Source organism: Sardina pilchardus, chromosome 9, assembly GCF_963854185.1.
Source record: "Sardina pilchardus chromosome 9, fSarPil1.1, whole genome shotgun sequence".
Taxonomy (NCBI): domain Eukaryota; kingdom Metazoa; phylum Chordata; class Actinopteri; order Clupeiformes; family Clupeidae; genus Sardina; species Sardina pilchardus.
The window spans coordinates 11,522,385-11,640,361 of NC_085002.1; the positions used below are offsets into that span (position 1 = coordinate 11,522,385).

The window sequence follows — 117,977 nt, forward strand, 5'->3', positions numbered from 1 at the left end:
AAGCTGGGAAGCACACGAAGCGGGAGCGAAGTATATGAGTGCACACACACACACGCACATCCAGACGAGAAGTGCATGTCTGATGGCATCGCCATTGCTATTCAAGCCTCATCGTCGGCTGTGGGATGAGGATGACAAGTTTAACACACCCGCTGGTGGCTGTGGTGTGTGTATAAATGTGTGTGTGTGTGTGTGTGTGTGTGTGTGTGTGTGTGTGTGTGTGTGTGTGTGTATGGGAGAATAAGAGAGTAACACAGCACTAGAAGCCCTCTACAAGTGGACCCTTCTGATAATTGGCTCTAGTTGTACAATCACCTTGCACCTGGTCCCCATTACCAAAGAACACTGGCAGCTTCTATGGTGCTTCTCTGTTCTAAAGGGAGCTTTAAATAGAGTCACGCCGCTCCCACAGGAGCAGTCAGACACTTTGTGCACGCTCACAATTTTACAATATGGTAAGGGCAAACCACCAGGCAAATATATCTCACGGAAAATAATGACCACTTACGCAAGGTTCTTACGTCCCTTTTCCAAGCACTATCTGTTAAACCTGAAGCCAACACGTCCGGTGCACAAGTTCTCTCCAGGGAACCTTGTTGGCTGTGTGTGTCTGTGTGTGTGTCTGCATGTGTGTGTGTGTGTGTGTCTGTGTGTCGCTGTGTGTGTGTCACTGTGGTCTTTCAGTGGGCGCTTTGTATTCTGAGCAGGTCATCGTGACCCAGTTCCCTCAAGTTAATTGTGAAGCCACCAATAAAAGATTGGAGGGAAGAGAGAGAGAGAGAGAGAGAGAGAGAGAGAGAGAGAGAGAGAGAGAGAGAGAGGGGGAGAGAGAGAGAGAGAAGGGGGGAGTGTGAGAGAGGGAGGGATAGAAAATGGAGTAAAAAAAGAGAACAGCCCTCTCACTTTTCCCATCTGCTCCACAGGCTCCAGCCCCGGCTCCCTCGCCTGTCCTCCTGTGTGTGCTAAAGTGTTATTGTTCTGACAATTTGCTCTTTGATTACCTGGGCTGGGGGACGGCGGTGGCAGCGGCCCGCTCGTGCCGGGGGTGTCGGGGTGGCGTTGGCGGGGTGGCGTTGGCGCGGTGGCGCGTTGGCGCAGGGGCCTGACAGAGCCCCGCTGTGGGCATCTGCTCCACGCCTCAGCCGTCTGAAGTGCCGGGGAGGGGCAGCGCGCATCTGCTCTCCTGTCGCCGATACTCTGTTTGTGCTGTTGTCGTCTCCCTCCCTCTTTCTCTCCCTCCCTCCTTCTTTCTCCTCCCTCCCTCCTTCTCTCTCTCTCTCTCTCTCTCTCTCTCTCTATCTCTCTCTCTCTACTTTCTTGTAAAGCAATGACAGTAAAGTTCTATTCTGTTGTCTTCCCCCTCCTTCTCTCTTTCTCTTCCTCCCTTTCTCTTTCTCTCTCCATCCTGCTCTTGTCTCACTCTCTTCCTTTGTCTCCACGTCTGTCTGTGGCATTCTATTCCCTTCCTCTTTTGTCCTCTATGCTTTCGCCTCTATTCCCCTTCAGTGCAGTGTTCCTTGTTTACCGTTCTTGACATACAGTATATACCATAGACTGTATATGTTCTTTAAATACAGTCTATGGTATAAACAGCTCTGGAGACAATGAAGAGACCACTACATATTTTGTTCTGATGCCATGCTGTTGATGTGTGATATTCGAATGAGTTGACAGTCATTATTCAAATTTGCAGTGGTCTCTTAATTTTGAAAATGACCGTCAACTCATTCGAATGCCACTCAGCAACTGTAGGATGACATCATAAAAATGTGCAGCGGTCTCCTCATTTTTTCCAGAGCAGTTTTCTTTCCCTTTCTCATTCTCTCTCTCTCTCTGTCTCTCTCTCTCTCTCTCTCTCTCTCTCTCTCTCTCTCTCTCTCTTTTCTCTTTTTTTCCTTCTGTCTCTATTCTGGTGGTCTTAACTTGTTTTTTTTATATATATACGACTTGTTGTCTCTGCAAGATACTTTTCATTAAAGTGTCAACACCTAAAGCCGCCTTCACATTGGCACTCCGTAATTCGCAGTGCTCCCCCGTCGGACGTCGGACTTGACCGTTGGAAGTGTCGGAGGCTTTTCGAGTTTGGGAGTAAAATGTACAATAGTGCTATTTTATTTCTAAATTAATTGTCTAACTGCCCTAATAGTGTTAAGAGACCATGTAAGACAGTGACATGACAAAAAACTTCGTTTGGAAATAATTATTTATTTTACATCAACCGTTCATTTTATTTTTCACAAGATGGGCTTGTGCACCACTATGGATCATACACGTTCCTTTTCGATGACTTTTGTTTTAAACTTTATCGTTTAAAAGCATGTAATATGACATTATAAAAGATAGCTATTCAATTTGTTTATCAGTACCATAGCAACGCTAACTTCCTTCGGATAGGAACCGTCCGTTGCTGTCGTACGAGTTCAATTTTTTTAACGCATGCGGATGACCAACGGACCCGATTTTTTTCGCACCGCACTGTTCGGACCCATTCGCATACGGTCTGCGAATCTCCATAGGAAATGAATGACTTCCGGCCGTTTCGCCGCCGTATCTACTGTGCCAATGTGAAGGCGGCTTAACTGCTGCCAAATTACTGCTGTTTAATGAGACACACCACGCCTGATGAAGACATTGCAGACAACAGCTGGGGGCCCGGGACACGCAGTCATCGCATGGCTTGTCACAAGGAAGAAACAACAAATGTTTTTTTTTTTCAGACAATACATCAAATCAAATGTGTATGGCTGTGACAAAAAGTAAAAAAGAAAAAAAGAAAACAGAGCAGCAACTATGAAAGGGAGAGACAGCAAGGAAGAGAGAGAGAGAGAGACAGAGAGAGAGAGAGAAAGAGGCAAAAGTTACTCTTTCAGTTTTGTGCGCCGGGCTCTGCCACTGGAAAGATAATTAGCGTCAGAGCGGAGTGGCGGCTAGGCTGTGCCAGAGCTGTGGCGGCTCCAGGCTCCAGGCTCCTCGCTGCACTGCGCTCCTATCCGCTCCTCTCTTCTCTGCCTGACACGGTCACAGCGCACCAGCAGGCTTCACAGGCCCTCCTCCTCCCCCTCATCCCACACCCCCCTCGCCTCCCGCAAGCCTCTACGCCTCGTGCACACACACACACACACACACACACACACACACAAACGCAAACACGCACACACACACGCGCACAGACACATTCCAGCAGAATGCACCGCCTCGCCTCGTCTCGCCTCTGACTGCCCCTCTAATGAGGTGGGGGACAGTCAGCAGCCATCCCCACCCCAGCATAAAGCCCCAGCCCTGCCCAGCGCCTCCCCATCCCCTCCCCTCCCCTCCCCTCCGCACCCGCTCCCAGGGAGGGGTAAGGGGAGGACAGGGGAGAGGAGGAAGAGGGGCGCTGCCTTCCCCAACGAGGACTGAAGCCGATTAATCACTGGCCCTTTCGTCATTTTCGCTGCGCAGCTCCCTCTTTGTAGAGGCCAGGCTTCTGTGGTCGCCGTCCGAGGAGGGTGGCGTAATTGGGGGCCCTGCTGGCCTTGTTAGGAGTGCTAAAGTGGGACACGGCTCGGTCTCAGATGTTTCGTTACGGCGGTGTCGGGCTGCCGCGCCTTGCGCAAGCCGCTGATTTGAGACTCTGTTGTGTTTTGTTAACGCCTCGCATTCTCACCCGGCAACCCCCCCGAGAGAGCCCGGCTAACTGCGCTGCGCCGCGCCGGGCTGTGTGTGAATAATATAAATGTCAAGCCAACATATAAGCCTGCCTGTCACTGTAGGGCGACAGATATTGCCCCTGCGTTTGAGATGGCTGAAAAGGTATCATATCCCCATTGCACTTGAGGGGTTGCTTGCTAAGTATCAGAGCAATGCTGACATTCCCTATCTGAGGAACATGGGATTTAATTAAGTAGCGCTGTCCAGTGCTGATAACTCTGCCAACTGTTATGAGTGTGTGAGGGAAGCATTCTGTGTGCTTGTGCATAATGACAACACTGGCAGCTGGTGGAAACTTTCGAACTGTCCAACTGTGCATACAAATCTGGGACAATTTAGGTCACCACTGACACTGATGTTAGGTTAAGAACTAACGATGCAGTTTTCTCTATGCACACTTAGCCATAATCAAAAGAGATGCCCAAACGCTGCCCTTTTGCACATGCATGTTAAGTGGGCATAAACCGTGCGCGCGTGTTGGTGCTCGTGTTTGGTCTGCGCAGGGCGCCCGATGATTAAAGAGAAAAATAGCAGCTGAGTTGCAGGTCTCTCCATCCCCTTTCGCACGCCTCACTGGTTCTGCTAACGCTGCTCGATCGAGGCTGCGGAGAGAGAGAGAGCGAGGCATGCTGGGAAAACTCTGCCCGCCAGAGTGATGGCTGCCAAATTAGTGGGCTGTTAGCAGATGGCGCAGGGTGCGGGATTACGCTGGCACCGACGCGGGGAATCAGAGTGCACCGGTCTGAGTCACGGCGGGCAGGCGCGGGCAGGCGCGGGACGGGCACGAGGCGCTCGCCAACGATTGGTTCGCTCGGACTGGAGAGCGCGCGAGCCGAGGAGGGCGGTGGAAGGGAGCAGCACCGGGCGGCGGGTCTGCTCGGACCGCTTATTTGCAGCGCTAGCGGGTATATTTGCTCAGACACGGTTGGTTAAAGAGTTCCTCTGCCTCTCAGCGAGAAATGCCAAATGAGGCATATGCCCTTTGGAGGGAAAAAAAAGGGAATCAAAATGGTCACTGAACAGGATGGTCAGCGTGGCCTGGTTCTCCCACTCTCTCTCTCTCTCTCTCTCTTTCTCTCCCCCCAACTCACCCCTTTCCTTTCTGGGTGTCTCTAGGTCATGTTTAATGCATGACTTGTTTAATGCTCACTTTCGATTCCATGTCCAGTTCTACATCACAAGGGCACTCTGCATGCCTGCTAGCCATAATGGGCTAAGGGAGTCGAATTTAGGGAACACTTTCAGGGCAGGCTTCCCAGACAGGGATTAAATCTAGTCCTCGAATAAATTTGGCTTTTAATGCAAGGGGGTCACCACCACTCTGAATTCCATTTAGTCAAGAACTAACCGTAATCCCCGTTTGGGAAAGAGGTCCATGAATGAACACTAGATAAGAGGACTCTTAATGCATTTTGTGAAAACAGGTGTCATAATTAGTTTATGTCACACACTCTCACAGCTAGTTAACCCAGACCTCTGCTCAGTCATTTCCCCAATTGCTATTTTGTTTTCATCACCCCCTGGTTTGAATTCACGTATGCCATGGAGTTACTGAATGAAGCACTGCGCGAAAATATTTTAATAAGCCACAAGAAAATGAGAAAACTGAGAAATGTAGACGGCTGGTAATGAGCAGATATAATGAGACAGGTAATAGCACACAAAGCTTTTAGACACGGAAAAATGCAGTGTTAATGAGTCCAGCATTACAAAAGAAAACGGCATTGAATAGGCTACATATAAAAGCATCTTTCTGCTGAGGTAGTTTGAATACATGTGGTTAAATGGGGGCTTTGCAAGTAAACAAATATAATCTCTGCTGTGTATTAGGCCTGCACACACCCCATGCTGATAGTCATTTGTAAAACAAGAATAATGCAGGAACAATTAAGGACAAAAAGCCCTGTTCAAGGGCAACGCGATATGCCCCTTTCGGGACTTAGACCCGTCGCCATTAAATCGCCAGGCCATTGCTTTTGAAATACTGTACCACATGCTGACACAGTCAGAAAATCGCCTTAATTATGAGTCGCAGGAATTGCTGGGGCCCATAATGCTACGATTCCCAAAGGCAAGGTGACCTCAAAGTCAAGGGGCGCTCCTGCTGTGCTGCGGTCTCACAACATTACAATGTAAAACACGACCGCGTAAGCTATGCGTGTGAAGCGGTGCAGGGTAGACAGAGAGAGTGGAGATGATACGCCCTGCGCAGCGAACTTCGCATGAGGGAGATTCGGCTTCACTGACTGCACTGCTGCCGATTCTGGGTCGCACTCAGCTGTTGGCTTTGCTCTTTAGAGGAGTGCGTGAGCTTTGATATTTCATGTAAAATGGTCACCCTCGCCCTCTGAGTCAACGATGACAGCCAGCCTGTCTGTGTCAGACCTCTTGGGAGCTTACAAGAATAAGACAGGCTTTGTTATTCTGTGTCTATCTCAGCTGTAGGCTATGTCTGTTTGACCTGCATCGACTGAAAACTATTATTAGACTATTATTAGATGCGAGGGTATACGCAAGCGGGTAGATTATATAAAGGCTGACTTAGTTAAAACAGTTATCCATCAGATATAGTTAAGTATTATGGATATCAAAGGTAATGGAGTAGCCAAGGCCTATACATAATTTCCCGCCATTTCACCAGAGGGGGGCGACACAGACAAACATCAAAATCCAAGAGAAAAACCAAGTAGCCTACAGACCAAGCTAATGAGACACGTGGTATTGGTTGGTATGAAAATGGTTTTGATGGTGCAGAGCTGGATGTCAATGTATTTGTGATCACCTTTGGCCACATAAGTCACATTAAATCACTATGACTGAAAAAGTCTAGGCTAAGGAAAGAGAGAATACATTTGCATCACCAATATATTTTTTAGATTATATACTCTGAAAAATGCTAGCATTAACTGTTTTCAGCAGCAGCAGTTATTTTCTAGTATTGCCATAAGTCTTTTTTGTTGCTGTTCTGTAATTTCCATCTACTGTAATGGCTTGTTGTGCTGTCTGAGCCAGTAGAGGGCAGCACAAGTTTACTTGAAGAATCTCCAGGCACATGTTTGGCAGGTCTGTGCATTTGGCTTTAACAATCTCAGTCTTTTGTTTCTATTCCCTTCCTCTGTGGCATGAAGAGCCTGTATTGTTTCCCAGTCTGTAACATAACCCTCTCCGAATCATTTTAAATGCAGCTGCATTGGGCCGCACAGAGAAATCGAGTCGTGTTGCACAGCAAACAGATCTTTCCGGAGAAACAGTGGGACCATGCAAACCCCGTCTCAAGGGTGTTTCCCTTGAGGTCTGGGGCCACTTTGCTGAGAGACGCATGGGGGGGGGGCTTGTAAAGTCTGGTCAGCTGACACCTGGAGACACACTGTCGCCCGTCACGTATGTTCCCAAAGAGCGGCAGGACAGGGATGAGTGACCCACTTTAAAAGCCCTTCTGAATGAGAGCGAGTGTGTGTGTGTTCAGAGGATGTTCAACCGGTGCTCACAGCCAAGAGAGTTAACAACAGGAGGCCGGTATAGTCCCAGGCAGTGGGAGGAGAGCGCCGTTCAAAAGAACCTCACAGCACACTGGAGCATTAAGACGTAATACCTTTCAAATGGCCATTTAGCGCTGTGACGTGTCCTCAGGCGTGTGGTGAACAAACCAGCGAAACACTCAGTGTGGTGTCTGTTTTGGGTTTTGTCTAAGGCTCTGGATGCCACACACATGTCTGTCTAGGATGCATCTCATCTCATTTCGAAGTCAAATATCCAGGAATACAGTTTCCAACGGGTGAGGAGGCTGTTGTTGAAAATAAAACATTTATTATGCACTTCCTCACCCACACCAACCTACCCCCATCCCCATAAACTCTTTCAGACACACTTGCACGCACACACACACACACACACAGACACACACACACACACACACACACACACACACACACACACACACACACACACACACACAGACACCCACCAGCCCCCACAAACAGCCCACCCGCCCGCCCACACACAAACACATGCATACCAGTTCACAGCCACATGCAAGCACACAAAACACAACCCCCACCACACACAAATAAACACACACATACAGAGAAACACATACAAGTGATCACAAACCAATGCACAACCTCCCTCCCAATCGGACCCCCTCACACACACACACACACACACACACACCCCTCACACACACAGACTCACTCAAACACATACTCATGTACAGATTCACAGATACACACAATCACACACACACACACACACACACACACACACACACACACACACACACACACACACACACACACGCCACACACACACACACACACACACATTCACATACAGAGAGAGAAAGAGAGAGAGAGAGGTGCACATAGACACACACACACACACACACACAGAAAGAGAGACAGAGAGAAAAAAGAGAACCTCCCACCAACACACCCAGCATCCAAGCACAAAGAAGCCAGACAGGCTCTCAATTTGTGGGAAATGTGACTGTACCGGCGGAGCGACAGAGAGCGTGCAGGGGGGCCGTGACTCCCAGATGATATCATCAAAGTGGGGCTTTATTTGTCTTGATGAGAAGGAAATGCCACATCTCCCGATGCCCCCCGGGGACCCTCCCCCATGTCATCCTGATGTCACCCCCACATGACTGGAAAACCCACCCAGCCGCACCACACAGCACACACTATTAATGAGGAACTGGAAGTCATCACTTCTGAAGCACACCCCTGATCCTCTTCAGGGAGGTAAAAAAAAAAAAAAAGAAAAAAGAATCTTTCATACAAAAAAACCCCAAAACAAACCTGTTTGAGAAGGAGACCCTTCAACGATAGGTTAAATTCTCATTTCTTGTGAGTTTCAAAGCAGAGGGAGCCCGCCGCTTAAACAAGAGATATTGTGAAAAGGATTGGCTGTTTTCCCGCTCTTTGTCGGAGTTATATTGGGGGGCACATGCAAATTACACGCAACACTGCAACCCTTTGTGTGGGTGTGCATGTGTAAGAGTGAGGGGGGGAAAAAGGGAGAGATTCTTTGGACAGAGGGAGAGAGAGAGGGAGTGAGAGGGGAAAAGAGAAAAGAACAAGACCAGACGCCTTTTGAGTGCGGGAGGCAGGCACTCTGTCGAGCAGACAGATTTATCAGTCAGCCTTTTGTGGCTGTTTCATAGCCCCCTATTGGTTTCCAAAGGCAAGGCTGGAAATAAACACATGTGGTCTATCAAGATTAAAACTCACTGGAGATATATAATGGCCATGTTTAATGTGGTCAAAAGACCCTTTTAGTTGGGGCCCAGGCTCACACTTGTGGTAGGCAGCAGTTGCATTGAGTGTACTGTCCAGTGCACCCTATATACCACACAACAGTGTGACCATATTCAGTCATGTTTAGTATGGCTGAAGCTTCAGTGGAAGTCCACTGAATAATGAAACATAGCTTCAGCTTCTTCAGCCCCAGATGTTCCGAGCAGTGGCATCGCTAATGATATGCAACTGGCCAGTTCATTAAAACTTCTTGCATTCCTTCTTGCTATTGCTATGGAAACTGCTCCATTGTCACAGCAGCAGTACTCGTTTAAAGAGTAAAATCTTTTGAATGTCACACGATGACTTGTGTGGGATCTCCAAAATACAGCTATGAATATGTTTTAAACAGAAGTCCTCAATCCTACAATCTTCCCAGTACTTTACACATTTCAGCATGGTAATATATTGCTGTTAGTAGAGGGTGGAATAAATGAAGGCTTGTGGCAAAGCTATAATCTTTATCTCACACTCAAATAAATATGCTCAAGTCGTCTTGTTGATTTGATTTGACTTAAGTTATGCCAGTGTGTACAGTAGAACAAATGTGCACGACTATAGCACATCATCTTGAAACCACATATTGGCATAATTTGAACAGAGCAACAAAATGACTTGACTGGATTGAGTCAAAGGGCAGCAAGAGGTAGCTTCAATACTTCCCTATGGCCTTACATTCAGGAGTTAACATGAAAATAAACAACAAACATCAGAGCCCTGATAAGTTAACATTATAGAGATAGATAGATAGATAGATAGATAGATAGATAGATAGATTTATTATAGATTAGGGAAAGTGTACTAATAAATGGGATGTGATCTAGGAAAGCCCTTCACATGGTGCACTCAAATATGCTTGATTTCAGTTTCAGCCCTCTCTAGTGAAATTTAACCTCTGGACACTGTTCCCTAGCAAAGTCCTGGGCACCATCCTCCCAAAATCTTGATGTTGGATGTTGCTTGGATGGTATCAGAATCCGAAGTTGGGAAGATTGCACCGTGTGAAGGATTTTCCCAGATCGCATGACAAATGTGTTTTAACTTAAGCAAATGTGATTTTAGCATAGTGGCTCACTGAACACACCCCTTTGACCTCTATTCACACTGGCCATTTAAATGCAAAAGCCTGCCCCTGTTGTATGTTGAGTATTGACACAGTCTACCAACCTGATTTTTTCCAGACAAATTGTATTTGTATCCCTTGTGCACAACTAAATATAACTTTATCATTATTGTTATTCAAGGTTTACACTCAGTCTCTTGAGATAAAGGTTGTGTTTTGTACATCCATTTGAATGTTTGATCTTTGAAATAACAATCAGATTGTTTTCCTGCAGGAGACTCAAGATGCAAAATAAAAAACCTGAGACAAAAACAGAGAGCTGAGAATATCAACTCAACTAGAAAAAGAGAATAAAACAAAGAACATGCACAGAGGGGAGAAAACAAGTCCTTCGTGATGAATGGGAGTTTGTGTTGAATTGAGAGTCTGGTAACATTTTACTTGAAGGTATCTACACATGGCGGGGATCACATTTGCCAGCGGCAAGCAGCAGGTTTCCTATTGTTCTCTTTGGTTCGGCAGCGGACCAGTACAACGCTGGCGTAACAAACTGGGCATTGGACTGGGTTCAACTTTCAAACGCAATGCTCGGCTCATCAATGTCAGTTGTAGAATGTTCAGGTATTTTGACCAATCAGATTTGTCTAAGAACGTAACAACAAAGATTGTCTAGTTACTAACCATCTCTAGTATTATTGTGAATGAATAATGTGTCATAAATAAATAAATGTTGTCCTTCCAGTTATTTCATGGATCAGGATACTCTGCATCCTAATGAAGTTCCCTTGGCCTTTGGAATTAAAATAACCCCACATTGTCACATACCCTTCACCATCCCTTTGAGATTGGCATGGCGTTTTTTTTGTTGTTGTTGTTTTTTCAGTTAGCCTTTTAGCTGGTTTCATGTTCATTGAGCTCAATGCTAATCAAACCAGCTAATAGGCTAACTGAGAAAAAAAAAAACACCAAACCATTTTTTAGGTGAAGTGAAGTGTATGTGACAATGTGGGGCTACATTTTAATTCCAAAGACCAAGGTAACTTTATCAGGATGCATAGTTGTTAGTGAGGATGCATAGCTGTTTAGTGGGACCCAACTCTGACATTGCATTGCTGTTGGTGCGTTGACCCACACAAGTGGCCCACCCAGACACAGGTGTTACGTGTGGTGTTATGTGGGAGTTCAGGTCCAAATGTCAAATGACTTCTACAGATGTTTCCTGTGTCAGGTATGCAAACACCTTTTTGCAGACAATGGACACATCTGTAGCATAGTCATTACAGTATACCCACAAGGGAAAAATTATGAATAATGTTTACAGTGGCTTTGATGCACAGTGCTGATACAGCTACACACAGAAAGGGTGGACCTGCAATCCCTAGGTAGGTATGAAGAGGATCAAAAGAGATGCACCTCTTTTATTGTGAAATGTCAGATATCTATCTCCTATTGTTATAAAGCACAGGTGATAAGAGGATGGCGTAGGGTTTCTGGTTTACCATCACCAAGGTTTTCCACACAGTGTTTAGTACAAAAGAATATTTAATGTAGCAATTACAACACACCAGTCTACAAGCTAAGGTCTTTCATGTTGTAATGACCTTGGTAAGGATGAGCTTCAAGGTGAGGTTTGCTACATGAGAATCCTGGAGATCTGAAGAAGCAGACTCTGAAATCACAATAGACAAAGAATATCACTGAATGAATACTAATGTGCATGCATTCAGCAACACTGGATATGCTATATGTGTAACCAATAGTAGATTCTGTCTGAAATGGTTATCTATTGTTATTTCTTTGTATGGTAATGAGGAGATGTGCAATACTGTACCTGGTTTTTGTCCTAGGTTTGATCAAGGGTACCCTGAATACTTTGTTTTCGTAGCAGTTTCTAGACCCAGAAAAAAATGACTATTAAGTGTTTCGGGTTCCCATTACAGAAAACACAGACAATATTACAAAAACAAATGTGAAATTTGAAAATGTCCCACCTTCTTGGGCATGTCTGATATTTTAGAGATCTCTTCAGACAGCAAGATAAATTGTCTCTGGAAATATAATATAGGTTAATCAGTATTACAATTTATAAGACATTTCTCTAAAGGAAAGGTTGAACTTGATGTGTCAAACTGTTGGTCAACCTGAATGGCATGCACTGTGATTTCAATACGCCTTTTGGTATTTTCCAGGTCCTTCATTTGATCTCGTAGTCCACTAATCTACAAGATAAAACAAATGGTTTAAGACTCATAAATAAATATATCGTTGAAAAATCTACCTTATCAAACTAACTTTTTCTTGTTTCCCAGCAACATCCAGGGTAAGCTCTTTTCTTTTCTCTCTCTGTCATAGAAATTAAGAGAGAATGAAAGAAAATCAATATTACATTAGATAGGCCTATATAATATTAATACAGCATATGTCAAATTAGTACCAAAAGACAAGACTATCAATATACTGTAGTACTGCATAACTACAGTAATTTCCCGCATATATGCCGCATTGTGTATAAGCCGCAGGACAGTGTTTTATGCAAGTTAAAAGAAAGAAAACCATATTCACGGCATATTAACTGCCCCCCTGTATTAACCTCATAGCTGAGGAAATTTTTGCAAAATCAATGTATACGCCGCGGCTAATAGTCGGGAAATTACGGGTATGTCCATGTCAACAAAATCCTTTTGGTGCTCTTCTACAAAGCCATAATTGAAAGCATCATCTCATCTTCAATCACTGTCTGGTATGGAAGCCCTGCAGTTGCACCAAGAGGAAATTAGAGAGAGTTGTCTCCAAAGCCTCCAACATCACTGGTTGTGACCTTCCATCAATCCACTCTCTGTATGCTGAACACAGCTTGAACTGAGCGACCAAGATCGCCAGGGACGCCTCACATCCAAGCCATAATCTATTCCAACTTCTGCCCTCTGAAAGATGCTATAGATCTCTTAAGACTGGAACAACGCGCTGGAACAACACACTTCAACAACAGCATACCCTTCTGCAATCAGATTCCTGAACTCCTGAAGATCTTGAATTCATTGTTTTATTTTATTTCATCCCCTCCTGTTACTTGGAACCAAAATCCTATACGATTCCATTAGCAACAATCATATAGGATTTTGGAGGGGAAAAATCGATCCTGTAGGCTCCCAATCGTATAGGATCCAATTAATTCCAAAATCTGGATCCTGATTGGAATCCTATAGGACTTTTTGATAAGGGAAGGAAGAACCTGAACATAGTGGTATCTGTTTGGTACAGTGCCTACTCACCAGCTTTGTGATGTATCCTTGCATAATGCTATAGGTGTCCTCCCAGCTTCTGCCAGAGTTTAGCACCGAGTGGTAGAACTCTTCTGCAGACTGGGGCAGTAATGCCGGGCTACAGAACATAAAATTGACACAAATTGAAAGCTCATTAGACAGACAGGCCATAGGCCTCACATAAACGTGTGGCATTAAGTTCCATCTCTTATAGTTTGATGCTCCTGTAATGTATATGTCGGAAGTAGTTGATGACAACAATGACAGTAACCGTGATAAAATTGGCTGAGAAATATGGCAGATATGAGAGTGGCATTGGCAGCAGATATCGCCATTGGCTATGATTCTGAAATAAATAGTTTCACTGGATCTAAATGTTGTATAATTGCATGTACTGTAGCTTTCTGTGTTGATCAATCACCTGCAGATATCGTCACTGTCACTTTCATCCCTGCTGCCAATGCTGAAAACCACTAAGAAAGAGAGCAGTGACAGGTAGGCTATGCAGTAAGCTATTGGCTACATGACAAATGTGTATCAATGTTTGATAGGTTAATTGATAAATAAAATTTTAGATATAAAATAAAAGTCAGAGTCTATTGTTCCATTATGGAATTGCAGGCAATAGGAAATGCAGATATGTCTTGAAACAAATAAACAACAACAAATTGACCTACCAGGCTCAAATGTTCCACAAGTCTTTATGGTAACCATAGTAAACCAACAAACTAGGCTACAGGATGACTACCTGGGCTCAGGAAGACATAAAGGAAGACATATAGTCAGGCTATTCTCTTAAAAAGCTTTAGGAAGCTGTATGGCAGACGTTGTTTAAAAGGGGATTCTAGTATTCTAATGTTTGCCTTTTTGTTTTGGCATAAAAATGATTGCTATGGCAGCTGTAGAATCTTTGGTGTGGCCTATTCTGTAGTTTATGTAAGGGATAATGGACGACACGCCGTGCGATTAGGGGAGGTCAATTGATACACTTTTCAATTAAACAATGTTTTCAAAGATTACGTTATGTACACAAACATTTTCATCACGTGATCAACAACTCACATGTGTTGTATCTTAGTTGTATCTTAGTTACAAGTGCAATTTATCACATATGTTGGATGATCGGGCTGTTTTCAAATGCCCCACGTGTCGTTTGAGACACATACTGTAGGAGGGGCAGTTAATACAGCATGTTTTAAACAGAAACTACTGACCTTACTCTCGTTTTTATGAAGCATACTGTATCGGACAACATACTAGTATATTCGTGATTCCGAAAATGTCACAACATTTCTCACAATATAAATAGGTCAAACTAATATTTTTGTCCCGTGTGTAACTTTGATAAAAAAAAAACTACCGTAATATTTCCCCCCCTCATTTCGCTGAATATCTGTGGATTCATGCCATAAACATGTTTTGTTCATTCAAAATATATGTTCAGTTGTTGTTCATTGCAAAACAGTTATTAATTTGATGATTTGTACAGATATAGGGCACACACCTTGCATTCTAGGAATATAGCCGCCATGTTGGTAGCGCACCGAACGTAATATCCATTCATTCAGATGCAGAAGACAAGAAGCAGAAATATAGTATTAGCGATTCTTTTCCTCTTGCGATCATGGGTTGCGATGTTAAACCCCATTACACAGCAACATACAACCAAGAAGGCAACAGGAACACACTAACAGGTGGGAGTAAATCCACAGTAATCCATAGTAAACTAAGGAGTGAGGCTGCCAATATGGCTGTGCCCGCAAAGTTTTCACGTCATGATCCCAAGCCCTATTGATCGTGTGATGTGACCACTTCTGCGTTGGCATGAGGGACATTCAAACAGCTGTAGCCTATCAATCGAACCTCCAGCGACTACTGACACTTAAACCTATTTTGCCTCTAAGCTTCAAAACTATGACATTGCCTACTTTAGGGCCTGTTTAAGTACGAATTCATCTGTTGTTTGATCATATTATCATATTGCATGACACACAAAATACAACTTTTGAGATTTAAGATTTAAGATTTTACTTAGGCTACCGTAGACGAAAACCGGTTCCCCGGGCCGCTAATAACTTTTGAATGGCGTGACGTAATTTCACGAGCTTTCCCAGGATTGGTAGGTGTTAGTAGCTGAACGTCATGACAAAATCTGAAGGCTCAAGCTGGCATGGTTTTCGAGATAATCGCTGTGTATCAATTGCCCCGTGTGTCAATTGACCTCGCGCTCCCTATTCAAATTTAATGCACGTTCTAGACGGTGATACGGCCCGACGCGAAGCGGAGGGACGTTCCGTCTAGAAAAGCGCATTAACTTTGAAAAACCACACGGCGTGAAGTCCATTATTCCGTCACAGCTATAGTTCCACTCCAGGTCGTCACGTGACTAAATTCAAGATGGCGGCAAACGGTAAACTTTCGGAAGTGACTGCCTAATTAAACTGTCATGTAAGTAAACCACCAGTGCTTTTTCGAAGTTCTCGATGTCTCATTTTAAATGTCACCCTCAGAAGTCTACCAATAAAGTGTGGAGCTACTTTGAGCCTCATAAATGGTGTAAAACAGTGATTTATTTGCATGGCTAAGCCGATGCCCGAGGCACCCCCATTGAAAACCTGTTGGTAGCATCGGCTAACTAGCAGCAGATTTCTGAGTGCAGGGGGCAGGTCGAGATCAGCTCTGAGACAAACGCTCACACTCGGTATCATGTTTCAACACACTTTAAGTCAATATCACACCGGAATTCTCCTTTAACTTTGAAAGATTGCTATTTTTCCTAGCCTACTGCCACCCAAACTAGCTGAAAGCCGCCTCCGTCATATGCTAAATGTCACTATGATCTGGCTGAACGTCTGTATTTTACAGCTTGTATGTAACGTGACAGTGCATTTAAACTTCACAACGAGTACGGCCAACAAATTGGAACTACTTCATAGCCGTGCGTATATCGAAAGTTAATGCACACCTTATAGAACGCAGGACAATGGGGAATTTAACCGAGCAGTGTAATAATTCTTCTAAATCGCCTGGCTGTTTCTAAGTTCAAGATTTTCATATGAAGGATGATACAATCATGTCTCATGTTCATGATAACTCTTTGGCTATGCACAACTTCTCCTAATTCATCAAAACCAAGACGAAAAATATTTCCATTCTATGTCACCTTTAACTTCACAGTGGTAGCCAATTAGCAGACACTGTTATACAGCTACACCTCGAAAGAGATACTGCTAGGTTATATTCAAACACAGTCTTTATTTTCTCTCCCTGTCCCTGTAATATAAGAGTGACTTTATAGGAGGCAATACAATTGGGCACAATAGTTAGCAAAACATGGAAACAGGGCAGGATAAGCAAATGACTCTTTGGAGTTAGTCAGGTGTCTGTGTTTTTGAACTGTAGTTTCATAGGCCTACATTGTGCTGTGTGCACGAGTTTCAAATTGAGTTAAGCGGTCCAACCCAGGTGACTCCAAGAGGATCTCCCTGTGGGAAACCAAAGCTCAGCATATTCAGAAGGGCAAGGCAATTAAGGCAAGGCAGATAATGGAGTCCCCCTACAGTTGACCCATCCACAACTGGAGAAATCTCAAAATGTCAGTCCCAGGTGGTGTTTACCTGTGCATCACTTCAACATCTAACGCCCCCTACAGTGAACACAGCAGCAGCATGCAAAACATCTCACATGGAGCCCAGTTACTTATTAATTTGTTTCTTTTGGAACAATCCTTCAAGCAGCTTTGTCTCATCATTCTCCTTCAATGGAAGTGCACCTACTGACCGCATGGATGAAGGCAGATCTCAATCCAGGCACCAGGAGTCTGTCTTGTTTCTACTGACATCAAAGATATATAATTGATAACCCACAGAGAGGCTGTGTCTTTGTTGTTATTCTGATGAAAACTAGACTGGAGTTGTCAAAGTGAAAGTGAATGTCAAAATGAACACTATTTCTGCTTTGTGTGTTGAGAAGACTGTTGTTGGCTATGCGCAGTCAAATGATGTTTTTGCCATGTTTGTTTGCAGTGTTTCAATGAGGCTTTAACAATAGTTTAATTCATCATGTGTCAGCAAAGTGGGGTTGAAGTAACAATGTTGCACATGAGAGATGGCATATTGATGTGTGTGTGTGTGTGTGTGTGTGTGTGTGTGTGTGTGTGTGTGTGTGTGTGTGTGTGTGTGTGTGTGTGGCAATGCAAAGAACAGAGAACAGAAAATGTGGTGCTGTTGGCTTGTCATCTGTATTCTATACAGTGCTTGGATAACATCCAGTGCATTACTGTAAGTTAAGATGAATTGGAAACAGAATGTGTGGAGACACACACACACACACACACACACACACACACACACACACACACACACACACACACACACACAAAACACACACACACACACACACACACACACACACACACACACACACACACACACACACACACACACACACACACACACACACACACACACACACACACATACACACACACACACACACACACACACACACACACAAATAATACAAAAAAGTATTATCATATCGTACAAGAATGCAACCTGAAACCAGTTATATCACCCTGCTGATAACAAGGACAACTTTATTTGTTAAATACTTTTGTCTGACGTTCTTACTTTACTATCACTATATGTTTTGCTTTGGCAATATTGTTCACTCTGAATAGCCATGGCAATAAAGCATCTTGAACTGACCTGAGACCAGTACAGAACAGAACAGTATGTCAGTGTTGGAGTGCTGCAGCAGTGATCCTAGCAGATGCAGGTCTGTTACTGCACTGCTGTGTTGTGTTCTGTGGAGTGTCTGGGCACTGAGATCATTCTGTTCTGACTGAGATCTCTCGTCATGGAGACCCACCCTGACTTGCCAGCTCACAGCGATCTGTCACATCATGTGCATCATGGGAAACCACACCATCCCTGTCACCACATTCAGACACAGACACAAAAACACAGTCTATGTGAAGAACAACAACAACAAAAAAAAGATTTGCCAATGCTGGTCTCAATTCAAACTCCATTATCAAATGTATGAAACAGGGTTTTGATTTCTTGTCTGTTTAGTTATCCTTAATGGCTAATAGGGGGCAGCCATCTCCACCTCAATGTCAATGTCTATTGCCTACATCATGTAATTTTATTTTATTTGCGACCAAGCCATGGTCATTCCCGAAATTAGCTTCACAAACCTATGACCTTGCCCCCGGGTCAGTTTTTTCATTGTGACACCTGGGTACCGCGTAGCGTGCCGCCGCTTTAAAATTATACAAGGAGATACTGCTGCCAAGGGTCACAGTGTAGTCTGTCAGTCACTTCCAGTAAATGACTGCCTGAGACAGGTCTGGGGGGAACCTGCCATACCAAGAGACATGGTGTCACATGTGCTGCTGTCACTTCAGGTTTTAAAAATAGATATTCTGAATCCATTCTCTCTCTCTCTCCCTCTCTCTCTCTGTCTGCCTCTTGTGTTTATCTTTTGCTACCTTTCCTCTATTTCTCTTCAACCTTCTCTGTTCCTGAATCTTTTCTGTAGGTCTGAATTTCTTCTCATTCTTGACCAGACTCTCTGTTTCTCCTTCCTATTACCTCTCTGGTCTCTCTTCCTGATTCTCGGGTCTGTTCTCCCCTCCCCCCTCTCTCTCTCTTTCCTCCTCTTCACCTTTCTCTCCATACACCCAATTATATTTCTTTTTCTTGGATCACAATGGGGGGAAGCATTCAGACAAAGATCGTTGCAGATCGATCGGCATCTTTTATTTTTTGATAAGCAGGTTGATTTCATTCCTGATTAAATGGGGTCTCTTAGCCTAATTGTATTGATTTTTCTTCTCCCCTGCTCTTTCCGGAAAATCCACCCCACTCCACACTCATGTTTTTGCCGTCCCCTGTGAGCACTGTTTGTCTTGTTACTAAACATGTTGCTCGTTTCTGACGGGTCAAGCAAGCTTGCAATCCAATGTGGCAATGCTCCACACCCCCATGGACCCATGGGAGAACTTTCATTACCCAATTCTGAGACAGGCCCTTTGCAGTGTTGGAACCGGAGTAGCTGTGCTGTGCTGTGCTATGCTCCAATCTTTAAATTTCATCAGGGGAATTGTGTTAGGGTTCTACATGATGCCTTCAGGGGTTGTTGAGGGTGGGTGGAGCTGTTGATTAAAAATACCCATGCAACGAAGGCATGGGGGGAGGGGGAATTTATGCACTTGTAGATGGAGCCTTTCATATTAGAATGTTTATTGGGCTTGCAGAGCACTGGCACAATAATAAGCTTCGGTGTGCGACATCAGTCAAGATGAGAGGTGATGTGAAATGTGAAGATCTCGGTGCAATTCACTGATGTCTGTTCCCTCCCTAAATGCAATCTGACCAGTATATCTACGCATGAAGAGAGCAGTGATTATTTGCCTGATCACACAGTCATTGTGTGGCAATCATCCATTGAGGAATTTAATTATATCATTATCATTTTCTCCACTGGATCGGAGTAGAAAGTACATTGCTCACGGGTGTGCAGAATCGCAGAATCTACATTGTGTACCTTTCACTATAGAGCACACAACACTGTCAAATGTACACTGGCAAACTGTGACACGTTCTTTTAGAGCCAAACACAAATATTATCCATAATTTAAATCAAAGGCTTTTTTGTGCTAATTTTGTGCTGCTGTTGCTCCAGTGAAAATCATCCACTGATACCTAATTGATGGCTTTTAATTTGACATGTCATTTTGGTGACATTCCATCGCTATGGTAACAGTGGCACATTAGCCGTTTCCCCAATCAAACCCCTGTTCAGAGAAGATGCTCTTTTCTCCCTCATTAGGAGTAAATGATTTCACGAATGTGCACACAATGAAGCTCCTTGCCCCCACAAAGTAATTTCTCTGGGGACAGCATCTACCTAATGCAATGTGCCTGGAGAGAGCATTTTCTCCGTCCGCTGCAAATCTTAATTACGGACTGAAGCTCCGATGTAATGGCTTTAGCCTCCCTTGTTAAGGCCCTGGGCCATTCAATTCTTCGACATTCGGCATTTTGGCGTCTGTTTGGTTTGTGGGTGACATTTGCTGTGGACTCGGGATAAAATGTTATCTCCACAAGCAGCAGATTAAGTGAGAATGGTGGGAAAAACCCATAATTCAGCTCAGTGTGAGATGTTGTGCTTGTTACGCATGTAGCCCCAGGCAGCATCATATCTCAATGCAATCCAGACCTGTATGTGTAATATATATATCTTACATAGCAGGGGCAGGCAGATTAACCAGTTCTCTGTGATAAAGAGATTTAGCAGAAAAGGAAATGTAGTAAGCCCACTTCACCATGCAAGGGCTGAGCTTGTTCATTTGTCTAAGGTCTTTTTATCTTTCAAATGAGTTGGAAGGCAAATTTGCAGTGCCTAATTTGTTGAACGGAGCAGTTCAATTGTAGAGAAAAGCTAGGCGTTCATGCCTTTTTTTGTGATTCCCCCTCTCTGTCCTAATTTGTTAAAAACAGTCAGCGGGTTCATCTTCCCTCCCAGGATATTGTAGTAGTACATCATTCCCCAGAGTCCAAATGTAATATGCCCAGGCAATGTTGCACATAGAGAAATAACAGAGACAAACAACAGCTAAAAGAAGACCCGTGAGCAACCTATATGTGAATGAAGTGCAATTATGGTATTTGCTTATGTGTGTGTGTGTGTGTGTGTGTGTGTGTGTGTGTGCCTGTGTGTATACTGTATGTGTGTGCACGTGTGCGTTCGTGTGTGTACCTCTGTATGTGTGCCTATCTCTCAGACCCCAGGCCATAAAGGTTATGACATGTCCTCTCAGAGGGGAACTGTGCTTTTAGCCTGATGAATCAGACGCTGGCTGTGTTTTGTCGCTGCTGGTGAGGAGGACATAAATAGAAGTAAAGTGAGAGATTAGCGTGTGGTGTTGAGGAGGGTCACTGAACCAGACCACTGCTGTTCCGCGACACTGCTTAAAGCCCCCACTTCAAAAGCACCTCATTAAAAAGGCCAGACAACATGTGTAATCTCCATTTTATAGAAAGCACGAACCAGTGGCGAAAGAAAATGTCCCTAAAATTGAAATCATTGATGATCTCTGCTTTTTTCCCCTCTATATTTTATAAACAAACCATTCAAACACAGACTTGACACAGCTTTGATGATGCTAGTAATGCTTAATAACAAAAACATGACATAATAGTTAAACTAATATAGGCCTAGATCAAGTAGAGTAGCAATCGTGTTTTTGTATGACAGCATAGCATGACAGCATTTCTTAGATAACCAATAATTATGCATGCATAAAATTGCCACCAAATTGTTCTGATCAGAAGGTGAACTGGCCCCTTCAGTAACAAACACAATTAACCTCACAAAAAGGGGCCTTTGGATAGCTCCTCCTTGCAAAATCATCTATCTCTATTGGTGATGAAAGTGCACTGGGCACATGGTAAGGAGCACTGGGCAGAAACCAGGCTGCATATTTACTTCCACATCATTTATTCTCATTATACAGCCCTCGGGACATCAATGGAGGGCTTTTCCCGCTGAGAGAGGGAGGGGGAAGATGGGGAGAGTATGGTGTAAAAACAGGCAGGCAGGGAGTGTGTGGGAGACTGAGAGAGGAGGAGAGAGAGAGAAAGAGAGAAAAGATAGAGAGGTGGAGAAAGAGAGAGAGAGGAAAGAGGGACAGAAGAGGGGATGAAAGAGGAGGAGAGGATAGTGTAAAGAGACAAGTGAGGCAAAGAGGAGGGTGTGGGCAAGAGAGAGAGAGATAGAGAGAGAGGGGAGGAAGAGAGGAAATGGGGAAATGGAGAAGGGGAGGGGGCTGGTTCCATTCAGGCTTGGACTGTGAACTCTGACACCGCCAACAGTGGTACCTACTGTCTATTGGGTAAATGCGGACAGCAGTTGGACACTCTCTGTCCGCCTGTCTGCCTCCATAGGAAGTTATGCCCCCTCATCTTCATACTGAGGCAAAGCAGTGTTTGGGTCTGTCTCCTCACAGTAGAAAAAAGAAAATCATCATTAGAGTGGGCCCAGTGAATGATAAACAGCAAACGCATGACAAATTTGAATTTCATTTTTTTTCAGCGTCAGAAAATAGTCCAGGAAATATTCAACAGTTAAATCCAGGAAGGAGGCAAAAGCATGATTTCATGCAAGTCAATTTAGATTTAAATTTTACTGTGCTTGCTTGGTCCCTGTTTTTTTTTTTTTTTAAATATATAATCGTGTTATAACATATCTCTTCCTAGCCAATGCATTTCACGTGGGCTGGCTGGTGGACTTAGTGTCTTCTTTCTGTCTCTGCCCCATTGCGTCTGGCACCATCAGCTGTATATACAGTGCCTATAGAAAGTCATCATACCCTTTTGAAATAGTTACTTTTTTTTGTCTTACAGCCTGAAATCAAAACCTATTTTAAAAACAATCTTTTTCAGTTTTATTCACAAATTTAGCTGTACAACATCAAAATAATGAAAAAAAAGTCAACAGTTCTGAAAATTAATAAAAAATTAAAAACTAGAATAACAGGGTTGGAAAAGTCATCATACCCCTGACTTAATACTTTGTAAAGCTTCCTTTTGCTTTCATTACAGCCATCAATCTGTTTGGATATGTCTCTATTATAGCTTTGCACACCTAGATAGGGGAATATTTGCCCAATTTTTTGTGCGGAAATGTTAAAATTTAGTCAAATTCTGTAGGGAATGGCGATGGACTGCTCTCTTCAAGTCAATCCACAGATTTTCTATAGGATTTAAGTCAGGGCTCTGATTTTGCCACTCAAGGATATTCACCATCCTATCCTTAAGCCACTGCTTTGTTCTTTTGGCAGTATGTTTAGGATTATTGTCGTGTTGGAAGGCGAATGACCTCCCCATCCTCAGCTGTCTAGGAGAGGGACGCAGGTTTTCCTCAAGAATGTGGGTGTACTTGGCAGCATCCATTTTCCCTTCTATCCTGACCAATTGCCCAGTCCCCGCTGAAGAGAAACATCCCCAAAACATAATGTTGCCCCCGCCATGCGTCACAGTAGGTATGGTGTGTTTTGGGTGTGTTTGGGTGTGTATACTGTGTTTGGTTAGCGCCTGGAGCTCAGTCCAAAAACTTCAATCTTAGTCTCCAAAAAGTTCGATCTTAGTCTCATCTGACCATAAAAGCTTTTTCCACATGGTAGCAGAATATTCCAGATGTGTTTTTGCACTGAACTCCAAGCGCAATGTTTGGCGAAAACCAACACAGTACACCACCCAAAACACACCATACCTAGTGTGAAGCATGGTGGGGGCAACATTATGTTGTGGGGATGTTTCTCTTCAGCGGGGACTGGGCAATTGGTCAGGATAAAAGGGAAAATGGATGCTGCCAAGTACACCCACATTCTTAAGGAAAACCTGCGTCCCTCTCCTAGACAGCTGAAGATGGGCAGGTCATTCGCCTTCCAACACGACAATGATCCAAAACATACTGCCAAAAGAACAAAGCAGTGGCTTAAGGATAGGATGGTGAATATCCTTGAGTGGCAAAGTCAGAGCCCTGACTTAAATCCTATAGAAAATCTGTGGTTGGCCTTGAAGAGAGCAGTCCATCGCCATTCCCTACAGAATTTGACTACATTTTAGCATTTCTGCACGGAAAATTGGGCAAATATTCCCCTATCTAGGTGTGCAAAGCTATAATAGAGACATTTCCAAACAGATTGATGGCTGTAATGAAAGCAAAAGGAAGCTTTACAAAGTATTAAGTCAGGGGTATGATGACTTTTCCAACCCTGTTATTCTAGTTTTTAATTTTTTATTAATTTTCAGAACTGTTGACTTTTTTTTCATTATTTTGATGTTGTACAGCTAAATTTGTAAATAAAACTGGAAAAGATTTTTTTAAAAATGGGTTTTGATTTCAGGCTGTAAGACAAAAAGAGTAACTATTTCAAAAGGGTATGATGACTTTCTATAGGCACTGTATGTACACATATGAATGGCCACGGGGAGATAAGCATCGTGTAGCCTCAACAGGGAATCTGTGCTTCAAGACGCATCATCGCACTGCATCATTGTCCTTTAGCTGCCGGCTCCACTTGGGGGGTCTCGTGGGAGAGATGGAAGAAATGAATTTGATTAACAAAAAGATTAGGTGATGCAGGCTTAGAATGGCCTCACTCCATAATATGTCAGTGTCATTTCCTATCTTTAAAAAAACATAAATAATAATAACCATAAAGAACCTTTTTTCTTGTGCTGGTTGAGATTTGTTTTACAGCCAATTGTCCACTGTTGCATCCCTTACGGGTTTATACATCATGTCAATGGCATGCAAACTGGCATATGTCAATATGCTCTTGACCTTACTTAAGTTTTTCAATGGAATATGCACTTAAGTGGATGCTGCAATGACATTACCCATCGATGTATGAGAAACAACCAGTCATCTTAACCATTTTCTTAACAATGAAACTTGAGCCAGAGTCAGAGATCTCTATGGCATGGAAGCATCCAGTCTAAAACGGAGACAGGTGTCCCTAGACAGACAATAAATCAATTTGTACCACAGAGTGCTTCATAAAAGGTTCCAATTACATTTGCTGCGATTTGAATGGAATCTTGCAAGCCACTCAATAATGCTGAATTGGTCCGAATTAGATTACTTGATTTAGTTGGTTATTTCCTTCCAAAGTGAGCAGCATGTGCAGTAGAGAGGCTGGGAATCAAAGCAAAATTAAGTCTACTCAGTTCTCACTCAACTCAATGTGGCATTATTCCAGTGTATAGCATATGAGTGTACGATGCATAAGTGGAGAATACAGTATTATATTATATGCCTTGTTTATTCAGAATTCTTATGGGAAGAAAAATAAACTCTATCCTACAGGTTCAACAGTTCTTTCCAAATATGCCCTTTTCCTCTAAAATCTTTGGAGTGTCTGTTTATAGTTCCAGCTCTTCTCCCTTTCAAAGCCTTTCCACACCACAGCTTCTCTCATTTCCATTCTTAACTAATGCTGAGGTGAAAGGTCCAAGTAGATGACGTAAGAGTTCTTTTCAGATGTTGTCTAAGGTGCTGAAAACCCCAGCTTGACAAGAGTAGATGGCCCCTCTGTCTATGTCATCCTAATTTGCAGGGAGGTAAAAAATACGATATTGTCTTTCGATGCCTAGAACAGTCTATAGCCTACTTTGCCATCTTCAAACGCACATTACTCACGCAACTAATCGATATCTGACGTCATTGCATGTAGGCTACTCGCGAACGTGTTGAAACTCCTTTTTTGATAGCCTCCTACGTAGTTGAGCAAACCTCACTGTGTCTGTCAGCGTTATTTTATTTCTTCATTACTTTTTGTAACACGGTACGTTGCCTCTCGTTCGTCTTTCTCATGCGCCCCTTCCCCCAGCTCCATCCCTATTGCTACCTATTCTGCAAGCGGAATAATGTCCCTGTCATTGGGGGTGTTTTAACCCGGTCACTACGTTGCGAAGTTGTGGAGGGTTTTTGCGGTTGCCATGGATTTCTAAAAGCTATTGACCGCGATTGGGTCTCTGTGAGCGTCTTTGTAGGGGAAAAGCTATTATTTTTTTGAAAAGGGAAAGCGATAGCATCTTGGGAGAAACAGTCTCGTGTCATTCCAGTTCCCCTGACCAATTGCTCGCGTGTAGTTCCTCAGTAGTAGAGTTGAGGACCGGCTTCAAACGAAACCTGCCAGAGCAACTGAAGAAACTCTGCGGATAGGTAAGCACATCTGTTCCCGCGTGCAAGTCTTAGTAGCCTACTTCATAAAGTAGCGCAATATATATATTTTATCTGTTTATTTGTCATGTCCTTTGCGGACATATTGCTCCTTCCTTACAAACAGGTAGGGTTATATGTGATTGTCATGTTGTGAATGTTTTTTTTTTTTTTTCAAACCAATATGTTAAACCAATGTCCTCTCTCCCTTTTGTGCACAAATGGTGCAGGACTCTTTCTGAGACTAGGCTATTGAGTATTTTACAATTCATTGGGTAGCCTAAACGATGTTTTAAGAATACTTAATTTACATTCATTGCGTGTAATATTTCAAAAGCTTACTTTGATTCTCGGTTCATCCGCTGGGCTATATAATCAGCTGCAGGTACATGCAATTTGTTGCATGGCAACTCTGTCCTGACCAGTTTGGTTTCACTTTAGGGCAGAAATGTCGAGGGTGCACCGTGCTAGAGCCTACAATTCGGTGTTAGAATTTACGCTGCTGTAATAGGTGGTTATGTAGTATGAAGGCTATGCGTATGATTGCGGAAGAACTCTGTAACGTATAGCCTAAGCTCTTATAAGCTGGTCAGAGTTGTTAATCATGGTCAAATTTAAAGCTATTAGCGCGTATTTATTTTACCTATTATAAGCACCAGGTGGTTAAAATGGTCTGTACGCTGGAGCAAAATTGCCTCATCCTAAAATAGACAGTTTGCAATGAGCTTTTGACCTTCAAGTAGTTCACCTCATTTTTGGCTGAGAGAGAATTCCCCACTCATAAAATTTCCATCTAATTTTCTGAGTGCCAGGGATCACAGGACACGAATAGAAGGTGGTTCGCTTCAGTGATCAATCATAGAACTCTACCGCTGTCAGTTTAATAATTTGAAGAGGCTGGTGCAGCAATATAGCATTTATTTCTTTTTCTAAGTATGGGACATTTTCTTCTGTAGTAGATAAACAATTCACTAATTATCACAAGCTATCTGTGACAAAAAGTATGCATTACTGTTGCTTTATAACTCATGAATCACTCGGCTACATCTATTAGTCACACTGTATATGTGGAGTAGGCTAGGTTATTTTCCTTCTTGTTTGATTCTTGAATATTGCTTGTTGATTGTATTATTTGGAGGTTGGTTTGTAAACCCAAGTTCTCAAACAAGTCGTCTTGAATGTCCAAATAGCTAACAGGTCCAAAAATGAACCGGCACCTGCACCTGTACTGTAGGCTACTGTGTTATACATCACATGGAGCAAAAGACTGTACTAATGGAATATTACATGCATGAAGGAGTTCTATTTCCTAGATTCTGTAGTTGAGCCACAGACCCTACTAAATCATATTTAATCTCAATATAAGTCTAAAGATGAAGTCCCCTGGGTACTTCCTCATGGAATTCATCTATCTGCCAAAGACAGTCTTTCCAGGCCACTAGGGCTCTGTGTTAGAGAAAAAATAGGTCAAAATCTGTCAGCCCAGGACAAAGAGGAATGGAACCCACTAATGAAGCTTGGGTACCAGTCTGCACTGAATAGGCTGACCATGGGCTGCCTCTCTAGGAAGGCTTCTCACTGGAGATTATCGGAAAATTTTAAATCCCAGCGTGCAAAGGGAAGTTTGTGAAATTATATCCTAAAAGTGTTTGTTGTGGTCTGTTACAGCATCCCACACCACACAAAGCTATATTGAACGTCTGGCACAGTTACGTCATGTGGTTTGGTACATGCACTTAGCTGAACCTATCTAGATAGCAGCTCAAGCAGATCATCATATCCACAGAGAAGAGCAGTGCGACAGTGTAACTGTCTGACTCATGCACATAGACACAAACACAGACACACAGACACACAGACACACACACACACACACGCACACACACATGCACGCACGCTTACATATACACAAACAAACAGACAAACACACACACATGCACACACACACACATGCACAAACGTACAAGCACACACATATACTCACAAACATATTCACACACACAGACACACAGACACACAGACACACACACACACACACACACACACACACACACACACACACACACACACACACACACACACACACACACAAGAGAAACACCTCTGAACTCATTCAATCATACAAATCCACTTTAGGGACACCTGCGTCCTTGTCAAAAATATGCTAATTTCCTTTTTCATTTTTGCGCTGTGCAGAGTACAAAAGCGAATCATATCCTCAGAAGCAGATTCAAACTTTTCTAATAATAATAAATTGAAGTTGGGCTTCATTCTCAGATTGCATGAAGCCACTGTGCAGGAAATGGAAAAAATGTAGACATTGCCCACCAGAGGAAGACTGATTACAACCGGGCTATACAGAGCGACAGAAGCCTCAGACAGAAAGAAAACAAACAGACTGAAAATGAATGAAACCCAAAACATATTGAGGGGGTTTACCTGGGAGTTTTTTTTTATATTCCACTGTGATTCATTGATAATCTCTGTAGTGTTTTGGATTGAAATCGGCATTTGTAGTTTTCAGTTAATACCCAAAATATAAAAATCACTGGAGAATAGACTCATCATCAGTTCAGTGAAGCCAGTGACAAAGTATTATGGACGTTTTCTTTGTATTCTGTTATCTCTCTGTCTTGTGTGGATACACACAGCTTAACACTGAGCTTCAGTTAACGGGGGAAGTCTAGACTTTACTGAGAGTGTTTGCTGCATAAAGCCGTCTACTACTGTGTTGTAATTGAGCTTCAAGCCGGGTTCCACTGGTGCAGGCAATTACAGACATGGCTGGTGCTCCTCATGCTGGAGGCAGGAGTTCAAAGAGGCGAGGCTCTACCTGAGACCAAACCCCCTCACACTTACGACTACTGACAGCAACCTTGTGTGTGTTTTCTGGGGGAATATTTGGTCACAAGCGTGAAAATCATGCACACTCACAAGATGCACACACCATTACCTACTTCCATTCTGTACTTTGTGAAGGGAGAGGAAGAAGAAGAAGGAGGAAGAGAGAGAGAGATAGAGAGAGACAGAGAGAGAAAGACAGAGAGAGAGCAAGAGGGAGGATTAGCATTGTCAGCATTGTAAGGGTATGGCAAAATGAAGAAACAGTCACGGTAGCTAAAAATAGAAATTATGATCATAGACTATGATTACCTGTATTTCACCTCTGTGGCTCGCTCACACTAGACATGGTAGGAGCACAGGGGTTAACGTCATCAATTACAGGCTGTGTTGCATGGGCAATTAATCTGCAAAGCAACACTTAAGGACAAACCCCCGAAAGAAAGGTCAATGTTATCACATATGTTCAGAGGTTTCGCTCTCCAGAATGTTCCAGCTGGAAGGAGAACCGACGAAGGTCTGTGCGTTTGGTTGGCTGAGGCCCTCTTTGCACCTGCACTGACTGAGTGGTGTGTGTAGGCAATTTTGTGTTACGTAAGGCAGGTTAGTGCATTTACAGGAAAGAGCATAATTTTCTCTCTCACACACACACAGTGAAGGGGGAAATGGTGGATGATGCTTCTCCTGTTTGCTGCCAGCTATTTTCCCTGTTTTCTAATACACTACTGTGGTAACATCCGGAGAAGAGGTATGGGTAATGTGTGTGTGTGTGTGTGTGTGTGTGTGTGTGTGTGTGTGTGTGTGTATACTCACTGAGGCATGCACAGTTTACCAAATGTGCTTTTCTGTTATTACTGCGGTGTCAGAATAGCCCTCAGCAACGTGATAATCCTGATCCTGTTTCCCAATTGGTGTTGGCTTGTTCAACTTGTCCCAGATTAAATGTAGTGCAGAAATCAAATATATTACAGAGGCGCAGGGCTTACCCACCTTCTAGCAGAGAGAATATTAGGTGCCCTTAACCAATGCTTGTCACTCGCCAAAAAATAGCCTAGTGTTTTTGTTTTCTCTCTATATTACAGTAATAAGTCACAAACCACACAATTGTGGTAGCAACACAGATTTCACATGTACCTGCATTTGCCTGCAGCTGAGCCCAGCATCAAATTGGATACCTGTCTCCTGGGTCCGATGTTTGATTTCACATATTGGACCACTCACTAATCCCTGAGAATCAATGAAATTCAATACAGCTGATGGATGGTTTTGGGAATATTATCTTGTGTTTTCATCAGCGGATAACACTTGCGGTTGGACATATTGAATAACATTACGTCAAATGGAAAGGGGTTTTAAATGGCATTTAAGGTTTTCACGAGTAAAGCATAAGACATAAGCAGAAGAGAAACATGTAAGACTAATGTCAACATCCACAGGCGTGTTCATTGCACAATGATGCTACATATCAAGCTCAGCCCCCAACATTCTAACCCAATATACATCCCCCCCTACATGTCTTAGCCTAGATTTATTATGCAATCTGTTTATGAAAATCTCTTTGGATGAATAATTTAGTTTTAATACGTAATCTATGTAAAGCCGAGCATTGGTCAATAGGGCCAGTGGGAGAACAGCCAGACTGGTAGTAGTGTGGCAGCAGGATGCTTTATTATCTTAAATGCCACGCGGAGGGTCCCCCCAGAAGTCGCACAGTGGGACGCATGCACGTGGCATATAAAGCCGTTCCTCATATGTCAGGAAGCTGGGGAAAAAAAAGACATTCCATGGCTGATATAAGACTCACATATAAGGCTGAGAAACATAAACATGACTAATGGCCAGAGAGGAAGATGCAATAAGTGCATCTTTGTCCCGCTCACTGAGAGCGGCGTATTGTGCCTTATGGGCAAGGTTGCAAGGGACGCCCCGAAGCCTTTGTGCAGGGCCGAGAGAAAGGATGAAGGAGGATAAATGTGACAGCCATGGGGACCTAGAAGTTCATGGCCATGAAAAGGCCCATTGTAGCTAAAGACGTGATATGAAACATGCAATGGGTTCCCTTTCTTCACCGCCTCTGCTGTGTAAACAACTGTGTACCATTCACAAACTTCCGAACGCCATTCATCATAGGCTGTGTCCAAAATAGCATCCTGCTGGGCCCTAAAAGTAGTGTAGGCATATGGATTAGTGATGGTGGAGGTGATGCTGTAGCCTGCTGCTTACTAATCGATGTAATATGTACTATAACTTCCACTTCAAGCTCTCTCGTTGTCGCCGATGGCATGAGATGTTGCAGACTTTGCCCTCACGCGCGTAGAAAGTTATTGCCCTTTAAATTGAAATATGGGGTGTCATCTAACTCCTAAGCAGGCTTGACTGGATGGCCATCAGTGACATTAAACGTCCTCCTGCTGGGCATTAAGTGAGAGGTATGTCTGTAACCAGAGATGGAACGTCAGGTTGGGGCGAAACGGCATTAAAAGTGTGTGGTTGCCTGAGACTCAGCCAGCTGCAGGCCTAGGCAGCCTGGTCCCGTGGGACCTCATTACGCCAGACCCGCTCCCTCCGCCGGGTGCAGTAAACGGGGCAGGTGGAAAACCCAGCTGACGTAGCCTAGCCGCTACAGCCGTAGCGCCCCTCCCGCGCGAGCGCGCGCACGTAGGATAAACTAGCGCGAGGAATTACGACGTGTGCTGCCCTGCTCTGCATAGAAAGAGCCTGTTTAGCGGCCCCATAGCCGCCCACAGGCATCAGCATAGCTATCCCCAAATGGGGGATCATCACGCTGATCAGCTGCAATCAGAGGGGTAGCACAAGGACAGCATGCTAATTGTTTCGCAGCGCAGCAGGCAATCACAAACAACGTGACAATGCAGCGTATAATTTTGAAGAGGCTCTTCCATTTTGTGTTGCGTAACTGTCTATAATCTAGCGTTCCAAGTCAAACACTTGAACTGACCCCTAATGATCCCCATCAAGGGTATTAAAAGTAAATGATGTCAACCAATGAGAGAAATTCTGTGTCAATGTTTTCAGTCTAATAACCTCAAAATGGAGGCCGGTGTTTTGTAATCGTCAATGTCTGGAAAATCCTCAAGGTTATTTAACTGGCTAAAGAGAGGAGGGAGAACCGGGGTCTTTGTGTCTGTCCTTGGCACGATGGAGCTTTGCCAGCGGAAAGTGCCAAAATTCACTGATAGCCCAGTTCTTAATGTTCGCCTCCAGAAATGGCAAATTTGGTGTGAGATGGTTGCCAGATTGTGCAGTCTGTGCGCTAGATTACACCCCACCGCCCCCTTCCTCCCCCGGAACACCTGCAGAGAGACAGCGACCCTTTGACCTCATTATTTTTTCAACTAGTGTGTTTGCTGGTAAATACCCAGAATCCTCACTTAGCCTATTTATTTTTTATGGCCACATGTTTGATTATGGTGTTAGCCACCCGCTAGTTCCTGGGGTTTACAGAACGGAGCTCTGGGACTGTAGAAATTTGGATGACGTGCGATCATTTCTGGCAGGGCTTCTTGTGACTTGTTTTTTCTTCTGTTGTAAATTATTTGGGTGACCTAAAACATTGCCAGCACTGCTATCGACGTGGAACATTTTTTTAGTAAAGTTTATCTGCTGGATTCCACTGGGAGAACTTCATTTCAGTCACTGTCAGATTGATTTAAGCGTTGCACTCACTTGAATATCTTTCCTTCATGCTTGCATCACATTTGGAGGCTTCATTTGGAAACATTTTGTTTTCTAACCTTGGAAGTTAATAGCCCATGAGATACTGTTTGTGTTGTGAAGTACTGTACAAATCCACACCAAAATGGAAGTCATGCTGAAGCCAAGTTTTTCATTATTTATTTTAAACTCAGGAAAAAATCAACCCTTTTAAGCAAATGTGCCTGTTGTGCAGGTGCTTTGTTTTGTGGACCAAATGGACAGATAATGGGACCTAAATTAGGAACTCTCAGTGGTGAATGCTGTTTAATTGCATTACCTAATCAGGGCTGTGCAGGTTGCTGTGAACACTATGCCACACTGACTAAATGTAGGTGATGCAAGTTGGCTAAATCCTTGTTTTAGCATGTGTGTGTATGAAAGAGTAGAGGGGGTTTGGGTGTCCAATAGATATGAGAGGTTGACAGGATTTCTACATCAATAATGAATCCATGATGACATTATGCTAAATTACTGTGTTTACTCTATAATTAATGTTACACAGTGACATGAAAGATTGATTATCAATCATGCTATAGTTGGAGAAAGATGCTTCACTCACACAACTGACCCATTCATATCTAATGAGTAGTTTTCCCATGCTGAATTAGTGTGCACCTAAAATATGTTTTGGAAGATGAGTCCATCTAAGAGGATAAACAAACCTTGTCACAAGCTAAGGCTGCCCCCTTCCTTTTTTAATTGCATGCACCTCTAGGATCTGCTCTCTGAACACTTTTTAATTTAAAACAGCATGCATCATTTCAGTGGGATTGTCTGACCGAATTTAAATCAGTTGTGTTGAGCCCTTGAGAGAGACAGGAAAACTAATCAGTTTCAATAATATATTTGCTGTTTGTTGTGCACTACAGTATGCCGGTCTGAAAAAGTGCATACAAAGACGGCCATAACAATCCCTGAAGTCTGAATCTGAGCAGCAAAATCAGATATACTGTAGCTACTGTATAATATCCAAAATGATTGAAAGACTTGGAAGTGGTCAAATGTTTTGCAGTATTCTGGTATTTGTTACTGGCCCACAACTCAACTCCAATCAGTATTGTCCATTAACGCTGGCAATGTGGAAGGACTGTTGGATTTGGGACAGTGTCCGGGACTGTAACTGTGTTTTTTTCATAGTGATGTTCTCCCTGACAAGTCCCCAAGTCCCAGAAAGGAGATGACTGACAGGCATTGAATACTGGACATATGACTGACTGTTTTGTGGCTGTGTGTGTGTGTGTGTGTGTGTGTGTGTGTGTGTGTGTGTGTGTGTGTGTGTGTGTGTGTGTGTAGTTTCACATTCATCAGCATTTACTCCTCAACTTGTTGGCATATTGCCATGTGTCCTAGTCCATGAGGACATGACATCTGGGAAGAGAGGAGAAGCTCTGTTTTACACAGCACCATCTGAGTCATGATGCCGATAAGGCGTTTAGTCAGTGGCTAGTCTACCAACAGTGGAAACGATCCCTCATAACCCCAGGAAAAATGTTGCAGATACAGTGTTACAGAGCCATATAGATATTATATGGCTCTGCAGTGTTAGTGCTTTAAGATAAATGTAATGTCTGCTCAGGGAAATATCCAGACAGTCAGTTTTAGGACAGTCCTCTTTTAAATGGAATAAGCCTTGATGTGAATCCTATCTCCTATGACACCTTTAGTGTCGAGTTGAGACTCAAAGTGAAGTTGTGTCAGACTCACCAGGGTCCTGCTTTGTGAAGGGATCCAAGGCTGAGCGTGGCAGTTCATCTGCCTCTGATGTGTCCCAGTCATTGTTCTCTGTCTCTCTCCCCCCATCTCTATCTCCATGTGTATAGATCGTAATAAAACTATTTTACAGCCTATTTTGTCACACTCAGCACAATAGGCCGTGGCAGTTGATGGAAGTGGAATCTGCTCTGACTGGCAGGCATTGTGGTCTCATCAAGTCTTCTGAAAAAACATTTTAGCAGTGGCTCATTATGAAGCATTAACAAAATAACTGGTGAAGAAAAAAACAAAACAAAACAAAGCAAAAACAAACAAAGTATGTTCCATGAAAAAGAAAACAAAGGACGCGCAGGCTAGCCTGCAGTGCATTAGGGGGCTGTTCTGTCATGAGTGACACAGGTCTGGCTCTGTCAAGGGTTCACGCACAAATTGGGCAGGGCAGGTGTGGTGTGATTGTTATTGTTCTTTTTTTTTCTTTTTTTTTGTCCGTGCTTGTAGAGCTGCCACCGTGCCCAAGTAATTGGGGCATGGTGTTGTCCGTCAAATGAGAGGAGTCACACAAGGTCCTCCAGCGAACAGTTATGGGCCATCAGGTTTGATGGACAGTTATTACTTCACGGCAGCTCAGTGAACCTTAGGATTTTTTTCCTCCTCTTCGTCGAAAAGGAGCCAATCTGAGAAGGGGGCTTTTTCCTGCTTAAAGTTTCTGGTCCTCTGTAATTCCATCTGTTTAGGCTTTCTTTCCTTCGTTCCCCCCGTTTCAGTTGAGCCGGTTTCCATTGGCAACCAGTGCCACCTGGGACTTGGAGAGGAACTAGCGGAGTGTGAGACGCCTGTGGCATTGGCACACATGCGCGAGTAGTCTCACGGAGACTCTGCCTGTCCTATGTGTGTGTGTAGGTGTGTATCTCTGGGTGCATCACAGTGTATGGTCTGTGTGTGTGTGTGTGTATGCTTGCAAATGTGTTTACTGTTTGCGTGTGTGTGTCTGTGTCTGACGTTGTTCATTCTAGCACTCCACTCCACCCCATCATCAGTTCAGTGAGGTGTGTAGAGTGGATGGAGAGACTCCACCCTTACTCCCCCCCCCCACCCCCTCCACCTCTTCTCGAGTACCTCTCCGCTGCGGGACCCCATGTTGTATGATGACCTCTCTCTGTATCAGTGCCCCACCAGCTAAAGACCCAGAAGAGCTTGGAGGGGGTGCACTGATGTCCCCCCCCCCCTGCCAGTCCGTATCTAATGTCATTACGTCCTCTCTAAGGCACCTCTCAGTACAACCCCCCCCCCCCTCCACCCCTCAAACCTCATCCCTTTTGGCTTGCCTCAGAAGCAGGAATCGGCCCCTGTTCTACCCCCTGCCGGTGCCACCTATGGCGTGAGAGGATCTGGGACTGCGGTGCCGAGTGCCAACGCACCCCTATTAACCCCCCGCATTCCTCCCGTCCCTTTATGCCCGCGTATGAAGGGCACTCGGGCAGCCTCTTCTCCCATTCATCGCCCGCATTCCTCCCACCCCGACATAGACACGGTTTGCTGGCCCCGAAAAAGGCCTTTCATTTGGGCTTGTGCTCTCGAACAGTGGCCACACTGTTCGACCCATATACATAACCTTCATGGCGCTGCCCCCTTTGGAGGAGATATACACTGCCTTGGCACAGGCCTCTCCACCCCCATCATATTCCGAACCGAGACATAAACAAGTGCATGGCCCATCGTAGTGGCCAACGCATGGTTACCTCAATTAGCATTCAAATATTTATTTTTAGGCTTTTAGCTGCTTCCATTCACCTCTGTTGGTTTACACTTGTCAAATCATACCGCCGAATGAATGTGTCTCTTGGGTAAATGTTTACACATCTCTTGGCTGATAGTGTGTCGTCATCACATTTTTTGTCCAGTGCATGTTGTGCATTTTGCAAACAATTTAAAACGCCTTGAAAACAGAGACAACAGATTTTCTTTTTTTCGTGGCGCCTTACTCTCCGGGCTGCTTGGTAAATAATAGATACCGATTTGGCAGATTTTGGGGGGGGATGCCGTCGTTCGCGAGATCCCGCAGAGAGCGTCGGCGAGCGTTGGCAGTGAAGTCACGTCTACCTGTCTCGACTCTCTGATGTGGAGATGATGTGGCACAGCGTGAGGAGGCGTTCGGTAGCCTGGCGCTAGCGCTGCATGCTAAAGGGGTCTTTTTTTTCCATCAGGGAGATCTCCCCAGCCTCTTTCAGCGGCGGTTCTGAATCTGGAGAAGGTTGGGGGGTGGTGGAGGGGGATGGAGGAGGAGGATGGAGGAGGATCTGTTCTCTCTTCAGTGCTGTGCAGGCGTGCAGCAAGCCTATATTTCCCCACTGAGCGCTCCTCAACAGCTTGCGCTCTCGTTCTGCGCCGTGTTGAGTAAGAGGTGGGGGTGGATGGAGAATCAATGACTGATTTATGGAGCCTTGCCTCGCTGTCACTTTCAATGGAGCACAGGCGGAGAGAGGTGGGGGAAGAGGTACAAAGGCGTTCACTGCGCCGTTTGTGTATGTGTGAGCGCGTTTGTGTCTTCGCCTATGTGTGTGTGTGTGTGTGTGTGTGTGTGTGTGTATGGGGTTGGGTGGGTGGATGTGTGTTGTCTCATGGGTTTAAGTATCCGGCACCACCGCTCGCATGCTCACCCAAGTGGAGCTTCCCTTTCCCCAAACACTGTTCGTCTATATTTACCTCAGATGTTTTTGCAGCGTGCAAAACATTCACACCTTTGAAGCAGCACAAATGTGTGCAGCGGTGTGATCCCTTATCTGGCCCTTATCTCTAGCATCACTGCTGAACCCTTCCAGTTTTGTACACACCAAAAAAAAAAAAAAAGATAAATAAATAAAAAGCAGTACACAGCCCATCGGGCAGAAATCGCACTGCCTGGGGGGAGGTGGCTGCATCCCTGGTGAAACTACTCGGTCAGCACCGACTCCTACACAGCAGATGCTCGGTGCACCATGAACCAGGCGTGGTGCCGGCCTGGTGGGTGAGGTGGATGAGGCGGATGTGCCAGTACTAGCAGCCCAGCCTGGGATGAAGGGGGATGGGTTTGGAGTTGGTTGTGTGTGTGTGTGTGTGTGTGCGTGCGTGCACACGCGCATGTGTGTGTGTGTGTGTGTTCGTGTGCGTGTGCGTGTGCGTGTGTGTGTGTGTGTGTGTGTATGTGTGTGAGTGAGTGAGTGAGTGAGTGAGTGAGTGTGTGAGTGTGTGTGTGTGTGTGTGTGGGCTGCTTGAGCACGATCTCCATAGGAGTCATCAGAGTGTGTGCGTCACAGGCGGCTGGGCCGGTAACTGGAATGGTGATGGCATGTTTCTGCCGCCTCGGCAACTTCTCACCAGCCGCATCGGAGAACAGTCCTAGAGGGAAAAAAATAAATAAAGAAATATAATGGCTCACTCCATTAATGGCTATGGGACATCTCTTCTGCACACCCTGCAACCTTCAAGTCTTCCTGTTCCTTGTGTGAGGAACAGCCCCCCTACACCATGCCAAACCACACCAACCCCCTACTGAGCCTGAGCATTGCATCTGAGCCTAGTGTCCTCTCCTCTCCTCCTCTCCTCTCCTCCTCTCTTCTCCTCTCCTCTCCTCTCCTCTCCTCTACCACCTCTTCTTCCCTGCAGGCATCTAATTGGAGCTTTAGTCCTCATTTATCTTCATTTACAGTGCGGAGAAGATGAGGTTGTTTACACTTTTCAATATTACGAATTGAACTGTGGAGGAGGGGCTGGAGGAGGTGGCTGTGGGCTGGAGGCTGCTGCTGCTGCTGCTGCTGCTTCTGCTTCGGTCTGCTTGGGTTTGGTTGGCTTTGTTGCTTTTTTAGTTGGTTTGATTGGGGGATGGGATGTGGAAGAATGCAACGCTCATGAGCTCTCCCCAGACTCCTAATTATTCACAAAGATTTCTTCTCGGATCCATCGTATCGACTCCAGTAAGAAGGCAAAACGTTTTTTTTTCTTCCATTTTTCCCGTTTTTTTTTTTATTCTTTTATTATTTTGTAATGGTTCTGGGCACTGATGTGATGGGCACTAATTTCATTAGAGTAATGAACCATTACCTGCCATTGATCAGAGGTGCATTGGAAAATCCGTTTTTTGAAAATCGATGGCGTTCGGAAAGAAACACGCATTAATCAGCTTCATTGCAGCTGAACGCCTCTTTACGGGTCATCGTAGCATGCTTCAGATGTGCACTGTATACTCTACTGGCATCCATGAGGAGAATATGGATTTTTCTTTGCTCCCGTGAGCCAACCATGGGATTTGGATGGAGAGAGAGAGAGAGAGAGAGAGAGAGAGAGAGAGAGAGAGAGAGAGAGAGAGAGAGAGAGAGAGAGAAAGAGAAAAAGAGAGCCCGCGGTCATTGCACTCTGCCTTTTTTTTTTCACTAGAACGCCAGTCCTGCCTCCAAATGGACGGTCTGCAAATCAATACCCATTCCATTTAACACTTTACTGCTCAGGAAGAAAGGAGGCCATTCCGTTCTCCCACCTCATCACCGAAAGCCTCATCATCAGCCCATTTTATCATTCTCTCGCTGTCTATTTGTTTTGTCTGTAGTCGGGGGCTTGCTCGACAGGGCTCAGTAAGTCTAGTGTTTCAGCGGGAAGAGAGCAGTTGAAATATCGTCAGCTCACAATATCATAGTTGTGTGATAGCAAGTATTCAAGTGTTTTTCATTTAGGAACTACAGCTGTGCCTCGCTTACCATTTGAGCATTCAGCCTTTCTGTCTTTGATGGCAAATTTCTATCTTCAATCAGCCATTTTGCAATATCCGAGCGCCCTGAGAAATATAACTCCTCCGAAGATGAGAGAGAGAGAGATAGTAGATTTATGAAGTTCTTAAGTTCTTTCCCCCTCGGCTCAGTGTAGAGGCGCGAGCGTTGTCACCTAATGTGTGCGGAAGATTAAGACAAACGAGCGTAAGTGATCAAATAAACGGCCGCCATTCCTCTCCATGCGGCTCTGGCGTCCCATGTGACAGCGTGCCAGGGACTCCCCTTTGGCTGAGCATGAATCACCTGTGTGCCTGAGTCCTGTCTCATTATTTTCTGTCGTGTGGGCAGAACATTAATTATGACGGGGCCTCTGGCCTCTGGCTCCGGCCCTACCTGATGCAGATCAATAGGTTTATCTCTGAGGGAGACACAGTGGGCTTTGACCCGTGCACGTCACGGTGGCTCTGCGTGTGTGTGTGTGTGTGTGTGTGTGTGTGTGTGTGTGTTTTCTGTAGGGAGCCGATGCTGTGATCTTAATGGTGTTGCCCTATGGAGTGACAGTGTGTTATCTCATTAAAAAACAAAATTAAAGTGTATTCTGCTGGTTCCGCTCTGTTGAACGCTTTTTGAGTGGGGCGCCTGTCTGTGTGTGTGTGTGTGTGTGTGTGTGTGTGTGTGTGCACGTGTGTGTGTGTGTAAGTGCACGCACCATGCACACGTTGACAGGAGGCAGTGTTCATCTGTCTCCATGCGAGCAGCAAGCTCTGCAGTTTCTCATTACCTCTTATCTGTACCTCCGCAGCAAGCGTTGTGTCCAGCGCAGTCTGTATATCTCTCTCCACGGTAGGGGCCTGCCGTACGGTCTTGCTCTCTCGCTCTCTCTCTCTCTCCAACTCTGCCCGACTATCAATTATTCAAGTGCACACACAACCACCAGAGAGGGCTTTGGGGCCAAAACAGAAATAAGGAAGGGGACAGAGAGAGAGAGAAGTGAGGGAATAAGGGAATAAAGTGGGGTAACATTTCAAATCACACCATCAGTGGTGAGGGCTTATAATGCTGGTGGTGGGGGACATCTGCAGGGTTTAGATGTCTGTTCGGAGGTTTCTCCCCCTGTGTCTGTCCACCAGTTGCCTAGCCTGTCGCTCCGTCAATCTGGGAGCCCTGCTAGATCGCGTTTTAATCTTCTTATGGCGAGGGAGGGGGGGGGGGGGGGTGGCGGGTTGGATCCAGATCTGCACCCCTGCCAACACGACTAAATGGAACGTGTCCAGAGCTAAATGGATCAAGGCTCTTTTACGGCCTCTCAGATGAGAGCGAATCTGGTTCATGTTTGTTTTGATCAGTTCTCCTTTTCATCTTTTCCCTCTCTCTTTCTCTCTCTGAGCCGGAGAGATTCCTTGTGTCTTTCACTCATGAAAGAGAAGCACCCTTTTTTTGTGTGTCATCTGAAGCAAATCAATAATGGTCAAAGCCATTAGCTGTGTCGGGCCATCTACTGTTTTTTCTCTCTCTAGAATCCTAAAGATTATATATGTTTTAGAGAAATCAAAAAAAGGCAAGTGTTAAATGCATGATAATCCAGCTAGGATCAGAGAGAGAGAGAGAGAGAAAGAGAGAGAGAGAGAGAGAGAGAGAGAGAGAGAGAGAGAGAGAGAGAGAGAGAGAGAGAGAGTGAGAGAGAGAGAGAGAGAGAGAGAGAGAGTATTAGAGAGGAGTGGGCTGAGGGCATAGCCCTAACTGCCCAGTGGTCCAACTGCAACCACAGCTTGAGCTCCTCACCTGAGATCATTGGCAGCGGCAGGCGTCACGAGAGCTGCTGACAAGCAGACACAAACCAGCGATGGCAGTCTGCTTATTACAACCTCCACCCCCTCCACTTCAGTGCCCCTTAAAAATGCATTAGCATTAAATCCATTAAGTACATCTGTGTGACACTGCACATTTTTTGGAGCATGGTGTGAAAATGAGAGATAATACGTTTCAGATTGAAGTTCAAACAGATGCAGTGAGAGGGGATTCGTGCTATAAGTCCTCTCTTTGCAGAAAGCCCCGCTTTGGATCGCCTCTCTCTTTCCCCCCATCTGTTAACCTCTGATCCTGAAATGCAGGTTTAACCCCACGTCCTGTATTGTGCGACGGCAGCCATTCCAACAGGATTGTCCATTACTAATTAATCCGCACAGGCAAAGCCAGCTCTGCGGACTGTGATATTCCAGCCATGGTCAGGCATGTGTATTGGCAGGTGACTATGTATGAATACATTTGTTTTGTGTTGCTTTTTTTTAAATACATTGGATTTTCCATTCAATAGGCTGCAAAACAACAAGTCGTTTTTTGTGGGGTTTATTTACAGAGGACAAAAGCTGAAGATTGTTTCCTCCCCTTATCGAATGGTTCCCCCTCCAAGGTGCGCTTTCAGTACAAATCGCCCAATTATTTCCACTTTCGTCCGCCTTTCAGTCAAGAGTTTCTATGGTGTGCAGCGAGAGGCCCACTGGCGTCTGTGCTTCAAAGTCTCACACCGCTTGCATTCTAATCATCTCTAGGTGGAGCATTTGCGAGTTTATTTGTGAGGGGAGAGAGAAAGTGAGAGGGGTTGGGAGAAGGAAGAAAAAAAACAAAAAAGTTATTTTGCCCCCATAACTTTAAGACCCCATTTCCACGGAAACCAGAACGATCTCCTAGGGAACTGCTCTCGCTGATGGAAAAGGGAGGAGCGCATAACTCACTCAATTAGCGACAGGGAGAGAAAGGGAGCGGGATCTCCAAGGAAAACTCACTTTTACTGTCAAACTTTGCCTCCTTTTTCAATCGCAATGTTAATATGACCGAAACCGAGCGATCCCCTTAACCCCCCCCCCCCCACCCGCGTTTAATGGAGTCTTTCAGGGTGGTACAGGAAGAGGAACAAACATGTGCATTCAGCTGCTTCCAAAATGCTAATGCCCCTGGCTCTTAACACTTTTTATTGGAGTTCCCATGTCACGACATTGCACAGAGTGGCCTGATGGCAGCTTCGTGCCTCGCGGAAAACACCAGTGTGGTTTCAGCACGCAAGGGTCCAAAAACAAGACCCCCCTCGCCGACAGGGAAGAGAGGGAGAGAGAGAGACAGAGAGAGAGAAAGAAAGAGAGAGCGAGAGAGCAGTGTGACATGCCCCTCAAAGAGTGGAGAGAGCATTATGTATGCAGGCACAGAGACAGACGGCATACATGCACACTTAGGAACACGCAGACCTCCATGTTCCACAGACACGCTGCACGGCAGGAGAACTCCTAAGCCATTGTTTTATTAGGATATCTCCTCATCTCATTACGACACTTCATTATTTCTAATCCAACAGCCATGAATTATTCAATAACACAGCAAGTATATTGATAATCCCCTTGCTTTTCGTAAATGGGCCTTGAGTGGTATAGAAATGCATGTTTATGTATGCATCTCCTACTTTAAGGTGCTTTAGAGAGAGTAGGTTAGCAGACTGGGATTGCTGCTCATAACATTGACATTTGCGAGATAATGCCTTCTTTTCTTCAGGGACCTGCAAACCCGGTGGTTTATCTGCTTGGCAGTGTAGCAGCGGTGCATCTCTGGTCTCTGTCGCTATAACAACCTTGGCTCCTATCTGCGCTCTGTGGCCATCTGCAAGGCTCGGGGACTGGAGTGGGGGTAAACGAAACAGGTGCTTTTGTTATGACTCCCGGCGAAATGCCGTGGATGGAGCCGGATTCCTGTTTCTCCCCCGTTTTTTCCCCCTTTTGTCTTAGTGTGTCGCTCTCACTGTATCTCTCTCTCTCGCTCTCTCTGTCACACACACACACACACACACACACACACTCACAGTGTGCGAGAAGAGTAATGCCATGCAAGTTAATAAGTGAGCAAGAGGGTCCAGTTGCGACAGGCCAAGTAAAAGTAATTACTTCCTTATCTGAAGAGAGGCCAGGCTGTAACTGCTTTTGGCTTGGGAGAGGGGTGGGGGCGGGCTCGGAATTCAGGATCACAGAAAGAGTGTCCCAAATTCACCGGTACTCAAAGAACTCTCTCCTCCTCCTCCTCCTCCTCCTCTTCTTTCTCTCCATCCTGTTTCCATCTCGTTCTTCTCTGAGCATTTCAGTATTCTTCCCTGTCCATGGGGTTGTGAAGGGGGCTGCTTTGGTGACAGCCTGGAACCTTGATCGATGTGTGTTTGTATGAATGTGCAGGGGATTTATCCTGCTGTTTCAAAACAATAGCACGCACTATTACAGTGCAGCGTAGCTTGTAAGGTTAAGCTCATTATGGCTAGGAGAGAGAGAAAGAGAGAGAGAGAGAGAGAGAGAGAGAGAGAGAGAGAGAGAGAGAGAGAGAGAGAGAGAGAGAGAGAAAACTGCTTGCCATGATTTCTCCTCCAGCCTGGGGAGGCGGAAGCGAAAAGCGCTTAAAGCTTTATCTGCCTTGTGCTTGCTGTGATTTGCCATGTGTGGAATTCCCCACCCCCCCTGGAGTATGTGTGGTGTCTGTCTATATATATGTATCTCAGGTGTGTATGTGAGAGAGAGAGAGTTTGGGTGAGTTTGTGTGTGTGTGTGTGTGTGTGTGTGTGTGTGTGTGTGTGTGTGTGTGTGTGTGTGTGTGTGTGTTTCTATGTGTGCTAGAGAGATTGTGTGTGCATGCATGCCTGTGCGTGTGCGTGTGCGTGTGCGTGTGTGTGTGTGTGTGTGTGTGTGTGTGTGTGTGTGTGTGTGTGTGTGTGTTAGCTTGTTACTCACCGTTGTGGGCAACAAAAGTGGACAGGCCGTGGTTGAGATGGCAATCTCTCGTCTGACAGAAAACACGCTGAATAGACAGTAGACAGGCAGCAAGACTCGACACTACACTACACTACACTACACTAGCTCCAGGGAACAGCAGCAACAGGGTTCGGTCTGCCACCACCGGCTGTGCTGGGGGAGGAGAATTCAATTGTCGTCCCCTGATGCATTCGCCATAGCCAGCCACTCAGCACGATGTCTTCCCTGTGCCTCAGTGACATAAAATACCCGATAAATTGGAGCACATTAAGATGTGAGAGAATCTTCTGTGATATTTTTACAAGGTGTATCCCTTCGAAGGGAATTTCCCCAAAATATTTCTATTTAGATTCAAAGAATCTAAATGTTCAAAGCTCGCCTCATTAGCATAAATGAATTTTTATGAATGCTGTCCAGGGACATAGCCTATTTTCTTTTTTTGAAATGTGATGTTTTATTTTTTTCTCTTGTAAGAGCACTAGAGAATGTGAACAAAACACTGATTCTCGATTAACTGATCTTTACCATGGTATATGTGTGTGTACTGTACGTGTGTGTGTGTGTGTGTGTGTGCCTCTCTGGACCTCTGTGTGTGTGTGTGTGTCGCTGAGGGTGTGTTGCTGAGTGTTAGGATTTATAAACATTCGGTGAAACAGCTGTTCAAAGCTATCCTCCCTGAACACACCCAGGAGCCAGGCCAATATTTGAGGGTCTCTCACCGCGGGCAAACAAACTCTGCATGGCCATTTCTCACAGTTAATATTGTGGCAGACACCACACCACCTGTGTGGCCTCCCGTAGTCCTACTCATTGTCCAACAGTGTTTGCTCTCACTTACAGTTGTTCTGCTCTATTTAAGGATCCTTTTTGGATCCTTTGAACACTTGATGTGAGTGAATGTGCCACAGGCTAGTCAACCAAGCAAGTTTGTGGTGAAGTCAAACGTAGGGTCGTGTACTTTTGTTCTTTGAGATGTTAGGCTGTTTGCCAACCACCGACTTTGAAGTTGAAGTTGAAACATCAAGTTGTAAAGACATTGCAATCACGATGCAGTTGAGTTTTAGATTGGTTGTAATATCTCTCCATTTGTTGCTTTCTCTGATATTGAATTTTTATGAATTAGGACTGTAGTGCAGCTAATGTTTTGCATTCTAATTTACTCTTAGTCAAATGGAGGTTACCAGAACTTGGGGAGAAAATGAGTTGAGTGTGTCCTGCAGATGGCAAGGGAAGGGTTAATGATACACAAACCACACCGATCCATGCTAGCTCCGATTTCAGGATTAAGCTAACGCAGCCCGTGATGAGATTATAGACCACTTAGCTCACATTTCAAATTGGGCCCAACTGCTATCATTGGAGGAGCATAATCAGTTTACTAGCATGTTATGGGGTGTTGTGTGTATGGTGGTCATTCCTCAGGTCTGTCAGCGCAACTCAGGAGGGGTTTTTGGGGTGGCGGGGGGGTTGGTGGGGGGTAAGGGCAAACAGAAGTCTGGTTTGTATTGCGTTGGGGTGGAACTGTCCACTCTCTCACCCTTGCTTATCACTCAGCACCCTCTTAAACCTGTTCACTCACACTCATGCACTACAGACAGGGCCGATAACTAATGTGAGTGCGGCGGGCCTCTTTAACCCGGTGGGAGGGGGGGTGGAGAGAGGCTCCAAGAGCACAGCTCAATGAGAAATTATCTTATTAACATGGCCTGTTCAGAAATCAATATCCTCACATCTGTTGTTCCCGTGGCTGTAAATGAGGAACTGTTTGGTTCCTGGGGGTCCCGTGCTACCCCACACCCTCTACAGTAAATAATGGATGGCGGTCTGCGCTGAAAGAGGAAATGCTCTGGCACCAGCAGGCGTCAACAGTAAGCCCACCGCCTTCTGTGTTGGATCGGAACAGACTGCTAACTAGATGCCAACCTCAGGGCCGTGAAAATGTGGAATTCAGGATTTTTTTTTCGCCTCCCTCCTCCTCCTCCTCCTCCTCTCTCTTTGGGCAACACTGGTGAATAATTTACTGTGACTCCAGCAAAGGCCCCAAAAGCAGGTGCATTTTGTGCACCGCAGGAGAAAGAAGTTTCTCGGGCTGAAGTGAGAAGTGAGATGTGAGCGCGCAGGCTCTCCAGGGCTGAGAGACACGGAGAAGTGTTAAACGCTCCTCCTGTGAGCGGCGCTGCTCAATGAAGCGGGCTTTGCCATGTTGAAACTGCGGTGGAAAAACCCGTCACCGTGTGAAACACAGTAGTACTAGTCTTGTGCTACAGTACAACAAACATCCCGCCGAATGCTGGGAACACAAAGCCGAGCGTTTCACTTTCGACTCGAGGCCTTTTGATGTGGCTCTGACAAAGGGCGTCTCTTCAAAAAGCCCCCCCCCCCCCCTTTTTCACAGAGGCCTTTCAGAGGGCCCTGTCTGTCCTCGCCCTGCTTCTGCAAGCGATAACTTTCCGGGAGTGTGTGCGTGCATGTGTGTGTATGTGTGCGCGCGTCGAGTTTCAGGCTGAATCAGACGCTTGTTTCATCTCGATAAGTATTCTTTCAAGTGGAGCAGACTCTCATGCACAGACACTAGGAAAAGTCCCCCCCCCACCCCCCTTCGCATTGTTCTTGTGAGATCATGCCATACAGCTCGCATGAACCGGAGAGCTGAATCAGAGAGAACAATACCCGACTCCGCGCAGGTAAAAAATCTCTGTGTGAGGACAAAAGACGGCTGGAGCCCAGCCAAGACATATAGCAATCCTGACTAGGTCACCTGTGTCATTCAATAAAACATATTTCATTGAATACTTTTAGGGTGTTGTATTTTATGAGAGGAAATGTCAGATGGGCTGTAAAACAGTGAGAGAGAAAGGGAGAGAAAGAAAGAGTGAGAGAGAGAGAGTGTGTGTGTGTGTGTGTGTGTGTGTCTGTGTAAGGGCATGGGGTGGACACGGTGTGGTTGTATGATCGGGCCCGCTGAGAGCTGGTGAGGAAATTGCCTCCACTTTTGCCCCCCCCCGGGCTTCAAAGACACACCAGATGTGAGCTGCAGGTGTTAGAACACCGCCTGTCAGCTCCTATGGAATATCTCAGTCCGACCGCACGGGTGAGCGAGGCGTAAAAATACATAAACATCCGTGAGAAAGATCTCATTTGATTGCGTCCCGTGCAATTAGACCCCCCGGGCAGTGAGGTGTTTCACCGCGGAGAGGAACTGTAAATTGCGCGCTGTCGCCTCACAGTGTGGCATTTCAAAGGGTATTTTTGGTCATTTTCTCATTTCTTTTTAAAGAAGCACGTGTACCACGTGTACACCTGTACACATGTGTGCAGCTTACAACTGGAGGCAATTGATTTAGTCTGTCAATCAAACGGAGCCAGAGGGCAAAATTGTATAGTGATGCTGTTTGCCACAACCCTTTCTAAAATGTTGCCTATGGGCTTTATCTACCTGATACTGGTTAATTGGCTTAAGAGAATAAAACATGACTGTCTTGTGAGCTATAGCAATTCCTCTTTCCCACCACTACCAAGGGCCCAGGGGTAAGAATAACAACCTGGTGTGATTCCTAACAAAGTACAATCAAAGAATGAATTTATAATACATCTCACAAATTAATTTCCTTTGTTCTTTGCACTAGTTTGTTTGCATTATATTCTCACCCGGTTTCAAAATCCTCTGATTACGATGAGTTGAACGAAACAAGTCGATTCTGGGTTGAAATAATAACAAGAGACAGAAAAATCCTATTTACCTTGCCTGCAATTATTTGATAAGGGAATGTTATATTCTTTGAAGTTCTGGCTTAATGCAATAACGCTCTCATCAGAGAAGGTTTTTTCCCAGTGCCAGCCTTGATGGAGATGTACCTTGGAGTGTTGTGTGAGTCAGGCTGGCTTCCTGTGACCAGCATATCAATGGGCAGCTCCTTCAGTTCCGTGCCTGTAGCCCTGATGGGGGACTTGGGCCTCATCAGGCGCCGGCTACTCATGTGCAACGGCTCCTGATCCATTTTCCAGCGCTGGATTAGGAGAGCATTACAGTGCGTTCCTCCTCTCCTCTCCTCTCCTCTCATCTTCTCTCCTCTCCTCTCCCCTTGACCTTATGTCTCACCACTGGACATGAAGGCCCCCTCACTGAAGTTCTCCTTAAAAGGTATAGCGGACGTTCCCTTTTTCCATTTGGGACTTGGGTCAAAGCAAATTAGGCGCCTCTCTGTTTGTTATGATCATTTATGGAGAGAGAAAGAGAGTGCTGAAATAGAGAATAAGGGAGAGAGGGAGGGAGAGTGAAATAGAGTTTGAGATAGACAGAGAGAGAGAGAGAGAGATAGACAGAGAGAGAGAGAGAGAGAGAGAGAGAGAGAGAGAGAGAGAGAGAGAGAGGATGTCAGCCTCCCAGAAACATTAATCTTTCTTGTAGGAAATCAGATTGAAAGCTCTGATGGAGGCTGTGGGCTGCCCGGGTGAGTGCCTGGAGTGGTTTATGATAGACCTCTTCAGTCTGACAGGTGGGCTTGGAGACTGTGGTGCGACGGCCCAGATGATGATAATAATGAGGACGGTCCACCCCGGCACAGTGCCTGTGGTATCTGCTTATTAAATTCCCATTGAGTGGTCCCGTTTTTTTTCCAAGAAGGCCGGTTTAACACTAAGTGCTTGGGCCTCTGGGGTTCTGTGCGGATTGCGGTGTGTGTGTGTGGAGTATGTTCGCCGGAGATTTGCCGAGGCGCGGTTGCCATGCCAGCGCGTTTGACTGAAGGGCCGGCCCCGGCTCCCTTTTTTAATGAATTTGTCTCGCGAAACCCCTGTTTGTCCAGTGCTCACAATCCACTTGTGTACACACTCAAAATATCTCATGAGGATGGACCCCCCTACTCCATTGTTGATAGCGACCCTGGGGGAAATAGCTTATTGATTCCGAGAGGGTCACACGATTAAAGTGGGCTTCAAGGGGGACCCTTCATCTGAACTCGTCAAGGGGGTTACTCAACCCAGACAAGATGAGACGAGTTGGAAAAAGGCCCATCCGCCGTGGGGGTGATCTCTGTCTGGCCTCGCGGGCATTTTTTTTTTTCTGTCCCTTTTTTTCACGCTTACCCAAATGGGCATCCAAGACAGATTTCGCAGTAGTCTGCTGTTGTCGTCGAGGCTATTTTATTATTTTTTTTTCTCCCAGTCCCCCCCTGCTATCTCTCATCCGCCTAAGCGATAGTATCCAGGCCCGCTGATGTATGTGCAACAGACGTTTGTTTGTGAGAGGCTGGGGGCGGGGGGTGCGCGGGGGTGGCGCTAATCATGAAGACGGATGGCATGATGGCTGCCATGATCACGGAGCGCGCCATCTGTGAGGAGGCACGGCGCGACCGGCGCCTGACGGGGGTGTGCTGGAAGCCCTCAGAGGGCTGTAACCGTAGCCCTCTTTACCTTATGGCCTGGAGAATTAAGGCTTTCACCCAGCTTAGCTTACATACAGGAAGAGCACTATCTCCCTCTCTCTCTGCATTATGGCTTCCTGGTTTAGAGGGAGGGCAAATGTACTAGAAATCATTTTGAAATACTCGAGCTAGTGTGTTATACAGTGTAAGATAGTGCTATGAATCAGATGCAGTTGAGTACTGTATCCTTTGGTTTAATTGGTGATATACGCTTCAAAACCGCGTCGTAAATCGTGTCCCCCTGTTTTGAGTGCACCTTTTAAATGAGGATCTGGAAGCAATTTCAAGGCCATTAACGTGTCAAGGATAATAGAGAAATGCATATAAACACAGGCAATTAGGTGTCCGCTATTTCTCCTCTGGAAACGTGTTCCCAGTTAAGGTTCGCGCACAGGACCCCTCAGATATCCGGGGTCGTTACGAAGTCTCCCCGCGGGTTCAGAAAAGGGGCGAGACGCAGGAAATGCGCCGGCCGTCTGAGCTCTTGACCCACAACCACCTGCGCCATTAGTCATGTAAACAGCACGCTCCAATGAGCGACAGCGCTCGCAGTCGGCACGTACGCGGCGCGCCACGACAGGAGGAGGAGGAGGAGGAGGAGGAAGACGAACACGCACAGCGCAGTGTGACGAGGGTACTCACCTCCGTCACCATGGCAACACACTCCCTCCAGCTGGCTGCTGGCTGAAGACTCGTGCATTCATGAAACACCTATAAATAATGCCCATAAGCTATATGATAATTTTATGCAGGAGTGATAGGTTTCCCCCAAGCACAGCTACGCCGACTGATGCAATTTCAGAAGGTGTTAATAATCGAATATCCCCAACTGCCTATATTTTTCTGCTCATTAGCTGTGTTTTCAAACGTTGAGCCAACGACTTTGACAAGGTGCAAGTTGAAATATGTCATGAATTAAACGTAAAGTAGAAAGCCCTGCTCTGCTTGTAGGTTCTGTTTTTTTTTCCGGTCAACTCCAGAGAATGTCCGAGGCGACCACCTCAGGGAGCGATCACGTTTTCAAGGCATTACCTTTTGCACCTGAGCCGGAGCCGTTTTTTAATTTGACTCCTCAAGCGATATCGCCGGGCCTTGAGGAACCCTTCCCTGCCAGCGCATACATCACCGCTGTCAGGGGAGTGGGGAGTGGGCCGGGCCCATGTGACCTCCTCGCCCAGTGTGTTGTGCTGTTGTTTTGTTTGAAGGTTACGGGAGGGTTATTTCCTCTCCGGGAGCCCACCTGTGCAGCCTTGTTCCCTGCCCCTCACTCCCTGGCATTGAGTGAGTGAGTGAGTGAGGGAGGGTGGAGGGTTGGATGGGGGGGGGGGGGGGTGTAGATGGGGAGTGAGTAGGGTTTTATTTTGTTCTTTTTGCAGGCGGTGCATTTTTCCCTGGTCACTTGTCTGGGGCCCGTGGTGCCTAGAGGGAGTCGGGAGCTCGGCTGCCTCTCTTCAGAGTGTGTTACACTGATGCGTCTAATTTACTGGACCGACTTGGGGCAAATCCACACGGGTCACCTGGTGCATGTCCATCAAGGAATAGACACATCAAATGAAACAGTACAGTGCACAGTACAAACACAAGTATCACAGCACACACACACACAAATATATTTTATATGTTATATTTTATTTTATATATATATTTTTGTTCCCTAGATGTTGAAGCAGTTAAAAGAAATGTGAAGTGCAACATGTTCCTTTGGTCAGGTTGACCGGAATTTGTAACAACAACATCTCAGATGCTGTGCTGTTCTATTTGCGGTGACTGCTCTTGCTCTCGCGCCCTGTAGCCATGCATTTCAACAGCCCACTTGAATTGTGGCTAAATGTTTGTTTTTTTAAACAGAGAAAAAGAAGTGCTCAAGGTTGCGCCCGGCGCTTTGAGTGCGCAAAAGGACGAGGTGTGAATGAGTCAGAGGATTTAGAAAAGTGGGGGCTGTTGTCATCCCCCCCCCACACACACATCCCCCCTCCGCCTGCCTGTGCCCCCCCCCCCCCCCCCCCGTCCCCGTCCCCTCCCGGGCAGCGAGTGGGACAATGCCAGGTTTGTTAGGCCTGAGTGCGTGAACACTAAGCTCTCGGCCGCTGGCACGTTGCCGCGCTACCTTCCCATCACCCCTCGGCCGCCCTGGGCAGCCGGGCCCCTGTGTGCGCCACTAAGCGTTTGTGTAAAGTTCATAAGGCTTCCCTCTGTTTGTCCCGGCCATAATGGCAGGTCCATCCTGCTTCCACTCCAAAGCAACACAGAGAAGGAGAGAGAGAGAGAGCTCCGGGTCTTTGAGAGAAAATGTGTGTGTGTGTGTGTCTCTGTGTGTGTGTGTATATGTGTGTGTGGGTACTAACTACTTGGGCTCTAGCCGTCCCGTCTCTGGCAAGTCTCTCGGATCGTTAAAAGCGTTCCAGGGCTCTCCATACAAAACCGCGGTTTTTATCCCCCTGCACTCATTCGGCTAGCGTAGCGCATTCCGGCTAACCTGTGGGCTCTGTAGTGCTGCATGTAAATGACTGTGACCCAGTTAAAGTGGTCTCTCTCTCTCGCAGCGCAGGGCCCATGCACTTTTAATCGGTTCGGGGTCACAGAGGCTGAAATTAACAACCTTCAAACTGCGCACGAGCATTAATGGATTCGTTTTGATGGAAAGCTAATTACAATGTTTATGACGTGCATAATCTGCTCTGTCCGGCCAAAGCAATAACATTCACTGCAACTAATGGCAATTCTTGCCCCCATTATGTGCAAAGTCCTCGACTTCGCTGATATGAAATCTGCGGTAATGGTTGATCCAAGAGCTCCGCTGTCAGCACAAAGTGGGGTGCATTAACGGTAAAAATCCGCGGCGCTACGCGGACAGCGCTCCGTTATCGGCCCGTGCCTTTTGACGGGGGTCTGGCGCTTTTGTGCGGCGCTGGAGCTCACATCAGCATAATTCAGGCATGGACCTGCTCCCCTCCCCCAGCCTCTCGTTTCCCCCATTCTTCCCAGTTACAGCCCCAGTCTCAGACCCTCGTCCACATCGTACATCATCCCCGCCCGCCCGCCCGCCATCCATCCACAGCCCCCGCCCCCAGAGCCCACAGAGAGGTGCTTGGCTGGGCTTGATGAGCTTTGGGGGGTTGGCGTTTGGTCGTTTTCCTTGGGGTGTGTGTGTGTGTGTGTGCGTGTGCGTGTGCGTGTGCGTGTGCGTGTGTACATGTGTGTGCTGGGTGTGTACCAGTGATGCGCGGGCTGATCCAAATCGAGCGGGCGACCGCGGTCACCCGCGGTCACCCGCGGTTATGGGTCAAGAAAAAATATTTTTAATGATATTCGGGTCATGTTTGGTCGGGTCGGTAAAAAAAATATGCCGTTAATTTTTTGTCATTTATATCGTAGGCTACATAATTGTCTTTAGAAGAGAAATACATCATTTGCAGCATTCCCACTGAAACGCGATTCTATCCTCCACATTTTGTCACGAATGTATGTCATGTAGAAATGCACTTGTTGTTTCTGCGTAGACAGACCCTCGACTACACTTGACATGCAGTTGTGTTCTGTTCTCAGAGCATAGGCCTATTCTTTCTTTGTCTATGATCTGCAACTTTTTTTTCTCTAACTGCTGGCCTCCTAGACAGAAAATTCGGTTGCCGATGCAATGCGTGCTTCTCAAGTCTGATCATTTGCAGCAAGATCGAATGGTATTATGGAAAGAAAAATAAACTAAAAGTTTCCCAAATCAGGAAATACTTCTTAATTTAATGTCATCAAGGCATATAGCCTACAATTGTTATGAGCATGCAATGTGCGTCCTTGCGCAACTTAATGTGGCTTGTTGGAAAGCCCGACGTCTGCTCTTTCGTGCAATAAAGGTTTCATCTCGCTGCAATGACGCACTCAATCGGGCTCTATGGGTTTTGTTTTTTGTTTTGGTCCATTGATGAAGACGTTAATAAAGAGGTTCTTAATAATATTCCACGCATGCATTTCATGCTTGGGAAAGCTTCAAGGCATGTGAGGAACGGCTCAAACAGAATTTGTATAGGAAAATCCTTAGGCTAATTATGTTAAATGTGGAGTCAAATAGCCTAATTTTTGGATGAATGCTAACACGGAACAAAAAAGGTAGACTACATGCATGTTTCCCAAATTCTGAGCAATTATAGGCTATATATAATTAGGCAATATATTATTGTTTTACATGCATATGAGATACCAATTTTGCGTAGCTCAATGACGCTACGACTAAGTTAGACTACTTTTTACAATAAGCGGGTCGGGAAGCGGGTCGGGTCCAGTATTTCAATAATTATTTTTTGCGGTCCGAGTTGCGGTCGGGTTAGTTGTAAACGGCGGGGCGGGTCGGGTCGTTCAGACACGTACCCGCGCATCACTGGTGTGTACATGTGTGTGCTGGAGAATGTGTCCCCTGTTTGTGTATGTGTGCCTGTTTGCATGTGTGTGTGTGTGTGTGTGTGTGGGTGTGGGTGTGGGTGTGGGTGTGGATGTGGGTGGGTGTGTTCATGTGCATGCTTGTGTGTGTCTGCATGATTTGTGTGTGTGTGTGTGTGTGTGTGTGTGTGTGTGTGTGTGTGTAATTCTTACACATTTGAGTGTGTGTGTGTGTGTGAGAGAGAGAGAGAGAGAGAGAGAATATATGTTCCTGTGAGTGTGTGTGTGTGTGTGTGTGTGTGTGTGTGTGTGTGTGTGTGTGTGTGTGTGTGTGTGTGTGCGTGCATCTGTGAGAGAGTATTATGTTCCTCTGTGTGTGTGTGTGTGTGTGTGTGTGTGTGTGTGTGGGGGAGAGAGTATGTTCTTCTCTGTGTGTGTGTGTGTGTGTGTGGAACAGAGAGCATATGAGGTTGTGTCAGGTGCTTGTGGTGGTGACCGGCGGGGTGTTGTGTTGTTGTGTGTGTGTGTGTGTATGTGTGTGTGTGTGTGTGTGTGTGTGTGTGTGTTGTGTGTGTTGTGTGTGTGTGAGAGAGAGAGAGAGAGTATATGTTCTTCTCTTTGAGTGTGTGTGTGTGTGTGTAACAGAGAGCATATGAGGCTGTGTCAGGTGCTCGTGGTGGTGACCGGCGGGGTGTTGTGTTGTTGTGTCTGGCCGTTGGGCTGCTCTGTTGGCCGGTGTAGCCAAGTGTAAGATGGACACCGGTACCCCGGGCCATCTGCCTCCCTTTGGACCGATGTCCTCCCGCACCAACTGGTGTTAATCAGGCACACTTAACCAGTCGGACTGACTGCAGCACCGGTAATTAGACTGTCCCTTTTTATTGAAACAAAAAGCCCCCTGAGCTCACACATTGCAATTCCCAGATAAAAGGATCAGGCCAGCATTTTAAAAAGGGGGATAAGAAGCAGCAGCAGTGGGCTGCCTATTTTTAGCGCCGTTTTACAGGCTATCCGGACTTGAGCTCGAGAAATTAAGCAGATTGTCCCCACCTCACTCAGAGGGGGGATTTCACTGAAACCGGTGGTTCACCACCAAAGACTTTAGCCTCCCCCCACCCCGCCCCCATCCCCCCCATCCTCCGCCCCACATGCCACGGTCACCCTTCTTAAGACTCTCTCAGCGCCTCCATCTGCGCTGTGTAGCTGTACAGTAGCGGCCATATTCAGCGCGCTCTGGCATTTAAAGGCAACAAACAACACACAAAAAGTGCTGTAGCGGTAGCACACACACACACACACACACAGAGAGGATGCTGGTGACAGGGAGGGAGGAGGGAGGGGGTGGTGGTTGGGGAATCTGCCAGTCCAACATTCCCCCACTCTTCCTCTGCCTTTTGTACACTCCCAGTGAATAGCCTTTAGATCTGGCTTTGTCGGAGTGATTGTCAGTGGCTTAATGAGCTTCTCTGCCAAGCGCGTGAGGAGAGCAACAGAGAGATTGAGAGAGAGAGAGAGAGAGAGAGTGGAAGGGAGCGAGAGAGAGAGAGAGCTTTGGCAACATATGTCTGTGCCGTGCCTCCTACTCAGTCCTACGCACATGTGAGAGGACACGCTGTAAGAGAGCCTGCATCTAAGAGCTGTCCCCTGGATTCCCTCAGTTTTCCTCTCTCCCTCTCTCGCTCTCTCTCTCTTTCACCTCCTCCACTCCTTTGGGATTTGGGACACACTCGGGACCAGTTCAGGGAGAATGAGAGCCTGTCCTGTAAGTGCAACTGTGTTTTCTTCTTCTGTCAACTTAACAGCCTGCTGCTTTGCTGTTAGTGGTGTTTGCAACACAGCCGATGTGGTAGGGCTTGAGATTGTTGTTGTGGTGTGTGTGTGTATGTGTGTAAGTGTGTGTGTGTGTGTGTGTCTGTGTCTGTGTGCACGTGCAGGAGGCGTTTCAGGCGAGATTTAGGGGCTGTGTCTCGCAGAAGAGTAGACCAGTTCAAGGAGAGAGAGGGAGCCACTGAATATTCTGAATTGAGTTTAAAATGAAGAATGGGACCTAATTTTCTTTTCCCTCCTTTTCACTAGTCACTTAGCCATTGAAATCGCCCCCTAAAAAGTTTGGAAAGACTTTTCAAATCACGTGATGAATTGTGCAGGAATAAAGCCTGGCATAAGTGGGTTTAAATGTGTTATTTGATTTCCAAAAAGGCTTTTAAATCTAATTTAGGAAGAGCTTTTATGTTCCAACATATACGATGCTTCTCTCTGACAGTTGTTGTCACCACTCTGCGCACATTCCTTGTATGTTGGTCTCTAATCTAGACATAGTTCTTGTCTTGCGCAATCTGTGATTTTGGGTCGTCTGCTGTATGTCTGTCACGCTTCCAGAGGAAGTCCCCTGATGAAAAAGTGGTTTGTTATCAGAGAGGGATGGTGGAAGCACAGAACTGGGGCTTGTTTCCGACACCAGTGTCAAACAGAGCCGAGCCTGTCCAGATGTGCTCTCCAAGAATGCAGGAAGTCCAAAATATATTGCATATTACAGATGACACCCAGCATAAATGGGAATGGGGGGGGGGGTTGCTCAGACAGATTAACGGTGCAAAAGGCCTTCCTGTAGTTAGAGGAAGTTAGAAATCTTCTTTTTTTGTGTGTCGTGGAAGTCTCGGCAAATTTCGTCAACTTGTCTGGCTGCTGCCTGTGGGTATCCGAAGTTAACCCCTCTCACTGCGGTCAAATCAGTGGACGGTTTTGACACGCGACGCGAGGCCTGGGATATGAGTGCCATCCATCACGTTCCAGCCGCGGCGCGGTTTCATCTCGAGACGGTGCCAGCGTCCGTCACGTCGAGTGAGTGGACACGCTGCGATGGCTCACATGAAGGGGGAAAAAAAAACAATAATATCCCTGTCCTCACAGTCCTCCGTGTGATTGCATACTGCTCCTGGCTACTGAGAGAGAGAGAGAGAGAGGGGATCACAGTCTAATATGATTACTGCTCTCCTCCGAGACTCAGGACTTCAAAGAGAAGAGCCAGAGAAGCGTTACTACAAAAAATGGTGGAGAGGAAGAGGTGTGTGTGTGTGTGTGTGTGTGGGGGGGGGGGGTGTCCCACACCTTGCTGACAGAGAAAAATCACATATATTTTCTCTTCTTGTCTGCAGTTTAAATATGACATGTGTAGACATCCTTTCTGTTTCCTCTCCCAGGCTCTGTGCCTCAGTGACTTGGCATGATGTGCGTGTGATTTTTTGGAGTTCCTTGTTCCTTGTTTTGGTTCCCCCTAAGTGCTTCCTGATTGTTGAGGGCTTTTATTCGGGGGGAAAAGGATCCTCCTGCGCCTAATTGAAATGGTCTGCAGATCCTCAGCCCCCGGCAGGGCTAATTAAGAGAAATATCTGAAAAAGTTTCCCATGATTTGAATGCACTGCGCTGGAAGTGAAAGGCTTGCGATCGCCAGCAGTCTTATTTGTTTGTGGCAGTTTATGATCCTGCTGTGCTGTAATACGCGCAGCGGGCTTCCATATTTCAAGAAGATGAACAAAGCCTTCAAAAGTAGAATGGCACAGCGCCGTAGTAGACATCTCATTATAAACAGAAAAAATGAGCCTTCTCCAAGAGCATTTGTCTTGAATCGAGCAGATTGTATGCATAGATTAAGAAAAAGCAGGTGTCTCAAAATGAGCTACTTGACCCTGAGAGAATCTAATTGCATTTATTTAGTTGTGTATTCTTTCGTTAGAATATATTTTGGGGGGGATATTATTTAATCGGTTTAAATGTGAATTAGTCTGGCGTTCATGAAGTGCATAACCCTTCCTTTACTCTGTGAAATAGCTTATTGACCAGTTGCCATGAATCGATCACAGTGTCCAACACTGTAACAGGTTGCAGCGCAGGAATGTCACTAAGTTTGACGGGGCGCAGAGGAGGCCGTAATGAACGCCGGGCCTGAGACGTGTAGATCTGAGCCAGCGGTCAGCTATGGATCACGGCAGGTCAGCCGGATCGTTTGTCATCTCCACCCCCCCCCCCCCCACACACACACACACACACACACATACACCCCCACTCAGAGACCCGTGGAGGTCACGAACCCTACTGCGCCCGCTCATAGTGGAGAGAGAGAGAGAGAGAGAGAGAGAGAGAGAGAGAGAGAGAGAGAGAGAGAGAGAGAGAGAGAGAGAGAGAGAGAGATTTGCATCCACTGGCATTCCGGTCCCATTCCTCCACATCACCCCAGTCAACCTCCTCCCTCTCTGCAGGCTTCCTCCACCCCCCCACACCCCCCCCCCCCCACTTCACCCGCAGCCCCTTGTCCTCCCCACCTGCTAGCAGCCTCTGAAATATTAATGGAGATGTAATTGAGCTGCTCGCTCACCGGCATCACGCCTGCAGTAGCAGTGTGTATCGCAGCCAAATTTCAATTAGACAGGGTTATTATTTAATATCGCTTTGACTTCCTAATCTCATTAAGGAGACTTGTTTCTGTTTTGCCAGGACAGCAGACGCTTTCAATAATGAATGAAGGAGATTTTTGCATGCATTAGAGAGTGCGCTGAGGACGTCCTCCACTGTTGCAGACACTTGTTAAGGGGAGCTTGTGCCTTGAGGTCAGAAGAAAACAGAGCTGTTAGGAGGGTATTGCAAACACACACACACACACACACACACACACACACACACACACACACACACACACACACACACAAATACAGACACACACATACAGACACACATATTTTTTTATTTTTCATTTTTCAAATGTTTTGCTGAGTTTTGTTGGAATCTCTGGTGCTACAGTATGAGTATGTAGTGTATTTAAGTAGTGCCTAAAAGGCAAGAATCTTTAGAGTGTTTACCTGTGTGGATTTCTTTTGGATTAACAAAATGTAATTGAACAGTTCATCTTTAAACAAGTCTTTGTGTGTTAACTCGTAATGTTGGACGTGTGCAAGCAAGCAGACTAAATCAATTTAATCACTAAAATGATTTAGTGTTAACCCTACTTCATTAAGAGAGGAGATCCTTAATTGCTTCTTAATCTTAATAATCCCACCAATTCTTTAATTATGTCTCATGGCGATTAAATCTGAATCTGTGTTTGAGTATTATCTGCAGTGTGTGAGTTTCAGCGGAATCTATGCTCTTTCAGTGTAGGCTCTTCACTGCACACAGTATCCTAATCCACCCCCAACAAGATGGGAATGGACTTAATCTCATTATAGGCTTTCAAATAAAACTACAGCACGAGCACACACACACACACACACACACACACACACACACACACACAAGCACACACTTGCACACACACATACACACACAGCTTCCAATGCCATGGCATTAGATTTGTGGTAGAGGTAGTACGTACATTCAGAATCACTAAGCATTGCAAGCAGGCAAAGACATATAGCTGTGCTTTAGCAGAAGGGAAGAAAAGTGGCTGCCCTCTCCGTGACTGCACTGTGGTCAATGGGAGGTGGGAAAAGCCCCTTGTGAAGGCCCGTCCCTGCGGCTGGAGACGGGGGAGAGTGAAGTGAGCGCTAACAGGCATGAAGACAAAGAACACGGAGCCAGCCAGGTCCCCCGAGGAGCAGGAAGTGTAGTGGGCGTCTTTTGGGAGAAGCTGGGGATGCGGGTATTGTGAGATGGCAGGAGGGGGGGGGGGGGGTGGAGGGTGGTGGTGGTGGTGGTGGCAGTGAGGGGATCCTCAATCAAACGGAACAGCGGGCGGCTCATGTGTAGCAGTCACGACGCGCCCGCCCGCCTTCCCCGTCAATCTAATTCACGAGTCCCGGCATCTCGGCACGTCGGCGCACTCGCCCATTCAGAAATGCTAAATGAGTTTCCACAGCGAGCTAGCTGGGTGGGTGAGAGTTGGTGCAGGGGGTGGTGCTGGGTGGTGGTGGTGGAGGGAAGTTACATCTCCATCCGTCAGAGCGAGAGAGAGAGAGAAAGCGAGGGGTGAAGACGAGAAAACAGAGCGAGAGAGAAAGGAGCGCGGCCATCATCATCGCCGTCTGCCGACGCCTGACGGATGACCGGTCACCGACACGCTTCCGAATTCTGCCAGCCGCCCCCCTCACCGTATCAGTTCCTCCACGACGCCTCAAGGTCAGAGGTCAGCAGGGCCTTCTGGTGTCGAGCGGCTTTTAGCTTTTAGCGTCCTGCTGGCTTGGTGTGGTGTGTGTGTTGCCGAGGAGATTGTAGCCGGGGGCAACAAGGGTGAGGGGTGGTTAAGAGGTAGCCTGCAGGCTTAATGCTACTGAGGCCTGAGGACCCTCACGAAAGGCTCTGTAATGGGTTTGTGTGTGTGTGTGTCTGTGTGCGTGTTTGTGTGTGCATGTTTGCGTGTGTGTGTGTGTGTGTGTGTAGTGAAGCCGGAGGAGACATGTCTCGCGCTGCCTCCACCAGCCTAGACCAGCCCCAATAGCTTCCCCATATAGCCGCGCTAGCCAGATGGCCAAATTGCGCAGCAGCTAAACGCTCAACAATAGGGGGACAAGCAAATTAAATCTGATGGCGAGCGATCAAGCCGGTGCTGCTGCTGCTGCTGCTGGTTGCTGGTTGGTGGTTGGTGGTGGGTGGTGTTTGGGTGGGGGTAATCCGTCTGAGTAGCTTTATGTCAATGGAGGGCTAAAAGCCAAGACAATTAGGAAACAAGCAGGTATTGTCTTCCGGGCTGGTGGTGATGTGTGTGTGTATGTGTGTGTGTGTGTGTGTGTGTGTGTGTGTGTGTGCGTGTGTGTGGGTGGGTGGGTGTGTGTGTGGTGTGGGGTAAATCGTATCAACCAGCCTCTTGATCACGCCAAGGCCTTTAGCAGTGCGGCCCAGTGGAATCCAATTACCACAGCGCAACCAAAAAAAGCCACCATTCGGTTTGGGTCTGGACACCACTGCACCACCACCACCACCAGCAGCACCAACACCACCAACACTATCAACACCACCTCCACCACCACCACCTGCACCAGCAGAGGCCCTCCGTGGGAAAAGGGGAAGGGCAGCGAGCGGCGCGGTGGTGCCTGAGGCCATAGCACGCATCCATTGGTCAGGCCAGAGGCATGCAGGGCTCCGAGGACATGCCTGGGGGCACCCCGTAATTAACACTGGGGAGGGAGGGAGGGAGGGGGCAGGGATGGGGTGGGGATGTGGAGAGGGTGGGTGGATATCACACACACATCCATCCATGTGCACGCGTGTGTGTGAGTGTGTGTGAGTGTGTGTGTGTGCGGGTGCGTGTGTGTGTGTGTATGAGTTTGTGTGTGGGTGGAGAGGATGGGTGGATATCACACACATCCATCCATCCATCCATGTCCATGTGTGTATATGTGTGTGTGTGTGGTTGTGTGAGTGTGCCTCTCTACCCGTGTCATCAGGGAGGTCATCAGCAGGGTCAGCAGCACCAGTCCTGAGTCACAAAAGGCCCTAGACAGAGTTAATGCCATTACTGGGAGCCCATTCGGGGGGGAGGTCGCCCGTGGAGACGTCAGCGTTCATCAGAACACAGAGGCAGCACAGAGCCGGACGAGTGGAAATTGACTCGTTCACACACTGTTCAATTATTCAATCGCTTGCCGCGAACTCGCTGTTTGACCCCTGTGGCTCGCTATTGGATTAGTTAACTGGAAACGGGGGTAGATTAAGAGGTGACGAGCCCTTATACACACACACACACACACACACACACACACACACACACACACACACACACACACACACAACACACCGTGTATGAGTGGAAAGTCACACCAGTTGGGAGACAGCTGTTGCAGGTTGCAGGGCGCTTCCCTCCTCCTGCCCTGTCCCAGTAAAGAGCTTAACACTGGGAGACTCCTCTGCCCTCGAGTCGCCTCCTGGCCCCGCTAATTACCACTGCTGTCCACACGGGGAAATGAAAAACAAAATAGACTTGTTATTCTCTTAACACGTACAGTCATGTCTACTGTACAGTCTTGTGTCTAGAGGAGAAGACCTGAGGAATATACGTTGTCCACTTTGGAATGTGTAATCTGCAATTACACGTGCACATGGCATACAGCATTTCTTCTGCTCCACTCTTTTCTCTCTCTCTCTCCCCTCCCTCTCTCCCTCTCTCTCTCTCTCTCTCTCTCTCTCTCTCTCTCTCTCTCTCTCTCTCTCTCTCTCCCCATCTCTCCCTGTTGTTAAGCACATATGATCATTATCTCTAGCGATGAAGTGTTTCAGCAGGGCTCTACTGTATGTGTTTTGGTGCAAATGGTGGGTGTAAGGCCCATGATGAGGACAAGCTAATGAGCTGGGTCAGTGGCTGGGCCATAAGCTCCCATAATGAACGCTTGCTATGGAGATTTACAGTAACAGCTCTCTCGCCCCACTGGTGCCTCCCTGGTGTGGAGCCCAGCACTGCCATGCTCCTGTGTGTGTGTGTGTGTGTGTGTGGCTATAAGTGACGCTCATACTCTGTATGTACAAAGCGGTGCGGCGTGTGTGTGTGTTTGTGTGTGTGTGTGTTTGTGTGTGTGTGTGTGTGTGTGTGTGTGTGTGCGTGTGTGTGTTAGTATCTATATAAAAGATAAACGACTGAATATTCAGTATTCAGAATTATATCTGAAGTGGTCAGACTCTTCGTAATGATACTTACAATTGAGCTCTGGTGCATCCTGCTTCTATCAGTGGTCCTTGAGAAGCTCCTACTACTTGATTGGAGTCCCCTTGTGCCTAACTGCATTCATTGGACATTATTAATGTAAGAGAGGCACACATCACGTTATAAAAGGCCTCACAGTTGATGGTGTTATGTCAGAGTGAAAACCAAGCCGCGAGGTCGAGACAATTGTCCATAGAGCTGTGAGACAGACTTGTGTGAAGACAGATCTGGGGAGGGAGAAAAGAACATTTCTCCCACTCCATCATTCTCAAATGGAAAAAAAATGAATCGACCAATGGTCTTCCTAGATCTGTCCGCTCAGCCAAACTGAGTAATTTGGGGCAAAGGGCCTTGGTCAGACATGTAACCAAGGACCCAATGGTCACTATGAATGGCATCCAGAGTTCCTTTGGTGTTTATGTTATAGTATTTTATGCTGTATACATTTTCTTTTTACTCTGGCGTATGGAAGTTTCTTGTGTGTGAATAATAATGGTTGCAATTGCCTTAACAGTCTGAGTGCAATGTGTGATGTCAAACCTTGGAAGCTACTCTTACCATACAATCCTATTTTGTTTTGTTTTATGCACAATTGTATTCCGTTAGCTAGACAAAAAAATAGTACAGTAATCATTGTCAATGAAGGACTGTGCTATGGTCAATGGTCGTCTGCCATAGTGACAAAAAAATCTAAGCATTTTGACTTGCACTGCTTGCACAATGTCAAAGGGACTATGCATTTTGGGGGCACTGGCTATTTATTTAATTTTGACACATGAGTGAACTGTTTTGGGAGAGATATGAGCTTTTGCAGGTGAACCATAGTGTTGTGCTGAACCATCCAGGTTATTTGGGCAAAAGCACAAAGAAAACGTGTGGTCTGTTTCAAGAAATGAGCCAAAGCAATTGAGAAAGATCTTTGCAATTTTGTGGCACTGACTCTTTATACGGGAAAATAATTTAGTTTTGAAGCATGAGTGAACAGTTCTGGGAGAGATATGAGCTTTTTGCAAGTGAGCTATGGTGCTGCGCTGAGCTGTGAGACTGTTCTGCCAAATGATCTTAGAGTTTTGAGAATGTAATTTCTTTTTCAAGAAATGAGCTAAATCAATGAAGAATGTGCCTAGATGTTCCATATCAATTCTACAAAGAGGAACTGGGGTGGAACACTACAGAATAATGTACAAAGCTTATATTGCCTCACTTCTGATAAATTACTGTAAGGTTCTTACACCAAAGGGGTTCTTTTCCAAGTATTATTGTAATACATAAGGGTTTCATTTTACTGTAACAGACACTAATTGGGCAAATATGTTTAGATAGCTCTTTTAAACAAGAAAACAGTGATGATTTATAGGGGGTTTTAGTACTTTAGTGCTGAAGATAGATAGATAGATAGATACAGTCACTGTATATCCATCCATCTGAGAGCCCTATGGCTGTTGGTAGTCGTGAGATCAGTAAAGAATCCTGTGCCTGTTAATTATTTAACAGTTATGGATCTATTGAGTCTCAAACGCGTCAGACCGTGGAGATCAACACTGGCTGACTAGCTTTCTTTTCCTTGTTTGACATGGATCGTGACCTGGCTGGGGATAGGGAAGTCCACTCTGATCTCTGTGGTCTGCAGCTCTCCTCAGATGATCCTCGCTGCGGGCCATGTCCTGGGCCAGAGCAGTGTGAGGGATTGTGGGGGGTGTAGTCAATGAAGCAAGTCAGGAAGTGCCGTAGACACAAAGAAACAACAAAGAGACAAAAAGTCAGTAACCTGTTTGTTGTAGCGCACAGACTCACCGCACAGTCACTGCACACTCACAGGCTTATAACAGTACGTGTCACAAAGTGACAAAAGAGGAAAACAAACACAACAAAGTCTGCCTTGTTTTTTTTTTTTGTCATTTTGTGTTGTTTAATTGGGGTAATGCGCTTAAACTGGAGCAGTCAGACGCAGTCAGCTGTGTCTGTGCGCCTCACGGTGCATGTTCACCGAGCAGCAAACAGACGCAGTTTAGCAGCTCGTGAGCAAAGGGAAGCCTCTCTCTCTCTCCGCTCGCGCGCACGCACAGAGGCGCCAGCAAGGCAGGCAGGCAGGCAGGCAGGCAGGCAGGCAGGCAGTCCCTCTCTCCTCCACTCAAAATCTGCCACAGTTGTAATGGGATGAATTCATAATTTCAGACTCCGTCTAAAACATCTGCCGTGCATCCGCGGAAAACCACGGGGGGTCCCCAAGCTGGGCTCAGTTATTTATTTATTTTATTTTATTTTATTTATTTGTCTCTCGGTGGCTTTGTGTTTTATGGGGGGGAAAAAGAGTGCACCAACAAAAAACACAAATGCATTGTACTGTATATCTCTTGGGACTGGGTGTTAGAATGCTTTAATATGTAGATAGTTGTTTTCATAGATGCATATTTTTCAAAAACAACAGACAAGTCTCTATAGATGCTCATCTCCCAACACGTTTTTGTGTCTGTATATGTGTGTGTGTGTGTGTGTGTGTGTGTGTGTCAATGATTATAAATGTGTGTATGTGTGTGCGCAAAGTTTGTTTGTGATCTAGTGTTTTTGTTGTTGTTGTTGTGTGTGTGTGTGTGTGTGTGTGTGTATGTGTATGTGTGTTTGTCAATGGTTATGAATGTGTGTGAAAGTTTGTTTGTGTTCTAGAGCTTTTGTGTGCGTGTGTATGTGTGTGTGTGTGTGTGTGTGACTGTGTGTGTATGTGTATGTGAGTGTATGCACGTTCACAGCACTGAGTATGGGTGTGGGAGGTTTGACGCCTGTGCTCTCTGTCTGTGTTCTCTGGCAGGTCCCAGGAGTCGTGCATGGCACAGAGTGAGATGAACTGAGGCTTTTGGCGGACAGCTACCTTCCACTTGCTCCTTCCCTGTACTCTGAGACAGCACCGCGTGTGTGCGCGTGTCACGTGTGTGTGCGTGTGTGTGTGTGTGTCTGTGTGTGTCTGCGGAAGCATGAGGCGGTTGGGCAGGCCGGGCGTGGCCCTCTTCCTGGGCGTGGCCCTGTGTCTCTGTGGGACACCTGGCTCTGGTACTCTGGATATCCCACTGGAGGGTAAGCAGCCATCTTTCATCACAGTGATGCCCACAACTTAGCCACACTCATCAGGGATGCTTTATTATTATTATTATTATTCAATAATAATAACATTTGGTCTAGTGTTATGCTCAGAGCTATACATAAATGTAGCATTTGGTAAATGTGGTAGTTACCCAGGGCAAAGTTATAACTGCACTATTATGATCCTGTTAATGTAATATTAACATGTGAAGTGTATGTTTTTAATAAGGCATTACGCTTCATTTTAAAAGTCCTTTAACAATCAGTTTGCTATTTCCTACTTTAAAATGAAGAGAAGTGTTTATGTGTGTTCTGAATACCATGCTGTGTTTTCCTTGTTGCTACGGATGAGAAATCTCTAATACATATTTTGTACAATTTCATATCGACATTTTGCAAGAATTGATCTTGGTCTTAAATTTGAATGTCCAGAGCAAGGAAACCGATGTGAGATATGAATGAAAAGCTGTGTTTTTGCATTCAAACATGCTCCCAGCAGGCGCTCTTTACTACGCAAGCTGACTGTTGCTGTGGAAACCAGATTCAAGTTTTACTTGTCTTAAATTATTCAGAGTATATCTTTGGGGCCTCAATTCTAAGTGAAGAAGAGGCACGAAAAAAATACAAGATATTTTAAAATTCTAATCCCGTAACTCTTCTGAATGAATTCGAGTCATTGCTGAAACAAGCTACTGTTCAAAGTCACTATTCTGAACCTATTTCATGCATCAGGAAGAATTTGCTGTGATGGAGAAAATGATTTGTGAAACTGGCTGTATGTTTTGTTTGTCTCCCTGGCTGCACTGGATCTCCTAGTTTTAAGTCGCATGAACAGTAAGTTTGTGGGTCTCCCTCCTTCTCCGCCATAGTTATGTCACGTGAAAATACTTCTAGGCTCCGTTCCAAACATGCACACCTTCACTATAGCGCACTGTACAGCATAGTGAGCAATCACTGATATTTGTTTGCTGTATGGTGCACTGGAGTGGATGTTTTGAATGCAGCTCTACTCTTCTCTAGCTGACATGATAATTCATAGATGCTGCATTTCATATACATGGTCATTATTCATCTCTAATACCAGGGCCTGTCTAGTGTCCTACCAACTGGACACATCCATACCTGCAATGTTGTGCTTCTTTGTGATTTCCTCACTCCGAGCTAAACATGTCATATTTTGCCATCTTCAGAAGTTTTCATATCAAAACATGTGATTAACTGGAGTGTAGGATACAAATTGGTGTTTAATTGGCGAACGTGTTAGCTCGTCATTTGGCAACGAAAGTGTGCAAAGCTATGAAAGTCGTTTTTAATGACTTGGTGCCACTGATCTAGAGACTCATTATAGCTTTGTATTAAAAAGGACATGAAACTGAAACTATTTGTTTGACATTAGTCATGCTACAAGGACATCTTACACTATCATGCACTTATACGCCATTTCAACATCATAATTAATTCCAAGCATTGATGTTGTGTTGGATGCCCATACATACTTACACTGCAGCCAACAGTGCAGCCTATCCCAGCAGTCCCATCATAAAAGTCTCGTGTTAACTGTGGATGCCTTTGCCTGTGCCTCCTGCAGTCGAGCAGCTCCCCACCATCACAGATCAGTCCCCCAGCACCATGATCGCCTTCCCCTTCGATGAGAGTTACTCCATGAAGTGCCAAGCCAAAGGCAACCCCGAGCCTGTGTAAGTAACTGTAGTTTGCACGCTGGCACACACACACACACACACACACACACACACACACACACACACACACACACACACACACACACACGCACACACACACACATACATGCACACACACTCACAGACGCACGCACGCACACACACACACACACACACATACACACACACACCAGATAGAGTGGGAGACGAGAGCTCATTAGGAGGCTAGCCAAAACAACATCAGTACGTCTTTGGCATTTCAAAGTGCCTGTTCAAAGCTTTCCGTCGGCGTTTGATTTGGGAGGTTTTTTTTATATGGTATCCGTGCCAATGGTGCGTAGCACTACAGTCAATGCACTGTGTGCTCTTTGATGGCACCTCAGTGACACGTAGGGCCATGGCAGGTGACGGTATGGGTTTGTCTTTGCAGGTTCCAGTGGAAAAAAAACGGGCAGGTGTTCGATCCCTTCCAAGACCCCCGACTGCTCGCCGAGGAGGGCTCGGGGACCTTCATCATCCCCAACAGCGGGAATCTCACCGAGTTCCAGGGCAACTACCGTTGCTACGCCTCAAACAAACTGGGCACGGCGATATCGGAGGAGATCGAGTTTGTCGTGCCCCGTGAGTATCGCCGACGCCACGTCTCCACGTCTCCACGACAACTGCACTCTGTTCTCATACTGTAGCATGATACGGGGACCTGAAATTCAATAAGCTGTACACACAAAGTCCTCTGTGGGTTGTCCGTTGTGTTAGCCAGCCACACAGACAGAGGAAAATCACTCAACTCCCACCCCCTAACCCGCAGCACCAACAGACCCCGGCCCTCTCCCCCCCCCCAGCCAAAGCCCCTCCACCGTGAGCCTTCAGGGCCCGCGGGCCTGATAGAGAACGGAATGAGAGAGCAGAGAACGGCTCTCCCCTTCATTTCCCCAGGCACATTTTTCATTTTGCTCGCGAGCAAACCACATAAATCCTCAAAGATGGCTCGGGCTCAAAGGTAACTGTGTCAAGCCCCGGCCAGCCCTCAATCACTCAAGCCCCCGTTTGACGCGACAGTGTAACAACAGTAATGGCGTCCCTTATGCTATCCCCCCCATGCACTCGTGCTGAGAGGCATTCCCCTGTAGCGCAGCGCTGTAGTAAAGAGTGTAAATCAGCGCTGATTTAAAAGAGCCCATGTGAATATTATTCCGGACTGCCACCTGCAGGATGGAAGTGATTTAACAAGTAGTGACTGTTGCATCTTTCTCTCCGTCTGTCTCTCTGTCATTCCCCCCTCTCTCTCTTTCTCTCTCTCTCTCTCTCTCTCTCTCTCTCTCTCTCTCTCTCTCTCTCTCTCTTGTTTTGTTTCACTTCAAGATGTGCCGAAGTTCCCAAAAGAGAAAATCGATCCCATCGTGGTGGAGGAGGGTCAGCCGGTCATTTTGAAATGCGACCCTCCCAAAGGGATCCCCCCTCTGCAAATCTACTGGATGACGATGGGTGAGTGAGAGTCGGGCGTCCGAGCGAGCGAGGCGACGCGGAGATGGATGTAGTGCACTGGTGGAGTGGGATGGAAATCTGCCAGTGAAATGTCAGCATTAGCATACTGCCGTGGGATGGATGGGTTTGTTTACAATGTTTACACTGGATGTGTTTGACATAAACGCTGCTCGCGGGGGGGTTATTGATGATCATTTTGTCAGTGTGTCTCTTCCAAAGTGTATAAACTAAAGCGCTGCATCTGGATCACTCTTCATCATGGCCTTTGGCACGCCATCCGTTAATGTAGCTTCCATTGTGGATTCTGTTTATTTAGGACTACAATGCCATCAGAACAGTGAATATGCATAGGCATACAAGCTGCTTGTGTCATAAGGGGATCATATACATTGTCTGATGTATATCGCTGCAGGCCTCCAGCACATTGAACAGGATGAGAGGGTGACCATGGGCCTGAACGGAGACCTGTACTTCGCCAACGCCCTGCTGAAGGACAGCCGGACGGACTACTGCTGCTTCGCCTCCTTCACCAGGATCAGGACCATCGTGCAGAAAACCGCCATGTCGCTGGTGGTGAAGAACAGTATGTCTGGCAGCACTTTCACTGCCACTTTCTGCTCTTCTACTACTTCGTATTGGGCCACAGTCACGACTACAACAGAACTGAGAAACTAGAAGAACGGGTTTTGATAGCTGCGGTAGATTTTGATTCTGCTGCAGACCACATGCAGTAGTCCTTCGGTTTTTTTCGCTTGCTCAGACGACATCACATCACAAGTTCACATCACAAGTTCACAACTTTCATTTTAAACATTCCACTTCTAGACGGTGAAGATGGCAGAACTTAGTCACAGCAGGGGATGAAATTGTACCACTGTAATCTCAGCTATGACAGATAGGGATAGGGAGACAGAGAGAGAGAGAGAGAGAGAGAGAGAGAGAGAGAGAGAGAGAGAGACCAAATCTCCACATTCTTATACAGTTTGTGTCTATGTGTGTGTGTGTGTGTGTATGTGTGTGCGTTTGCGTGTGCATGTGCGCACGTATATATTACGTGTGTGTGTCTATTTGTGTAGATGTGTGTGTGTGTGTTTGTGCATTTGTGTGTGTGTATGTGTGTGTGCTTCTACCTGTCTCCTCCACAACCTTTTTATTTCTCAAGTGCTTGTTGACCTTCAGAGAGGAATTTGAGAAAGAAATGGTGCTCACTGACGCAGGCCGTTTGATAATGCCACCTGTGAGCGATCATTTCTCAGGGAGCGCTCACACACACATCGCCTTTTTGTCCTCGCCGTGTTCTGTTTCGTCTCTGTCATTTGTGGTCATTATCGACATTTATATTTTTTTCCCCATGAAGTGTTTGTTTTTTGGTTAATTTGCACATCTCCATGTTTCCCCCACATCTCTCCATTTCAGCTGGGTTAGATGGGGAATCAGCATCAGATAGCAGTCGTGGTAAGTGCTATTCGTAGGAAAACAACATGACTTTCCATTAAACATACAATTATTTTCTTAGAAAAGGGGGTTAATTGTTCCCATACACGAAAAAAAATGCTTCTGGGCCATTTTGTTAAGGCACTTTCATGTTGTCAGCCGATAATTAACAAGGTCTATCTGTCCACATGTTTGAGTTAATTAAGACTTGTTTAAGATTAAGTGATTTGGTGCAGAATCACATTAAAAATTAAATAAGATAATACATTTTACTAAATGGTGGTTATTTCTTTTATTTTCAATCATGTTTTTCTCTTGGACCTTCAAGTTCAAGTTTAGTTGATGATGTGGCTAGGATATGAAATCTTACTTACAGCTTATAGCCGATAGCATGTGGAATTAAAGGCATGTTAATATCAGACATTCGCCGCTAACCATGCCTGTTTTCCTTGGCAGCCAATTTCATTCTGAAGAGCAAACCCAGTCTTTTGTCGCCCTCTGGTGACCGAACATACACACATCTAGTGAAGGGAGAGGAACTCCTGCTAGAGTGCATTGCTGCGGGATTGTAAGTATAGTTATCTATCACACACATGTCAATAAGATTTGTTATAGAACTGACTGTTTAAACTGGCATAAAGTATTAATAATACCAGTGATAAGTAATGGTAACTTATTGCCTTTATTTATATTATTTTTATCATCCATTTAAGTCAGACATTGCTTATTTGTATTTAAGTGAGTCTTTGTTTTGGATATAATGTCTCAGCTATGTTGTTAGTCTAAACAACCTATTTCATATTTTGAAAAGTCATATTTGTTAGTATTGCCACAATATGCAACACATCTCACTCCGTCTCTCTCTCTCTCCACACCAACATCGCTGTCCCCTCCCTGCGCTCGTCTCAAGCCCTACCCCGAAGGTGGAGTGGTTCAAAGTGGGCCACGGGCTTCCCGACCGGGCCATCGTGGACAATCACGGGAAGGTCCTGCGGATCCCCGAGGTGCAGCAGGAGGACGACGGCCAGTACAAGTGCAAGGCCAAGAACTCCCACGGCGACGCCTCGCACTCCTTCCACGTCCTCGTGGAGGGTGAGAGTCCTCCGAGTTCGCTGACCGGTGCCCTGCCACTCAGGGTCACTCAGTCTATTGCTGTAGGCCATAGCCATGCTGTGTACAGTACATGAAACGCGTATAGTCGTGGTCATTGCATGGCCTACATCGTCCATGTTTCAAATATTCCTATGCTTGCTCTCTCTGAGTTTACTGCTGTGAAATGAACACACCTCTTGTCCCATTCTCCTCGTCCTCCAGAGCCCCCGCAGTGGGTGGTCAAGCCCGAGAGTCAGCTGAAAGAGATCGGCTCGAACGTGCTCATCAAGTGCTCCGCCACGGGCAACCCCAAGCCCACGGTGTCCTGGAGTGTCAACGGCCGCCCGCTGAAAGGTACTGCCCCGCAGCTCACCCCAGTGCCACAGCACCCCAGTCGAGGGAAGGGTGTGTGTTAGACTTAAAACTAGCACGATGCTAGCAGATGCTCATTTATTCATAATGATATAAGTGACAGCTTGATAATAGCACTATTCAACACTATCCTCTGGGTCACGTACAGTAGGTCACATAAGCTTACGCTTTGGAGAGCTACAGTATGTATATATACGCAAAACTGACCTTGTGACCTCTTCAACTTCGCCCTGAACTTGACCTCTGCCTTCCACCGTGCTCGTTCTCATTCTACTGTCCATGTGAGATGCCCATGTGGCAGGAGCACATGTTACTCGCAGATGGTGATGGAGAAGTTTTGTGAATGAGTGATGTCACCTGTGAGCGGATGCTGATTGGTTCAGAGTACTCAACCAAACTACTTGAGTTTGCAGTTCAATGTGATGTGTAAATTCACCTGAGCAAGGTCTATGACCGAAACGTTACGGATAAATGTTTGCATGCGTAATGGACAGTGTGCGGGATTCGCTCTTTTACGTATAGCAGGAGCACATGTTAATACAGTATGTCAGCAGCTACAGCACCCATGTCGGGACATGACAACAGAAAGTGTCGCAATCCCGACTGTCCACCCTCCGACGACGACGCTGCCCCCTACTGACCAGCAGCTCTGCTTCCCTCCGCAGACGTGCCGTCCGTCAACAGGAAGGTGTTCGAGGACAAGATCATCCTGCAGGGAGCCGGCGCCAGCGACAGCGCCGTCTACCAGTGCGAAGCCTCCAACAAGCACGGCGTCATCCTGGCCAACGCCAACATCATGATCATGAGTAGGTGCACGCCGGAGCGACCGGTGTTTTTGTTTTTTGGCCATGACTCTCGGTGTTGGCGCGCTGCCAAAGGCGTCAGACCTCACGCCATTCTTCCCCCTTTTCTCGGGAGCATCTCTGTCCATCATCGCGGCCGTCTCTCAGCGCGGTGTTCCATACCCGACGTGAGATAACGATAAGAAGCGTAGAGAGGTGTGGAGAGAGAGAGAGAGAGAGAGAAACAAGCACACAAACAGACAAACAGAAAACAGACATGGAGAGAATACACTGTTGCTTTTTGGAAGCATCTGCTCCTTTGTTACTTGACAGATGGAAGGCTGAGGTACGGGTGATATGGCAGGAGTGTATGTTTGTCTTTGTGTGTGTGTGTCTGTGTGTGTGTGTGTGTGTGTATGTGTGCATGTGTGTGTTTGTGTGTGTGTGTGTGTCCTGAGAGGAAGAGTTGCCCTTTGCTTATTTTGCGGCCACTGAAGGAGAAGATTGTATGGGGCGAGGATGAGGTCTCCCACATGTCCTCCTATAACACCCCCACAACCCCGACACACACACACACACACACACACACACACACACACACACACACGCATACCCGAGGGTCTCTCAGAGAAGAGGCAAGCTCTTTTATATGCTAACACATGTGTCTTCCCCACTCTGATTCAGCTCCAGTAAGTGGACCATGTGCCACTTTCATCTGAGAACATAAAGAGACAGAGACAGAGAGATGGAGGGAGAGAAAAAGAGAGAGAGAGAGAGAGAGAGAGAGAGAGAGAAAAGAGAGAGGGAGGGGTAAAGAGAGATAGAGAGGTAGTGAGAGAGACAGAGACAGAGAGAGGGGTGAGAAAGAGATAGGGAGACAGAGAGAGCGACTGGTCCCCATTTGGTTTCTCAATAAACTGCCAGGGAGTCTATTTGCAGTCCAGCCGCTTTCACACTGTCTGCGGCGTCTTTAGAAACACAGCCTGTCCTGCTGGAGGCAGATATGGGAGAAAGCCCCTGACAGGCCGAGGGTGGCTCTCCCAATGAATACTGCATTCGCCATTCCAATGTGTGCCTGCCTGCTGTCCCGCGTACTGAATCAGGTTGAAATTGCTGAAAAACAGACATAAAACACACACACACACACACACACACACACACACACACACACACACACATGCGCGCGCGCACACACTCACACACACACACACACTCACACACACACACACACACACACACACACACAAACACACACAAACACACATACACATGCACACACACTCACACACACACACACACACACACACACACACACACTCACCTACACACCTACAGTACACACACACACACACACACACACACACACACACACTCTTCCCATCGCTCACATGCTTTTTTTTCTCGGTTGTGCTTTGATTGCCTCTGCGTGCAGACCTGCCACCGGTGATTGTGACGGAGGACGGCCTACAGTACTCGGCGGTGCAGGGGAAGAGTGTGCTCCTCCAGTGCAAAACCTTCGGCTCGCCACCCCCCAGCACCACCTGGTAGGACACCACCACCACCACCACCACCACCATCCACCACCTGCCAACAACTGATTTGCACCCAATCCATAGCGATAACCCAGAGGACACATGTAATGTTTGTTTATTTTCACACACAGTCTGGGTGTTGTCGTCAGGTCATATCAACACCAATAGTGTCCATTAGGGTGCAGTAAAGCACCAGTCCAGGTGGTGTTATCGCCCTCGTTAGGTGTGTAAGCTAAGTTAGTTGTTGTTGGTGGTAAGGATCTAATATAATATACAATACAATATATAACATAATACATAATTGGGCATTGGGTGGGTACTCACTGTGTTTTACTTCACCTCAACAGAATGTATTTATTATCTGATATACCACTGTAACTACGGAATGCTTTTTGTCCTGCGCAGGTACAAAGAAGACGCTATGGAATCGCAAAGGTTTCGCCTTCACACCAACGGCTCCCTGGAAATCTTCAGGGTAGAGGAAGGCGACATGGGAACGTTTTCATGCACCGCCAAAAACAAGGAGGGCACAAGTGCCATCACCGCCCTCCTGGACATAAAAGGTGCTTGTTGACTCATAGACAGCGCATATTGTCATTTACAAGGGCAGTGAATTCAAGTTGCGAACCATGGCATCAGTTAAAAGCACTCTTCCACTGACTGGCCTGTGTTTACTTCAGCAACTCTTGGGGTAGCAAAAAAGCTGACCAAGACAAAGCTGGTTAGCGCCTAAATAGTTGTGGTTTAGATCAGGACACAGAGAACAGGCTTTTTTTTAACAATACAGAAAGGAGGTTATATGTGGCTAAGTTCATTCTTGAACGTTTTAAACAGAAAATCCTACACATATCTAGCCTGGGTGTTCCCATGCTGCCTTGCGCGCAATTTCATTCATGCTGCTAAGGCAGTCTGGAAACTACCGCCCTAATTTTTGCCTGAGATAGGGGACCAATCACAGAACAGGGGGGAAAGCAAGACGAGGATGAGCTATGCACAGACGCATTTGATAGACATCCGTGGTGCCCAATGAACGGATCTCCTCGGATTTTTTCAAATACGAGAAAATGAACGTGTGGTTGCCAGACCACGTCTCATTTGAGAAGTGGTAGGTGCTAGCCAGGCTAACACATACCCGTAATTTCCCAACTATTAGCCGCAGCCTATACATGGATTTTGCAACATTTCTTCAGCTTAGAGGTTAGTACAAGGGGGCAGTTAATGTGGTATTAATATGGTTTCGCTTCTTTTAACTGGCATGAAACACTGTCCTGCGGCTGATACACAATGTGGCTAATACACAGGAAATGACTGTAGAAGCTTGCAGTGAGCATAATCTGAAGACTCTAATTTCTCCTTGTCTCCCAGATCCCACCAGAATACAGGACCCTCCTCTGGACCTGCGCATCCTGATTGGGACCACAGCCCAGTTTGCTTGTAAGGCGGAGTTCGATCCCTCCTTCGAGCACGCCATGGAGACCTTCTGGCTGAAAGACGGCATGCTGATGAACGACACTGAGGACATGGGGTACAGTACAGCGCCGCCTCGCTTTTTATGCGCCCGAGATGTTTTAACGGTCTCTTGTCTCGCGAGACTCACCGATCAATGTGTGGCTGTGTCCTTTGCGCCAACAGCTATTTGGTGGACGACGGGGTCCTCCAGATCGCCAACGTGAGCCACTCCGACCAGGGAAGATACTCATGTGTGGTCCGAAGCCCAGTGGACCAAGATATTGCGTCTGCACATCTGATCGTTCTGGGTGAGTGAGTGTGTCTGACATGTTCACTTCTGGCATTGCGCGCACGCTCACACACACATGCACGCACACACACACACACACACACACACACACACACACACACACACACACACACACACAGAGAGAGAGTTTTATAGAGGAAAAACACTTTGTTTTTATGTGCTACTCCCAAAGCTCAAAACCCAACCACTATAATTGGCAGGATAACCAGGCATTTGGACACAGTAATCTAAGATCCTTTGAAAGTACTCTTAAGCATTACGCAACCAGGGGTAAGGTTTGGTAATATTGTTCTGCCTTACGCAGACTTTTATTGGAATGTACTGTAATACAAAATTCCTGGAAGGTCTATCACATTAGTATACAGTATGCTTGAATAAGGCCATACTGTGCCTGTTCTATAAAACATACATTAATTATAGTGTGTGAGTAAAGCAGTAAAGAAATATGTACACAATTTATATTCATATCCTAGCTTCATGTCTGTTTTATGAATTTGTTCATTATTTAGTGTCTAGTCCTTTCTCGTAGTATGTTCATTCCTGAGGTGCATTGAAATTCACAAACATAGGCAAATGTTTGCAAACGGTTTTCCGTTAGCAAACATACAGTGGGACGGGAGTTTGACAAAGGCAATAATGCAATTACGTTAGAATGAAATGTTAGCACCAAATCATTCAAATTTAAATTTAGAAATAGCATGTTCACCACGAACGTTCGCCACTGTTTGCCACATTGGAATGCACCCTTAGAGTCACCAACTCCTTCCTCGTAATGTGTTCATTCTTGGTGTCACCGACTCCTGGTAATAGGCCAGGCCGGACCTAGGAGAGAATAAGCTGTGAGGCCTCTGACTCAGAGCTGTGTGTGTGTGTGTGTGTGTGTGTGTGAGCTCTGAGGGCTGTGCTGTTCGCGGCTGCATGGCCTGCCCAAGAGGCTTGTGTGTTGCCTGTGTATCTATCAAAGCCCTGTTTTTTCCCCCAGATGTCCCCGATGCACCGGAGGACCTGATGTTGTCCGAGCGCAGCGAAAAGAGTGTGAAGCTCAAATGGATCCCGGGGGACGACCACAACAGCTCCACCACCGGTAATTGGAGCCTCCCTCCAGTCTTGGACCGGCCATCTTTTTTTTTTTTTTTTTTTCTCCTCATTTCTGCCGCACCTCGGCAGCAGGGGCCAGGGCGGAAGACAGCCCGGTTATGATTAATTTCAGCCTGTTGTGTAGCCGCACGGACACCCTTCCCGTAGACACGCTTCATTATTCACGGCACGGGGGGTCAACGGGACGCATCTGCATAGCTTAGCCGAGGGGCGTCTTAACGATAGCCGCAGTGCCGAGCGCAAGAGAGAGAGAGAGAGGGGGCGCCCGTGGGAATTGTCTTCCCTTAACCCGATTTCGTTGTCCGCAGAGTTCCTTATCGAGTTCGAGGAGAGCCAGCGCGAGCCGGGCATCTGGCGCCCGGCGCAGCGGGTCCCCGGCAGCCACACGTCGGCCGTGCTGAAGCTCCACGGCCACGCCGACTACCGCTTCCGTGTGTCCGGGGTCAACGACGTGGGCACGGGGCGGCCCAGCGAGCCGTCGGAGAACTACAAGACCCAAGCGCGAGGTGGGCCATCTTTCGGTGTCTGCCGGCCATGTCCCCCCCCCCCCCCCCCCAATAAAGCCCCCCTCTGCCCCCCAGCTCACCTCACCTCACCTCACTCACACCTCACTGCCCGGTTCCCCCAAGTAATGTCTGTACAAGCCCTCTGAGCCCCCCCCCCCCCCTCCCCCCCCCCCCTTCTCGTTGAACTTCTTGTTGGGAATAATTGATTTCTGCCCTCATTGAGATTCTAGGCCCTAATGTGCACATTTTACAGCCCATTTTCCCCACTAACAATTCCTGCGCTGACAAAATCCATATTTCTCCTCTCCTTCTCAAAGCTCCTGACAAGAACCCCGAAAATATAAAAATCGAAGGTCATTTGCCACATGAAATGGATATCCACTGGGAGGTAAGGCACTGCGTATGTTCTTCCAACACTCGGAATGTAAGCCTAAGGAACGGGATACTGAGATGAAAGAACAGGACAGGATAGATGAAGGAAACGTAAGGGGAGGGGATAGTTTGTTTCATTTTTTTTTTTTATTCAGAGAAGAAGAGAGCAAACTATTGCCAGTCATTATTTTGCAATCTTAGTTACATCTGAAAGAGCACATTTAGAAATATCGCTCTGTATGTGGAAATAGGGGGAGATTTTACATTATTCTGAGCTGGAGCACTTTGCCAAGCCATTGTGAGGCGTGATCAAAGTGAATGGAATTCCTATGAAAGTCAGACAGAGTTGCCTTTGATTAATAAGTGAGAAGGAAACGATTGGGGAGTGTGTGTGCGAGTCTATTTTTTTTAACCTGAAATAAATGTAGCCTCCTGTAAAAAGATGAATCTCCGGCTCACTTATTATCTCCGTGGCTCCCCGTCATAATGTAGCTATGCCCTGCGCGGTGGAGGTCCCTCATTGTCGGCACAGTGCCTTTGTGGATTTCTTCTTGTGCCGCCCTCTATTCTCTATGGCACAGCCATTATGTGGAGTCAGGGAGTCGACCATTCTAAAGATGACTAATCTCTTGTCTTCTGAGCCGCTCATACCTCAAGTATTCTTTCTGCCTAAACGATACGTCTGCAGAAGCCTGGCGACGAAGACGGCCGTACTAAATTTAGTCTCATTCACTTTTTATTTGGGTTTTATGAAGTTGTACGGGAAAGATGTCGACAGAGAGATAGAAATGGAAAACGTTCTGATTTTTCAAAGGGGAACGCGAGACGTAACCTTTCGCAGGTCGTCGTTTATTAACGGCCTGTGTGTCTTGGGCACACGTATCGTTATTAAACGGGGACTCCTATCTCTCTCTCTCTCTCTTACCGTACAGCCTCTGGCGCCGATCGAGCACAACGGGCCGGGTCTGCAGTACAAGGTGAGCTACCGGCGGCAGGGCGTGGACGCCGACTGGCACGAGCACGACGTCAAGCGCCACTCCTTCGTGGTGAAGAACACGCCCACGTTCGTGCCGTACGAGATCAAGATCCGCGCCCACAACCAGAAGGGCTCGGCCCCCGAGCCCCGCGTCCTCGTGGGCTACTCGGGAGAGGACTGTGAGTGATTCATTCTTTCTTTTTTTTTCTCTTTCTCTCCCTCCCTCCCTCCCTCTCTCTCTCTCTCTCTTTCTCTGCGTCGCAGCCAGATTACATTAATTCAGCGGAGGTGGCACTATTGATGTTCACCTCCCTCAGTGTCGCGAGTGTTGTTGACTGCCCGTCTTCCCCCCCCCCCCCCTCCGTGCCCTCGCGTTGTTGTTAAATGCATATGGAACAGGTAAAGATTCAGCAGAACGCTGAGCACACACTAATGCCAGCGCTTGTGTATTAAGCGCATTGAATTGCACCGTCTCTTCCGCGGTCGCTCTGGCCTCGTCCCCCTACAGCTCCTCCTGCTCTCCCCTTTTTAAGAATTCACAGTCAAGCTGAAGTGTGTGCATTGTGAAGTGGGCAGATGTTCGCTGCCTTGAATAGGAAAGCGAGAGGAGCCAGCCGTGGGAGAGAGAAAACGCAGCGGTGTGTGTGTGTGTGTGTGTGTGTGTGTGTAGGTGTGTGTATATGTGTGTGTGTGTGTGTGTGTGTGTGCGTCTGTGTGCATTTGTGTGTGTTTGTCTGGATGTGTGTGTGTGTGTGTGTGTGTGTGTGTGTGTGTGTGCATCTGTGTGCATTTGTGTGTGTTTGTCTGGATGTGTGTGTGTGTGTGTGTGTGTGTGTGTGTGTGTGTGTGTGCGTGTGTGTGTGTGTGTGTATGTGTGTGTGTGTGCCTGTGTGTGCAAGTGCGTGTGCGTGGGCTGTATCTCCGTGGCTCTGCCGACTCTGGCCATTGTGTCTGGCGAGTGCCCACACTGGTTCAGGTTTATGCGGTTTCCCTCCTGACCGGGCTGATAGCGGGGAGCCTGCGTGGCTTTATTGAGGATATTGGATGGTACACTGGGGGACGATTGCTTTACACAGGCTTTGTACTCCTCCGCGCGCGCCGACAAATTAAATATTATCATAGCTCCGAGCTATTTACATCTCCAGTGCTAATTATTCTCTTGCCTTCAGTTTTCTTTTGGAGTTGCCCTCCTGATGAGATCGCAGGTCACTACTTCTCTGTGTTGTAGGATTTACACCACTCTCTCCCCTCCCTCCCTCACTCCTTCCCTCCCTCTTTCCCCTCTCTCTTCCCCTCTTTCTTTTTCTCTCTCTCTCTTCTTCTGTCTCTCTCCTCCCTCTCAATCTGTTTCTCTGTGCTGCAGGCTGTGATCTCCCTCCTTCTCTCTCTCTCTCTTTCTCTCTCTCACCAACAATCCCCCATCTTCTGTGCCACTAGTGAATTTTGTGTCTGTTCTTTGTTTACTTCCTTGTGTAGCTTCTCTCTCAAGCTGTTGCTGTGGGTGTTTGCTAGGTCAAACCTGCTATGTCTACATCCTCTGATGTCGTAACAGGCTGGCTATTCATATGCTGTAGTTTTTAATCTTTTAGATCCCTTAAATTAAAGTGTGAAGTGCTGTGGCGTAGTATCTAAGTAGCCTTTTGAGGTAACTTTTTATATCAAGGTTCCTTAATAATCTTTATACATTAATGGATTAGTCAGCATGAGCAAAGCTTTAACTTTAGTAATTGTGACAAGCGATCTAAGTGAATTTGTAGCCTGCATTTTAACATTCATTAACAAGCCATTGCTCATATGTTAACATGTAATATTAATGAAATAGTATTAAATTATAATGCATGCTACAGTAATATTAGCAACTGCACTTAATTAATAATAGTCTGTGAACCTTAATATGAACTGTTACTGCATTCAGGTCGTAGAGAGCGGCTATTAATAATATAAGGTGAGCTGTGGTAAGTTTGAATAGCGTGGGGTAGATGCTAAATGCTACAAATGGGACTACATGTTAAAACCTGTATGGGACGTGAACATTAGTGACTGCAGTGTTGGTCTCACATGACTCTTACAATGTGTGTGTGTGTGTGTGTGTGTGTGTGTGTGTGGCTCTGCAGTTCCAACTGCTGCCCCCAACAACGTGGCGGTGGAGGTGGTGAACAACACTCTGGTGAAGGTCAGCTGGGAGCACGTGCACAAGGACAAGCTGCATGGCCATCTGGGGGGCTACAGGGTAATTCCTCAGAACACGCCTTTGCTTTTTTATGTCACATTGTTTTTTTTTTTTATTTCTGCTTAAAGGAGACCCCGACCCCTGTCCAGTCCTGAGAAACCCTGTTACTCCCCACCCCTCCTGCAGCCACCTACAACCCCACTTCCAACCCCATCACCCCCTTCACTGCACACCCTACCCCCATTAACTCCCCCCCCCCAACGCACACACACACCCCACACACACACACACACACACTCTCTCACACACACACACTCACACACACACACACACACACCTACAACCCTCCTTCCCACCCCATCGCGCCCCCTTCGCTGCACACCCCTACTCCTCCCTTGGCCACAGGGCAAACCATTCCAGCGCTCTGCTTCACAGACTCTTGACGGGAGATCCGTCTCCTCCTGAATACATTTATCCTTCCCACAGCATCCCCTAGCCACAGCGGCTGGCTCCTGGCGCATGAGGAGGCACAGAGAGAGAAAAAGCTGCCCACTGTTTGACTGCTCCCTAAGGTCTTCTGTTGTTTGGAGAACATTCTTGGAGGCAGACCAAACGCCGTTAGCCGTTCCCCAAAGTTTTTTTTTTTTCAGCCGCCATCTCTTTTTATATTATTATTTCCCGTGCGCTGATAAAGAAAAAGTTTTACTCTGGGTGCGCACAAAACTTTGGGTTTGTCTGTGTGTGTGTCTCTCTCTCTCTCTCTCTCTCTCTCTCTCTCTCTCTCTCTCGCTCTCTTTGTCTGCCTGTTATGTTTTGTTTTGGCCTTGCCGCGTGGCTTATGTGGATTTGTTCTGTGTGGTGAAACCCTCGTGACAGGTCAACTGGTGGAGGCTTCGTAGTCTGCTGGACGCGAAGAAAAGCCACGGGGAGAAGCACACCCTGACATTTCCCGGGGACAGGAACCACTCCATGGTCCCGGCACTGAAGCCCTTCTCTGAATACAGCCTAATTGTTATGGTGTTCAATGGGAGAGGAAATGGACCAGGCAGTCATCCAGTCACCTTCAGAACCCCAGAGGGAGGTAGGATCAACACAGAACAAGAGTCAGAGTCATAGCAACAGCATTATTATAAATGATAATAACAATAGTAATGATAGTTCAAAATCATGTAAATAGCTCTTTTCGAAATCATGTTACAAAATAAGAAAACTGGATAAATGCATGGATAAAACAACATTGGGATGAAGCATTTAGTCCATGCCTGAGACCTTGACTCAAAGCCACATTTTGTCTGTTCCTATTCTGCAGTTCCAGAGCAGATCTCTGTGTTCCGGACTACTGATGTCAGGAAGCACTCAGTGTCTCTGTCCTGGTCTCCGCCCGCAGAGCCCAACGGGGTTCTCACAGGCTACCTCCTCCAGTACCAGCTGAGTACGTCCGCCTCCCTCCCCCAACCCTTCACACCCAAGCACCCGCCCTGCCCTCTCTCTCTCCCTGTCTGCACTCAACAACATCTCTCTGTCTGGCTGTCTGTCTCTTGTGTCTGACGCGCACTTCCCAGCTCTCACCACTAGGAGATATTGTTGCGCTACTGTCTCGGCTCCGAGAGCGAGCGAGGGAGCGAGAGAGAGAGGGGAGCGAGCGCAGCCGCATGCTGTGTGGATAATGTCGGCCCTTCCCAACACGGGTAGCGGTAGCCCGGCGGAGATGTTAATGTGAGGAAAATGTGTGTGGATTAGCACTCGGAGCGCTGAAGGGGGGAGGGCTACCGCGGGGTGAGATCCTCCGGGAACAGGCAGCCGACGGAGTGGGTTGTGGCAGCCGTGGAGGTTTAAGGGTAAGCCTGCAGATGAGGGGGGGAAGGGGGGAGGGGGGGGGGGATGGGGATCCGAGGCAGGCGTGCAGCAAGTGGGGGGCTCGCCAGGTCGACCCGTGTTGAGCTGATGATGTAACCTCGTCTGGCTAGAACAGGTTGTCCCTTCTGTAACCCCCCCAGACCCCCCCCGCTAAACAAGCACACACACACACACACACACACATAGACATACACACAGACGTGCACAAAGACATGCACTTTTAAACATGCACATACGCGCATGCCTGCACACACACGCATACACACACACACACACACAAAGCACAAAGCAATGAGGTGAATTTTAGGTGTAACGCTTGTGTTTTAGCGCATGTTCAGCAAATGCCCCGAGCCCCCTCCAACATCCCACCCCGGCCGCCGCCCCCCCCCCCCCTGTTGCGACAAGATCGCAGTTCAAGAGCCAGCGCCCAACGCCGCCGTGTCGCCGTGTCTCCGCCCTCCGGGTCGCCTTGCCAGCGGCTCCGTCCTGCCCGCGCAGAAGGCCTGTGCACCCGCCGCGGCTCGCACATTTGCTGGGCCAGCACATTCCGCCCGCGCGCCCAGAATGATGATGGGGCGAATTACAATATTAATTGTCTATGAAGCCGGGGACTCTTAATTGGGCGCGATTCGGCGCCAGGACGGAAAAGTCGCCCGAGCGAGGCCAAGTGCCGCTCGTGCGCTCCGATTTAGAAGAAAGGACGGTTGGTATTGTGCGAGCGCGATAAAGCGTGACACGCAGGGGCGTTTTTTTTCTTTTCTTTCTTTCTTCTTTTTTTTCCTTTTTTTTTTTTTTAAAGCGTGCCTGTTTGAAGTCCCTTGAAGGAAGTCATGTGTAAAATGTTGGGGGATAATGCACACAGCTGTCGAAGTGGCAGCAGGAGCAGCGGAGGAATTTAAAAAGCGCGAGCACATCTGTTCCCGAGCTCAGCCCGGGCTTCTGAAAGGCCGCGGCGAGTTAATATTTCACTCATTTTTGCATGACTCCGCCAAGGCGCTCTCGCGGGCTCGTTTCATAACACGGCAGAGTGCTCTCTCAGACGCGAACTGATTGGCCAGGCAAATGGAGTCAATTTGACCAATGCTTAGAAAACTCATAAAGCATCTGAAATTTTAATGACGCCGCATGCAGTTTCCATCGGTCTAACCTAACGCGGCACCCAGAGTGCTCTTCAGAAAAGCCACCGTGTGCCAGCCCTCAGCACTAGTGGCAGTATGCAGCTTCTGGGAGCCTCACATTAGGGAACTGCTTTTCAAGTGTTTAGCAAATAGAACGCATGAATATTATGTTTATACATAAGTATATATGAATATACTTTCACACTTAACTCACTTTATTTCTATTTGTAGCTCAATAGATATCTTTTCCACCACCTGAAGCTAAATCTGAATGTTTTCATCTCCATCCACTCCATCGAGATTCTTCTCAATGTCGCTCAGTGTGCACAGATGTAGGAAGCTGAATCTGAATGTTTTCATGTGTGTGTGTGTGTGTGTGTGTGTGTGTGTGTGTGTGTGTGTGTGTGTGTGTGTGTGTGTGTGTGTGTGTGTGTGTGTCTGATTTGCCAGTTAACGACACGGAGGAGGTCGGGCCACTGGTTTCGGTCAACGTCAGCGACCCGGACGCTGGCAAGTGGCTGCTGCAGGACCTGGAGCCCCTGAGCAAGTACAAGTTCTACCTGCGGGCGTGCACCCGCCTGGGCTGTGGCCCCGTCGCCACCGAGGAGGGCACCACCACCCCCGAGGCCCGTGAGTGCGCTTTCTGTCAGGGCACGGGGCCCTACACCAGGCTGCGGAAGCCTGGGGGGAGGTGGGGGGGGGGGGGGGGGGGGGGGGGGGGTCAGGGTCGTGTTGGGTGGTGGGGGGAGGAGTGGACAGGGGAAGCTACAACAGCTGACATATCCTAAGGAGGGTACAGAAGAGAAATGCTTCGGAGCACAACATCATTCCATCATTAGTTCTTACTGATAAAAAGTGCACAGAACTAAATGTTTTGATGGTGCTACATCATCCTCAGAGTCACCTGGGGAGAGGGGCTTGAGTTCAGATGGCAACCCACACCGTGGGACAGAAGGGTGAGGGTTCAGGAGAGAGCTAGAACTGGGGCTGTTTTTTTTTGTTTGTTTAGTTTTTTTCTTTGCGTTTTTTTCCATGCCTTCCATCCATCCACATGTCTTTATTGCTAAAACAATATCGCAAGGGTGTGCGGCTGCGTTTCATTTATCATTGTCATGAAAGGGCCAAGTGTTTATTGATTTGAGGCTGTAAGGCAGTAAAAAGGGATGGGGGAGCTCTTTTTGGAAGGGAAATTGGGAGTTGTGGTTTTTACTCGAGTGCAATAATTGTGGTGTAACTCCACCGAGATTCTTCTCAATGTCACTCAGAGTGCACAGATGTAGGACATTTTGCACTTCACATTTAGACCTCAACACACTGACGGTAACACGCCTCACTGAAATTGTCATGTCACATCTGCCAGGCTAGCATACACAGTGGAATACTACATAGCTTGCCTTTTTAATTAGCGGTTCCATTGCTAATTAAGAAAAGGATAGGCTACATAATATGACAAACCTATTCCCGTGTCGATGTAATGATTCAGAAAGCAGGTGCGTCATCCCTTTCAGTGAATATGTTGCTTGCCTGCCTGGCTTGCTAAGCACTAATGTTGCTGCATTTCCATGACTCTTTATGTGAGACTGAGAGGCATATGCAAGCTTGCTTCGAGTTGTCTTTGCTTTTTGTCTCTGATGCACTCTGCGTGTCTGTGTGCATGCATGTGTGAGGGAGTGTGCTAGTCTGTGTGTGTGTGTGTGAGCGTGTGTGTGCCGTAGAGAGAGAGAGCGAGAGAGAGACAGAGAGAGTATGGATGTTGTGTCTGTCATTTGTGTGTGTGTGTGTGTGTGTGTGTGTGTGTATCTGTGTTTGTGTGTGTGTGTGTGCGTGTGTGTGTGCGTGTGTGTGTGTCTGTGTTTGTGTGTGTGTGTGTGTGTGTGTGTGTGTGTTTGTGTGTGTGTGTGTGTGTGTGTCTGTGTGAAAGCTAGCGTGAAGCCTGCTGGAGATAGCAGCTCTGTAGCTGGCCCTGCACATCTGTCACCACTGCAATGCCTTTTCCTTTTGTGTTCTGTCTTTCTCACCAGCTTCAACAGGCTCGCCAACTCGCAACTTCAGTATGAACTCTCTTGTTTTCCCCCCTTCGTTAGAATTTCACCTAGCATTGCCCGGTAGCATACAGTAGTATCTCCAAATAGGTATGCGTAGATACGATGTAGCGTGCATTGACATTAAATCAAAAAGGCTTAGCCGATAAGAGCATTGTTAATCATATTCATAATTAGCCTGTAAGTGGGTTTATTTAATCCCCTCCAATGAATGGGAATGGGGAGTCCAGTTGCTTCATGATGCCAGTGTTGTGTTTTTGTTTTTTTTTGTGGCCACCGCTGATAAGGACTGTGACATCAGATTACGCCGCCGCATCTCCCAAAATGATGTTTGTATAAATTATGTCATCAACCGGCTGCCTCACCGCAGACAAGAACAATTAAAGCGATTTAATCATCCCAACACATGTACATTTCACATGAGATTTGGTTCAGCGTGTGGGCTGGGCAGCCTATTCCCTTTTGAAAACGCCGTGGCATGACTGATTAGACTGAGCCCGGTGGCGGAGGCATTATCATGAGGCTCCGATGATTTGTGTGCCGCTGTAAATGCGGGAAGGGGTGAGCGGCACAAGCGCTCGTTTTCCAAACCCCCGTAGCCGGCTCATACCTGCTGAGACCGTCGTCACCTGTGCATAATTGTCCTTGTCAGCCGCTCGCCCTTGCCAGTAGCGGTGAGCACTCTGTTGTCACAATACTTCATCAGGCTGGGTGCCTTTCATCAGCAGATACTGAGTATGTGTGAAATTGTGTGTGTGTGTGTGTGTGTGTGTGTGTGTGTGTGTGTGTGTGTGTGTGTGTGTGTGTGTGTGTGTGTGTGTGTGTGTGTGTGTGTGTGTGTGTGTGTGTGTGTGTGTGTGTGTGTGTGCTGCGTGTGTCTGTGTTCGTGTGTGTGTCTGTGTGTGTGTGGTTTTGCAAGATTAAAAGCACTACTAATGTGTCCCCTAATTGCGTATCTATTGCTGTCAGAATGGAGCAAATATATCTGTCAATGCTGATTTTCACTGACAACACTGGCATCATTAAAGCGTTAAGCAGAAACTGCTCCAAATATGACTCCCGTTTGCATAAGCGGCCTAATGTATGTTTTACATTTAGTAAAAAAGGCATGTCTCAGTACGTACGGCCTGCATCTCTACTCCACTACCCCATTAATCCTAGAGGAAGTAGTTAGAGAATTTTAATGCACTAACACCCCTTAGCCTTGTAGTTGCAGTGTTTTTTTTTCGTTTTTCAACGTCTTTGCTTTTAAGGTAGCTGCTCATGACTGCAAGATTTTGCTTTCCCTTTTTTCAGGACAGTCAAGCACGCGCTCCCCTCCCACCACCACTGTGGCCCGCAAAGCCAAAGCCACTCTCTCCTCCTTAGGTATACAGTAACACCATTATCTATGTGACGGCCATTTTAGTGGTCTTTAAAAAAGTGCACAGCATAAACATGGGCTATTGTTTACCTTTCAATTGACGTGATGGGGAAACGCTGTTCAATTTGTTTTTGCAACGAACACACAGGTGTGTCTGAAGAAAGCATGACGGAGAGCTCTTATGTTCAAATCCGGGTTGTTGTCATGTTTTTTTTTTTTTATGCGCCATATCAGTGTGGTCTGACTCGAGATTCACACGTGTATCCTAGAAATGGTCTGATGCCTCCCCCACCATTTTTGCCGAGCTGAGCGAGACAGGACTGTGCTCGAGCGGTGAGAGACAGCCCGAGCACTCAGAGGGGGTGAAGCCCTCTTGACAAGCGTGCACGTGTTAACCGGAGGTGAGAGGCAGGGAATCTGTTTTAATACGGAGGCTATAGTTCACTTCCAGCAGGAGCGTTTTTTCTCCCTTCTTCTTCTTCGTCTTCGTCTTCTTCTTCTTCTTCTTCTTCCTCTGGCTGGTGATAAGTGGCTGTGTGCACGCCCGCAGAAGGGCTGGAGGTCAGGCCACTGCATCGCCCCCCCCCTCCTCGCTCATCTCCGCGGCGGGGACAGAGGTGGGGTTGGAGGGAGGGAGAGAGCGAGAGAGAGAGCCTCCCTGGCTATTTAGGCGGTTGTGTTTCAGGACACGTGGCGCTGGGCGAGGAAGGCCACGCTCTCCCCCCCCACCCCCCACCCCCCCGCTGCGCCGGCAGATGCTCTCCGAGGCGCTTAATACCAAGAGAGCCGAGGCGGCGGAGAGTGACAAACCAGCCCGCCCGGCTCCGGGGGGGATATTTTTAGTGCGCTTTTCTGTGTCACTTTGAGTCATCCGAACGCCGCTCGTGATTAACACGAGTGCCACCGCCGATGAAAAATGCATGACAATTAGGACGCGGCGGTGGCGAACGAAGGGGCCGAGCCGAGGGCCGCGCGCTCGCAGGTGTCCTCGTTTGCTGACGGCCGTGCGCATCTCTCACCTCTGGTGAGGGGTGGCAATCGTGTGTGGATTTGCATGACCGCCTCATGTGTTTGTGTGTGTGTGTGTGTGTGTGTGTTTGGGGGGGAAGGGGGTGTGAAACATCAGGTCAGACCTACATGACGACAGCAGCAGATGACACTTTTACCTCCAAAATGAATAGGCTGAAGAGACAGCGCCACCTCAATTACCTTCCCCCAGTACTACTCAGAATAAAAAGTTTGCCAGCTTCACAGAACAAGTTGGAGGTATCTACGTCGGCTCCGGCAGCTTGTTTCCTTTCCTGTCAGAGATGTCTGGCGGTGAATTTGCTCTAACAAAAAGACTCCACCCGAGATGCCTGAAGTCTAACTTTGTCTTCAATAAACTGCAATTACCTACCGGCGAGCAGACACTGTGCTGGCATTGTGCAGAAGACAAAAGAGGGACTATATAGAAACGGAGGCAATGAGTGGGCAAAACTCAAGCTGACTTGATAGCTCTACCTGCACTTTTCCACAGAATCCGAGCTTTCAACCAGCGAATCTCAGTTGTTTCCATCACGTTGGGGGGGCCGAAAAACAAAGGCTTGTACTCAGACACTGCATTTCTCTGTCTAGATCTGTGTAAGTGCAAGGAATGAACAGTGGAAGCTTTCTTCCAATACAGTATGCCTGCTGAGCAAGACACCTCTAATTTGCAGCCTTCTTGTCATATTTGCCTTGTTTGTTTTGTTTTTTTGCTACATGTTCACGTATCCGTTCTCATGTACCGGTATACACCTCTCTTCCTCGCACAAATATTTTATAACAGCCAGTATCAGGTGCTGGCTTGTGTGCTGTTGAAGATAAAATATACAGTGCCTGTGGGCTTAGATATTCCAGCTGCATCTTACACACTCAGGTTCACATTTACCATGCATGTTGCACATGACTAACATTAGTCTTGTATGAAGTCAGTTCATCTTCAATGTCCACAGAGTCTACTAACATTCTCTTTCTCTCTCTCTTTTCCTGTATTTCCTCCCTTCTTCCCTTCATCCTGTGGTAGTGCCTGCCTTATTGAATGTTAGCTCCTCAGTTAGCGTCAACTTTGCAAATATCAGCTGGATCCCGGGTGGCGAGCACAAGGATTCAGAGTTATATGTTGCATATATGAACAACCGTAAGCCAACCTTCACTTCTTCCATACTGTACATCTGTGATCTAGTTTCATGCCAGTACAGTATGAACTTCTTCTTGTCTTGTCTCTGTCCTTCTTTGTCATGTCTCTTCTGTGTAGTCAGCATACTCATCGGCATGTCAAGTCATGTTCACAGACACTAACACGACCTGATTGTGCACCTTCTGTAGGTCATGGTAACTGGAAGATATCAGAGCCATTAAACTCCTCTAAGACATTCCACGTCATTGAAGGGCTCGAACCCGGGACTGAGTACACTGTGCGACTAATCACTAAGAACTGGGTTGATAATTCTAGTATTTTTGAAGATGTTATCAAGACCAGGGCCAAAGGTGAGAAGAGAAGGGAGAAGGGTGTGGGTTGGGTGGGGGTGGGAGGTGGTTGGGGGAAGGCTACAAGGTTCTGGTTCTTTGTGTTAAACATTGCATTGTTTGTTGATGAAGGGCAATCAGAATGTCCTTGTCTGAAGTTCAAATACGCTTTTCCGATCAGCAGCTGCGTAGCTTACCAGCTTGATGAGCGAAATTACGCCACCCGTCTCGTCCGGTTGATTAATTGGACAAGCGGACTGTCTGTTTAATATTAATACAGGTTCATTCTCATTCCGCCCGGTTAGCCGCGCGTCCTCAAAATTCGGCATCAGATAGCAAACGCGTCGATGTAAACATTCAATCAAATGTCCTTCTGCAGTGGGGGGGCTGAAGTCAAGTGAAAGTCACCGCCTGTTTCTGCCTCCCAACAGGCCTGGCCAGCATCCACGGCGGGATCTCCACTCAGGGCTGGTTCATCGGGCTCATGTGTGCCGTGGCCCTCCTCACCCTCATCGTACTCATCGCCTGCTTCGTCAACCGCAACAAAGGAGGCAAATACTCAGGTACTCGCGCCATGCGGCCGCGCGCTGTTGAAGTGCTGTTTTGAAGCATCTGTAGCCGCTGTAGTGGCGGCAAATAATGAGATAGTTAGCGCTACGAGCCACAAACCCCCCCCCTCAGTGAAGGCAGGAGCGCTTCTGGACGCCTTGTTTGTTTTACTAGTGTATTCTGCCTTTGCCTGGGCCAGCATTCTTACACCACTCCACTCAAAAGGGAGCCCTTCCATTTTAAAATAGATTTTGAGATAATATGCCGTAGATACCTTTTTTAGTGTGCACTGCAGAGGTGTGTTGTTCAGTCACTCCAAAAGAAGCATCCGTCATGTTGTTGTTCCACATTGCAGTGAAAGAGAAAGAAGACCTCCATCCTGATGTGGAGTCCCAGGGGATGAATGATGACACCTTTTGCGAATACAGGTAACTCCTCACACATCTCCACAGGTATCCATTGACAGAGGGAGGTGGAGTACTAGACATGACCTAAATGAATTGCAATCATTTAATGTCACCCACCCCTCCCCTCCTCCTCCTCCTCCTTCTCCTCCTCCTCCTTCTTCTCCTGATGTTTACTGGATATTCTGCCTCTCTCTCGACTCAAAAGAACACCTCACGTGCATGAGCAATGCTCGGACCGCCAAAGACATCCCTGACCAAGACCAGAACTAGGTGGAGTAACTGTCCAGTGTGTGTGGCAAACAACAACTGGCCCCCGTGGGGCAGCTGTTGTTTATTGACACGTCTGTGACGTTGATGTCGCCCTGCTTCGCTCGGCACCTTGTGATGAGATAGAGTGGTGTGTGTGTGTGTGTGCGTGTGTGTGTTTGAGAACTCTATAGAGGCATCAGCTTGTTGCTACTTGTCGTTATTGATTAGAAAAAATGTCAAAGTCAGATATTGTATAAGCCAATAATAAGGTATGGCAGTGAATTCATAGAGCTCGGCACATATTTACAATTGTTATGACATACTCAATGATGGAGAACTATCATCATACTACTGTACATCATACTAAAATATAATTTGTGCAGCCAATTAAATTCATTGTAATTAAAACCAGTCATTTTACCCCAGTGGACATGACCTTTTCTAAATATCTTAATTGGAAAAGGCTATATCTGTTATATGTGTGCTATCTCTGTAGTTGCATATTGAAAAATACCCTTCATGTAGCCCTAGCTCCTAGTCATATGTTTGTTCTGAATGGAAATCTATGAAAGGTTATTGCCTGTAAAGCCACGTATGCAAGAGCAACAACCGTCTCCCCTGATATACGATGAGCACCACTGTCATGCATTTGGACAACTCCCTGTTCTCTCTCCCATCATTAGAACCCCAACGCAGCACATGTGAACATCCACTGGACAAGAAAATACTTGTTTTTCAGAACACAGAATTCGTCTCAAAATGAACTCAAAAGTTTTAATCTGGTGGGCCAGTACTCAACAGAGAACCAAAATGATTGATGTACTCTGCAAAATGAAAGGCTGCATGGATGACACATCTGTTGCCTTTATTGATATATGTTACTGGCTGTTTGATATGTTTAATATTGTGGGGGCTGACAAACTGAAAACCACATAATTGCTTTTTACAGTATTTCCTTAACGCAGACTTGATGTGAAATATACAGAGGCTAATCAATGACATGTCCTCCTAAATATTGTTAAATCCCAGTGGCTGTTCACATTTTGAAATGTGTGCTTTGTGATGAAAAAATACATCAATACGGTATATGCTGTAATGTCAACTGTATAGCTGTACTGTACGTCGACATTACAGTAGAAATCCAGCCTCAGCAAGCGACTGCTTTTCCCTGTCATTCCACCGTAAATGTCTCGCCATTCAGCCATTAGTGCCCCTGCTAGTTTTAATCTCTCTCTCTCTCTCTCTCTCTCTCTCTCTCTCTCTCTCTCTCTTTCTCTCTCCCTCTATCTATCTATCTATCTATCTATCTCTTGCGCGTTTGGTCCATTGTCCACAGTGACAATGACGAGAAGCCGCTGAAAGGGAGCTTGCACTCGACCAGCGGGGACATCAAACCGGCGGACAGCGGCGACAGCCTGGTGGACTACGGCGATGAGGAGGCCCAGTTCAACGAAGACGGCTCATTCATTGGCGAGTACACCGGCCGCAAGGAGAAGCCATCCACAGAGAACAAAGGAAACAGTCAAAGTACGGCGTGAGGTGTGCGTGTCTGTGTGTGTGAGTGTGTGAGCAAGTGTGTGTATCTGTGTGTGTGTGAGTGTGTGTGTGTGCGTGCGTGCGTCTACAGTATGTGTAAGTGGTGAAGGAACAACGCTGTTGATGTTTAGGACCAGGGTTTCATTCAAACATTGTTTATTTTGTTTGTTTGTTTTTTGGACAGGGAAAGGGTGGAAAAATAAATGACATAATCTATTGGAAGCACAATTTCATGTGAATATTAATGTATTATTGTTAGCCACACTGTCATGCCCATTTTACAAGGCTTAGTTTTATTGCATATTGTTACTGATCTGCCATTTCCAAATGTATATATATTCTATATATATGTGTATGTGCGGGTGTTTTATATCACTGCAAATCAGTCGAGAGTTCTCAGAGCTGCTGGCACTTGCTTTTTTTGTAAATGCAGCTACTGTTTGTAATCCTCCCAGGTGTCTGAGAGCCTTCTCGTGTCTGTGAGTGTTTTTCTTTTTTTTTTTTTTTTTTTTCATCTTGTAGCAAGCAAGTGTTTGTGAAAAAAAATGTTATTTTTCAGTTGAAGCAAATATTATTGACATTTTATATTTCAGATGCATTCATTAAATGTGATTTAATATGCAATGAAGGCATGCATTAATTTGTCACCAACTACACATATTGCAAAAAAAAGAAATAAATATGTCATTTGTCAACCTCAAAGTTGATTCAAGTCAACTAAAGACACAAATAGGCTTATACTGTAACTGACTATCTTCAGCAAACCTGGATTACAATATGAAGTACATCCATTTGAGGCATTAGAGAAGTGCACATACTTGCTTATAAAGATAACAGGCTCTCGTGTCTGTATTTTGGCGGTCCATCCTATGAGACTAAATCGTGGTACATGCAGTCACATTACACACACAGTTTGTAAACGCAGTAGCCACGTTGGAGGCCAATTCCGACGGATTAAAACCCTTCAGGCCCCGTTGTTTGTGGAAGCTGTGCGGCGTTATGTAATTCCTGTCAAGACAAAGGCTGCTCGGTGCACAGGAGACAGAGAGAAATGGTGGAAACTGTTGGGGATGTCGCAAGAATTCTGGAGGACGTCATGGCTGGTGAAGGTTTGTTCTCTTTTGACACACACACACACACACACACACTTCTGTTGGGGATCATGTTCTGCGAGGATATGCCTGCACAGGCAGCATCAGTTACTGTAGGAAAGAACAGAGTTGTGGGGGGATAATAGGCCTGTGCAGACAGAGGTAGCTGACGTGCGCTCACAGAGCCATAGAGACATCCTGCATATGCACTCCTGGGGTCATCAGTTAGCCGGTGAGTCCACTGTCTGAGCAGTAAGCTCCACAGCACAGCTGCATGAAAGAAAAAGAAAAACAAATGTTCGTATTCTTACGCATTCATCAAGGTGATAGACCTTAGAATCCTGGGTTTACGTCCACAACAGTTATTTATGGACCTGTTAGCCCAACTGTGGCTAGGCCTCACTGATCTCACCATCTCACAGTCACTTATAGCCAAAAAAAGAGACGCAAGGCCAGTGGTCCGGAAACAAAAGCCAAACGTTGTGGCTTGCTTAAGAATACTTGTTAAGACTTCTACATAGGGCACAAGCGTTCAACTTTTCCTAACAATTCTCGCTCTGTTGAAGTGACTCGTGATTGCCAACAATAAACAACAGTGTGTGAAAAATATGTTTTTAGTAATATTTGCAGATATGTGTTTTATATGTTTTACACACGCCAACTTCCTCCATTATACGCCCACCCCTCCATTATATGGACTGATAATTGCAGGAACATACTGTATATATGCATTTGTTTTGACTACTTGTGCTCATTAAATGCTTTTTTAAAATGTTGATGTTTACTTGAAAATGTTTTTTTTATTTGAGTGCCTCTGTTAGAAGGAATATGAGTGTAGTTTCCATCTTAAAGTGTGTTTGTGTGCGTACAGTATGTATGCTACATGTATGTGTTTTTGCATTTGTGTGTACCATATATGCCTGTGCGTGTGTATCCGTGTCTGTGTTTGTGTGTCTGTTTGTGAACTTGAGTGTGTATGTCCCTGTGTGTACCTGTGTGTATGTCCCTGTGTGTGTGTGTGTGTGTGTGTGTGTGTGTGTGTGTGTGTGTTTGTGTGGAGACTCGCTGCTGGAGGTCATTAAGAGTGTAACTCAAATATTGGTGCTGGCACAGAGCAGACACGTCTCCAGCTCGGGCGCGTGTAAAACATCTGAGGGAATCATCGCTGTATCCTGCTTGTGCAACAAATGAATCAGTCCCCAAGTCTCAGGAGCTGTCAGCAATTCACTTTGTATGAGGACTTCATTCATCAACACATATTCCCTGTGTACAACAGCGTTGAAGGGTGGAGTGGGGGGGTGGGGGGGGGGGGGGGGGGTTGCTCAGAAACTTTTTTCTCTTTCTCATTTGTGCAGACGGGTGTCATGCTTCTCAAACAAAACAGCTGAACAGAGGCCGAGTTTCCAGTGATCAAAGATATGCTTAGCCATGTATCGTTATCCTCATCTTCTTACACATTTCCCCAATGGAATCACTAAAATCACATTTTGCTGAGATGGGCATCCACGCTTCAGAAAGTAAAAGTCCTACCACATATCTGTTCCAAGTATTATTCATGGAATTAGCTGAAGCTAATCAGCACAACTCCTCAGCCAGGTACTGTAGATCTGCTAAGTAGGCTAGTAGGGATATCACTTGTATTAAAGGATTCCAATGTAGTTTTGTTATTTTTAGGCACCCCCTTAGCCTAGAAATCTAGATGCACCCTAGCAGCAAAACATATGTTTTGCCTAGTGGGATGGTCTAGGGTCGCACTGATAAGACCAAGCCTGCGTTCGACACCAAGTCAGACGGTCCAGTCAGAACGCTCTATCTGTGTACGAAGTCCTTGAGCCCGCCTTAGCTCACCTTCGGCTTCCGATATTGACGCCAGGGGGGCTGGACCATGCGTCCTCTTTCGACGAGTTGGGTGTGAGACCGTGTTGCACAACTGGTCCGACCCCAGACTATACATTTCTGTATAGTTTGGCTTGCCAGGCCCCCCCCTAGAATCTCAAAATATTTATGTAAAAACTTATCACGGCTTGAAACCTTCCCCCTGTACATGATGCATGTGCTAGCAACAGGCAAAGATTATCTTCAAAGAGCTCTATCTACTGACCAGGTATCTCACAAGATGTGTCCAAGTCGATGAGGTTGCTGCTAGTTTTATTTCTAACATTATTATATTAGCACAGACATCTACATTGATAGTCTGAGGTAATTATTTATTTGCTTCAGGTGTACTGTAGAGTGGGTAAGACTGTTCTTAGCGGCAGGGACTTGTGCTAGCTTAGCACCAGCGAACTCTGCACCTAGAAGGACTGGATGACATGTGTTAAAAACGGTCTCCAGGGACAAATATCACACTGGCTAACTTGGAAATGAGGCTCTATGTCCAAAATTCCAAACTACACCTTTAAGGTAAAAAAAAAAAACCCTTCCATCGCGCTGTTTGTATACATTGCAAGATATTACTTTCAGAATCTGGACGTACACACCGCTGACCATTTTAAAACAGAATGCCTCTCAGAGCCCTCTCATGCCCGTGTTCAGAGAAATGGCTTCAATTGGACTCAGTGGCCAGAGAGCTGGAGAGGTGCTCGTGTTTGCCACACACACAGCCTGCGCTAACTGCCTTGGCATGTGTGGCCTGCCAATTGTCCATTTCCATGATTAGCCTTAATGATGATTGCTGAGGGCTGTCAAGTCATTTGGCGCCCCCGTTAGGGTTTGGGGGTTTCTGCTGCTGTTGGACTTGAGTGTTTTAATGAAAGACTCGCATTTACATATAAATGAAGGAAATATTGACGCGCTTGTTTTTAAGACACTCTGACTGTTTTCTAAATTAAATTTAAGCGCAGTGTGCCCCTTCTGAAAAGACCTGCAGTTTTTGAAGAATTCCTTGCAGTTCATGTGCAGGATTGCAATATTTTGGATATGCATTACACTGACACATTACTGCAGAAATTCAGTATTTTGGACATGAAACTGCATTAGGACAAAAAAACTGCAGTTATTGTTTGTAGTGGTGGTGCTGAGGGAGAAACTAGAGAACTAGAGTACTGTAGATGAGACATAGAGGCTGCATAAAGTTTTGTTCAAGTACTCAGACTGTATTCACATGTCAACTTTTGGCGGTGGAAGGGGCAGGATATGAACTTTCCGACACCAAAAATGACCTTACTGTACTGTAACTGACCCTAGATGGATTGGGCCCTTGAGTCGTTGAGCCTGAAACCTGTCCGAGGTTTCTTCCTATGTATACCCAATTCTAGGGAGTTATTCCTCGCCCCTGTCACTCATGGGCTCTCTCTGAATGTTTCACACACTGTAGAGCGCCGTGAGACGTGTTATGTTTTGGCACTCTATAAGTGAAATTAAATTGAGTTTGAAATATGTGTAGATGACTGTAATATTTGCCTTACGAACTAACCACATAGTTGTACATTTCTATGGAAGGTTCTTTGAGTGCTGTGTCTCATTAGAAAAGGCCACAACATACAGTATGGTGTTCTTCTCTTCATGTCTTAAACGAACGTATAAGCTAACCCGTGATCCAAAACGTTGTGTAATACAAGCAGTCACAATGTCATAATTAGTCAAAACTGTAGAATAATGAAGATCTTTGTCCCCAATATTTCAATTTCAATTTCAATTTAATGTCGCTTATAGAGCGCCAATACATTACACATGTCTCAAGGCGCTTTACAGAGTGTTAGACATTCAAAGAGAGCCCATGAGTAACAGGGGCAAGGAAAAACTCCCTAGAATTGGAGATACATATAGGAAGAAACCTCAGACAGACCCACGACTCAAGGGCCCAACCCATCTGCCTTGGGTCAGTTACAGTACAGTCATTTGTAGTTTGAAAGTTACAATGACAATGAAAGTTCAAATAGTCCAGTGTAGGGAATAAATTGTCCATTAGTAATCCATTAGTTATTTCTGAAGGTGATGGGTCGCTGGGATCCGAGGGCCAAAGATTCGGGCAGGGAACCACAGCAGGCGATGTTAGGGCAGTCATAGGGATGGCGAAGGCAATGGCGATGGTAGGGCAGTCAGAGGGATGTGACTTCAGGTGTGATGAGGGACAGGCACAGAGATGGTTGATGGCTGGTAATGGTTTACCTCACAGGTGAGGTATAGGGGAAAGGGAAGAGAAATAGAGTGTGTTAGTATTACTGTAAGTCATATTAAGTATTAATAAGTATATCAATGGTGATATAAATGGTTATACTATAGAGGGTTTACAAAACGCTTTTACACACCTCTTTTGTGGGGACAGGTGCGTAGGAATAGGTTACCCAGTTAAACCCGAAGAGGCATCCCGCACATCGTCCACCACGCATGCAAACATCCACCCACCCACCACGCACGCAACATCCACCCACCCACAATGCCCCCCCCAATGCCCCCCCCCCCAGGCGAACCCATACACCACCTCTGAACCGCGCGTCGGAGCAGCATGGCTGAGCATGGCCAGCCAGAGTCCGCCCACAGGCGGCGCCACCCATCCGCAGACACCCCCCACCACCATCCGCGAGCAGAGAGAACGGGGCCCGCGCCAGCCCCACCCCAACCACAACACCACGCGAACACACACCACGGCCCGACCAGGACACACAGTCTGATCCGCCCCGCCGCCCAGGCCCCCCGGAAGCAGCGCCCCCAGAGCAAAAGTCCAGAATGCTTCATGTCTTTGGACGTGTCATCCTGTCATCCTGTTGACAGGGTCGGGAGGCGTAGGGAGGCGATGTAGTGTAATTAAAAACGTTAAAATCATTGGACATTGGTGTAATGTAATTAAAATCGTTAAAACCATTGGACTTCCACTCTAGAAACACCACCCCAAGAAGGCCCGGACCGCGAGCCCAATCCAAATACAATGCCGCAACAGCCCTCCCCTCCGCCATCCACTCCCAGCATTCCCACCTCCCCCGTCCCCCCCACCCCACTAAATGCACAGCCGTGCACATCTGATCAGACTGCATGCCCCAGCCAGACCGCCAATATACGCCCACGCAGAGCCACTGCCGAATGGAGTCGACACGAACCCCCCCCCCCCCCCCCCCATCTACAGACGGCGACGGGAGGCCCCCCGCGGACGAGCAACGCCACCCGCGAACGGACCCCGACCGGCCCAGAGCACCCAGCCACACCACCCAGGCGCGCAGCCCAGACATGATGCGCAAGCCCACCCGGGGAAGGCCCATGACCGAAACGGCGCAAATGGACAAAAGCCCGCATGCGCAGTGAATGAACAAATGCCCGCACGCGCAACAGACAGCACGCGGGACCCTCCCCCCCAAGCTACACTATAGAGGACAGGACAGGGAGAGAAGGAAAGAGGGAGAGTTGAGAGAGACAGAGGGAGAGGGGAGAAGAGGAGTTGTACGGCATGCCACATAAGAAGTCCATGACAGCGCAATGCTAAAGCAGCATAACTAAGGCATGGTGGAGGGTGGTCAGCACCAGATCAGGTGTGGTCAGTAGCCACCATGGGATGCATGACTGGGGCACCAGTCACACAAGCCCACAGCAGAGGTGGTCCGTTCCAGTAAGACCCTGAGGTGGTTGAAGTTCCACACTGCACCATACCTAACTATAGGAAGCACTAAAGAGATATGTTTTAAGTCTAGACTTAAAAATAGGGAGGGTGTCTGCTAATCGAATTGAGGGAGGAAGATTATTCCAGAGGAGGGGTGCGCGGTAACAAAAGGCTCTGCCTCCTACTGTAGTTTTTGAAATTCTTGGAATTACAAGAAGTCCAGTATTTTGTGATCGTAAGGGTCTAGGTGGATTATATGGGACTAGAAGATCTTTAATATATTCGGGTGCTCTTCCATTTATGGCTTTGTATGTGAGAAGTAGAATTTTGAAGTCAATGCGACTTTTAACAGGTAACCAATGTAGAGATGCTAGGATGGGGGAAATATGTTCATATTTTTTGGTCCTAGTGAGTGTGCGAGCAGCTGCGTTTTGTATAAGCTGTAGGCTTTTTAGACAGGTATTATTGTAGCCGGCGTATAGCGCATTACAATAGTCTAGCCTGGAAGTGACAAAAGCGTGGATTAATTTTTCAGCGTCTGGTAAGGATAAGGACTTCCTTATCTTTGAAATGTTCCTTAAATGGAAAAATGAGGTTTTTGTGATCTGCTTTATGTGACTATTGAGTAGAAGTTCTTGATCAATTGTAACTCCTAGATTTTTAACACTTGTGGATGAGGTCAGTGAGAGATCACTATATGTAACCTGTGATGTGGATAGGATATCCCTAGTCTTCTTAGGACCTAAAACCATAACTTCTGTTTTATCTGAGTTCAATAGCAGGAAGTTATTAGTCATCCAAATTTTTATGTCTCTCAGACATGTGTTGAGTTTGGCTAACGGGGTTGGTTCATCGGGCTTTATGGAAATATATAATTGTGTATCATCTGCATAAGAATGGAAATCAATGCCATGTTTTCTAATTATAGAACCTAGAGGAAGCATATAAAGAGAAAATAATAGGGGCCCTAGTACTGAGCCTTGAGGCACTCCATATTTAACCATAGTCTGGGAGGATGGTTCATTATGGACCTGTACAAATTGTTGGCGGTTAGTAAGGTATGATCTAAACCAAGCAAGTGCAGAGTCTTTGATACCTATGGAATGTTCAAGCCTGTGGAGTAGTATGTCATGATCTATGGTGTCAAAAGCAGCACTGAGGTCAAGGAGGACTAGTATTGATGCATAGCCGTTATCAGCAGCAATAAGGAGGTCATTAAACACTTTAACTAAGGCTGATTCGGTACTGTGGTGGGCTCTAAAGCCAGATTGGTACAGTTCTTGAATTTTGTTAGTTTGTAAGAAGGCGCTAATTTGTTTGGATACTATTTTTTCAAGTATTTTTGATATAAAAGGGAGATTAGATATAGGCCTATAGTTAGCTAGGATGTTAGGGTCAAGGCTAGGTTTTTTGAGTGATGGCTTGATAACAGACATCTTAAACTGCTGTGGAACATGTCCTAATAACATTGAATTATTTAGAATCTGAAGTAACGTATTATCGAGGAGGGGGAGGGCGGTCTTAAGAAGGTGAGTGGGAATAGGGTCTAGCAGACTAGTTGCAGATTTTGATGAGGAAATTGTGGAGGTGAGCTCAAATGTGTCAATAGGTGTAAATGAATTAAATGTTGTGCTAGGTTGCATCTGTGATTCTGTTATGTTTTCACTATTATTTGGCAATGGAGTATGTGTATTTGGTGAAACTGACTGGTTGTTGATCTTAACTCTAATTGTTTCAATTTTATCATTAAAAAAGTTCATAAAATCATTACTATCTAAGCTTAAAGGAATAGATTGGCTTACTTCATTATGGCTCTTCGTTAAGCGGGAGATTGTGCTAAAAAGAAATTTTGTATTGTTTTTATTTTCTTCAATCAGTGAGGAATAGTAAGCTGACTTGGCCTTGTTAAGTGCTTGTTTGTAAGCGATGAGGCTATCTCTCCATGCTTGGCGAAACACTTCCATTTTAGTGGTGCGCCACTTTTGCTCTAGTTTGCGTGTTTTTTGCTTAAGGGTTTTAGTCTCTGATGTATACCATGGAGCGTGTCTTGTTTGTTTCCTTGTTTTCTTTTTGAGTGGTGCTACAGAGTCCAGGGTTGAGTGTAGTGCATTCATTACATTATCAGTTAGTAAATCGACCTCTGTTGAGTTAAGGGAAGGACCTTCTGTTTTAGGAGAAGGGCCCTCTAATATATCCTGAGTCACAGATGTGGAAAGGGTTAGTGGAATTTGTTCTAGAAAGTCTGCAGTCGTTTTTTCAGATAGGCTGCGACTATAGTAGTAAGTGGAGTTAGGTACTAAATAATGTAGTGTCATTTCAAAAGTAATTAGATGGTGATCAGTTAGGGTGGGGTGTTGTGGTATGATTGTTAACTTTTCTATGTTTATGCCATATGACAAGACTAGGTCAATAGTATGGTTATGACGATGTGTGGGTGAATTAACATTTTGGGAGAAGCCGAGATGGTCAATTAGAGATTGGAATGCAATTGTGAGACTATCGTTCACATTATCCATATGAATATTAAAATCACCCAATATAAGTATTTTTTCTGTTTGGACAACTAAAGTGGAAAGAAAATCAGAGAATTCTTCTAGGAAATTAGTGTAGGGGCCTGGGGGTCTATAAAGTGTGACCACGGTTACAGGCAGATTAGTTTTCCAGTCTGGATGTATAAAATTAAGAATTAGGACTTCAAAAGATGTAAGCTTATGTGCGGGTTTGGGAGATGTGAGAAGGCTAGAGTGATAAATTGTAGCTACTCCACCACCCCTGCCAGTATGGCGTGGTACATGGTGGTTTAGATAGGAAGGAGGTGTGGACTCATTCAATGGAAGGTATTCATCTGGTTTAAGCCAGGTTTCAGTGAGGCACATTACATCTATGTGGTTGTCAGTAATAATTTCATTAACCAAGGGGGTCTTACTTGATAATGATCGAATGTTAAGTAAAGCAAGCCTAAGTTGCGTTTTTTTGGGGGATTGTGTAATCGAGGATGTTTTTATTTGAATAAGATTGCTAAAATCAATTCCCCTAATGGATCGAGCACGAGACAACTTTGGTACAGACACCCTTTCTATTTGGCCCTGTGTTGGCCTATCTGGGTGACTCTGGGACGACAGAGATCTGTGTAAGACAATATCTCTGCTGCCTGGGCTAACCTCTGGTTTGTCAGGAACTAGCCTCGGTTAGGTGATGGTCTATGTTCCTTGAAAGGAGAACAGCACCCTCCGGAGTGGGGTGGATACCGTCTCTTTTCAACAGTCTAGGCTTCCCCAAGAAGGAGCTAAAATTATCAATGAAGCCCACATTGTTATTGGCACACCACTCTGACAGCCAGCGGTTGAGGTCCGAAATTCTGCTGAACATTTCGTCACCTCTTCTAATGGGTATGGGTCCAGAGAAAGTTACAGAATCAGACATCTGTTGTGCGAACCTGCACACGGAAATAAAGCAGCAGGGGACTAGTCAACCAATATGACAACCAAGGAGTCGCTGTAATCTAACAAGACAGGATTTGTCTGCTTCATTGAAATCTGAATGTGTGAAAAACCTCATCTAGCTAGAAAAAGGAACTTCAGAACAGCCCAGCGCCTACATATATTAAAGAAAATGCTCATGGCAACTCATAATACATGTTCATAATACATTTATGAGGATGTTGAATTGCTTGGCCTTGATGTAGATCCAGCGTTATAGCAATGTATCTATGTCTAGACAGTCTGTAGAAATACACTCACCAGACATACTGTAAAGCAACATTCTTTAGATTTCTCTCAGACATCATGATCATGAGCATCATGCATCATCACAGCATCATGAGCAGGACACTACACACTTACATGCAGTCGTATTACAAAGAGCCAATAACCCCACATTTGACAAATATGTTTTCAAATTGAATTTGGAATTACATTGCCGTCAGAAATAATATGGATAATGTATGGCCTAATATACTGTACAGAACAGCATCTATTGGGTATGTTTTTCTCTTCTCCTATATTAATCCAATGGAGAAACTGAATGAAGTGAGAAGACAGGTCTCGGCGAAACAATCACACCTTTGCTATCAGCGAGTGGGAAGGAGAGCTCAAGCTGAAAAAAAACTATTACACAGATAAATACAGCTAATTGAGCCAACAGCTCCTGCCTTTATTGACCTATAAATCAGATTGTCTTCGTCTCACATGAGTAAGGGAGTAGAAGAGGATTCCAGAGGGCTTTCTGTAGGCTCTTCCAGCCCCTTTAACTGATATGGCTGAAATTGAAACAAATGACGCACAGTGTGTAAGTTATCATTGTATTTGCATTGAAGCCACAGAGCGTTGATATTCTCTGTAGATAAATACAGTATGATGTATGTCCTTGTGGAGTGAACGCTTGATGAAGCTGGTCACAGGCGGTTATGACTTTTAAGACAAAGATGAATTGCATCCCTCGTCCATTGCATGGGAGCTCATTTTCTTGCCATGTACTGTACTGCTGGCTGGACAGAGATGCCTTTGGATGCCTGCTGTGATGTCTGCTGATGGAGAGAACAGAATTCAGCTCAGCAGGATTTCTCTTTTAAAGAGACATGACAAAATGCTATAAAAGAAACTGAAAAGATGATTGATAAATGAGGAATACTACTCATTTTTGGCACAGTTTGTCAAGCACTTGGCTATTAACATATCAAAGCATTATCCCGTGCTTTTCAACATGCATTACAACAAACATAATGTGTGTTGTGCTGACTGTTCCCAGATCTGTTGTTCAGAAGAAAACGTGGAAGGTTTGCCAAAAGCAAGCCCTGTGTGAGGGATCCTGAAACGACCCACAAAGCAGGCATAAGTTGAAGGATTGCCGCTTCAGGTTTTGCTCAACCACTCCAAACTCAAGGACACAGGGAATCCTGCTTTCTTCAAACCCCCACTGTCTGAATGATGTCAGTTTGACTATTTGCCACATTCATATTCACACTCACAACTGATCTCCTCTCCTTCGCTGAGCAAACAGCCGTACCTGCCAGCGCTGTGGCTCATCTGATGTTTTGAGAGGATTAATTGGTTTTGTTTTCACGCTTTTGGTGCATCCTGCTGCTAACATTAGCCTACTCCAGTTCCAGCGGTCTCACGCTGATGGCTGACTTTGTACTTTTATCTAATAACTAAACAATTGACATGTGTAAAAATTGATCAGAAGTGGTTATTTTATTACTGCATTTCTTCCATTCACCAGTAGCTTTCATGTTGACCTTACTTACATATTTGCAAATCTTGAGATATTGCTTTACATTGTATTACATTACATTTGGCTGAGGCTTTTTAGCCAAAGCGACTTTCAACATGGTAAACATTTTAAGCTTATTAACATAATTCTCAAAACAATTCTAGGAAAATGTTAAAAAGGTCGAGTGTAGGAAGAAAAAGTGCATCAATGAGTGCAATTGTCTGGAGGGGGAATGCGGCTGGGAATGTCCGCCTCCTTGTTGTCTCTGTCAAGGTTGCCATGGTCATGGACACCTCAACAGGCACAAGCAGGTACAGTAGTAAGTCAAGGATCAGCAAGACTAGTTGTAAGTAGTGCTATGAGAGGAGATGTTCTCTGAAGAGCTGGGTCTTCCGAACTTTTTTGAAGATGAAGAGTGATGTCCCTGCACTAGTAGGAGCTGGTAGTGTGTTGTTGGTCCACCAACTGTGTTCCAAGATATACTCTACACGATCATGATTGTAAGAGAGCGAAAGGGTGGGTGAGATCTCCTTCCACTGCTCAAACTGAATTCACTATAACATATGATAAAGCTGAAGGGCAAAAGTTTATTTCTATCAACTGACTTCCGAATCTGAGCACCACACTCTAGTAACACTTCCTTGTGTAATTTCCGTTTCAGTGTTTGTACATACTTGTCCAAGATGAGAAGCTCACAGCACCTCCATGTGAAACAGCCTAATTGCTTAGTTGTGTAATCCACTCTGTACTCTGAGTGGTGTTGCTTGTCCTTCGTTTCTCAATCATGGCACCAAAGTGGCCTTCAAATGCCTATAGCAGCGGACTGAAGACATACAAAAGCAGTGGGCTGGGCACTGCAAAAATCACTGCAACGATGAAAGACTGATTCCCTGCATTATTGAAGACATTACAGATTCCTTTAAATGTTTCTCTGAAGTCAGAAGTCAGGTGGAGGAGAGTACACATGGATCAGGTTGGAGAGGAGAAGAAAACTGTGGCGCCATATATCATAGCACTCCAGTAAGGTCAAAGCTGTTGCAAAAATCAAATTAATTGCTTTTCTCCCTCTCCCCCTCTCTTTCCCTCACTCTCTCTCTCTCTCTCTACTCTCTCTCTTTCTGTCTCCACTCTCTTGCTTTTGCCAGGAATGTCAGAGTTACAACTCATTGGTAAAGTAATGATGTATAGCGTGGGTCGCAACTGCAGCTGAGAATAATGATGACAGTCATTTAACGTCCCGCGTATGTGATGTACACGGGACCACCATCTGCAATTTTACGGTTGATTTAAAATCCCCTTTATCCTCTGCTGCGGCAGCATCACTATCAAATGCACATCAAGCACAAAGTGTTTTCTTTTTTTTTCACGTCACAATATTTTCAGCACCGGCAGCAAAAAAAGATACAAAGGCTAAAATCAATATAAGGAAGCCGGAGTCGGAGAAAGAAAAGAATGATTTCAGGAAAAGTCGTATGCCTCAGAAGAAGGCTAATTTCAGACATCCGTTAACTTTAGTGATGGGAATATTTAGAAATCAGCTTCATCATTGCACATGACTGAGGCTGCAGGATGAGTATAATCAAACCATCATTATAAAGCACTCTGGATGTCCATGAAATGATGTTGCATAAGCTACCTCAAACATCCTACTTTACCTATCAGAACCAAGCAACTGTGGTTTTTATATGAAAGGTACCTACAGTAACTATCCTCACCTTGGGAAAAGAGTTGTACATCTCATCCCAACCATATTGTCCAGCAGATTAGTATACCTCTCTCCATGCCTCACCACAGGCAGAGGAAGAGAGAGAGAGACAGAGAGAGAGACAGAGAGAGAGAGAGGGAGGAATAACTTGTCTTGTGTTCCCTTTGTATGTCGTGATGGCTTGTGACAACTCGTAACTTGTGAAATGACGTAACTCAAGCTATCAGATCTCGCTGTGAACTGAGGGTCCCTTGATGTGTACGAGGCCGCTTATCGTCAGATGACTTTAGGCGGGGCTGGGGGATGTCATTGCGTAATTTTGCGTAACTTGTTTTTTTCAGTCACCTTACTACTCGTGAGAGGATCCCCAACAACAAATGGATGACACGACTGGAGGACAGGCAGCGCCAGCGCCTGCTCTTGTTTATAGCACCTGCTTTAGGCCGGCGATGACAAATATTCCTCCTCCGTCACAATCACGCGCTTAATCTGCGCAAATATTCCGTCGTCTCTTTATTTGCACAGCTTAATATTTCAAACCCTTCGACAAAGCTGCACACAGCCAGACATGGCACCGCATGAGATCCGGAGACTTACCGTGGCCCACACTCCCTCTGCACCTGGACAGAATCTGGACTTGCAGGGTGATTTCAAGGGTTGGACGGGACGCTTTCTTGCTTTATTTGCTCAGTGGTGTTGACTGCCAGTTGAAATGAGAAAGGCCTAACATGGTTGAGAGATACATCATGCCCTTCGCTACCCTAAACAGCATTCATTTATTCATTATTCTAAACACACAAGTATCTGTATTCCAAAAGAACAAAAAGACCTCATCAGTCCAGAGACTGAGAATTTAGAATGAGTGTGAACGGGTCATTATGATTCTACAAATACATTTGTATGCATGACTAAAAACCTCTCCGTTGTCGTCAGCACCATCCACTGGAAAAGGCAAAAACATACTGTACTACTATGCGCTGCTGCTGCATGGTGTCTTTGCCTCCCAATAAGATTTGCTGTGCACCATAATTGGCATACATGTCTTTGCTCGTGGCTCCCAGAGGAGCCATCTGAATGAAGCATGCCATTGACTTCCACTCTTTAGCTGCCTATTGTCACACTGACAGAGGGGTGAAGAGCATTCTTCTTCTCATTCACATCCAGGTGGAATTCCATCAAGGCTCCAAATGCCATTATCTCAATGACCTTTTGTCGCTGAAGTCACCAGGTCCTCTAAAATGCTTCTAGAAACTTCCCCAAACGCTGAGTGTGAGAATGGCGCTGTCCATTTTACTTTTGTCCTGATTCACTCTAATTGGTCCGGTGAATGGACCTCTCCGCCTTTGAAACTAACAAAGAGTCGAGGAGAGATGTACAGAAAAAAAGTGTCCATCTCACAAAGGAATATGACATTTGGAAGGAAATTGGATCCTGCTGTTGCCCTCAACGGCTTTCAAGGAATATAAGAAAAGATCAAGGAAGGAAGTCCAATGAAGTCAATAGTTTTGACAATATAATTTTACCGTCTATTTTTAAGATCCTGTTTTGCTTAGCCAACAGAGATGCCAAGGACATATATACTGTAGTTCTCCCATGGGATTTCCTTTTGAAACAACACAATGCACAAATAGATGTGTATAGACAATCTATGTCACATTCATTACAACCGCAGTTGACCCCGACTGCCAGGACCAACAGGATTTTTTTTTAGAATTCTTTTGTCAATTACTGCCCTATAACTGTGAACCTGGGATGGAGCCATCCGTGAAAGAGAGGCATCCCATAATGCACCGCACAATTAAATGGTTTCTCAAGAGATCAACTATTTTGTGTGAGATATCCTCCTGCTCAGTTATCACTACTGACACTGTAATGAGGCTAAGGCTCAAGCTGTGCACTGCTGTGGTTGTCATGGGGAAAATAACAAGGAGCTTGTGTATGAATCACACAGTGAAAACGAGGAAATGTTTGACAGGGTTTGTTGTCACCGAAGGTTCTCCTGTGTCACCAAGGTTACTTGTCGCGCAGGTTGCCGTGTGAACAGGGGATGTTGGTGTGCAGTCCCCTTCTAACTCATCATGACTTGTGTATGCGATCTTCCTCCATTTAGGATATTTTCTCTTTCATTCTTTTTCCCCTCTCTCTCTCTCTCTCTTCCCACACTGAATTACAAGGACAGTGAGGTGAGCGCCGGAACAGGCTGAGGCCTCTGTATTCCCAGCGAAGGGACATGGACGAGCGCGTCTCTGATTGAGAGGCCGGCTGTTTGTGTGCTTAATAATGACGCCAGTCACTTTGACGGATTCCTCGCACCAGCAGTATCCTCCATCACAGATGTTCTATGCCGCCGCAGGTTTTCAGGGACTTATAAGACAAAATGGCACATGACTCACGCCTACCCCCCTGTGTCACATTGCTTGGACAGTAGGATCTGAATTTCTGTCACTGCTCTCTATCATCCAGCAGTAGAACACCCAGATGCTGCCTGACATAATTCATACATTATGCTAATTCTCTAGTGCAATTATAAAAGCAAATAGATTGCACACATGCTATTATTTTTTTGGCGGAAAAGCTATTGATATTCAATTTGACTACAACTTGCCACACAACACGTTACGTAGCTCTGTAGTATGCTGCACTGCTACATGTTTAGCATGCATGAGGCATGTTTAGTTAATTGTGATATAGATTCACATCAATACCTAATAATGGGATCATTTATAACAAATGTGACAACAAGGTGCCGATAAGCGCTTTACTGGATAATAACTTGAGTATCTAAGCCTTGCGGTTTCATGTGATCTTTTCAATATCAGCTCTATAGCTCAGAAAATGAGAAGGAAGTGTTTTCTATTTAAGCACTTGATCTTAGCAACTTCAACGTGACAGCACACATACTAATATTGTATATTTAGCACCATGTTATCAGTCTCATGCAACACTTCTCACATCTCCATCCTGCTGTATGTATCTTGCAACTAAATATATCTGTTGAAGAAATATAACATTCCTGTGCTGTATCAAACATGCCAAATTGTTTGCTCTGACTTTTTAAACACTGCGAGATATAGCACATTTCTGGTGCTATAGTTGGGGTATTTTATACAGCTGCCAATCAACAACCAAACCTATTTACAGTCAAGAACAGGATCACGAACAAAGCAGCCTTTAGGCAAAAAACGGCAACAGCAGAATAGTGTTCAAGAGCATTTCACTGGGTTATCAAGCTGGCAGTGGCACCTTCCTTCATCAATGTTTCATGGAATATTATGACATATTATGGTTTGGTTTCTCTCATTCATGGAATCCTGTTGTTTCTGTCATTTCTGATGACGAGTCCAGATCTACCCAGAAACAGATGCTGCTGTCCTGGACTCCTTTTGCATACTGTAAACCAACCTGGTGACAAAAACGGAAGAGGCCGTTGTACACAAGCAGCTGACAGAGACGGATAGGAAGGAGCCACTGCAGGCCTCTTTTCCCATTGTGTGGACTCATCCACTGCTGTAAAACACGCAACCACATTTGCTTGTCTAAAATTGTTTGCTTTCAGTGAGTGCCAAGCAGAGGATGAAATGACGCCTAACAAAGGAATCCCTTTTATGGAAAAAAAAAAAAAAGAGGCAAAAAAATGTCAAATAAACGAAACATGACAAATCTCTCATTGGCAAGCTTAGGTGAGAAGGAAGAAGACGACGATACACAAAGTCAATATGATGGAAACAAAGTCCAAGGAATCATCCAAATGTTCCCTCCTTTCAGTGAAGTGAAAGGTGAATCCCAAAACCATATCAGCAGGAGGCGCTTTCATAAACCTGTTCTGTTTAAAATGTGTAACCCCAATTAATCTGTGTATTGCAAAGAACCTCACTTGTTACTGTTGCCTTCAAAGTCTTTCATGTCACGATGTAACTAAGGCAATTCTTTTTCCCATGTGCAGTATTAAGGTATAATTTCGGCAAAGTAATACATCCTTTGGAAAGGATTACGCTTTTATCCTGTCCAAATCACTTTCCCTGCGGCTAAGAAAACATTATCAATTTGCAGCTGTATGGGTTAGCAATCCAGGTGGGCACAAAATTGAGCGGGTCAAATCTTCACAAGAGTCAGGTGATGTCTGAAAGAAGGACCCTTTTGAATTGAACCTTCTTTGTGACTCCCTTTGATTTCTTTCCAGCTCTGCTTCAGCTCGCGAAGACAGCTACTGTTAACAGATGAAATCATTTGAAATTCCTTTAGAAATAAACGAGAGCCCAGAATGTTTCATATAGGAGGTGATGACTAACACAGATCTGTGGCTCTATATGATGTCCTCTCAGGAGTTAAAGTATGCAGAACTATAGTGGCAAAAGCCAGGGGACATGGCTGGCAAGCACAGGCACACACAGGGCCGTTGGCAATGTTAGAGGCTTTTGTAGCACTTCTGTTAGATTTAGGTTTTGGAGGACAATCACTGAAAAAGAGCTTTAAAAGAGATGTCTGAGGCAAGCCAACGGTTAGCTGAGATGCTAACAGACTACTTGAGATCAGACTCAGATAAATATGAGAAATCTTGTCTCTGTGGACAAGATACTTGTTGATGTCTCTGTGTGTAACGTGTCCAAACCGATCATGAGTGTGGAGAGAGACATCACTGTTAAGTCTTCTGGAGGAGTCGGGCCTAACAGATGAAGGAAGGTGCCTGTGTGATAACCCAAGTGAAATGCTTACAGCAACTGCTCTGGTGGTAATGTGTTTTTTTTCTGTTTTGGTTCTTTGTTCAGGCTTCTGTAATGCCGTGAAGGAGAGCCTTTATGGATCCTGGGAACAACATATGACGCGTTAGTGACTACCGCCAGCCAATTGTGTATTGTTGTCACTTACGTCCTGTTGTACAATTTTAGGGTTGTTTGTACTTTCATCAACATGAGACGGACTAACTTGAAAAAAAAACAAAAAAACAACCTGACCAGCTTAAGGTGGTTTATTGGTTGACCAACTTCTTAACCAGCTAGTTTGACCACCCTCCGATGATTTTTTTTGATCTGTACTGTACCTTGATTGACACTTTGCTACTGCAAGTGAGAAACTTAGCTACCCTCTTGAGTGGAGTATTTCAATCATCAAATCAGATGCATATCACAGCAGATACATACAGATTTCAGCTGAATTCAGCTGTCTTTACATAGGGTTACCATACTCACATACAGATCAGACACAGAAATAGATCCACAAGTCATCTGTGGCCACGGCAGCCTCTGAATGCATGGCATTTAGCAAATTGTTGGATTGTAGCAAGGATTGTTGCAGTTGTGCGCTTGAATTGGTGTCTTCGTTCACTGGATGGGTCAATTAGCATTAGTGTTAACATTAACATTAGCAGTCTGGAAATACACTGAATAGTCATTGCTTGGCTTGTGGTAATGCCTTTTACAAGTTGAGGGAAATACTTGAGTTTGAGCACACCTTGATGGATAAAGGCTAGTCCTCCTCAATTGTGTAGGACACTGCCCATAAAGATACCTTGTGAATGGTGCCTGTCACTTTTGAAATGTAATTTAGTTTTGCTCTGAGTGACAATTAGGAGCTTTAGAAAACCATACCGCATGATGTAGATGATGATGATAATGACGACGACGATGATGATGATGATGATTATGATGACAGCAACAACAATAATTATGATGATGACAATAATGAATATTGCAAATACAGGACTGAAACAATAGTAGTTGCACATATCAGGTAAACTTTTAAACACAAAAATCCTATGGGCTATGGACAGTTTTATAGCCTAGTTCTTTTCATTCCTAACAAAACTTCCAGTCATCAATTCACTACATGTGCTGATGTGATCAGATTATATAGAGGGTCATATCTCTCACTCCCCTCGTTTTTCATTTAGGACTGATTTTACAACTCTTGCTGATGGACAAAATCATGATGGTAGGCTACATCCATTAAAGTCCTCATCCACTATAGACAGCGAAGCATTGAAACATTCTTTTTGAGCATTCGATGGCAGCAGTAAATAATAGTTCAAGCTCAACCATCAATTACAGCATTAACTTTATTAGAGAGTGTTCTGGCTCTCTCTCCACGGGCCTGGAAGTTCACCCTCGACGGTCGCCCAGACAGACGACTGCCCCTTTGGTGCGGTCGGACCACGCACGCAAGCAGAGAACAAATGCGAGGTCCGTCTGGCATCAGTGCCGACTTGAGCTATTCCACAATTTCCCCACAACGTTTTCAACAGTTTAATCAGCCCATGAATAAGACAAATGGTCTCTGTATGGACTTGTCTGTATGAGGCCGCGGCGGCACCAACACTATTGACTGGCCTTTGTAATCACCAGGCAGCGGCCCATTCGTCACCGTTTTTTGATGCACCGGCATACGCAGCCTGTGCCGCGCCAACCGCCATTTGTCAAAAGCAAAAAAAACTCGGGAGACAAAAGAGAACGGGAATATTGATATGGCCCCCATACAGCGTCTGGTGGAGTTTCTCCATCATTGAAATGCGGCGCTGTGATACCCTGTCTACTGGGCCCTGTCAAAAGACTCAATTCACATTCAAATCTCTTATAGTTCTATTTCTACGAGTCAGTTCCTCCACTAAGGTTCACAAAACAATTACAAAACTGGAGTAACACACAACATAAATTGTATTGCTGTATCGGGATAGGCTATTAGACAGCTGCAATAAGATGGCTTCATCATGGCTTCTCTTTTAGGTAATGCTCTCCCCATGATGAACTTGTGGATGCCCGGCACATTAACAGTCTATTACATTGGCGTTTTCAGATAAACCACATGCCTTGTTTGTATTTTAAGATACGTCACTCTATCGCTTTCACAGTACAATGAGTTATTTTTAAGCTGTCTGGGCTTCTGCTGTGTGAGTAATTATTCCGAATAGGACCCCTGTGCTCTGAACCAAATTACGCGGGTTTTGAATCATCATTTTTTCACGCACAAGTCAGGGAATGGAGAGAAGGAGGGGGGAGGGAAGAGAGGGTGGAGAGAGAGAAAGAGAGAGAGAGGCAGACAGGGAGACAGGGAAGGGCGGATGTGGTGGAGGGAGACAAATTAGCGGTGGTTCAGGAGAGGGCAGTTAGCATGACTGAGAATGGAGAGAGTTAGTAGAGAACCTCACAGCAGCGGAATGTGTAGCGTTCGGGTCTTACCTGCATTAGGGCATTCAGAGTCAGGGGCCGGCCATGGTGGGGTCCAGCTGGAGTAGAGGCTGGAGAAGCAGTGACCGCCAAACACACTACTGTATATAATCAGCAAACAGGGTGTGACCACCAGACTCAGCTGTTGCTTGTCTGGATTTGACATGGGTCCACATTTTCTACTGATGAAAGGCAGCCTTAGCCAGAGTTCCAAAATGGTAAAGCTTCTGTCAATATGGACATGCTATTATATACATTGTTAGATTGGTTAGATTCTCCGCATCTCAATCTTTTTACTTAATTTCACAGGAACCACGCGCTACAGTCAAATTCATTCAGATGTACCAACTTGGTATGAGAGGCTAAAGAATGTGGTGACTCTTTAATGCCAATAAATTCTGAATGTGTGCCCATTCCTCAATTATTTATACTGTTATGAATTTGAAGATATTTCCCATCTTTGCTGAGCAAAGGTTTTTGTGGAAGGAATGAAAGGCCTGACCCAAATATAAATAAGCTCTCTTACCAGTTTAGTATGTGTCTGTTAGTCTGGGTTTGGAATGGCCCTTCAGCTGACCTTTGGTTGTTTATTCTGTTAGTAACATCATAACAGGCCTTCTTACTGTTTTAGCGTGTGGGAAACTGTGGGGGCTGATGGTCGTATCCAATCGCAGCAGCTCACTGTCTCTCCTCTGATGTAGGATTTAACAGGCTGAATATGGAGGCCTCCCGCTGGCCCGTGATGGTTTGATCGTGATTATAAAACAATGGGTTCATTTCTCTCTCTGAACGCAACGCAAGACATGCTCGCTCTATGTACATGCAGACGGGAAACCACAAAGCTATTCTGTAAGACTTTTGTTATCCATTATCTGACCTCACAGCAGACATATAAAAAGAGCATCATATATTTCCGTCTCACAAAATAGAATTGAAGTTGCATAACGTTGAATTATTTCTAGTAGGCTACATCATCACTTGCTGTGGTTCATGCAGTATTTGGCTAAATAAAATACAAAGGAAAAAAGGTCTCTCTATTTTCACACAAGGTGCTGTTCTAATCATGTATTCAACAACAACAATAAAAATATTTACAATTTATTATTCAATTGTATTGTATGCTGAATACTTTTGCAAACTTAAATCACAGTGGTTTTGTAGCCTGGATACATCTTTTTTTTTACAGATATGTGTGCTGTGTTTGTGATGAAAAAGATTCAAATGCAGAAGCCTTTAAATGCCGCCTCCTTCAAAAATTAGATAATGATGGTGAATGACGATCTCTACACATATTTTACGCTAAAAGTAGTAATTTCGCATAATGATTTCACTTCAAAATTGGTCAAATACCACCCTCTTCTTGGTCTGAAATATCGATTTGTAGGCAAAAGCCTATAGGAGCCTGATAAAAAATGCTCATTGAAAAGAAAAGCGGATTTAGAGGGTTTTGCATGAACTCTTCAAATATTGATGTTTGTTTGGCAACCCAAGGATATCTGTAGGGGTATTTCTTCAGTAGCAGTTTCAATAGTCTGGGAGTGCTGCATTCTGAACACCATGATTTGACCATGCTTGCTACAGTAGGTTTTTCATTCTGCAGATACTGTATGAATAAGCTTTAGACCAGGGGTGTCAAACATATACTGTAAGGCCCGGGGGCCAGATCAGGCCCTTCAGCAAGGTTCATATACTGTACGCCTCCCCAGATGAGGAAGGGAAAATATTCGCATCCAGTTGTCTTCAACAATGTGTAATGAGCAATATCTCTATATGGTAAATGTATTAAATCGAGCACTACAAACCATCCTCAGAAAGGAAAAGGCAGGAAAGCTAGCATATGAAGCTCATTCAAAAGAGAAAGAGTGCCGCATTATCTGGCTGCAGTACAGTGTATGATTTGTACTTGTTTGCTCCTAAATGGGTAAAGTAAAGGAGTACATCATCAACACTCTGATACCCATGCTGAAAAATGCTTATCACCATGACAGCTCTCACAAGGTGTTATTTCAATAGATCCGGCCCACTGCCTAATATGAGTTTGACACCCCTGCTTTAGACTCTGAATGGGGATACATATAATGTGCAAGTGTTGAATGATCAACAGAAAGCCAGAGGCCTTGAGTTGCCATTCTCTATTGGTGACATTTCATGAAAGGACCTCCTCTCAGACAACTGTCCTTTATCTCTCTATTTTGTGAAATTATGCTGAAATATGCTAATATTTGCTACCGCTAATTAAATTCTAATTGAACATGCATGTCTTGTCTTGTTCTTTTGTGCAAGAAGGACACGTACAAGTGGACATTGGAAAAATACCAGCAATACAGGAAGATAGGGCAAAGCGCAGAATTAGATTTTCCTGCTGGATGTCAGAAGGCAACTGACAATCTGGAAAATTGGCTCATGGCAGTCACAAATGTGACTCCTTAAAGTCACTCTAAAATGAAGGCCTATCTATAGATTCAGCATGATGACGACTGTTCAACTTATTTGAAATAGAAATCAATCTCCAGGAGGCATCTGCACGACCACATGTTTGACTCTACTCTGGTACTGTGTTAAGCTGGACTGAGACCACTGGTCTGGTATGGAATGATACGGTTAGCACATGGGTACTTTAAATGTGGTCATACAGCATAACATAAGAGATGGATTTGACTCACTAAAAAAACACTCCTTGAACACCCCCACCCCCCTTTCTGTATGGTCTTGAAAAAGCAACACAAGCTTTGTAATCTTTGTAACTCCATGAAAAGCAGTGGGGGTGATCCGTGATATGAGAATACTGGCCATCCGATGATCGGATCACCTTGCCCAGTGAGGTTACTTTGGTGTGATTTTGAATGATGACACAGCTTTAAAGTCCATGACAGTTCTCTGATGCAAAAGATGTGCTATATAATTATCTGCCACTTGTGCTTGTGTGCCTGTAAACATGGTCCAGGACCCCAGTCACACAAGGGACAGCATTCCTGGATTAAAATGACCTCGCTTGGGCTTTGGTTAGTGGGCCACTTAAAGCTCCCGGGCAATGTATGAGAAAGTTTTGTGATTATATGAACTTAATGAATGAATCGGTGCAGACTGCTGCTAAATCAATATTCCTCTTTATTGGGGCAATTAAGGCACAAAGCGTGTGCTGAAACCGTTATAACGCAGGCACCATTAAAGCATTATCTCTCTAATCACTCACCTTTTTTCCCCCCGAGTGTGAGGTCAGGTGGGTCTCTCGCAACGTAGCAAGATGTGGATTACATTAATTCAATAGACAAAGAAGTGAATACTGCCTTGGTGATGTATTTGAATTCACATAGAGAAGTTCAACAATAGGACACATCAAAGCAGCCACCATCGCAAGCAGCTAAAAATTATCAATAGTTTTGGGGTCTGAGGTTAATCATTTCATCCTTCATGCCCTTTATTTTTTTAACTGAAGAGCGTAACTTCTGTTTCTCTTTGTGCCATAGCCTAAACAATGGTCCTGCAAATCTCACTAATGTATCTTAACATTTTTATTTAAATACCTTAAACTGTTTGCGACATGCAAATCTTTCTCCATATACCACTCATGGTTTTCTTAGAATAAGACAACAGACATAGTCTGACATTAGAGACCATAAAAGACAGCTAGATATGGTATGCATGGTATGTGTGTGTCAACAACAATAGGTTTGATGAGGATAAATTCTGCCTTCAAGCCATAGCCTACATATGTGAAACGTGTGGGTAATTGTGCCCATATCAATTGCTCAAGAATACATACTATAGTTACATAGTGCTTCATATCACACACAGTGTATCATCCCAACTGCCTGACATACAGTTGGGTCAAATACTCCAGTTGAGACGCAGATCTTAATTCCTACTATACAGTAGCTTTTCTATCCATCGTTGTTCATAGCCATTTCAATGTCATAGTGATTATGAGCTGAATGAACAAAATTGAGTAATTAAGAGAGTGTCATAATCTAAATGGTTCTATATGCATAAATGAATCTCCCTCAAACAGTGATACGTGATATAGAAACCCCATGTTAGATCATGATATTTTATTCCTTGGCTAGAGAAGAACTTCCAGTCACAGTTCTAATCATTTAAATAAAAGTGTGTTTGTATTATGCACTTTAAATGGGTTAACCATTATATAGGGGTCAAAAACTCATTGAGGTCTGATAGGACATGTTATAATGATGGAGGAAAATACAGCATTTTTGGAACATAATCGCAAAGACAATTACAGATTTGCCTCAGGACAAAGAATACATTGAATTCAATCCATTGTTTTACTAATGCCTGCTTTAGAACACATTATAACGAAGAGTGTATTCACCAGATAATCAGTGCCTGTAGGTTATGTGAACTCGGGTTAATTACCATCCAACTTCAGAATAAAATGCAATTTGCCACTGAAATAATGATAGAATTAGGAGGTGAAAAAGCCACTGAGAAACAAAACACACATAAACTTTTTTTCCCCCTACACACCATTCCATTACTGTAGCAAAGAGATAGTCGAGTGCGGTTATACACATTTAATGTCTAATTCATGTGGTACTATCTCGCTCGTGCAACAGGTTCAACAATGCTGAGGGTGATTAGCCATGTTCACAATAATTAGTTTATGAGGTAGAATGTTCTCCAATGAAGGTTAAAATCATGTTAAAGGATTCCACAGCCACAGTAAGACAGTGCAGTTACTAACAGAACAATGCCTATTCGTATCCAGCCAGTGGTTAGACGAAGAAGAAATATTCTGTATAAGGTCATTACAAGCTTCTGACAATCTAAACAGTTTGCAATAATGTGTTTTGGAAGGGGGAGCACATGAATACAATGAAATATTGGAACAGGTGCCAAGAATGACAACTAATTTGATATTTATATTCACGTGCCATTTTATTTGACAGAGATGTATTTGATGTGCTTATTCTATATGGAGCTGAATATCTGTATTGGGCTCTGTTTATTTCAATGAGCAACTCCTTGGACATACAGTATAGGCTGATGATATATGGTCTTTTATGAGATGCTTAACAGCACGTAATGGAACGTAGACTACACTCTCCAAGATCCTACCACTAGTC

At 45.7% G+C, this 117,977-nt stretch overlaps 1 protein-coding gene across 4 annotated transcripts; it reads left to right on the forward strand.

The window, feature by feature from the left end:
- The first annotated feature begins 25,782 nt into the window (after positions 1 to 25,782).
- chl1b (cell adhesion molecule L1-like b) lies at positions 25,783 to 92,823 on the forward strand. Of its 4 annotated transcripts, XM_062545772.1 has the most exons (28): positions 55,145 to 55,395; positions 65,063 to 65,325; positions 66,148 to 66,165; positions 66,920 to 67,028; positions 67,441 to 67,631; positions 68,373 to 68,495; positions 68,908 to 69,078; positions 69,912 to 69,950; positions 70,386 to 70,497; positions 70,840 to 71,021; positions 71,244 to 71,375; positions 72,059 to 72,199; positions 73,608 to 73,719; positions 74,113 to 74,270; positions 75,073 to 75,232; positions 75,340 to 75,464; positions 76,449 to 76,550; positions 76,873 to 77,070; positions 77,388 to 77,458; positions 78,375 to 78,597; positions 80,533 to 80,648; positions 81,465 to 81,669; positions 81,898 to 82,020; positions 84,014 to 84,193; positions 89,890 to 90,021; positions 90,363 to 90,435; positions 90,620 to 90,684; positions 92,000 to 92,118. In XM_062545772.1, the coding sequence occupies exons 2-27, from the start codon at positions 65,226 to 65,228 to the stop codon at positions 90,666 to 90,668; spliced, it is 3,345 nt and encodes a 1,114-aa protein (XP_062401756.1). In that variant the 5' UTR covers positions 55,145 to 55,395; positions 65,063 to 65,225; the 3' UTR covers positions 90,669 to 90,684; positions 92,000 to 92,118. The 4 variants fall into 4 exon arrangements, with proteins under 4 accessions (XP_062401753.1, XP_062401756.1, XP_062401752.1 ...); XM_062545769.1 differs by lacking the exons at positions 55,145 to 55,395; positions 90,620 to 90,684 and adding an exon at positions 25,783 to 26,057 and having other exon boundaries at positions 92,000 to 92,823; XM_062545768.1 differs by lacking the exon at positions 90,620 to 90,684 and having other exon boundaries at positions 92,000 to 92,823.
- Positions 92,824 to 117,977: the final 25,154 nt, after the last annotated feature.

Bases quoted from the DNA above. Each gene is read 5' to 3' on its own strand.
- chl1b (XM_062545769.1), top strand. From the start codon at position 65,226: ATGAGGCGGTTGGGCAGGCCGGGCGTGGCCCTCTTCCTGGGCGTGGCC. The intron at 67,632-68,372 runs GTGAGTATCGCC...TTTCACTTCAAG, and splicing joins GATCGAGTTTGTCGTGCCCC to ATGTGCCGAAGTTCCCAAAA. The intron at 71,376-72,058 runs GTACTGCCCCGC...TTCCCTCCGCAG, and splicing joins CAACGGCCGCCCGCTGAAAG to ACGTGCCGTCCGTCAACAGG.